Below are 144,179 nucleotides of genomic sequence, written 5' to 3' on the forward strand. Positions count from 1 at the left end.
TGGCCTCCAAGAGAAGTACTTAATAAAGACATTTCTGGCCTGGTGGCCATTGTCTCAAGGTGTCTCTCCAGAGAGGAGATTATGTACATTATTAGGTATTACATTAACTGCAAATATTACTGACTGTACTTGAAGCTTGAGGTGGTAATTTTTATTGTGCTAAGTGTGATTCTACTTTTTTAAAGAGAAAGGTAACTTTGCTCATAACCTGGTGGTGAGTCTGAGTGAATGGCTCAGGCAGGTAATCTGGCATATCTGCATATCTTTTCTACTGTGTGGAAAAAACACTGGAAAAAAACGTTTTCAAAATATATATAGGAAGACAAACAAAAGTTTACTATCAGTGCTCTGAATTTACAGGTAGCTTTAGCTTTATATTTCTGCAATGTGGATCTTAAATACATGTATAAATAAGAAATGCATGGCAAAAATAGTTGTGCCTTGGGAAAATAGATTTCAAATACCTGTTTGTGTCCCTATTGTGATTCTTACAAAAAATCTTTTGACCATCAGGGTCTACCCCTTAAAATTTTTGCACTCTACAGCCTGTCAGTAGTCCCTGCTCTGCAGGGTGCAAAAGGGCTTAGATATAGGACAAGTAAACAAATCTATTCAAACACATCAATTTATTGATTTCTCTGAGACAAAGGCAGGTGAAAAAATGACTTTTCTCACTTTCACTGTGAGAAGGTGAAGGTGAGCTTAGGCTGAAGAAACAGTACAGCAAATGCCAGAGGCAGAAAGTCTTTGGCAGAGAGTTTGAGACAGGTGTAAAGTCCTGTAAAGGTGGAAACTGAAAAGACCCTCAAATTTTAGAAAGGAAAAATTAGGAAAAGGAAGCCAACATAGACCACTTTATTAAAACAGCTTATTCTCATTCTGAACAAAATTATCCTGACTCTGAAGGGCTGATGCACCCACCGTGCCCAAAAGACCCCACCTTCAATCACTTTTCAAACTTATAGACTGGCTGTGCTCCAACATCTAGATTTACCTGGGTAGGCATTGTCCCCAGTCACCACCACTGGCTCCCCTTGCTGCTTCTGACCCTTTTCTGCTTCTGAATTGGGGGTGAAACAGTGTCCTGAGATCCCAAGCAACTGAATATACAGCTTATTTCTTTATCTTTACTCCTAGATGCTGTCTGAGCATGCCATGCAGATAGACTTGCATTCATAAGGCAAAGGGAGCTCAACATGTGTTTGTTAGTGGTACCATCTCCCCTCAAAGTTAAAAATTTACTTTGCTTGGATATAACAGGACAGCTACAAAAGAACCTTACCTATTCCCTCCTAATACTTGGATGACAGAACTATCTGGAGGAATGTTTTATTGGAGGACCTTGTCAGAATGCTCAAGGGACATTGTGGTTAAAGGTGACATTTTCTGAAGAAGGAACAAAGATGTTGAGGAAACAAGGACAGGTGAAGTTGTACTTCAGACATCTCTTGAAATTCACACTTGCCAAGGAAGTCAGGAAAAGAAGGTTAGAATTTTTTTTCTGGTTACAACAGATATTCTTACAGCCTGTGGCTACCGTAGGAAAACCATTTTTCTCCATCTATCACCATTAAATTTCACAGAGTAGTTCAGTCAGTAGAAAGATTAAATAAATAGAGAAACCACATACAAACACATTTTTACTACTATAATTCTCTGTTTAATGCAATGCTTTGACTAAGAATACAACTCAGCAGAATTGCATACACATATATTGCATGTGATTTTAGTTGTCTCTTCAAAATGTTTCCAGCTCTCATCATCTTATTCCTCCATGGCTTGTTTTGATGAAATAACTTCTTTCTTCATCTTGTATAACAAATTATAATGCTCCTGAATAACATAGACATTTTTCCTCCAAATGGAACACAACATCACATCAAATTCCCAGTTAATATAACTTTATCAAATTTTGCTTTCACTGTATGAAGGTTGTGCATAATATATGTATAGCTATACAGCATATATAAATATATATATATATCTATAACGTATATATAATTAAGTGAGTCAGCTTTACACAGCTAACCATAAACTTGTGCTTATCTTATTTATATGAGATCAAATATACGGCGTCAAAATTTGACCAGTCCCCTACTTGTAAGATTCTCAGTTCCTAGTTTTACCACATGATTTTGGGTATCACATACAGGTAATGCATTCTCTTTTTTCTTGCAGTAGTATTTTCTTTTGAAGAAAAGAATGCAGATTATATATATATATATATATATATATATATATAAAGGAGTAACAAGTTTTTCATATTGTTAAGTTAAAAAAGACTTCAAGAACAGATGAGGTTCTTCCTCGTACATAGAGCTTGAAGCGTAATTTGACATTCATTGTAGAGATATTTATATTATAAGCTTATCTTAATAGTATTACACATAATGTATTATTTTTTACAGTCAAGATATGGTGTTGGACATGTTAAAACACGCTATATAAAGATATATACAAATTGCTAGTCTCCAACTTACCAACCACCTCAGCTAAGTGGCACCAGAAATAAGGGAGAGGATAGAAGAATGTCTGTTGATTGGCAGTCATGGTGCTCCCACTAGTGTTTTTATTATTATTACTGCCACTACTACCATGATGTGCTTCAGGGAAGGGCTATCTTTGGAGTAGAGGTGGAGAGACAGAGTCTCCAACAGGGGCAGAAATCCCTACCTCTTCCCTGAAGCCTATATGAGCTGGGGGAAGTAGAAAAGCAATCCAGCTGTGACTTGCTTGTCCCTTTGCAAGTAAGAACACACCAACCTTGCTCCCCTGTGCTTTGTCCAGTGCTGTCAGGTGAATCAGTCCAGATATTAAACATCCAGTGAAATTCTTCCTTCTAACGGCACTATAACACGGGCTGTGATCACACTGCCTCATGTACCGCAGAGAGTTGCTTCTGTCAGATTCAGAGCACTTTGGGACATGTCTCAGAAAATGGTTTCTATGTGCTTCTTGACAGGTATGATTAAAAAAAAAAAAACAAAACCAAAAACTCACAGTGGACAGACAAAAAAGTGTAGGTACTGAATGGCACTTTTCAGGTAATGCAGAACTTTGGAAGACAAAAATACACCAGAATTTATTTTCTTTTATTTGGTTATTACTGGAATGAAATGTGTTTAACAAATATACCCAGTATCCTGAAATATGAGTCCTGGAAGGACATGTAATTTATTAGCTCCACATTGTAGCAAAAGAGGCCATTGCAAAAGGAAAGAAGTAAAAATATGGGAGAAATAACTGCATTGGTTTTGGTAAATGATTCATGTTCAACTCAGCCTTGCTATAATTACATTCTTAGGTTTGGACTCTCAGTGAATACTCTGCCAGTAAGCTCATGAATGAAAGGGGATTCAAGGAAAGGCAGGGCTGCCTTTCTGTTGCACAGAGGAAAAAATTAATCCATGCATGTGGCAGCATGATATTCCACTACAACCACATTCACTCTTTGACATTATCCACCAACAGAGATAGCAAAACTGGGGAACAAAAGAACTGATTTGGCCTTGTTTCATGTGAGGGTTTGTTTTATTTCCTGTTTAAAACCCATGCAGAAAAGATTAATGGAACTTGCCACTCCACACAGTAGCTTGGGCTTCAGTGGAGGAGGATGTTGCATGCTAGGGAAGCCGGTTTTTGGGTGGGGTTAAAGAGGTTGAATACCAGGATTCACAGTGCCTGAAAGGCAAGTGAAACTGCAAGCATGTAGCTGTAACACAGGTGACACTTGTTAAAGTGAGGAAGGAGGAAAGCTTTTTGGTAAAACTGTGGCAAAAGAGGAAAAACAGAGAAAAGAGACCACAGCAAATTAAAGACCATCTCTGACGTTCCTTCAAGGCAAGATTTTCTATAAATTTTTTAAAATAAAGGTTCCCAAAAGTCTAGAGCATTTTGTGACACACAGGAACTGAAAAAGCAATACTATGTAGAAATCATACCCTTGTAAACATCTGTAGTGAAAGAAAAGCTAACTTCTTTTAAGCCTCTCAATTTCTACCACTTGCACTGTTGTCATCTGGGACTCTGAAACTCCAAACTCACTGTCAGCAAATGACCCTCATGCACAGGGCCAGAGTTTGTTTTCCTGCGCCTTCTTTTGTAAAACTTTAGATTATTGCCCCCAGAAACACCACAATTTGTCAAAAAATAAAGATTTTTATGAAGTATTTTAAGGGGAGGGAGGAAAAACATCAGCATCACTCTTCTCCACTCACTCCCCTGCCTCCAAGATGCATTCATGTCAGGTTTGCAGCAAGTTGTCTGTCAGGATGCTTTTAACCTATTCAGTCCTGCTAGGCCACTGCCATGATTAATTTGGGGGCACAGAAGTGGCAAAGAGAGGTGCTGTCAGCAGAAATGAAAGATTCAAAATGTGCCACCCCAGCACCACAGGAGAAACTGGGAGCTGTGTCCAGAGGCAGCACTCACTCATCCATAGGAACGTCTCATTCACAGGAATGAAGAACAGAGATCAAAATCACTCAGAAGTGGGGAAGGGGACAGTGAGTTTGCTAGCAAGTCCCACAGACAGAGGGACACACTCAAATCCATAAGGACATTTAAAAAAAAAGTCTCTGCCCTCCTGATCCAATCCCTAGAAGGGAGGCCAGGAGCTGCTGGGGCACTTCAAGGGTTTCTTCAGTAGTGTGTGGGCTGTTCTCACCACAGCCACACTACTTGAATGTTTTCCTCCACCAGAAGAGTATAAAACAGAGGGCTGATAGATTTAGCACTTCATGTTTTGTGAATGCCAAACAACAGATCTCTGGGGTACACTTGAGCACTCCCATCCCCGAGAGCTTTTGTACAGAAAAAAAACAATAAGAGAAAGAAAGAAAAATCAATCTGACCTATATAGATGTGTTTGTTGTCTTTGGACTGTCTTTCATCAGGCAACGTTCAAATACTTTGCTGTCTTTGAATAGATCCTGTGATTCCTAATAAATCAAATGAAAATCTCAAATAGGAAGAAAGCTGACAAGTTTTTCTTAGATTTTGTTCTCATTCGAAAACCGCTTTTAAATATTATTTCAGCTTCCTTTCTTCCTTTTTTCCTTTTCCTTTTCCTTTCTTTTTCTTTGTTCCTTTCTTCCTTTCTCTTTGACCCCAGACATCTTTAATACTCAGAAAAGTTGCCCACTGGATTGATGCATCTCCAAGTGGTTGTTCTCTTCCTGGAGCATGAAGGTTGGGCGGTCACATGACAACACAAATCACTGCCCATGGGCTGTCTCTTTCTGGAAATAATGAACAAAGAAGAAAAGGAGGGGGCAAGAAGGTCTAGCTGCAATTTTTTGTTGTTGGTTCTCAGTTTCGGGATTTTTTTTTTCTTTTTCTTTTTGTTCTCATGAGTCACCTGCACAGTGTGCTTGATTTCTGTGTGAAACAGAAGTGGCCAGTGCAGCTCGTGGTGTGGATGTGCTGCTGGGATCCTCTGGCCAAGCCCAAGGTCAAGATGAGGCAGCTCCAGCCTTGGGGACCGCAGGATGCAGGTGAAAGCCAGGGAAACTGAAGTTACCCAGGGAGAGCTGCTCTTCAAGACTGACATCTAGATCCTGCAGAGCTATCACTCAGAAGGGAAGTGAAAGCTGGTGAACGTGGTTTGGAACACAAAGGAAAGATGTGAAAGCTCAAGGGATATTCAAGAACAAATTACTTTGCGGTTTCTGAACCATTATCACATTTTTGTCTTACAAGCCATAATCAGCTGAAGACTCAAGAGATTCCCAATATCTGAGGGCACATTCTGCCTCTTCTCTGCCTCCAGGAGGTGCTAGACAGTGCAATAAGTGTTGGGTCTGCACCTCCCAGCAGCTGGTAATGCACACAAGACAAGATTCTATGCAATAGCTTGAATATTATTTGGTTATTTTTCATGTATATAAACCATGTAGGGTTGTGTTTGCATGCCTGTGGATCCATACGTAGGTGCACTATGTCATCTATTTTTTATGCTTGTTAATTTTCTGCAAATGTAAATGTACCATGGAACCATTACAGGATGGAAACACAGAGAACTGTGTGTCCTTCAAGCCTTTTAAATATACTACAGCACAAATCAGAGCAGCTTGTGTTTTAAGATCAAAAGTTATGATGGTGCAAGGGAAAAGTGCTAGAAAACTTCAAACTGATATTTTTCCTTTGCTTGCTTTTTTCATGAATGTTGGCCCCAAAATCCTTTTCTTTCTGTGGTATTTTGTGTCATCATATCACATGATGGAGTATAATTGCAATCTATCTGTTGCCTTTTAACCTGTAGGCGTGTCCTTGGCTGTTAGATTAATTCATTATGAACAAGTGATAGTTTCAAATGTGAGAATAAAGAATTTGCACACCTGTCAGAAAACCAGAATTAAAAGATTAAGTATGGCTGTACAAACCATTATTTCCCAGTTTAGAGTACCTGTTCTATTGATACCCACAGAACTTGCTGAAAGAAAGAAGCAGGTGTGTTTCTCTTATGAAACTTTTCTAAAGAAGTCATATTTAGAAATTGAATGTATTTGATTTTTTTCTTGGGTTTTTATCTGATTTTTTAAACACTGTAATAGAATGAGCAACCTAGGAATGTGTAAGTCTTTCCTTTGACCTGTCAAGATAAACCTAGTGAATGAAGTTTTAAAAGGCAAACAGTGCTCAGTCTGGCAAGTTTTGTCATTAAGTTATTCTTCCTTACAAGCAGGAAGATGAAAACAGTGATAGTAGATATGACTCAAGGCAAGAGAGGGTTGCAAAATTAGATCCTTGGCTGTATAGAGACAGTTATACAAGGATGAAATCACTAGAGATATAACTTGATTGACTTCATATTAAGACACATTAATATGGAGTTTAATGTGGCCTTAATTTACTGCAGTTTAATCCTCCTTATTTTCACTTTCTGCTGGGAGCTTTTACTACAAAACATGAAAATTGTCATGATACCAAACTGCTTTGACACTGTGTTCCAATAAGCTTGTCAAATGTAAAACTTAATTCTTCAAGACTAATGTCTCAGTAATCTCAGTAATAGTAATCTGCTATTTTGAGGTGCATTTCGGAATGCTCTAAAGTTGTAGCATGAAATAACAGAATGAATATGTGTCCTGTTTGGTGGGCGGATTTCACTCAAAGAGAGACCCTCAGGACACTGTCTATACTCTTTTTGGGTAACAAAATATATAAATGTACCATTGTTAGGACCTGGAAGTTAGAGATACTAAGAAGGAAGTAAATAAAATATGCATAACTCACAGACAATCTCTGTTTTCAGTAATCTGATACCCTGTCCACAAAATGTTTAGTTTTGCTACAGCAAATATCAAATATTGGAATAATAAATTCTTTGTCAGGCAGAAATAATCAAAATTTCACCTAGTCTAGAGCAGCAAAAAACATTTGAGCTTAACCCTTGCCAGACTCTCATCGAGACTATTTCAATATCTGGTTTTCTATAATCACAGTTTTTCTCTCTGCCTTTTTATTAGTGTTACCCCTCGGCTTACAGTCAAAATATGGCTCTCAGGTAGTACAAGACAATGTGACCAATATCTTTCCCAGAAAGCAAACATCTTGTCCAGGATTCACCCAGAAAGGACACCAGTTTCACACTAAGGGCTTAGCAGACTTTGATCCAGGTGGGTATGTCAGTATATCTTATTGTTTTCCTCAATAAATTAATCATAGAATCATCTTTTGACAGGTCAAGAGCATGGTCATTTAATATTAACTATTCATTCTGTGAAGCCTCAATATACTTCTTCATCTGTACATCCAACTTTAAGTGGATGTAGCCTTTCATTTTCCTTGTAATAATCTTGTTTCTATTCTTCAGCTGAGACCCTTTGATTGGCCACCATGGTGGCTGACTGGATGAGACCTTTAAATTTACAGCTTCTTTTGATATTCAGTCTTGCCCTGGACAAGTAAGGTACAGAAGGGAAGAACAGGCTGATGAAGGTAAAAGGCAAATCCACAGGTTGATGCTATGTGATGAACAAAGTGAACAAAGTCGTCTTAAAAGCTTTGGTTTACATGGATGCTGAAGAAGTCTTGGCATGTAGCAATCTGGATGAGACCACATCTTTTCACTTTGACCTTGTCATAATGAAGTACTTTGAGGAACAAAAGCCCCTGGGAGGGGGCAGACTTGAAAAGATATACAATGATTACATGTTGCACATAAGTACACTTTCAGAACTAATGTGGTTTTGGAAATGGTGGTGTCATAAACAACATAAAAAACTTCCATCATGATTTACCTAACATTAAGCTTCTTACATGACAGTGGCAAAACAGCTTTAGACAAGTTTGAGCTTTAGAAAATTTCTGCCATGATTGATTTGGATTATGCAATGACCTTCCAAACTCCTATGCCTCTTCCACACACACATTTATTAAAATTTGGTGTTTTTTTAACCTAGATGAAAATGTAATAAACACACACAGGAAATAACAAGAAAAAGAGAATGAAAGAACAAGTATTTTACACAGAGTGACCAAAAATCATAGACTTTAAAGCCCTTTTGCAGAATACGTTCAGAAAGAAAGGAACTGTGCTTCCAGTCCATATACTGGAATGATTTCTCAAACATCCCTGTGTCCTAAAGATTTAATTTCATTTATTAAAAAAATGTTTTAACGTGTAGTCCTCAGGGGTACAACTGATGCCTCTTATCAATATTTCCACTAACATCCTGGATTGTACACTCCATAGAAGAGCATAAAGTGCTACAGCATTGAGGGTTTTTTAAATTTAATTTGGAACTTCTTCACCCTTTCCATAATTATTTTCATTATTCTTTTTACCTTGTAGCTCCTATGTTCTTGTAATGACACATAAGAAGGTGCTTAAAGGTCTTCTTGAAAGTGGCATTGCAGAGCGCATAGCAGGCAGGGTTGATGGTGCTGTTGATGTAACAGAGCCAGTAGCCTATGGTCCATACAGTGGTAGGGATGCAGGATGTGCAGAAACTGTTGATGAGCACCATCACATTGTATGGGGTCCAGGTGATGATGAAGGCCAGGAGGATGGCCAAAATCGTCCTCGTAACTTTTTTCTCTCTAGAAGGGGGTGGTTTCTTTTTGGCTGGCTGCTTTGTCATCTTGACAATTTTCCGGGCTACACTGTTCTGCTTCTCCTCTCCGTTTGTGCCTACAATCTCCACAGTAGTGTTGGTAGGGGCACAGCAGTCCCCCTTTTGGGACTTGGTGACTATCCTGATGCATGTCAGCTTGGAGTTCTCTGCTTTGACATGGTCTTGGGAGGCAGAAGCTTGTCTGGCATCTTTGGTACCTTCATCCTCTTTCAAGTTGGAAGCGACCACACTGATGGAGGTGGAGTCATTGGAGCTCTCCTTTTCCCCTTGAACACAGTTATTGGTCACAGTATCTTCACTGGTTTTTCCATTTTGAATTTTGCTGTGCTCCTGCCCATCTCCGCTGGTTGGGATATTGTTATTGTTTGGTTTCACTATTTTACCTTGGGCAAGGCTGGGGGAAACTGTTTCTTCGTTTTGGGTGGCTTCCTTTTTTCCTTTCTTTATCCGACTCTTACTGGCTCGAGAGATTTGCCAGTAAAGGACAGTCATGATGATAACAGGCAAATAGAAGGCTGCAATGGCAGTGCCAAAAGTGACAGCAGGGTTGGAAAAAAACTGGATGTAGCAATCCCCATCTGGAACAGTCCTTCCTCCAACAATGAATTGCCAGAAAAGAATTGCAGGGGCCCAGAGGATGAAGGACAGCACCCAGGCAGCTGCGATCATAATGCCGGCCATCTTCGTGGTCCGCTTCACGGGGTACGTCAGAGGCTTGGTGACACAGAAGTACCTGTCAAAGCTAATAATGAGCAGGTTCATTACAGAAGCATTGCTGACCACATAGTCAAGAGCCAGCCAGAGGTCACACACCACAGGCCCCAAGGGCCAGTAGCCTATCACAGTGTAGAGGGTGTACAGGTTCATGGAAAAGATGCCGATGATCAAGTCAGCGCAGGCCAGGCTGAACAGGAAATAATTGTTGACAGTCTGGAGGTGCCTGTTGACCTTGATTGACACCATGACTAGGATGTTCCCAATTATGGTAACTAGACTGAGAGACCCTGCCACCAGGACGATGAACACCACCTCAACAGTTTTATAGGGGCTCTCCAAGGCCATCACATTTTCAGTGGAGGAGTTTATATATGTTGAGTTATTCATTCTGCTTCTGATAACAAGATGCCCAGTTACGACTTAAACCTGTAGAGAAAAGAAAACAGATACCATCAGGAAGTTAGTGCCTTTGGCCTTTGTCTTTAAGGAATGGATCCCCAAAAAAAACGACCTGGCAAAAGTTTAAAGCTAGAAGATGTATTCAGGAAAAACCAGTCACCTTTGTCTGAAGGAAACACCTTACAGTGTACAGTTTAGGAATAGCAGAACAACAGACTAGCTCTAAATATATGAGATAGGCACACATTTGGAACCAAAACTAAAATTTTAAGTTCTCAGATGCATTTTTCTCCTTGTTATTTTTTAAAACTAATATTGACTTGAATATTTTGGAACTGAGCCTGCATATTGTTTTCTTTCTTACTAACAAAATAGTTCACTTTGCTCATTTCAAACCCTATTCTAAATAAAAAGTCCAGACTAGAGTGTGTAACATTCTTATAACCCAAAGTGAAGCTGTAATCTACTGTGAAGGAGGTCATGAGAAGGAGGTGTCTGTTTCTGTCTTTTGTTCATTTTCCACCTGGGCATGGTTCTGTGAGGTTTATGGAATGCGGTTTATCATATGTCCCCCCCAGTTTTCTTACCCTGCAGTTCCTTTATTTAGGCAACACATACAAAGATTTTTGCACTGCATCAAACTAATTAGTCTGTCAATAAACAAAAGAAGGTGGGTCTGTTGAAGTTAACAGAGTTAGTAAACTCATCTGAGTTGAACATTTGGCTATCTAGTTAGATGCATACATATTTAATTTATATTTTTTTCAATTTCAGTAAGATTAGTTATTTTTATTTACTTTTGAATATTTGTACCTGAATAAAGCATTGTTGTTTGGGGTTTTTTTGTTGTTTTGGTTTTTTTTTTATTATGATATTATCTTTTGATGGTTTCCCCCTTATTTTTCACACCACAATATTTTTAATCTGTATCACATTAAGCTACAACAAAAGATCTGAAATGGATAGCAGGGTAATGCTAAGTAAAGAAACATAAAAATCAGTTCTGTTTCCACATAGCAATTCTTTTTGTGCCCTGTATACTTTACTGGCAGTGCTCAATAAATAGTAATTAAATTGCTAGTGATACACATTTGACAGAAGACAAAGAAAACAGGGCATGCTTTTGCCTTCAGGATATATTCTATTTTTTTTTAAATCCCCTGGAAGTCAACAGAATGCACTGGAATTGTACAGCCCATCTCTGAGTGCTCATTATGTATGAGCTACGCTCAAGGGATTATTGAAGCATGAAGGCTGGATGTAACAGGAAAGTTACGGTTTTTTTCTAATTAATATTCTGCTTTTTGCTCCCCCACACATAACGCATCACTTCTTTAAGAAAGAGTCTCTAAACGTGGTGGTGCAATCAAAGGAAAACAAAAAATTATCTATGTATGGCTCCTCTATACACCAGGGATTGGAAAATTCTACTCTGGTCCCTCTGACTCTGCTGATGCACAGACATATGCAGTCCACGTCACTTCAAAGGAGCAATGCATTTTAACTGTCATTTCAGAACTGTGCCTTTCTTTTTTTTTCCCAGATGCAAAAGAAAGAAGATGATGCAAAATGTCAGCACAACAGCAAAATCCCTTCTGACCTCTCGGAAAAATAAGCAAGTCTGTCTCCATGGAAAAGTCAAAATGCTATACCAGGGTAAAAGGTTTTCTCTCTGAGGCAACTTTGTTTATACTTAAAGAAATACAACTGGCAGAGGGTGGGGCTCATGCATTTGCCTTTGCTGTCAAAAACAGCTAAAATTTATTTACCAATTCTATATTGAAGTAAATACATGAATACATACAGCACCATAAGGCTCGACAGACATTTTTTTATTGCTATCTATTTAAAAGTACATCCCTAAAATCCTTGGGATCAGGTTCAAGATAACAAATTGAGGAAGAGGAATGCTTTAGTTAAGTATGTGGTTCGTGCAGTCAGAGGAGTGCAGGCTGAGTGGAATGCAGCAGAATTTCTACTCTGTGCAAAAACATCGAAGGGACACCTTTAATATATAGGACTGTCATTTCAACAATTCCCAGTCTATTTTTCTCCCAAAGCTTCAGAGGTGAGCAGCTGGTTATCCAGTTAGATATGTAAGACATCACTTTTTTGGACAAGCTAAGACTTATGAACTTTCTTAAGAGAATGCATTCTTAGTGAAGAGACAACATCATGCATAGAGATGTATTGATTAAAAAAAGAGCAGAATTTAAAAAAAAAAATCAGCAAAAGAGGGTTTGTGAGCCAGGGTTCTGCATCTACCTCTGATGACAGAAAGTTGGAGCAAAATGGAAATGCGTGAGAGTGGATCAGAGATGAAAAAATTGTGCTTTGTTATAAGGAAACAAGTGTTTCTCTAAAATATATTTTTGAAAAACTGTTCAGAAGTTCTGTTTTCATTCCACTGAAAAACAAAATTAGTTTTAAAAACTTGAACTTGTGAAACCAAATTACCATGTCTCAGCTAATTTTATTCCTGGGTCTTTTCAAGTGAAATTTTTACCCACTTTCACTGGAAATATAGGTAATTCGATAACAATTCCCTTGATTTTATGAGAATCTATGGGATGCAAGGAGATGGATGAAAGCTAAAAGCTAATATTACTTGCTAGGAAGAGGATTTCATTGTGCTAATATGAAAGGAAGCAGAGCAAAGGAGTCCCTTTCTCAATGGTCTCTTTTTGCACAAAACTTTGCAGCCCTTAGGAAGGCAGCTAGCTCAGGACTGCAAATTGCATGGGCAGTTACAGCTTTCTGAGGTACAGGGAAACATCTGCAGTTGCCAGCTCCAGTAAAAACTTCCTTTGCCTGCATCAGTGTGATTGTAAAGTGAAGTGTATCTTGCTGTTGTGGTGATTTGTAAAGATTTTCTGAAATTTTTACCTGCTGAGACCTGGGCAGCCTCCCTTGTACCTGACAAGGACTAATCAGAGTCGGATTTTTAATATTGACACATTGTTACACCAGTGAGAAAATTTATGCGTCGTTGTGAAACACATGTAAAGATAAAAACTCCTGCTCTTCCTCGAGAAGGAGGAGGAAGAAAGAAGAAGAGGAAGAAGAGGAAGAAGAGGAAGAAGAGGAAGAAGAGGAAGAAGAGGAAGAAGAGGAAGAAGAGGAAGAAGCAGCTCTGTTTTTCAAAGATGAGAAAAGCTTTTGTTTAAATTGTTATAATCCTTCAAGTGTGCCCCATAAATTGATATTATGGACCTCAATAATGGTTGTAGGGAAACTGTTACTCGAGGAAGGGATTTTTATAAGTAATCAAATTTCCATTCTTCCGGGTGGCTGATCACTGTAACATCAAGACCACGAGAAAATTGTTTCTTGTGGAGAAACCTCCATAGACTGAAAAGAGAAGTCTCCTCTCCCAAGTGAATTAGTAAAAGACTCTGACTTTTTCAAAAGATGGAAAATTGACTGGTTTTCTGTATGTTGTCAGTGTGAAAGAAATGTGTAGGAGGACGAGGAGCATTCTAAAAGTGTTATTCGGAGTTCCATTTTATTCTTTTTTCTTATAGTTTCTAGTAATAAAGTTTTTCTTTTTACCATTTAAAGTTGGGCCTGTTTTGCCCTTCTCCTAATCCTATCTCACAACAAGAAAATTTCAAATTAGCAAACCAAAACCACTACAGAAAATTAGTATTTCTGCCTGGTTAAACCAAAACCCTGACAGCTGTGTATGTTGATGAGAGGGTGTAGGGCTGGAGAGACACATCTCATTTCCACTGACATATATTGTCACTGCTCAGAGTACTAAAATCATACTTGCAGAGGCAGGGGTGTTCCCATTTCCTAAACCAAGAGCCCCTGCAATCTTCTGGGTTCCTTCCTGTTGACTCCAGTAAGGTTGGAATCAGGTGCACAGAGAGGGTTCTGTTTCTCATTGTGGCCGCTTCTGCCTCAGTCCAGGACTGCCTGTGGACTTCTTTTGTTTTTGCCTTGCCACAGAGCTCATCTCTCCTGCTGGAGAGACAGCGGATCTGGGAGCAGATGTTATTCATCAGGCAGACCTACAGGGCAGAGGCATTTTAAGGTAAAATGAGCTTCCTGTGTGAGAAATACCAGATCTTATTCTTGAACAGAGCTCTCCTCTACAAGCCCATGGGTGTTTGTGTGAGTTGCACAATATGGCACTGACTCCCATGGGCTACCATAATTTATCCTTCTATACTAAGTGCATTCTTGCTAAACAGAAAAGGAAATTAATGTCTCTTGTGACCTGAAAAGCAACCAAAATAATTTTCTGAAATATTTTTCAAAATATATATGACTTTTTGGAGTGGAAACACCATAATCACTGCACAGAAAATGTCCAAAGCCAAGAAACCCACATAATGATTCATTATTTGATATTTGATATGTACTTGGGACACGTTTCCAGTGCAGTAGCTTTTCTCTCTAAAGAGCTCATAGTACTGACAATCATTCCCTTCTGTTGACTGGGCAACAGTTTAGGGCAGAGCTGGGGCATACTTAAGCATTGCATCCTGCTGAGTTGTGCTTTGCACTTACCCTGACAGGAAAACATCCATTTGGTGCAGGCAAATCTTGTAGCAAACATGTAATTTTAAATTTCAAATATATCTCCAATATCTATCACAGAAAAAGACTACAGAAATGTTTGGTATATTGAAAAAAAAAGGCTGATGCATCATGCTTGTCAAAGTTTGTTAGACAAATCCTTCTTCTGTATTGTGCATATTGGCAAGTTTAATTTGGTAAGGATTTAATGTCTTTGAATTCTCTGAAACCATATAAGGGTCAAGACAGGAAGAAGGCAACAAATGATCAGCACCTGAAAGTTATACTTGTGATTTTTAAAAAATTACCCAAGAATGTATGCACATTGCCATTCTGAGTGCACATCTAAGCATCTGTCACAAGCAGAAGGAAATACACTTAATTTTCTTTTTTTGATCTAGTTCCTCTTCAGCCCAAACCTATTTAAAATGGATTTGATGTTTGCTGTAGCAATAATGGAATGGTTTTTGTCCTGAACTGATTTTTATCCTGAGCTGAATTGATTCTAAATTTCTTCCTGGCGCCATTTTAAACTCACAGTGTGAAAACAAAATGAGATAAACAAAATCCCTTAATCTATGATAAATACCCTAGGCCTGTTACCCAGAATTTATGGCAGACTTTAAGAGAGAATATAGATATAGTCTGGATTTTTGGTAAAAATACATTTCAGAAAATACCCAAGACTAAAATCTTCACCACATGGATTAGCTTCTGCCATCCTTTTGAAACTAGAAACATCTTTGATAAGTGTTACTGTCTTGGTGTGGTCTGGTTTTTTTTATTTTCATGCACTTTTGTTTATATCAATCAATACATGTCCTACAGAAAAAGATATCCTGTGGGCCTGCTTGGATCTACTTTTTCCCATCTAATTGTGAAGGATACCCAAGGGCAAAATTAAAAATTTCTGCACAGATCTTGAAACAACAAGTAGATCAGAGTAAAAAAATATTTAAAAAAGCAAACCAACAGTGTGCCACAAATAACAATTGCAACAAAGCAGAAATGAAAATATTCCCCCAAAAGCAGCAGGGGACTGTACATGAGTAGGTGTCAATGCTGGCACCAAAACTGCTGCCTCAGGGCACGTTAGGGTCTGAGGATTTGTAAAGCTGTTAACTACATCTTGCACACTGCTGCTCTTGCAGTCTAAAACTGTATAGAAGGAAATATAGAAAAACTATATAGAAGTAAAATAGTGTAATGAGCCCAACTTGTTGGTATTAAATATCATACAAGTAGAAGTACAGATAGTATAGCAAAAAAAGAAACCCAAACAATAATCTCTCTAGTTTCAGGAAATAAATAATAATAATTAAAAAGGTATTTTTTCCTCAAAGATCTGGATAACAAAATATTTGTAATATATTAGTATTGTTATTACTATTGCTATTGTTATGATAGTCACCCATTGGTACTAAGGCACATGAAATATTATGTTTCTGTCAGTATAGGCTTGGCTGCAGACTTGTTTTTGTTTTTCAGGACCTGTGTAATCAAGAGAGAATTTGCATTCTGTCTTTGGGCAACTGATACCATTACAAGTTAAACTCTGCATCCTACTGCACTGGGCAAATCTGAAAAATATGCTTAATAGGCATGGTTCAATCTAACTGGCTTTGATGCACGAAAAAGAATTTTTACCTCCTGGACCAGAGAAGATACTTTCCCTCACATGCCTCCTTATTCTTGCCAGGATTATCATAAAAATCCTTGGTTCAAAACTAGTGAGAAAATGACCAGTTCTCATGGTGAAGTTATGGAAGATTTTCCTCTCTGTTCTTGTGGAACCATGACATTTATCCATGTGATAAAAGTGACTGAATGAAATGGTCCATATCATTCCTTCTGAGTTCCACCTGTAATCCTGCATACCCCATCTTGTCAGAAGTGCTTACACAGTAGAGGGAATTTTCAGAATGGCAATTGTAAAGCAGAGGGTTTCAGCATTACACTTCAGGCAAAGTAAATAGTAAGGGATGCTCTTGAAAGATAGAAGAGAAGAGCATTTTTTATGGGTTGGTTTTTTTTCCAGGTAAATTGTGAAATATGTCTATTTGCTGAGATCAAAATAAATTTATGATCTAGAAATCAGAGAAAAAAGAAGAAGTTGGTCTTTGGAGTATGAAATGCAAAATTGAAGCATCCCACAGCTTTCTCTTGAGGGCTGAGTTAAATGGATAGTATCTCCATCTAGAGGCATAGATAAGCAGCTGCCACATAAAACAGTAATTTCCAGCAGCAGAATGGCTTAAAAATATTTAAAAACTTACTTACCTCTCAGGCAGAAGAGACCTACATTTTATTGCAATTTAAATCTTATTATAATTACTGAGCAAAGATATAATTTGATGAAAACCTGAAACCATTACAGTTAAATATTCCTGGAGCAAGCAGTCTGGATGAAGAGGTATATGACCTGAGATAAGCTCAATCAGTCAGAACATGGTTCTAATAACACCACAATTGTGGTTTTGATCCCTGGATGATCTATTTATTTAAGATCTGGACTTGGTGATCTTTGTGGGTCCTTCCAAATCAGAATATTCTGTAATCTAGTTAGACTGGGGCAGCCAGTGCACAGAAACACAAGCTTAGGCCTGAGTTTATTCACTGCAACCACCATCATTTAGTCATCAATTTGGGCATGACCCATCTTAAAGTGTTTTTTCACAGAAGGCCATAAATGGGCTGGAAGAGTGGATGATGTCATCAAAAGGTAAATCTAGGGACTGGTTCACATCACATACACATTTTATAAGTGCACCTATACTGATTTCTACTGGCAGAGGTTATAGGAGAGATAGAAAAGGGACATTAAAGTGACAGATTTCAGGAAGTCCTTCTCCTTTCCACCTAGTGCTGCACCACTGTTGTTGGAAGTTGACTGAAGCTCCTCACACCCATCAACCAAACAAGTTTTGTCTGACTATAACTATCTTCTTCAAGCACTTTAGTTAAAATTTTCATGCCAGAACTCAGACTAAAATTATAACTATCCTCAGCCATGAGAGAGGTTGCCTCAGCAGAAGAGTTATTTAAGTTTCTGTTCAGATTGAATTGAAGATCATTAGGTTCAAGGATATATCTTCTGAAGAAAGAGTGTGGTGAGAATTAAGTAGTCCCTCTGCAGCCCAGCACAAATTGGAGGCACAGTACTTCATTATCCCCAGATCACCTATCACACCTGTGCTGTTAAATGCAAAAACGTTATGAGAGCTACTCAAAGTGCCTGAGTGACAAGTGATGAAGCTGGTGAAAGAGTAGAGGGATCAGAAGGCTGACTGAAACCAATTTAGAATTTATTTTTACCCGAAGAATGCATCTCTTAAAAAACATATAAGCAGACCGAAAAAAAATCCCCCCCCAAACCAAACCACCAACCAACCAATCAACCACCCCCCCTGGACAAAACAAAATAATAAAAATGAAAACTCAAACCTAAGTCTTTCTAGTCTTTCCTTGGTAATTTTTAAATTTTTTTTTACAAGAGCCTGTAGGAATATTGGTCATGAAAAAACCCCAGAGAACTGCAACATGGTACAGGGAGGGTCTCTCAAAGAACAATTGATTAACCCATGGATCACTCACCAGTCTGCTAGTGAGTCCAGAAAAGATTCTGTGATATTTCAGTGAATGTCTGCAAATCCCTCCAAGTCATAAAAGTCCTTTTGGGATCATGAATAAACCCGTGGAGACTATCACTCTGTTCTTCAGACAGACTCAGAGTAGGGCTTCTGACAGGAATATTAACATATGAGAGCCCAAAGTGACTCTTTCTGAAGCTAAAGAAAATCTTTCCTTTCCCCAAGGTTGTAAATGGTGTAAGTACCTGGCTTTTGCATGGGGTTTTCTTATTCACTCACTAAGATCTATCAGTTAATCCTAAAATCTGCTTTAGAAAGTATTTGCTGAGTATTTATTTACTCAGCAAATGCTTTTAAAAATATTTTAAACATCGTCATGGTCAGTCTTACATGAAATTTTCAAGAGCTTGAAAATCTAGTCTGTTCTTCTGTGTCCATAAATTCTGAGGATTTTTACACATCCTCCATCTTCCTTAGCAGCTTACCTAAGATGTAGATTAGAAGCACAGAGAAGAATGCTGACTCAGATATAACAGGGAATGGCTCACATTCTTTGCAAGTATTTAAGCATATATTGAACAGAAGTTGAATCTTGTTTCTGAGAGGGCAGCTAAATCCTTTTTATGCCTGTATTACTGTAGGCTGCATTTGAAGCAGTGATAGTGAAATACTGAAGGAACTTAATTAGGTTCTTACTTTACCAGAAAGCAGTGATATCTAAACTTCCAAATCAGAATCTATATTTCCAAGCTCATTCTGCAGTCTGAGAAAGTTTGCTAAAGATGGAGAGGCAATGCCTAACAAAAGACATATAAAAACATTAAAAAAATCTCAAATGAAGTGTTTTCTACAGCTAATTATGTTGATAACAACCATGATTGTTTGATGTAGGTGTGCATGATCATCTCCCCCCTTGTGAACAGAGAACCTCAAAGATTACATAGTCCTAACCAAAGAGAGATTTATTTAGCAGCTTTTCATAGCTACTGCATTAGGATAGGTTCCTTAAGTCTCTGACTGTGCTATGTTTCATTATATGACTGCTACCAACTTTAATTATATAGACTATAGCTACAGATTAATTGCCTTTTGACTCCATTACAGGTTTAACAAATCTGCATCTAAATCTGTCTGCGATGTATGAGTGCAGATATTGGTCCTAACATACTGCAGCTACTCTTAGCAAGTGTCTTGGTCTCCCTCCCTCCAATTTATTATAATTTGGAAATTAAGGGGCTCTCAGGCAAAGATATGAGGATAGGGATAACAGTTCTTTACTAATGTATCTAACAAGACAAACAAACAAAGAAACCCCCAAACCAACAACAGCTATATTAACAACCAACAGACCAGTGACCGAGTTGCAGTCCTGTTTTGGCCGCAGACCCCCTCTCCCTGCGCTGCAGTTACCGGCGCGGGGCAGGGTCGGTTCTGCACAGCTGCGGGAGGGCTGGGCTGATGGCGGTGGCGGCGTCCCAGGTGGGACAGGAATGGGGGCGAGACTTCTCTGCTCCCCGTGTCGGTCGTGGTGCTTGGCAGGGTGCCCGGGGGTGGCAGATGGAAAGCGGGAAGGCAGCAGTGCGGTGTCTGACTGCAGAGAACGTGGTTCCTGGCATTGGGATAGCTGGGGGTGGTAGACAGCAGCACCGACCGTCTTTCCTCCGACTCCACGAGCGAGAGACAGAGCGAGCAGCTCCCCCACCTCTCCTTTACCTGCCCCCAGATATCTCGGGTTTTTCCCTTTTTCCCTCTGTGGAATTTTCCCCATTGTTATGTTAAGAACTGTTGACTAGGCCCTAGGGACAGGGGGAAAAGGAGATCAACCCCCCAAAGCAAGGTAAAATACCATAGCTTTGCATTAATTCACCATGCCTTTAACAGAATCCTCTGTTAAAAAATAATGTAATGTTTAGCAAGCTTAACTTAATAACAGGAAACTGAGGGACTTGTCTCTGACCATGTACCTTCTGTAAAAATTATATTCATCATCACTAGGCCAGGTAGATTAAAAATCATAAGCAAACAAGCTCTCTGCCCATTTTGGTTTTTAAAGAAACATTGTAAAGTCTGTTTGCATCAGATTCTGACCACTCTTGAATATTGATCAAAACAAAATAATGGGAACATTTGAAATGTAGGGTTTAAGAAGGAATAAACTGAATTATTTGAAGCCAAAAATATTAAAAGCCGGAGGAGCATTAACTAGCATAGGATGGAGAAGAGCAGGCTATTACTGTGTGCACCGGTCTGCAAACTTCACAAACTCACTTTGTTACTTTAGCAATGAAGTCTGTATGATACAAAATTTCCACAGAGTGACTAATGTATTTGATGTCCCTCACATTCCATTCTATGTCAAAAATGAATTTTTAATTAAAAGCGAGAAAGAGGTTGATTTTGAAATTTAGAAACCATGCCATTGTATTTTACCACATGGGAACCTCTTTTACATTGTGGCAGAAGCACCATGTCAGCTTCAGCACAACTATTGGTATAATGACTTGTTGATTAAGTAAGTTCTTCTCCCATTTGTGGTGTTGAGGATCTCAAACTTTTTTTACAGTCCTGAAATTCCACAATTATGCTGTGCATTACTCTCTGCCTTTCTTTGGCAGATTTATCTGTTACTGTCTGCAAGTTTCCTGTTTCTGCTTCTATATCTCAGACCACCTTTCCACAGCAAACATGTCTAAGGACAAAAAGATTACTGACTAATATATTTAATTTTCTGAGGTCTTGCTTTACCCTATTCTTCTGCAGTGGTCTACTTCTCCGAACCTAAATCTATCTTTACATATCAAGTCTTTAAATTGGGACTTCATGGTAAAGCAAACTTATGGGAAGTAAAATTAAATCTAGAAAGGAATAGTATCTAGCAGCATACCTAGGGAACAATCTCCTCTCCCAATCTGCTGTGTCCCTGAAGTGTCATGTTGGAGATTAAATCTCTCCTCTCCCACTGTGCCATGCAAGAGCAGCAGAACGACTCGGCAGTGGTTGCTGCTTTGCAAAATGCAACACAGCACAAACCTATTTGAAGAGCACAAGAACATACCTAGAGAAAGACATACAAGGATATGTGGGGCAAGAGAAAATAATAAATGGGGTGAATGTGAGAGAAAAAAATAGGAACAAGACTGATGCAAGAATAAGAAAGAAGTTGACTAGAAGAAAGGAAGAAATGTGACTGCAAGAGAAAGAGTTCTGCAAGAGCATTCACATGTGCTCTTCAAATTGTCACCCCTTAATGCCTGTTTTCAGTAGAAATTCCTCACCGACCCTAGTTTCAGTACCTGTCTGTATTATGCTATGACAGCCCACAGAGAGATAGGGTAACATTTCTTCAAGCCTTGCACTTTGAACACTATTGTGTAAACTGAAGTGGCTTGAAGTTCTGAAAATCTTACCTCGATTGTCATTCAGACATTTAAGTTCTTAAATAAACTGCCATTCACTGAGACTCAGCCTCCTCTGTAACCTCTTCAAGAAAGAGGATAGAAATTATTTTTTAAAAAGTTATAATCTTCTTTCATAATCAGAAATTCCAGTGTATTAAATATTTGTATAGATATAATTTTTTCTCCAGTATATTGCTTTTGTTGTTTTGTGGGCTATTATCTAGGTCGGGAACAGGAACCTATTTCCTCCTTTTCCTATCATTATTTTCTTGCTAGTTCTGCAGCAAAGCCATGACCTTGAGTCTGGGATTACTAAGAATCATTTCCACAAAGGGTCTGCCTTTATGGGATTCTGATGAACAAGTGAGTTTCAGATTTTTTTATCTCCAGGTAAAAATGTGAGTTATCAAAGGATTTCTGTATTTCTCCTTGTCATCTCTGGGGATGAGTAAAAGGCTCAAAAACACAAAGAAACTACATAAAGAGAACAGAAAAGGGAAACTGACTGAACTTGGGAGACCCCTGGAGTAAGGTATCCAGTGCATCACATCCCTTCTGTGTCAGCTGAACAGGCAGAGGCACAGCTCTCCATGAGGTGACATCTTGGGAATTTCAGTTGTTTTGGTGGGTTTTTTCCTCTGCTCTTGACTGTATTACTACGTGCTGCCTCATTATCTCCTCTCCATAGCAGTGACATTTTCTCCTCAGATATTTGTAGCAGCTTTGCATTAGGACCTGATCTGCAGCCTATCGGTCTGGGACAGACCTACATCACTCTTCTCATTCATCCATTTCCCTTTTCATTTTTCCTCACTGCCTAATGCAACACCTGCTCCCCCTTCAGCCTCTCTGGTCCTTCTTAGCTTGTTCATCAGCTGTCTGCTGGTCACATCCGTCTTCTGGCTGTCATTTTTCCTTAGGCTACCACTGAGTTTCTTTTCTCATCTCCTGGTCTAACAATATTGGTTTTGCTGGAAGTATTCAGATCCTATTACTCTGATCACTTTAAACTGCAGAAAGACCAAAGAGATTCATGCAGTCTCAAATAAACCTCCTGAGGGGTGTAGCAGGAAGCAATGCTGTGATGGCACACTCTGGTTCTTGCCCTCCCACAGAAAACAAATATTGGGTGAGGTTGATCACTGTCTTTAGCAGACAACCTGTAGAAGTAGTGCTAACGTTCAACAGAGCTTTGCTCTGAAGTTTGTAAGAAACTGGCACATCATTACTGACTGTTCCAAAATCATGAGAGACAATTTTGCTCCCTCTTTAAGAATTGTCAGTGGGCAGAGAATCTTTTTGCAATATCCTTTATGTAAGAAAAGTAATGTAAATTGTTTTGGATGGGAAATGCAGATGACCTGTGACTAGAGAATCAGGAGATGTAACTAAACATGAATACTCGAGTATTCTGCCAATCTGTGTGTTAGGCCATAAAGGGAATCAGACCCCTCTGAGCAGGGATTGTTTTCAGGAAGCATCAAGAGCAATCTGTGGTGAAGGTAATTTGAAGGGGCAACCTTTTAACAATGAAAAGTATCTAGTAGTCACAGAGCAAAAGCAGGACCAAGGGGAACAGAAGATGGTAACATTACCTAATTTATGTGTATATGATAAACAATTCTATTATATACAGATTGTATGAGTATGCTGAATTATTTCCTCATAAGCTGGTCACACCAATACCATCACTGCCCAGAATGGAAGTGAGATAACCCGGTGGGAAGGTGGAATGAAGATGGGAGGTGATTTTCCCCTGCTGAAATTCATGGCTCTCTGCAGCTCTCAGAGTCTGAGGCTGGAAAAAGCCACGCTGATTTGCAGATGTCATGCTCCCCAGTCGTACATGCCTTGTGATACTCGTTGAGAAATCTGTGGCTCTAAGGCGCATTTCACAGCTCCTTCCTCTCAGTCACTCATGCTATAAGCCTGTGACTTCAAAGGGACAGCTGAAAGAAAATGTTTGGAGGGAAAAAAAGGAAAAGAAAAAAAAAAGAAAAAGATTGTCTGGTTGTCCCTTTTTTTCTGTTCATGATATAACAGGCTTAAGATGTTTTGGTATAACTGTTTCTCAGAGGGTTATTTTTCCCATCTTACTTTACAAAAACTACTAAAAAACCCTGGCAGTGAGGAAGAAAACAGCTGTGTGATCCCAATCCAGATGCTTTCATCTTAGAGTGGGCTTGTCAAAGAGGAGGCATATCACTTTCCATTCTCTAAACAGGCTCCTTGGACTGATGTCCAAGATAGTTACCCTCAGTTTTTCATTTTAGGCCTTTCAGCAGTAGCACATGCTAAAGACCCAGTCACAGAGTAAACACAAAAATCCCTGAGGGATGGTGGTGCCCTTTCAAGCTGTAGGCAAATCACTAACATGACATTTTCTCATTTCTTAGTGTAAATGAGATTCAGTTCTAAATTCAATACTTTTTAAGGCTTTAAACATGTTATCTATAAAATCAATGCCGTCCACATATATAAAGTCCTGAATGTCTTTCATGAAATTTCTAAAGTGTTTTTTTGTTTGGGTTTGAGATTTTTTTTACTATGTACAAAACTGCATTAAAGTAGGATTAGGTTTTTTTTTTTTAATTCTTAATTAGTTTGGAGCTGTTTGTTGCTCTGCTCTTGATCTTTTGTGATATGCAATGCAATCCCATTGAACGTTCGAGGCACTGAACAACACCAAATAATTAAAATGAAGACACTTATTTGTACAAAGATATAGTGGAGGGATTTACAGTCAAGCTAATGTTTACCTCTTAATCTTTCTAATTTTATGGTTGGAAAATGTCCTTTAAATATAATTATCTGCTTCTGTATATTTGCTACTTTGCAAATGAGCATTTAAAATGCAATTTTTCTTTATAGAGATCTTTCATAGTTTTGTATCCACTGATAATGATTCTGGTCATCCTAAACAAATGCTATCCAACCCACCATGCCACTGACATAGGCATTTTTTCTCTTTCTAACTGTGAAAGGTATGTAGATCTCAGACCTTGTAATTTCAGGGATAGTGTGCTTTCTCCTTAGCCCCACCAAAAGCATTTCAATGATAGCACATTTGCATTGAATCACCTTTTCAAAGAGGATTAAACATCCAAAAGATGACATTCACAAATAATGTAATTATAGCTGGTAGTAAGAAAAATGTATTTTCTATCCACTCTTGCTGGATCTTGTGATTTACTAAATTAATACCCCATACCCCCACAGAATCTATTTATAATTGAACATAAGAACACAGTTCATGTCTATTTTCAAATACAGGTATGGCAGAGAAATTAAGAGAGATGAACTCTTACACTTTCTCTGGAAGAATCTCATCTTGCTGCTTTGTAATCTTCACAGGTAAAGGGAGGTTGTTGCTCCACATCAGGTAGTGAGAATATGATGCAATTTGTCTTGTGCTGAGCAGAGTCAATATGACTTTAACTCCCATGTAAATACACATAGACTTCAAACACAAACAGAAATTTGTGTTTCAAGCATTCTAGCTAATTTTTCATGACCATGCAGCACATGACTTGTGATACTTCCTGTTCTTTCAGTACTGGGAAACAGGGTAATGTTTGAGAGAAAGTAAATGGTGATGCAGCTTTTTCTGGCTGAGAATAAAGATAATGTAGCAAAAAGAGGGAAAAATATCATACATTTCCTAGCTTCTCTTTCTAAACCTTGTGATGCATGTTGTACTTCTGTGGTCAGGAATTGGTTCATTCTACCTGTGTTTGTTAGGGTCAGGATAAAAATAAAGCTTATGTAGTGAATTTGGGTAAGTGAGTCAGAAGTTTTGGTTTTGCAAGAAGTAACAAGAGACATTTGAAATTTTTCTTTGAAAGGAAAAGAAAGAAAGAAAGTTCATGAAGTTGTTTTGAGACTTATAAGCAAACTGACAAAGGTAGTACAATTAATGATGGGAAATGTCAAGTAATTTAATGCTTCACCTTAGATTTTTTTTCACTTATGTCCTCCTATTTTTTGAGAAGGTGTTATAGCACCAAGAATGACAACAGCTATTCCAGCAAACACAGAAATTTGTTAGAGCTAATCACAATTCAAGTAATCATTTTTTCCTGCTTCCTTAAAATGGGTCTGTTCTGCAACAGATAGAAAATCAAAAGCTTATAATGCCTTCAAAGCATTCTCTTTCTCCATATATGTATGTATAGAATACATATGCTTATTGTAGTTTTGTTATTTCCTATATTTTTCATTCTTTACTAATATATTTCTCAATAAGGTTTATCTGCATTGCATTTTTTCCTCTTTATCTGTTTTTCCTGTCATTGAATGTATAGTGTGTTTATATCTCTCCTTAATATTGTTTGGGTTAGAGAGTCACAGAATTAATCTCAGCTCCCTCTGTAGCTAACAGAGCTATCTGTTAATGACAAAAATACACAGATATTATTTGCTTGTGCTAGATTCACATCATCTGCTCTGCAGACACACTACTTTTGTGCAGGTTTAAAATTAATTAAATATCAGGCTGCTCGTGAAGCCAGCAGTCACTGGGAGCATATTAGAGAGTGTTCATGGATTGAGTTTTGAAATTCCACACATCAGCATTGGCCCTGGAAGCCTGACTTCAGAGAGTGCTGAGAGCAGGGCTCCACTGTATAAGCTACATTACTAATCCACACTTCAATTTCAGAGCCTGAAATCTCATGGTAAATTGCTCTGAAAAAAGATCAATACATCAAAAGCCCTGTGCATGAAAATGGCAACATTTGTGTTGCTTTTGGTAAGCTCATGACTTCTCTGTGAAATAGGAAAAAACCATGATTGGTGTCTGGGGACTAGTCCTAGTTCATTGTTTTATTAGATCCAGAATCATATTCTGCTCTTCCCTGCTGTAAACTGTCCTGGGATCACCTTTGCTATTCATCATTTAGGAGGAAACTCTATCTTCAGTACCCATTTGTAAGGTTAAGAGTGCCCAACGAAGCATTTCCTCTTTCTGAAGGACAATATTTCTCTTTTCTCTCCTTAGTAAACAGTCATGCAAAACTATCTGGGGCTGTGACTGTTGCTAGGTTATTGGCATATATATTTTGTAAAAATTCTGTAAAAAAAAAATAAAAAAAAATCTGTTGGGTTCAGATTTGGAACCTAATGAGCTTCTGATATTCTGGAGCTGTAGATACTCTCTGCTTTGCAGGCTGGTTTTCCAGGTCTATTTATTGGACAGTGCTCCCTGACTTTTAAATACCAGCTACAATTCACCCGTCCTGTTTAGGTACAAATGGATCTCCACGTATATGACTATTATAAGTTCATAAAGTAGCATGGAACCATAAGTTATAAAAGGACTTTGTAATTGCAGAGACTAGCAGAATCATCATAAAAATGAGCATAGTAACTGTCTTAGGAAGATTGCGATAATCAGCAGAACAATTGAGAAATAAAATACCATCTTTTTCATTCACCTACTCTATGGAAGGGATGTGGCTAACAGGTTTCCTTTATAAACTGGAAATTAAAACTCTGAGGGAGAAGAGCTACTAGGATGTCATGGGATGGGATGAGTTGGAGGGAGCCCTGACAAAGACAAGGTCATCATAGTAGAAGCAGGAGGAGAAGAAGGAAATTATAGGACTGTCATGGACAAGTTTTTTTTCTGAACAAAATAAAATAGACATAAGTCATCAACATATTTACTCAGGTCTTGTGCTTTAAGTGAAGAAGACAAAGGAACAAACAAATAACAGCAAACCATGTTGAATTCCCCCACATTTGTGTCTTAGGTTGCAATACAAGATGTGACCAAAAGTATGTATTTTATCACCATCTGTTGAAATCAGCTGGGACAGTGATCCTTATCTCTGTGGGAGATATTCTCTGCTAATGGGCCATCTGATACATCCAGGTGGACAGTCATCTCTATCTTTTCCACAACCCATCCTTCCTCCAGGAAGATATCGTCTGTTAATGGGCCATTGAGTCCCACTGTATGACTGATAAGATTACATCATCCCACTGGGAGATGCTCCAGCCAGGGGGAGGAACCAAGCCTTTCTTAGCTAGATAAAAATGGAGAAGACCAAGGCAGCCTTTTCCCACTGGATTCCAGAGGAAAACTGGACTTTTCCACATCATCGCTGGACCCTTGGAGGAAAACTGCACCTTCTACAGGACCACTGCTTCTGAACCACATCTGTCATCCAGGAGGACTGCAGCCACCATTTATATGGACTGCTACCAACACCCTGACTGATGGAGTGTCAGGTTGTATTCTGACTCTGTCAGTGTTTTTGGTTTTGCTCTTTTTAATACTGCATTTCCATTTTAATTTTCCTAGTAAAGAACTGTCATTCCTATTCCCATATCTTTGCCTGAGAGCCCCTTAATTTCAAAATTAAAATAATTTGGAGGGAGGGGATTTACATTCTCCATTTTAAAAAAAGGAATCTCCTGCCTTTCTTGGCATACACCCGTCTTTCAAACCAAGACAATTTGCCCTCTCTCCTCCTAAAAAAAATGTTTCCTGTAGTAGAAACATTAGTACAAGACTCAGACTTTTCTGTAGCTCCTGTATGCCACTCCTGTGGTGTAAGGTAATGGAAAAGCTTCTAGGCAACTGAATATTTTCCCCCTGATGTAAAATCTCTGGGTGGCTTAGAGCCAACATTTGAAAACATTTACAAATGTGAATAACCTCAAGATACCACAGGTGGCCACATCTAACAGTTTAATACAAAGGCCACTAATTAAAGCTCTCTCTGCATAAAAGGAAAGAAAAAAGCAAAGCTACATGTATGTCTCCCACTCAGAAAAAAATCAATGGACACTACATGAAATTTCTTAAGAGAACTGTTGGAAGTTTGGTTCTTTCAATTCAGTCACAGAACCCACACGGAGTGGCTGTAGTGATGCAGTATTCCCTAGGGCAGCTGGGCTCTGCCTGCAAGGTTGGGGATAAGAATCACCACCTCCTTCTACTCACATTGCTTTCTGCCCTGATTCTTCCAAGTTTTACCAATTCAGTGGCAGTGGATCTCATCCACCAGTTTTGGATATGTCCTTATTTTCCAACAGCCGTGAAACAGAGGGTATGTCCAGGGACAACTGTGCCCAGCACATCAGAAGTATCTCTAATACAGAAATGTCTAATTAAAAAAAAAAAAGCTTTTGTCCAATAAGTGATGCATCTTGGAAAGTAGTTTGAGAGCAGACCTTATGTCCAAGATCAATGACAAAGGGTATACTGTCAGATAGAGTAAAGCACAGGACCTTGTGAAGGAAGGCTGAGGGCGGTAAGTGTTTAGCCTGAAGAAGAGATGGCTGTGATAACAGCCTGCCAATACCTACAGGGAATCTAGTGAGATGATGGAGCCAGTCTTTTTATAGTGGTGTGTAGTGGGAGGATGAAAGAAAGACAAAAGGTTTTGAGGACATTGAAGAGAAAAAGTATTCACTATGAGGCCAGCAAAGCAGTGCCTGTACACACAGATTTGTGTACAAATGGAAGTTTTTCAAGCCATAACAGATAAAACCCTGAACAACCTTGTCTTAGCTCAACATTTGACCCTACTTTGACTATGAAATTGGAGTGGAGACTTCCTGAGGCTGTATCCACATAAATTCTATGTTTCTGTGATTCTAGCATATGCCATGAAGTTTGCAGGTACTCTGGATCAGGAAAGCAGGAACATAAATACCTTTGTTTAACATGGAGTCAGACATGCATGGAGTCACAGACAAGCAGTCTGTGAGAAAAGCACATTGGAGAGACAAAGGAACCAGCGTCATGCAGGTCCTTGGTTTCTTACTCAGAGTAAGTCAGCATCTGATCTGCACCAGAATTAACTGCCCCAAAGTTTGTCCAAGAGGAGTGACCTTTCTGCAGTGTACAATCTGCTGCTTCCCAGGAGCTGAAGATGACCCAGGTAATCTGAAAGACCCCTTGCCTTGATTTCCATAGCTCTGACCTATTGTTGATCACTAGGTATCCTTTGCAGCCAGACTGAAAGAGACCCTGAGAATGGATGGAAGGGCCCATGGAGAAACAGCTTCAGGAATAAAGATCAGACTCTTACAGTTCTGCTCGGATTACAGCATTTTCCTGGAGAAAGGTTTAATGTGAGCAAAGCTGTAGGCTGGCAAAATTTCATCACAAGAGCAACTCCTCAGGTGCATACCTCAGCTCATTCCAAAGCACAGTGCCTTTAAGCACAAGTGAATCTGGCTCCATGTTTGCCCTTAACCCTTATTCTTATACTTGCCCTACCACAAGTTCACATAGCTGTTGTAATGAATTGCATGAGAAGATCTCAAGCTCTGCACTCTCTGCCAAACAAGTGCTACCTTGTGCATAAGCAAGAGAAATGCCTGTTCTAGTAGGTCCTGGCAGAACTGTGGAACAGTAGTGAACAGGGTCACACAGCAGTAAGCCTTTACATCTCCATTACATGATATGTATCTTTTTTCTCCCCTCCAAATTGCTTTTACTGGTGACAGTGACAGCTGTCCATCTCTGATCCCAAGCATGCAGGTCTGGAAAGAGCAGCTGCTTCCTCTCTGAGCATAACAGCCCTGATATGAATGGAGTCTGCAATGATGATGCAGCTGAGATTCATTTTCCAGTGTAAAGACTCAGCACAGAAACATCAAGAGTGCCAACCACATATAGTTCAAACACAAAGGCTTGTAGGAAGGTAGTCAGACTCTCTGGGTTATCATTTCTGCTGTTAACTTGGAGGTTCTGTTGTTCATCCATTGTTGAAGAGAAGGAGGGTATAGAGATTCAGACCATTTAAAGAATAGTCAGTTCGCTGATGTTCTGTGAAGAGTTACCTCTGTAATTAGTCCAGCTCTAATTACAACCCAGCCAGATCAGTGTTTCTGTTTTTTTCACGGCCATTATAGTATCAGAAATATACTTTGCAAAATACTTGGGTATGAAATATAAAAGTAGAAGGATATGTTGTGGCAGAATTGTTACACTAGAAGTGATGATGACCGCATATGATAACACAGAGCTTTTGAAGGAACAAGGTTTTGGAATAAAAACAATGACTTAGATTGAACTTTTCTGGAATCAGTGTCTGTCCCTGAAAAATGTAGGCACAGCACATCATCCCTAACATTAAAGGCAAAGGCATGTCTGGCACTCAGGAGTGCTAATGTTTATGGCAGTCTATTTATCCATTTCAGTCTCCTGTCCATTTTTTTTTCTTTTTCCTGCTCCAAGTTTATCTTGATCAAAGATCTCAGAGCTCAAAGATCTACAGGGCATGGGTGATGTCTCCTTCACCTCAGGGCAATGCTGGGCACAAAAGGCAGGCCAAGACACTAGAGCTCATCTTTAACTTCACGGCTTGCCACAGTTCAAGGCTTGGAGAAGACCTGGAGGTTTGTGCACCTTTTCATTTTCATTTTCATTACCTGTCTGTTTACAGGTAATGAAGCAAGCAAGCACTGAGGTGGGGTTTTTTTAGCACATTTTTACACAGAGCCTGTGCTTGCTAGGAAGTGTTGGGATTTTGGAGCACATGATGGCAGGCATTTCCACGTAAACACACAGAGCTTTTGCTAAGGAAGAGCTACAACAATGCTCAAAGAGAAAGGAGAAAGCAGGGTCTAAGAAAGGAAAAAGGGAAGATAAGCAGAGCTGAGCTAAAACCTGGATCAAAGCTTTGAAATGATACCATGAAGTTGGTGGAAGCCTGGTAGAACTGGCCCAAATGAAACTACTAAATAATAAGTGACTCATGCTTATAATTCTCCCTCTCTTTCATCTTTGTGTACTGAAGGTAAGTGAATCCTTATTCCATTCCTACATTCAGTGAAACCATAAATAAGCAAGTTATTAGTATTATTACAGCTCCAGCTGTAATGATAAAACCTGGCAAGGGCCTGAAAGGTTTTCAGTAGTTTCACCAAAAATAGAAAGAACAAAACAAGAAGCCTACCATCTCCAACTGTCATCAAGTTCTTTATATATTAAACAACTCTGGAAAGACATAATATATTGCCAATTTTATATATTATTGCCTCATGGATACCAGATAGATTGTGTCATCATAACAACCTCTCTTTTGCTTTAGAAGTTCTGTCAGTGAATCCAGTAACAAAAACTCCATGGAATATCTATACATTCTGACTCATTAATTCATCCTTTTCCCTAACTGGCTCTTTGATGCCATTTGAAATGAAAGTGCTGAAAATATTCCAAACACATTTTCTTCCCTAAAGATTGTTTGATGCATACCAGAGTGTTTCCCATCATTTGTATCCACTAAGATGTGCACTGTGTTTCTCACTGTTCTGTCATTTGCCGTGTTCCCAGGAGATTAACAAAGATAAGTTATTTAAGTTTTGATGACTCTGCAGGGCTGCTTTCAAAGTAGCATTTTTTTTAATGCCAATTTTTTTCTACTTGGAGAAAGTGTCTTTCCTTCTGGAACAAACTTCTGAAAAACATTCTACCTGGTATTTTCTTTTCCTGCTAATCTTTATCTCCAGTATTGTAGACACATTCAGGAAATAAAAGTGCCAGTTCTGAAACCTGAAGGGCTGTGGTGCTTAAAAGGTGTTGAAGAAAGATCTTGTCAGAGGGTTACCCTTGGATTCAGAGCAAGTCCCCTACGTTTGGCTATTCCTTCTGAAAACACTCATGCAAACTTTCTAAAGGCTGTCTGAATCCAGAAAAAGCCTTCTTTATGACACTTAGATGATTTCATTCCTTCACAACATCACAGATATTTGAAATACCACTTTAAAGTATACTTTAAATGGAGAAGCTCACAGCTTTAAAGAAAGTCACAGTTATCACACACATTGCAAGAAATTGTACATTATGATAACTATTCTGAATCCTGTGAAAGAAGTGAAAGTAGGGGTGCCCAGAGGGGTATACTTTTTAATTATTATTATTTATTTCCTGGCATACCTTATAATATTCAATAGAAACCTGAGTAGCTTTCTGCAAAGAATATTTCAGTATTAACATCACTGGGTAGGAATAAAAGCCATGTAGGTATCAAGAGGCTTGTCATGTGTCAGTGTGCAGTTCAATACCTGGCTTCTTGTGGTGGTTTCAGATTTACTGATCAGTTACTACAGAACAAATAGAGAGTGAAGGGGAAAGTTTTCATACCTATAACAGCTGATGTGTAACAGTGGTACCTAAGTTAGCAGACTCACTGTTAGCTCTTCAGTGAATGACGATGGGGAAGTTCTTTCACAGTCATTTGGCTTTTCAGACCTCTGAATTAGGCATCCAAAATCTTTCTCTCTGCTCTCTCTTAGGCTTCTAACCCAAGCATCTCAGCTGCAGCTGAGTGGAGCATGAGCCCCCATCATGGCAAAGATGGAACTGTGCCATTTATTCTCCGTTATCCAGTTTATTCTTAGGGAGTCTTTCAATATCTCATCTTTGTCTCATCTTTCCTCCACAAATTATGCAACCTGATGTGGAGAAAACAACAGTCAAGCAAGGATGTAATAAATACCTTGCAATGAGTGGAGTAAACAGCATGGCAATAAAGCTGACCAGCCAGCCTCCCTCATGAGTTGCTTTTTATTGTGTTCTGCTGTTCTGTCATTCCCCTAATGCTGCCCATTCATCTTGTGCTGGGTTACAAGTCAAACCTGCCTACACTCATGTTCTCTTACGGCTGGAGAGATCCAGCTGTGGCCTACTCATGGCAAATAAACTGTCTCATAAAAGTATAAGGGTTCCCCCATAATTTTTTCACCTTTTTGTGTCGTTGCTATGGAATAGATGATTGCAATTGGACAGTCCACAAATGGCTTCCTTGGCATACATCAGACAACTAGGCATCATTTATTTGAGATGCCAGAGCAATATCAGAGGGATTTGGGGTAGAGAATAAGAAATATGGTACAATCTAAGCAATGTGTAATGGCATTATAATTGAGGGGAGATAAAGGGAAATGGAGCTTACCTACGAGTAAACCAAGCAGTTCAAATTTTCTGGTATTCCTCCAGTGTAGTAACACTCACTGAAGAAGGAAAAAGATGTTTTGTGAGGTGAGGGGGAAAGAAAGAAAAGAGAAATATTCAAGCGTGGTGTTGCAGAAGATTATAGTGGTAATTTATATGAAAGCGGCTGCTCAATTTCTCACTGAGTCAAACTGAGACAAAAAGTCAGTGAACACAGTGATGGCAGTTCAGTATCTTCTTCAGTAAGCAGCAAAGTGACTTTACCCTCTGCAATCTTTCAACATGAAGAATGATTGCTTTAATTTTTTTGCACTTCAAGAAAATAAATCATGTCCAGCTCTAGAAAGTTCAATAAACCTTTCTGGTTAACATATGTTAGAAACTCCAGTCAAACAATCTAGTTAATCTGAAATTCTAAAGCAGATGCTTTGACAACTCCACAATATTTACATCTTCTAATCCTGTCACTAGAGCACGCAGAGAATTTTTGTGCTTCACCCTAGAAATAGATTTCCTGTTTCTTGCTTTTCTGTTGAGTCATAAAAAATCCCCGCTCTAAAAGATTCAAAACCAATTTACATCTGTCTTTTCATATCCTGGTTCAATTATGGTTTTTATTACCTCAAAAGTTACCTTATAAGCTCCATACTGTCCAAGAAGTAGGTAATTAAATAAACAGACAATTTAAATGCAAGGGAAAGAACAGCTTCATTCCCACATTTACCACAAAGTACTTTAAGCAACTGGTTCCAAGCTGTATAATGACTATCCTGGGTTAAGATTCTTCTCTCTGAACATTTCAGATAGAAAGGGCTTTTACCTCTTCTGTCTCTACTAAGGCTAATTTAGCTGACCCACTGAGACATCAGAGACTTTCACTGTCTAGCTAGAAGAGAATAAGGAGAGGATGCAGTGACCACATGAAATGCACTCTGTGTCAGACAGAGGTTGAACTCAATGCATATTTTGACCCATTCCTCTCAATTAGGGGACTTCACAGAAATTTGAAAGTCCACAGATGTGAATCTGGTACAAGAAACTGGATTTTCACGTGCTGCACATATGGCTGCAGAGCTTACTGCCACAAGACTGGTTTGTGGTCTGACCATCATTTAAATAGGACTGAATGTGGGAACTCACAAAAAGAACATGTAAAATGTTCATAATACAAGTCTGCAAGACTATATGCACAAGAGAGATGGCGTAGTTCTTACTCAGCTGTAGCTAGATTTCCAGGACAATTTCTAAGCAGTACAACTTACATAGACTTTTTGTTTGGTTGGTTGGTTTTTTTTCCTAGTTGCTGTTTGTTTAGCAGCTTCCTAAATAGCTGATAAGATCTGAAGCACTAATGGCCATAAGCAGAGGGAGAATTAGAAACTCACTGGGCAAGTCTTGTGCTCTCATGGTCCAACACTATTTGGCTATCACAAGCTGTGCTGAGATCAACCCTGACCATGCACGTCTTTCAGCCTTTGTTAGACCTTTAGATCTCCCAACTATGGTGGTTTTTCGAAAAAAAGAAGTGCTCCCTCTCTGTGCTCTTATGTGCTCCAGGGACCTTAGCTTAGTCCTGCTCTGAGGGTGAGGCAGGAAGGCTTGGAGAAGATAATGTATTGTCTTTTGTATCTGAAGGTACTTACACTGACATAATTGCAATTATTAATACTGCTGACAGGATGTACCCAATCTATAATTTGAGGTAATGTTTGGCAACTTGAGCAATGCAAATCATGAATCATTCATTAAATGAGCAATGCATTTAATGAGTTAGAATTAATTTTTAGATGTCCTCTGTAATTTTGTTGTGTAATTTAAGGTCACCAGCAGTATTTTTTTTGTATATCATAATTTCATGGAGGCTTATATGCAATTTCTACACTACAAATATATTATTTGCTTTAGTTCAAACTTTTTTTTGTTTAGGAGAAAGACTTTGGGAACGGTGCTTGCTTGATATTTCAGATCCTCTTTGGCTCTAAATTGGCACAGCTGCATTGAAGTTATTGATTGCATCTCCTAAATCCGCAAAGGCTTGTGACCTCAGGACATGGTACCATTGCATTGTGTCAGCCCAAAATGGAGGGGCTTAGGCAGAGGAGCCCATATTTTGTGATATAAGTAAGGCATCTTTTTCTGCACTGACTTAGACTCCACTTTTCTTCCAGTATATCCTAATAATAACTGAGAAAATCCCCTCCTTTCTGCACAGTCCTGTAGCTTACATTTTAGTTGTATGCGCTCTGTCTCTGGAGACAGCCATCCTCACACTCCATCACCAGAGGAATGAAAACAAAACACCAGTTTCCTGAGAGACCTCTGAGATGTCTTTAACTGCATAATAATTGATGTTTTTATGGAGTTCCAGATCATTTACTGATATTGAACACTTCAGTGGTTTAATTCTTCCTCACACAATGTGTAGACAAAAAATAGCTTGGTAGACTTCATCATTCATGAAAGGCAGACAGAGCAGGCAAGCCAGCATGAAAATATTTTAATTATACTTTGTCAGAAGTATATCATAGGAGATAAGAGTGCTCTTCTTTCACCAGTTTCATTTGGATAATTTTCCCAAGTCTAAATTTATTTGCTACTAATTGCACTTGCGTTCAGATGCTGATTTTCCAGAACGCAAGAAGAAAGTGAGACAAGATAAGAACAAAAAGTAGCAGAACACTACGAAACTTAGGAGAGCAACTTCTTGCTTGAGGCCAGGCTTGGAATAGGAAAAAACTTCCTAGAAAACAGCAAGTAGTACAGAAAAGATCATAGGATAAATCTAATGTTTCATTAACTCTTTGCTTTATACAAGTTTAATACTACAGAGTACCACTGGAAACAAATCAGCAGGATTAACTCACTGAAGAAAATCTTCCCTTTGGTAGATGTTGTCCAGCATAATATGTGTTCTCCAGGCATTTCTCCCTACCTTCCCAAACTATATTTATAAAGTATAAGTATCTAGAACTGTAAATGAATGGCATCTGGAGTTCATAAAGGATATAGAGAACTGGCTTTCTGATCAAATAAAAAAGTTATGTCATGATTTTTTTTTTCTGGACTGGATCCAAGCTTACTAAGTCAGACAGAATTTTTTCCACTATGTTTCAATAGTTTTGGAATTGAGCCACTGTGAAACTCCACAACACAAAACAGGGTTATTGATCATTATACTGCTCAGCTTCTGATATGTGGGTATTATTATTTTTATGTTGTATGAGAGAGCATCTGATAAAGGTTGTCAAAATTATTTTGTCTCCTGTGCAAATGTAGTATTGCTTTTATGTGTGACTGCTGTTATGTTACCGGTGGCTTATCTTCTGACAATGTGACATGGCAGGAAATACAAGAGAGAATAAAATATAACAAAATGGGGTAAACCATATAAAGAATTATATTTTCTTTCTTGTCAGTGTTATCGTAGCATAGTAGACTACAGAGTCCCCATAGTGCTGAGACAGATTGTATTGAAGGACTAAAGATAAGACCTAAATTATTTACCTGGTGTTCGGTGAATGCGGAAAGTGGTGAAAAGTTTTTCTATCACCTTGGTTGCCACTTGAATGTCTCAGAGCAAGAACTAAAGAAAGGATTTCCAAGAATTTGCTCTATTTGCTACCATTTAAAGTCAATAACAAAGTACTCTTGACCGTCATAGTGGTGAGGTCAGCAGAACAGCAAATTGAAATTCTTCCCATCCTACAAACTCTACACATACTATCAAGGTAGTGGGATCAAGCCCCAGGTTTCCAGCGATACACCTTGTTCAACAGTAATTCCAAAACATAGGCATGTATCCAACATGTAATTCTTGCAAACACAAACTTTTTTTTTTAAATCTTGCCAAGCTTTTAGTGTCAGCAAAATTTCCCTGCACTGAGAAACAACAATTCAATTAAATTTTCATGAAACTATTTCTTTTCCCCTGCTGTACATTTGCTGACTATTAATGCATCCTGTGGTATTCAACCCAAGGTAGAGAGACATCTCTATTTAGCTCTATTTAGCTTTCTCAATGCAATTAATTTAATTTTTATAAGTCTTTCATGATTGATATAACTATTTTCTTTGCCAATTTTTTAATTTTAAATTTCCTAGTGCCTTCAATTCCTTCTTACACTGAATCTGAATGGTGTAAGATGTCTCCCTCAGTGGGAGGAGGGAAGATATTCCCTCAGTGTCTTTAGACCTTCACATTTTTTCTTTCTTAAAGGCAAGATAATTGAAACAAAAGACAAGAGGGCTGAAACCACAGTGGATGAGACACTTAACTCTTCATTTTATTCACTTTCTCCCTCTTCAGTTTTATGTTTCTTGTTAACTAGAGGGCCTTAATTGTTTTTTTTTCTTTCCCTAAAAAGGTTAGTTTCATTTCAAAGCTGATGTTTGTACATGGATGCACCTGAGAATTCCCATTACATTTATCAACTTTGTACATAATGTAATTATTTAGGAATACATTAGAGCCTTACATATTCTATCTTGGCTAACCTAACCACTTCCATTATCTAATTTTGCCAACTCTATATTTCCCGTTAGCCTATTGACTTAATTAGAGTGGTAATAATTGCAGCTAATTAAGAACAACTACTGCAGACAGTACTCCATTTAAGTGTTCAATCTTATACTGAAGTTTGACAGTTATTATTTCTGTTGCCTTACTATATCTTTGGGAAAGTTTTTCCTAAAGTGTGTGGGCACTGAGGAGAGCTGAAGGATGGAGGTGAAGAGTCTTAAAGATCATAAACCAAGCCTAAATAGGACTTGAGAGTGTTCAGGTGAGGGTATTCATGGCCCACAAAGCCCACATGATATAAAAACACACATTGGTCTGAATAGCTTCTCAGTCAGAGAAATGTGGAAAATGGAATTATCTCCCTGTAGGAAATATTACTAATTTGTTTTCAGCCCACACTGATTAAATGTTGACATCTCAACTATTTGCACATAAAAGAAAGTGGAAGACAATCTCAGTGTGGAAATATTGGACTACAAAATATTCTCTTTCTTGACCAAAGATTATTAATCTCAAAAGGCTGATGTATTTGGCATTCAAAAATTTTTACAATACCTCTCATCAATGGATATATTACTGTTGGAAATTTTTTTCCATTTAAACCTTTTTTTGACGTGTTCTATCTGAAATATTCTCAAACTAATATTACAGGGAAAACATCCTGGGGTTTTTTTTGTGGTGGTGGTTTGTTCTTATTTTCGATATTCTAGATTTTTAAGGAAAAGATTCATTCAAAAGGTTTTAAATACCACATATTTCTGCATTAACTCAGAAATTCACTTGTTTCATTTGATTATTTTGGGCCATGAATTTTTTCTGACATGCTGGCTAATATATTTTCTTAATGTATCTAAAGTTTATGTAAAGTTTTCCTTTTCATTAAAACATTTTTTATAAATTATGTGCTCTCTTTTTTTGATGCAGCTGTGAATAAAATATGCGAGGAAACAGAGGAGAAAAGCTTGATCAGTGTGGAAATAGAGCCTAAAACCTAACAGAAGGAAAATCCTGGTTTTGATTTCAAGTAAACATCTGTGGAACTGGAATATCTATGCATTTACAGATTCTCATTGAATCGCACTGTCCTTTTGCAAATGACAATAATTTAATATCTTAATAAAACTTTTTTTACCTCCACTAATTTTTTTTTCTCTCTAAATTTGGCCTGCACAAACCCCTGAATTGCTTCATTGCTTCATGCTGCAAGGTAGCTTTCTACTGGAAGTGGAAAGTTTGTGCTGATAACAGTGGTACTGGCACCACATGAAGTACAGGAATACAGGTACCACAGTGTTGCCCTCCAACAGAGCCATCTGAGACGGTGGAAATGGATTTTGCATATTTACTGGTTAAATACAGAGGATGTCAGATCAGGGAAACTAGATCAGCAGTGACTGAAGAATGTGGCCACAGAGTAAGCTATAATTATTATTTTGTTTTTAATTTACTCCAGATTCAGGCTGGAGCTACTTTACTTTCAGAAGTTACCAAACTGCACAGAGAAATAACATCAAGAAGGTATTTTATATTTTAAATTAACATTGAACTTCCATTCACCTTTCCATCTTCTTGGGTTACCCAACTTCATATTAGAAGTGTTCATCTGCCTTGCTTCTATCCACCTGCATTGGTTTTGTAACTGGAAAAAGTCAGTACAACTGCACTTCTGTGGTTTGGTTTTAGTTGCTCACACTGACAACACTGTGGAATATTGCAATACATTGCAGTTTAGAAAATCACTCATATACAATGGCCTTTCATAAATATTAATTCTGAAACCTGAAACTGCGTGGGGTAGGTGGGTTTAAATTGATTTTTCAGTCAAGCTAAGGAAGCTGGCGAAGGCTATGGTAACCCATAATGGGTTAGAGGAATTTCAATAACTGTAGTGTAAACAGTTCTCTGCTAAGCTCTACCCAGGCAACATGGCTTCATCTTTCAAATGCTTCATTCCTGCTCATATTTTGTTTTGGGAAATATGGAGCATTTTTCAAGCAAACTAGACTTTTCAGTGAAAACTGGGTGAAATGTAAGGTTGCAGTTTGATTTTCTGAGATATTTAACTGTTACATTTTAAATGAAATTGTGACAATTAATAAAAAATTCGTGTTAATCACAAAAGCATTGGGGTTTGTATAAACCAGAATACTAAGCTCTGAAGTGAAGCATGGACACTAGATAAAGGAAATTATATTATTAAATAATTCTGTTTAAAATCACCTTGTTATGTTATATTATGTTGTATTATGTTACATTATAATATGTTATGTTATGTTATGTTATGTTATGTTATGTTATGTTATGTTATGTTATGTTATGTTATGTTATGTTATGTTATGTTATGTTATGTTATGTTTTTCAAATAAGTTGTATCGGCTACCAGCTTGCAAAATCGGACTTCCCAAAAAGCCCTTCCTGCCTTTGTCTGATCAATACTGCCTATCCCAAAAACCAGGCTCCCAGAACTTCTCTGGTGATTATCTACAAAGACCAGACCTCCAGAACTTCCCTGGTGGTCATCTACAAGGACCGGATGGCTATCTGTGACTGATTATCACCCAAAGGCTTTGTGAATTTGTGTACGAGAACCCACAGTATAAGAAGAGGCTGCAAACCAAGGTTCGGTGGAGTGTGGAGTGGGCAGTGACCCCTCACGTTCTCCTGCACGCTGCTTGCTCTTTCTATATCAAATAAAGCAATCTAAATTTTGCTGAATATCGAGACTTTTGTCTCTCATTTATAACAACTGCAATGGGAAATAGAAATGAAGAGGCCTGCCAAGGGCTACAAGTGAAAAACTCAGACTTTCACAGTTCAAATCCTGGTTCCTCACTTCTTGCTGTCTCTATGTGAAAAGCAACCATATCTCTGGACGCTTTGCCACTTGAGGAATGTAAGTTTTATCAGAATTAATTAAAATCCATAGATACTTATGATGCCAGACTCACGAGATGAGATGACTCATTACTGAAGACCAGTAATATCCCTCCTCCCTTAGCGCTGAATTCAGGTATCTATTTTTCTTATGGTTAAAACTCAAGCTAAATTCTCCTCTGTGGGAATTTACTTGAAGAAAACATTGTAAATTGCCCATCTGTTGGATTGGACAACCACATTGTTCCTAGACCCAGAGATCCTCATAGTCTCCTTCTCACTTGCCTTCCTGTTATTTGGTGCAGCACATTTCAAAGGCTAAAAATGCAGCTCTGAAACCTTACCCCAGAAACTCAACAATATGCCCTGAGGAGAGAGATTCTCCTTCAAGGGCAAGTCCCTTTGGTTCTAATTCCCATGCAGGCTTGTTTTCCTTCTCCTCTCCTATACTGGGGCTGGATATGGGTGTCCATTGTGTCTCTCCACAGCTTGTCATTGCTTCACTTTTAAAACCTCGAGTTCTCTTCAGCAGATGTGAGAACTTTGGGCTCACTTGCCCTATGAGCCACAGAGAAATCCTGAATGTACAGAGCCAGATATTGTATGACAACAGTAGGCACTGTAGGTTGAAGGTGTGTGTTTAACAATCAGCTACTAAACCTCTAAAGGTTCCTAATTGTGTTTTTAAAACCACTCAAGGGAGGGCTGGCCTTTGCAACATAGTTCCCACCAAAGCTTTTTCTGCTCCTAGGGCTTCTCTTTTTAAATGTTTTAATTTTCCTGGCAGCAACTCTATTCTCTATTAGTGCAGTTTCTGTTCAGTGGTTATTCAGATTAAGCAGTTAGACATTCTTTGCTGTTCAGCTCTGGAGTTTTCAGTTGTGTAAATGGTAGGGGATATTGAAGGGAGGGAGAACTCTGGAGTCCCTGAAGAAGTGAAGTTCCTTCCTGAACATGCTGATACAGAGACCAATTGAGATCCTTTTCTTCAAAGCAGCACACTTCAACAGTTGAACTGTGTTTTTTTCAGAGACCATACAGGAACTTAATGTCTGCTGCCCCCATTTTCTACAGCCTGTGACTACAGTGATTCCACCATCACAGAGCAGTGACCTCTGCTCTGGGCTCTGGGTACCTACCAGTGCCAGGAGTGTTCTTATGGCACTCGTGGTCTCAATCATGTGTGCCTGTTCATTTGACTCAGAACACAGATGTTCAGATACTCTTCTAGTCTGAATATTTGATCAGGTAAATTTAGGACACTCTCATCACAAAACACAAATATTTGTGATTCTCCTGTGAATCTACTTGTTTGAGTTAGGCCTATAAGCCTTTCCCCCACATTTCCATCTGGCTTAGGATAAGAGGTATTTGGTTCACATATGACAGTTTCAAGGAACTTTTAAAACAAGAGCATAGTGGGAGCACTAAAGACTGTCAGTTATAAAATCCACAGACAATACTCCAGAAAATGTTTAACAGCAGAGCTCAGGTAGGTGTCATCTAAATTATCCTATGAAAGTCAGTGTCTCTCTGCAAATGCATTGCAAGGATGGCTTCTTATACACTCACTGCTAATATTTTGACTGCCGAAATCAGATTATTTGTCTTTGTTTTAACTGATGTTTTCCGCTGTCTAGGAGAGAGAAGTTGCACAACTGCAACTGGTACAGCCACACAAGGGAATTCAGACACTTCTGCATCCTCTCACGAGGAACAGAGATGAGAATGGAGTAGGACACACCATTCTAATTGGTATTGCAGAAGATCACCTAATATCCAAATTCTGTGCTCTATTTTCCTATGTCACCACCGAAAAGGGCTTTATATTGCACTTATCAATAACATCCCCTACGCCTTGTTTCACACCTGCTTAGACCCATCTGAGATATATTTTATCTGCTGAGCTTTGGCTTTTGAGATCTGTGGCAGAAAATGCAGTTGAAGAGTTACATCAGACATGGCATATTTTTTGAAGCAGTACCAGGGGATAACATAACATGAATTCTTTTCTTCAGCTATTCACTGCTGTCATGCCTTGGACATTTTTCCAATTCTACTGGTGAATAAAGCTGCATTCAAACTCTATGAACACACAGTAAGCACATACCAGCTTAATCTTCAAAATCATGGCACACAGTAATGCATCACCAGTGAAGGTGCCAGACAACTGAATTACACTCTATTTGATTTTCATTTCTGATACTTGAATTTAAAAAAAGAGAGTAAATAGTGCACCTTTTTAAAAACACCAAACTGAGATTAGAATAACAACATTTTAAAAATTAAGCATAGAATCACAGAATGATTGAGGATGGAAGGGACCTCTGGAGGTAATCTTGCCTACCCTCCCACTCAAGTGGGGTAACAGAATCTTTATGCACCTTTAATCAACTTTTGTTTTGATGTTTTTTAGTTCCATTTGCAGTAAGTGACCTTCCAAGTGCTTAATTGAATTTAGATAAGCATCCAAGAGCTCAAAATTCTCACTGAAGATAAACTGAATTTCTCTGAAACTTGGTAAACAGATCCTACTGAAAAATCTCATGAAAATCACTTATTTTGTCACACTGAAATAAAATGGGATAGAAAGTAATTTACTGGAGAGATCCCCAGAATTTGAAAAGTAGCTGACCTCATTCTTTAAACCATTGATCACCTCTCTATTTGATATTTCTAAGAGTTCCTATTTCTTCTGGTTTTGAACTAATTTGATTAGAATAATTTTTATGCTGCTCTCTTGGTATTTTCAAGTATGGATGATAACAAAAGGAAAAAAACCCACATGAACCCAACCTTTTCAAAATTGCAAGTCGAGCTTATGTTATTGAGGAGTTCATTAGTGTTCTCCTGTGTTGACAACCACAACTTTCTTTGAGCTTCAATTACTTTCAGTTGCCAGAGTTCATGGCCAAAGAGTGACTGTAATAGAGAGATTAATCTGAGTCTCCCATGTATGTAGATAGCACAACTGTTCCAAACATGACGCAGGGGAGAGAAAAGGCACAGAAACCCACCCTGCCTGAAAGCTCCACGATTGTCCTGACAGTGTTACTAACAATTCAGAACCTAAGGTGCCTGTAGAAAATGATATGAAACACATGAAAGACCAGAAGAATGTAAAGTTTTCAACACTCTGCTTCAAGACAGAACATTGGGATCAGGACCCAGCAGTCTTGGAGTGTGTTCCTTTAAAATTTTCAGGGCCAAGTCACCAGGTAAGATAGAGCAGTATAAGTGCACTGTGGCTTTAATTCAATTATGTCAGTCCTTGAGCATCTTGCCCTTGAATAGTTGAAGAAGGAAGCTCTTCTCTCTCAATGACTTTATCAACTAGATAGACAGGCCAGAAGGAAATATTAATGTTTGAATTAAAACTTAACATATTGTAGGTAAGTAATTAAGGTAAAATCATAGAGCACTAAATTTTCTTTCTCACCAAGACATCTCTGCAGCAGAGTAAGGGAAGACATCAGAACCTTACTGATGGCTGCAGCATTTTAATTTACATGGTCAGCTGCAGACAAGTAGTGTCTTAGAATAGCTCTATTGCTTGGTGTCCCCTCAGAGGACTTTCCATGGCTGGAATGATGGTATAAAAGAGATTTGTTTTCTATGCTTCTTCCTTGAAGAGGAGGAGAAAAGTGACAGATACAGACTTCCACTACAATTGATTTGCATTGAGAAACTCCCTTTGAGTATAAACAGTGAGGACACCAATCTTTTTCACAAATGGTGTGAATTAAAATAGAAAAATAAGAAAATTTTGCTCATAACTTTTTCCAAAGGAAAGCCTAGGAAGTCTTTGACAAAGTAGAGTTTGGAACTCAGGTTTTAAGATGTTTGTAGCTTTACGTTTCATGAAATTGTCCTCCCTACATATTTCATTTCTTCTATCTTTATTTCTGGTTAAGGGAATACCCTGCCAACCTCTTCAGGTAATAATACGTTACAAGAATAATCCTATGACACATTTAAAGATTCTTCAATGCAGCTTCCATTTGATTTAGACCACAGGAAAATAAATTTTTATCTCCACTCCATGCCTCTTCCTATTGATCTTTTGATTTGTTTATATCTGCTTATACTAAAACTCTATTAAATTTCCTCTTGACTTCCTTTTTGCCTTCTAATTCCAGTCGTTGACTGTTATCAGAGGTTACTTCATGCACTGATAAAGGTATTCTTTACCACTATCTGAAATGCCTCCCTAAAACCAAGTTATATTTTGACTTCACACTTCTTGTACTTGATCCTGCACTTAATCACATGCTTAAAGGATGGAAAACCATCCTAAAGGGGATAAAACTTCTTGAATTTCGGTTCACTTGCATCCATTTCTTGTACACAGGGTCTCTATGTGGCATGATATTTCCCACTTCTCAGAAGGAAACCATTCCGTTTGAGGGCAGCTTTGATAGTCTTTCTACTGGCTTTTATTCTGTGTTGAAACTGAACTAGGAAACTTCAAATGTTTCTACAGTAGTGAAACTCTGACAAAAAGCTATTATCAGGCCAGGATGCCTTTGATTCATGAATCCTGCTAAGTATATTAATTATTTTCCCTCTATGATTCTAGCTGGTGACATTATGGAGCTATTATGTGACTCTGTGGAGTCACAGAAAAGAAGCATGTTGAATCATAAGGTATTAATCATTTTCAAATGTGATCTGGTATGAGAACCATCATACCAGAACCCCCACTGCAGTTTGTATGGAAAATGTTGGTAGCAACATCCTTGCGACTGCTCCTTGTCCAAGAAAGTACTTTATCTTGCTATGAATTGCAGTAAATTTAAAAGTATTTTGAATCTGTTCATTGCAAAAATTAATTAAAAATTAAATAACTCGAAGTCAGGTGTTAGTTTGAGATTATCACAGCTGCTTGAACACCCCTGCTGTATAAGAAACTCACTTTTAAAATTACCACATCATCTAAAACAGCAAAAGAGAGAAGAAGAGGAAGATGGGAAGGAAAGCTTCTTTCCCACAGAAAAGCAATACCATCTAAACACAAGGATGAAATGCCATGACCCTGCCAGTGACCTAAGATTGACAGGAGCTGAGTCTGAATCAGAATGGAGTGAAGCAAGAATAGTTTTGTGTTCTACCTCATGCTGACAGTTCCACTGCAGGAAGGAAAGAGAATTCCTACACATCAAAATGTGTAGGAATCTTGTAAATATTGAGGCTTGGACATGTGGCATTCTCTGGAATCTGTCAGGGGTTTGGAAATTGTAAAACCAGTGGGGCAGCCATGGATGGCTGATACTCCTGGATAAGCTGAGGCATCCCTCTGGTGCCTTCTGCCAGCACAGTTGCTGCAGGACTCTCTGGAGGCTGGGTGGATACACTGGAGGAACCACAGTATGAGACATAACACATGGAACTCTGTTCAGCCTTCTGTTTTGTATTCACAAGGAAGAGACCAGTTTTACCAGACTTCCCAGGTGGTCTGTGATGGAAGAAGAATTCTTTCTGAAACAAATGTGACACATGACTGCAGTGCTTGCTGTGAGAGAGAAGTCCTGTGGTCAGTAAGATAGCTCCTTGCCTCATTGAACCTCTTATGTCACTGGAAATGCCTACTAAACTGCCATTCCTTGGGGGAAGTGAATAGCTGTGAAGGAAAATGGCCAAGCTCAACAGCACAAATGATATAATTGCAGAGCATGTTAAAGAGGGATTATTGAGTGAAGTGGGCTGGATGATTTACTTCAAATCTGCTTAGTGAATTTTACACTGAGAGACATGGAACAGTGCCAAGGTTAATCATCTCCATGGCTTGTCCATAGCAAACACTCCCTGCATACACATCTATCTGCTCTTTAGAACAGAGAAACCACAGAGTGTAATCAGCGAGGAAGAATGAAAGGTCAAACCCTCTGTATCATATATTCAATACAAAAAGATATTATTCTACATTGCCACATGTTACTAATGAAACCACGAAGTTAACAGAGCATAAGCAGAACAGCACACCATATCCTACAAGCAGTTTGCATTTTAAAGCACCCTAGGACATGTAAGAAAATTTGTAGATTCTAACTAATAGGTGTTTTATAAGTCAGAAGTGTTTCTGCATGATTACACTGCTTATTAAAGATGCAAAAGATTCCTGCTCTTCCAGACTCTTTGATTTCTTAAGACAATTTGACATAATTCTTTATGGCTGGTTTCATGTTTGTCAGAGAAAATACAATCAATACTTCCAAAAGTTTATTGAATAATAAAATTCAGTACAATGCCAGAGATCCCATCTGGTCAAGAAGGGAAAATATATTAGCTCGATTCTAGACAGTGTTGGGGAAACAGAAGAATCATGCAGCCAATTTCACAGAGGCTTACATGTTAATTCCATTGTTTATAGCAATTATCAAATTCAGTTCTGGTTTATGAAAGCTTAAGCATTTGTAATTTATTGTCTGCAACTAAGGTGTATTTTGCAGGTTATCTTGTCTTCAGAAAAAATAATTGTATTAGTCACATTTCTGCATAATTGATATTCATAGTACAAGAAATATTATCTTTCAATAAATGGCTGCTTTTGAAATATTCATTGGTCATGAAGAACAAAAGAATGCAAGAAGGGACAAAGACCTTGGATATTGCTATGACAGATTTATTGCATAAATTCAGAAAGTATTTTGAAGTAATTTTAAGTTAAGAGTTATGAGAGGATTTATTTTAATGTTCTAGATATATATAAGAATTTTTTAAAAATTAATGTAAATTTCTTGTTTACAAGGGCAAAAAGTACATTTTTTTAAAAAAATTATTTGAAAAACATACGACCATACAAAGCAAAGCTTTGGAGGAAAATACCTCTGTTTCCGTTACTTTTGAACACCAAGATGCAGAATTTAGGATTTTGATAATGCAAATTATGGAGTTTGCTTATCATTAGGCCTGCATATTTGAAGTCCTCTTTCAGACAATACCAGGGTGAAAGAGAACTGTGAGGAAGAAACACCTTCCATGTTTCCTGTGGAGCCTGTTTTTCCAATAGAAATGTTTCTCAGCTGTTGTACCTTAAACACACATGAGCTAGTCAAGCAGGGAGAAGCTACACACTAAAAGCAAAGAAGCACTTGGAAATAATTTGTTCTTTCAGCCTTTTGTTACAGAGGATGATAAAGAATAGACTAATCTGGGGACATTTAATGGTTAGGGGTCCTTGACTATGTAATACATAGATGGAGACACATCTGAACCCTGTTTAATGCATTTCTAGCAGTGGAGGGCTTGTCCCACACACTTTAGCTTTGTGCAATCCTCTCAGTTGCCAGTTTTTCCCTAAAATCATGGTGGTAGCAGGGTTTGCAGACTTCAAGCAGGTTTCTGCTTGCAATTTCTAGCATAATTTCAGCTTTTTCCTTCCATATGAATTATACAGAAGGGCTTCCTCCAAAATGCAGAACACTGCTGCCTTTGTACATGAGCCTGATGACCACCTCTGCCCAAAGCCCTGCCCTGTGGTGCTCTGGTGAGACAACAGTATTTGAATATCAGGGTCATACTTTATATAAAGCTGAGGAAATGACCTTATAGAGATAGGCTTCATTATAAGCAAACTATTAATTCCTTTGTCCCTTTATGTGTCTCCAAAAGTCATCAAAGAAAATGTGGCTGCAACCAACACCAGCTCTAAAGAAAGCAAAGAATTTCCTTTTTCAATAAGCAGTGATGCCTGGAAGAGGCAGCTCTTAGCCATGCCCCAAGAGGATGTGTGGTGCCCAATCATAACTGAGCTTAGTGTTTCTGGTCACAAACCCCCTCCTCTGGAAATCTGTGTGATTAAAGACCTAATTACATTGTTTTCCCTATCCTTAGTCTGTGTTCTCTGACCTGACATTAGAATTCTCATTTGTTTAAGCAAATGAAAGATATCTGTCCCAGCTAATTAAGATTTGGCAAGACTGCAGTAGAAATGTTTCAAAGAAAACATTGCTCCTGTCTTCTTGCCAGAGTCAGGTAAATGTAAGTGGCAACCTGACTGCTGATTCTGGCTTAAGAATTAAGAGGGTGAGGCTGAGCCTCTAATATGGAAGCACAAGGGACAAAACATCTTGGCAGTGACAAGCATGTCATAAACTCTCTGCAATGCCAGTGTTTCAAGGCTGCATAACATTCAAGAAAAAAGGTCACTAAGGAACAGCTGATTGCAGAATTTGAATACTGCTATGCTGAGAAAACAAATCTCATAAAAGTTTATGTTTCTGTTTGAGAGATTGTGAGTGATAGTACAGTTGGCCATTTTTCTACGCCTGTCCTGTCTAACCAAAAATACAATGAAATTCTGTTAAATTCTATTATGATTTCCCTACCAATTGTGGCAACCTTACTCTCTGCCAAGTCTGTTGGCAAAATTCCACTGTGCAACTGGGGAAATCCATCAGTTATATGAGCAGAAATCTTGGTAATGCCCAGTTATAAATAGATGTATTTGCAATTGATGAGGTGTGCTCGGGATGAGGACAGTTATCAAAATGCAGCACTAGAAATAGTGTATTTATTTTAGATGGGAATTTATTATCTTTTGTCCAGTCAAACCTAGTAGAAGTAGATAAATAAGTAGATATTTGAAATTCAGGACCAAAACCAAAAGAACCAATCCTTCTGGTTTCATGAAATTTCAGAAGTCTTTTGAGACGGAGAGGGAAAGAAATGTTAACTATTATTAACTGAACTGGGAGTTGCATCTCTTAAGAATAGAAAAGTGTCAAGTCTGAGAAAGAAACCCTTTCAGAAGGTCCACACATGTTGAAGCATAGAATTTAGTTACAGGATAATATCCAGATATGTTTCAAAATGATACAGTAATAGGAAAGAAATAAAAACATCACTGAAGAAAAATGAAAGGAAAATGATTCTATAGGCCATCAGACTTTAAATTGTCCCTGTTATTTGCACTGGTAGAATGGTGCAGTAAAAAGCATCTGGATTTGGAAAGGGGTACAAAAACAAACAAAAAGACAAACCAAAACCCAGAGACTGAACAGAGGGTAAATCATAATTTAGGTTTCCAAAACTGAAAAGGTCATTAATTGGGCATGAGAGAAAGTTGCAAATGAGAAGAAAGAAGCAGAAGCAAGATGGGTGTCTATGTTTTGTACAGGATTTGTGTCACTGTTATCTGAACACTTCATAACCTCACTGTGAGATTAGTTCATCCTATCACACTCCTGAAAACTGAATAATGAAAACTTTCCTGGACAGTGAAAATGAAAAAAAAAACAAAAAAAACCAAACAACAAAACCAACCCCCCCCCCAAAACCCCAAAACCAAGGAAAAATAGTATAGTAAACTATTTATTGTCTTTTTGGGCTTTAGGTAATTAAATTTTGACATAGAGCATGGCTCAACTATCAGTTGGATGGTTATTTGCACTTGGTATTTTCTGGTGGGCTGTGTTCTACTGAGCTCAGTCTTCTGTGGAAGAATCAGTAAAGAACTTTTCTCCTCTGTTTTCTAGACCTTTTCCCCAACTCTCTGCTGCTTAATAACACTCCGATTCCACATTTAGTCTCATTATTTCTGAGGGCACAGATGTAAAACGTTTCATCTTGTGAAGGCAGTGTGGAGGTGCCGCAGCCTTGAGCAAAATCATGTGAGGGTTGGCTGCCCTGGCCTTTCCTCCTGACACCCACAGTGTGGGCACCCTGCTCATGCACCAGCTTCGTGCCTGGTCCTACGTCTCGAGTGCGTGACATCCACAACATCCAGGCAGACAGTCCCTTCCACTCTGGTGACATGGGGACACAGTGCAGCGAAGGGGAGGCTCCCAGAAATAATTCCCAGAGATAATAATAAGTGTATCTCAGCTCACTCCATACCCATTTCTGGAACTTCTTAGGACTAAATCACTGGCTGGATTATCTGCTCCAATGGTCATGCCCTGCCCAAAGGGCTGTATGGAGGTTACAGAATGAAGCATATGCAGCTTATCTGGTATTGGTTCCTATCCCAGCTGGAATAGGAGAATTGGACGTCATATTATCCTTGACTTTGAGGATTGGCCCTGCGTGCAGGTTTGAACCCTGCTGGTCATATAGTGCTGCTACATTTCAGGCGAAATTTTCTTCCAGTGATACTGCCTATGCTGTGAAACAGAGGACTTTGTTTCTCAAAGTCATCAGTCCAAAAACTTTCATCAGTCCTGAACAACCTTGAAGGAGAAGTGTAATTTCCTTAGCTTTTTTAAAAAAATATTTTCACCTTATGGATTTTAGAAGACAATCTGTGCCTGACTATTGTAATCATCTTTTACAGAAGAAATTACATGTCCCAATCAGACATCCTTTGGGGACACAACCTCTTTTATTAGCACACTTATTAGAGTGGACCACTGGTCTTAGAGGCTACCTAATGAATACAAATCTCTTTGCAAAGTAAAAAAAATCCTGTTGAAAGCCTCTGCAGAGGGTTTGAAACCAGGTTTGCTCTCCTGCAGCAAGTGGAACTTTATATTTACATCTCTGGAGGTTTCTGTGTTTATCAATTACCAAAACCCCACATCAACATCCTGGCTTGTACCTTGCAGGGTGCCCGTTAGGGATGGAGAATGAAGTCTCTGAGAGTCTCTGGGGTCTCAGAACTGAATTGTAAGGAGTAGCTCCCTAGTCCTGGCTGAACACCGACTGAGAGATTCTCCCATACAACATGGGAGGTATTTCTAATCTGTATGTAGAACCTTCTGTGGGAGCATCTGCTCCATCCATAGCACAAGATTGAAACCTTGGAAGGAAAGAGTGAAAGCAATGGGAAGTGTCTGAAGATAGAGGAGTAAAAAGAGGGGCAGCAGAAGGAAGACCAAGGGAAAAAGGAGAAAAATTTGGAGAATGAAAGGTGAGAAAATGAAAGGCGTAAGAAAAGGCAAATGAGATGTTCTGAAGCATTTACAGAAATGGCAAAGGTTTTCCCTGCAGGATGTGTACAGGGGTTGTGGTTGGTATAGAATGGTAGAATTACCCCATGTTTGAAGCTTCAGAAGTTTCAGTTGGTTTCTGAACACACAATAGTTGGAAGCAGCCTAGACTAGTGGATATCCTTGTTCTTTTCATGTGTAATAAGAAAAGTTTGAGTGTGTTGATAAACACCCATGGTTTTTTTTTCTTTAGATGTATTTCAAGCTAACAAAAATTAAAGACAAAAAATTGATATTGCAGGCACATCATTAAATACCAGAGCTCTGTCATGTATCTACTTTCATCAGATCACCATAAATTCTACCTTAGGGAAGGTATACAGTCAACCTTGATAGAGGATATGGAGGGAAGCATGAAATATCATTAAAAACCTGCTTTCTCACTGTGCTTCAGGATGCTTCTGCTCATCCTAATGCTTTTAAGCAAAACTGAGTGTAGTACTGTATGAATATCAGGTAGTAGCTCATAAGAGGAGACAGCATGCTGCCCCCAGAGCACTTAACAGTGCTGTGCTGTCTGGCTGTAAGTGATCTGAGCCAGTACATGGCATAGAAACACTGCATTATTCCAGGCCACTGTGTTACACCACCACCACAGCGAGATGAAGGCCCACGGTTTATCACATTGTTGAGCTTGGCCCTGAAAATTAACTCTCTAAAGGTTGCAGTTATAAATAGACCTGGTACAGTGCCTTATCACTTTTACAGCCTGAGTGGAGGGGTGGTGTCTGGTGCTGGCAATGAAATGGGGTTGACTGCATGTCCCCAGCATGCCAGAGCACATCACAGCAGTGCCACCATGGGCCTGTGCTTTGCCACCTGCATGCAAACCTGGATGTTTCCTCTGCTGGAATCCAGGTGGTACCCTGTCAACACAAAAGAGGGGCATTGTTTTAACCAGCTCAGTAAAGATCTAACAAACGTTTGGTCACAGTGGTCTTGTGATGGGCAGAACCACCCACTGTGGGCAGTGTCAGATGAGCAGAGTAGTGACACAGCTCAGGTCTTGCTGCCTTGCTTTTGCCAGCACCACAGCCCTGGCAATACCCCCTGTGCTGTCACCAGGCACCTCAGAGCAGGCACTGCTGCAGCGATGGCTCCTGAAAAAACCAGCATCTGCTGACTGCTTTCCCCAGGCTCTCACCCTCTGGCTCCCTCCTTATTCCTGTTTGCTCCACCTTCTCCTGCCTCTATGCTTAGAGGTAGTAAGATTTGGCCACAACTGAGAAGCTTTAACCCAGCTCTGAATTATGTGCATCAGCATCCTGTAGTTTGACTGGAAGATCACAGTGTGTTTGATGAGTACCAGAGCCCTCAGTTCAATAACTATAGGTACTAAAAAATAAATGTGTAATAGATGTTTAAATTTGCATCCCTAAATATGCTCTATCTGCATATTAATTTTGCTCTGGAAGACAGAATATCAAATAATTATTTTAAATGATGCAGTATTATATTAAACTATGTAATGTAGATTTCCATGAAATGTTGCTATCCCCAGAAACCCCATCTGACTTAAATAGGAACACTACTGTCTGTGAACTAAGAAAAAACAAGAGACTGCAAATAAAGATAACAGTTCTGTGATATGTCTGATCTGGGAAGTGATATCCTCTAATGTGGCTACTGGGAGAGCTGTTTGATTTAATTTTATTTAACATATTCATTAATTCAAGAACATAAACAGCTTAGAACTGAAACAATATGAATACATTATAAGAAATAATGGGCAGATGGATAATACAAATTAGCTAAGGTCTGATTTGGGGAAACACTTAAGCAGGCACTTGCTCAGGAAAATTCTTAGAATGAAATATCAAATTTTAGGAATATCAATTTTAGGAATACTGGTGGCCAGAATGTTGATGGGAGACATGGCACAGTGACACCTTTTTTTGTCGTATGTCCTCATGAGTGCAGGAATGAGAGGAGGGGAAGAGATTTTTTTCCCCTTAGCTGTGAAGTATGATACTGCAAATTTTAATTGAAACTCGTGATTAGTCTTAAACTTTTTGTTTAAGGAGATATTTTTGTAAATTGAGTGCTCAGGAGATTTGGAACCAGAGCAGGAGTAAAGCTCTATTGATTGTGACGTTTGAAGAAAATCTGTCAGTATTAATTTACAAAGAAAATGAGAAAAAATCATATATTTAGAGAGGTTTGAGCAATAAGGAAAAATGATTAGGCAGTGTATCACACTGAAAGATAGATATCAAGAAACAATATTAATTAAAACTTTCTTTAGAAAGTTGGTTTTCCAACCAAAAAGCAGCAGCACTATGCTGATACCACAACATGGATGAACACATTTCCCTTAATGGGCCAGGTGAAGAAAACTACAAGGGGTTCCACAAAGCTGATAATATTTCCCCCAAAAAATCCTGATCACCCACAAACTTTGCCGATGTTAATATGTGGGTATGAATGATAAGCAACTAGCATAAAAATAAGCATCTCAAGTGATCCAGTACACTGGAAAAAAATTAAATCAGAAATTAAAATTTGATGAAGGCAAGAACAAAGTCTTACATGAAGGAAGTGGAAATTAGATAGACAAACACAAAATGGAGACTATTGTTCTTGTGGAAAAGATCTTCATATCAGTAAGATCCAATATGCAATGTTGCTATGAAAAGATAAATAGGATTATGGAATGTGCAAATCTGCAAGTTGAGGAAAATTATTATTTTGGAACTTTGCAATAATGAGTATTCTGCTGGAATACTACATTCTATTTAGCACACTGCTTTCAGAAAATCCCAAATGTATTACCTGGAGTCCAGGTCAGCAGAATTCAACTGATCAGAGATAAGAAATCCTTCAATAGACTGAAAATTGGGAGAATTGGACTTTTTTCATTCAAGAGAAGTTTGAATTTCAGAAGGCTGTTTCAAAGGATGAGAAACTGTTCTCTACACTCATAAGCAACGGCGCAAGAAATAATTACTTTGACCTGCAGAAAAAGAGATGTCGATTCCTAATTAGGTAAAGGTTCTAGCTAAAAAGAGAGTTAAATGCTGGGTCAGTGTACCAACAGAGTTTTGTAGCATCTCCATCCATGGAGGTCTTTAATATCAGGGTATACAGATAGCTATCAAGGATAATCAAGACAGTCTCAGTACTGCTTCCATGGAGTAAGGGTAAAAGCATCACAGGCCCCCTTCTAGAACTTTCTGGTATAATTTTTAAAGTGTCTAATCACGACACCATTACAAGGCTTGCAGGAAAATCCTGAAGAAGGGGAATACACCAGTGGGTGGTTTCATAGCTCCTTTCTATTTTTACTCACTTGTTTTTCACCTTTATCTTATTGAGCTTGTTTGGCATTCTGAAGAATGACTAGCAAAGTCACATATGATTTTAGTGAAGGGAATGTCTATGAGTGCACAGAGCAGCAGTACCATTATGTATCAGAGGGGGCTAAGTTATACAAAAAATAGTAATTCTTGCATATGAAGGAGGGGTTCACTCATACAAGGCCAGAACTTACGGGAAGAACCAAAGAGATCTCTTTCATAATTTCTCTTTCATGTAACACAGTCTGCATGCACCTCTTTTTCTTGAAAATTCTGGAATGAGATCAGAAAGAAAAAACTGGAACAATCAGTAAAAGACCCTCAGATGTAGTGGTGGTGTTGGCTGTAAAAGTAAGGAGAGAAGGGAAAAAAAAAATCCTGGGTGGGTACAATTGAATTTTTTATCCATATTGATACAATTTGAGGAAGTTACTTGCACGCACCTTTTAAAAGGTAAGCTAAATAACTTGCATTCAAATGGGAGAAGTCTGCATGGGGCTCCCTGAGCTGCTGGAAATATTATGGCTGTACAAAATTGTCCTCCTATTGACTGTAATGAAGTTGTGTCACGTAACAGCTGCTGAGACGCTGACATTAGAGCTTCCTAAAGATAAAATGCCTTTTGACTTAATGTGATTTCTATTTACAGTCATTTGTCTTTACATACGATCTAAAAATGCAAGCATTTATCTATGTATGTTTTCTAAATCAAGTCACTTTGTACTTCTACTGGGCTCCCTTAATAAGTCTGCCAAGATCAAATAAAGAATCAAATGGGTCAAAGAATAAAAAAAAGTGATGTAAAACTTCCTGCACAGATCTTTGGAATCTGAAATCAGATTTCGGCTTGCAATAGTTAGAAAATGCTACAGGGCAGGGCAATAAAAGTGAGTGACCTCAGAGTAAAACAAACCCTCTCATTACTTTCATTTTTTAGGATTCAGTTCTTTGCTGACAGAACATCTGAAAACATATTCATTTGGGCATTACTTTTAAATATATGTCCATTTAGAAAGGCTAGCAGGACAATTAGAAGTCCAAGCAATCCTTCACAACCGGACAGAAGCTATTAGCCCCAGTAATTCTCAGTGTTGGGACATTAGGAAATTACATGGAACTTAACTACACTATAATTTAAAATCTGTCTGGCTTTGTAAGATGCAACTCATCTGTTCTGGGGTATGTAGAAGAACTAAATTTGTAGGCTTCTGCAGTACTTTATATTACAGCAACTTAATTTTGAGAAAACCTAAACCCACATAGAGAAAGAGCAATCTGAAATCTTAACACCAATGCAAGTTGTGGCTGATTCAGGAAAATGGATAGATGGAAAGGAAACTACACAATGGTATTTTGAAAACTTTACCCTGCAAAGAGAGAGCATTATTCACTTTCAGCACTCAATAGGTTGTGTCGCCTGGCATCAGAAAAAAAATTTTAAAAGAGCTAGAAATCCAAATTTCATTGCCTGAAATCTTGCTTGGATGGATTTTTTTAAAATTAATATGTGACCAAGTGAAAATATTCATATGGGATTCAGTAATTTGGAATTAAATTCCTCTACTGGAAAAATAAATCGTTTGACACATCAGAGAGTTTTATACATACATAAATATACTAGTAGTTCATAAACAGTGCAGCATGTTGTAGTTTTAAAAAGTAATGACTTAGGAAAAAAAAAAAAGAAAAAACCCAAACAAACAAAAAAGCCCAAACCCACAAAACAACAAGAACAACAACAAAAACATCATAACATCCACTCCAGAAGCTGAGTTTTCATATTAAAAATTACAGAGACACAAAGAATATAAAGTTGGAAAGGAGAACTAAAATAATTGATAGAAGTAACTTTGTGGAGTTTTGGTTATCTACTTTTTTCTGAAAATAATTTATTTATGAAAGATCAAGAATCAAGCTGTCTGGACCTAAGTCAGAACTCACTGCTTGTTCAGTATCTAGTATAAGGGCAATTTTTGTGGGAGCTTTGAATCCTCCTCTAGTGGCACCATTAATTAAATGGGAATTAGGTATGGCAACTTTGAGCATACCTTTATTGGTTAGGAAAACCCTAATCTACAGAAGTAGCTTGCTCTGTACCTTACAGCTAAGGCAGACCATTACAAATATTGTGCTGGGGTTTAGGGTATGTTCCAGGGTCAGGGTCCCAGATCACAGACATCTTCTTCTTCAAAAGAAGAGGCTACTGAAATGATTGACACTGTGCTAATGAATAACAAGTTCTTCACTACCACATCTGCGTGATAAAAATCAATGGATCTGCTCCCAAGAACTTCCACAGAAAAATTTGAAGTCTTAACAAAGTAGGTGGCAAGGAAGAAGAACAAGCAAAATCTCTTTGAATGACCAAGGGAAAGAGGCACCAGGTCTCTGTCCCTGGGGTATTTTACACTTTGTTTCTTGTTCTTCATATTTAATCAGAAGCTTTATATCAAGGGCTGTAGGAAGGTACCCCTTTCTGCTTCAAACAAATTTTCATTGGGATTTGAGGCTGCAAAGAGTAAACAACAAACAAAGCGGACTTCAGAAGATTTTCCTTCTTCCATGGGATACTGTTTGCACACAGATTTGAATGTTCTGAAAGTTAGGTACCTTAACAAAGCTATCTAGGGTCCTTCTACAGCAAAGACATCAGGGAATCTGCCCCCTCTTCCTTATTCCCATGGTAGAATGGAATTAAGTGCCACCAGTAGATACTTTACTACACAGGAACACTAGTCAGACCTGGTAGACTAGAAGGCCAGCTTGTAACTAGATTTTGAAACCTAACTGGGAGGAATCCCACCTCCAGTACTGAACTGAAGTTCCTCACTGGACAAAGTAAATTTCATTTGTGAAGCTTCCCACTACACGAAAGGACACATCATCACAACTATCTTAAGGAATTCTCAGTGCTTACTAAGTAGTAAAGCTATTATTCCTTCTCCTCAGAGGGCTCTTAAAGTGCACAGATTTCTTAGGCTATTGTTAGGTAAAATGTCAGTCCTCTAGCCTGTGATTAGAAGGCTTTCAAGCTAAAGATATTATTTCCTTCTTTCCATTATGTGTGAGAGACAGAACTCACAGTTGGTGGAAATGAGCTGGAAGAGAGTTCTGAAAACAAAGCAAAGTAATAATGGGATTTTTTTTACCCTCACTGCAAAGCTGGTTAGTAACCACAAAAGCCACACTGTTAAAGTACCAAATAGGGTTCTAGTTCATGTTTGCTACCTTACTTAGATTTCTCTGTCATATTAGCTCAAATTAGTGCACAAATAAAGAGTCAATCTGAGTGTCTAAAGGGCCTTCAAACCCAGCCTTGTGCCTAAATTCTCCTATAATAAAAGTGCAGTGACTAAGGCAGAGCTGATAATTCTGCTGACGGTGCACACATAAGATCAGAGCGCAGCTCACTCTTACAGATTGTAATGGCTGTGCATTGCTAACAATAGAAAATCTGGTCAGTAAACTAAGCAGAAATCTTCAAGGACACATACATAATGTGCATCAAGAAGTGTCTTTTTCACACTTTAGACTGAGCCTACATTAACTGTGTAGATTTGTGCTCTGCTGTTCCTTCAGAACACCAATAGTGACATTATTCCATCACAGCACATCAAAAGCACCCTAATGCCTCCTAATGAAGATCTTTGATGCAGAGAACAAGAAAGCTCATCCTGTTGCCTTCAAGAGGGTGGCAAGCAGTGTTGACACAAGCAGCCTGATATTAGCTGGGAATTTAATGCAGGATTTCTCCTGGCACCTAGCCCCCAAAGGAGGAATCTATGTCACAGGTGTTGTAATTAGGGGTAGGAAGGTACAAGCGTGATGGTCACAGTTTCTATTCTCTGAGAGGAAAACAAAGCAATGAGATGGCTACATCCTTCAAGCAAACTATAAAAAGGACAGCAGTAATCCAACTTTTGAGATTTAAAACTGGCTTTCATCTTACTGAAATCTTTCAAGAGATTGTTAATTTCTTTGTCCAATAAAATAATATTAACAAGATGGAATTTTGATCTATGGTTTTAGTTGTGTTTTGCTTTGTGGATTTCTTCTCCTTTTTGGTTGTTTTTTTGGGCCTTTTTTTGTTGTTGTTTTGTTTTGCTTTTCTAAAAATAACAATAATAATGTACTAGGAAGATACTCTTCCTCCCCAAAAAAAACAAAAACAAAAAACCAACAAAAACAAACAAAGAGCAAACAAACAAAACAACTGAAAACAAACCAATCTAAAAGCCTCTATAAATCAGATTCAAAACCTGACAGATCCTGTAATTTTAATGCCTCATGTGTTTGGGTTTTTTAATTTTGTTTTTCTCCCTTAAAATCCCAGTTCTGTGAATCAGGTTATGATAGCATCCCATATTTTGAAGGAAAATAAGTTTACAGTCCTCAAAACATTCCAGCATCTGGAAGAAACGGAGAACAACCCAAATGTTTTGTTTTAAAAGATGATTGTTGAGGAATGATCTTCCATGAGACTGATCTGGGGAGATTTATGGGGTTGAGGTAAAGATGATTCCATATCTATTGTTCGTAGAAAGAAATCACAAAGGAGCCCAGTGAAACTTTAAACCTAAAATAAAGGTTGTTGCTGTCTAGTGTCCTATGTATGAAGTGTCTTGTGCTACCAGTGAGGTGCTGTGCTGAGGGTAACACAACTTAAAACCTACACTCTATTAGCTTACGTGCTAGAGGATGAGAATTCTTTCAGTTGTCTCTACTTTTTCTTTCCTTGTGTGAATGACCAAAGAAGGGAAAGGAAAAAGCAAATTCCAACTCATATGGAGGTGCACTATGCTGAACAGCTTTAGAAACCCTGCCTGGTGCAATATTAAAGTTAGTCTGATGGATCGTTTTTGCAGCTTGTGGTACCCAGATTCAAATAGCTGCTACATTGCTTGACCAGCCACATTAGAATAGGAAGAATGGATTTATAACTCTTATGAAATCATCAGGTTGAAAAGGACAAGTTGATTAGCCAGTTTGCAGTACACTTTACACTTTGCAAACTAAACACACCAGCTGGGACTAGTTACCCTGCAGGCAAACATCCATATGCCATGAAATTTTATAAACAAAGAAAATTGGTCTTGGTTTTTCACTTTGGTTCAAAATAGAATCTACTTTTTAAGTGTGTTTGCATTTTTAAGAGATGTTGCAATGAGACAGAGAGATGCTGAAGTCAAAGCTACAGCTACAAACATGTGAATAAGCAGCTGTCATGGGATATTGTAATTCAGCACCAATCACAGTCTAAATATAAGAGCCATAAACATGGGTATGAAAGCCCTAAACCCATAAAAAATGGTGCAGAGTTTCTTAAGGGAACCTGAGGGAATAGGAACATATTTTCTTTTTCAGACAACAAGGGAAAAAACAGGGACAATGACTACATCCTACTCTCTAAGGGCATGTCCAGAGAGATCAGTAGAGACAGTTCAGAGCCCCTTGGCCTCAACAAGGTCCCAGTCTCCTCCAGGAGCTGTTTGAGGACAATGAAAGGTGCATTACTGGGTGACAATTGTTTTCGAAAACATCAGTGATGTGCTGGAGTATAATCCACTCACACAGCCAAAATTTAACATGCTACATCACAGAACCCTTTTGAGTAAGTGAGAGCAGTCATTTATTCCTTATTCAAACTGTTCTTGCTTAGTAACAATATCTAGCAACTCCTGTCTACTTTGGAGTCCAGAAAGTTTCTCTCATGACATTAAATAACCAGCACAAAAGTCACACTCTATATGCTTTCTTCCGCTCCTTCTGCTGGAGACAAATGACACTACTGCAGATTGCTCTGGAGAGGGCTGTTACCCTGAGTCAGCTCAGGAGTGTGATAATAGGGCACTGGAAATTAGTAATGCATTGCCTCCACTCTCCCTGGTTATTGGTTCCCCCCTTTTCTCGGTCATTACCACCAGTTCTAAGGGCTCAGGTAAAAGGGTGAAACAAACAGCCCCTCAGCTGTGGGTCCTGTATCAATTTACACACATGAAACAGCCCTGGTGAAACAGAGAGCAAGGGAGCTCGTAATTCAATGTAACTCACAGCCATGTCACAATCAACACTGTATAATACAGGTGCATTGTTTGTCTCCAAATGTAATTTTATCTCCCAAAGAACTCTTTCACTCTCTTAATCTCTTTTCCTTTCTTTTTTCCTCAAGGAAAAGAGAAATGCCTCCTGAAAAGCAAAAGAGCTCTCTGAAAATCCTGTCACTTTTAGATTGCTCATCAGTGCCAGACCAGATATGTGTAAATCACAGTTCAGTGAAGCATGCATAAGGATGCATCCCACTTTACAGAGCTCTTACTCATATCTATTATCTTCCAACCTCCTATTCTTCCCTCAATTAGAAATCCTGTGTAGTAAACACAAAATATAAGACCAGTAAGCAATAGCCTAAGCTTTACCACTAACAGTTCCTGAGAGCAAAAATTCCGGGTTTGCAACAATTCTTTGGCAATATCCTTGAAGAGCCTTGGTGCTCACAAAGGTGAAAAGTGAGTGACCAAAAAGCCACAAAGGTCTTCAACCAGAGCAGCTGTCTTCTGCTCCAAGGTAATTCCCCTCTTAAAGAATGTCAAGGCTTGCCTTTACCCAAGTGAAACACAGAGGATTCAATATAGAATTATATCAATGTACATAAACACATACTGTCATACAGAAGACATGATTCTCTATAGGTATGTCTACACTTCCAGGTGTAAAGTGGGCTCAAAAATAGGTGTAAGGGTGCCATTCCCCATGACCTCAAAGCTTTCTATCCACACTGGCATTTATAGCTCAGATTTCCAGGAAAAAGGAAAAAGCTATCCCTCACATATATGCTGATGCAGTGGGAGAATAACATGCTCTGCCCAGCCGCAGCCTGTTCTGCCTAGAACACTTAAACAAGATTTGGGTTCATGCAGAGCTTGGGAATGGGCTCAGGCTGTCCTCTCTCAGAAGAATCATAAATAACCTGAATTCAAAATTGCTACCACCACCACAGGTATTCACTGAGGATGGAAGGCATCCTTTCACATATGTCGGAGAATGGCCTCATACCCATAAACTTTTTGACAGTGTAGGCATACCAGTTCAGAACATGCCTGATTTCTTTGCTTTTGATAGTTACCCACTTACTATTTTAAGGGTTTCACAGAGAACATCATCTACCCATTCACCTGTCCCTATGACAAAGAATTGAAGCTTGAAGCATTCCCAGCAAGATGGGAGAAAACGCACCTCAGACGTGTGCACGCACATGCATTCGCTTGGTGACAACCTGGAAATCTTCTCAGCTCTGTATCAGTATTGATTGTGCTTTAGTCCCCAACAGAGAGATGGTTTGCTCCGTCTCGTCAGTTGTGGAAGGTTTTGGGGTTTCTCCACGGGTAATTTTCTTCAAAGTGAGCGCAAACAGTGCAGTCAGAAGAGCTCCAGAGGCAGGCAGGGAAAATAACCTGGCAGTTGAGAGGAGTTTACTGACTTCCGCTGCTTATGAACAGCTCAACAGCATGGAGTCCTCCAGGTTGGTGTATCTCTATAATCTTGACCCACCTGGAGATCCATGGTGTCGAACCGTGAACTCATGAAGACAGCACTGCTTTCACTGTTCCTCTTCATCCTCAGTGCGTCCAACTGGGAATTGCTGAATCCTCTACTATTTCTTCTATGACAGGCAAGTTCCTTTGCTCCTTTTTACTACCCCTTTTCCACCATTGTACAGTTTAATACACATGGATAAGAGGTCACACATGCCTTTCCTTTCAGTATTTGGTAAATGGCAGTCACTCCACACCTCCATACTCAGTACCTTCTGTATCAATTAAGAGTATCAAGGTGGAGATCTCCATCAGGAATTACAAAATCTGGGACTCTCTTCATATCCTAACTATCTCTGAACAAGTTTTCTGGGTAGCTGTTTTGTTTTGCAGCAAGGCTGAAGAAAGTGAATAATAATGTGAGAAATATATTCTGGTCGTCCAAGAAAGATTTATAAAAGGAGATTCCTCAGTATTTCTCAAAGATGAGCAGAATCTGAATTGTGTTTCCAGCCTCAAATCATGCTGATATCCAAGGAAGAGTATATGCTATGGTGATCATGGTGATTATCATGGTGATCTTAGAAATTTTTCTAACATTTCCAAGCACAGTGCAAATGTGCATGCACAGTGTCATAAACTGTTCTTTATCTCCACTGACTCTGTACTTCACTTTGGTGCCTCTAATGAGACCTCACTTGCAACCTATTATTTTCAAGCTTACTGGCCTGCCCATTATTCTCCTGCACTTTGGGTTTGATGTATAAATAATAAATGGTCAGCATGATGACGATAGGACCTTTAGGGAAAAGTATTAAGAAATCTTTCTGTGAAGGTTTAGATAAATTAATTTTGCTTAAAGACCAAACTTCAGCTGACTGCTTCAGCTGACTTTAATTAGCCTAGCCTTACAAAACTCCTCCAAGGTATTATATGAATATTACAACATGCTATGCATTTTACAGATAGGTATGCTGAGGTTCACAGAAAGACTAAATGCCACATTATTATTTTATACAAACAGCTGACCAGTGTGGTAATTAAATTGTGTGGTGATGTTTCTTGACAAGAGTCTTTAGCTTGCTTCACTGGGGAGTGATAGCAGGACATTTTGAACAAATAGGCATCTGTTTTGGGGCTCATCTCCCCTACCGATTTGTAACCTAGCTTTCTTAATTTTTCAGTGCCTGTGCAAAGGCAATCTGTTTAAACTGTGCTTGTACATCCCCCCCCTCTTTTTTTACTGAATGATAATTACAAAAAAAAAAAAAAAAAAAAAAAAAAAGTCACTCCAAGGGATGGAATAATTTGCAGAGACGTCATACACCATAGACATCTCTCAGGGTATGGATAAATGACTGGAGAAGCAGACCTTGAGAGGTAGACTTAGGATAAGTTGTGCAGCTGTACACGGAAAAGTGAACTATACATGGAAAAGCAGAAAATAGAAAACCCTGATACTTGTAAGTTGGAAGGTAGGTTTGCCATTCATTTTTCTGCCACCCAAATGTTTGGTGTTTTTTTTCTTTTCAGGGGGAAGAGGCTATAATTATTCACTGCTGATATACAATGACAATACATGACAGCATTTCCTGGCTAGAGAAGACACAGAGATAAAACTCATTCATACCCTGCCACCTGTCAGGGAAGAAGCACACACAGCCACCTCACTCTGTAAAAGACTGGCTAACCCAGGAAAAGCGTAAGAAGGGACCTTGCACACATTTAGGCTTCTGTTCAACAGCACAGTAAAAGTTACTCTCTAATCTTCTCTTTTTCTAGAGAGAAAGCAGATCTAAGGTTTAGCATTGATATATATGATACATTCCTGAAAGCATATAAAGAGATGCCAATGACAATTCAATTTTGAAAACTACATTGTATCAAGGAAGTACTGTTTAAGGCAAAGAAATTATTGCTGCATCTCGCAGTTCATCCCTATAAAGATGTTTCACATAGCTGTTGTGAAAGCATTTGGGTTAAAGAAAATTTTGGTTTCTATAATGGATGTGTTTGGTGTTTATTTTCTTCTGCAATGTATTGGCATGATTTTTTGCTTAGAGTCAAAATACATATGCTAGAGCTGAGGGGTTTTAGGGATGTGCATCTGTTCTTGCTGCTTTATCTTTATTTGAAATTACAACTCTGTTTGTGCCATTAACTTTAGTTGCAGCAGAGATGCTGATGATGTCATGGCAGGGGCAAATTAAGAGTATAAGCAGAAACGCCAAATGAAATCTTAGTCTGCTTTCATGCCCTTGCCACCAGTCATTTCAGGTAAATATATGCACAGTAATTCAAATTATATTGATGACATATACTTAGTTTATGGTGAATAGTACATTACTCCCTGAGTTGATGTGAGGAAATACATGGGATTCCTGCTAAGTAAGACATTATTCTTCAAATAGTTCAGTTGGAATAAGTGAGCTGCTGCCGAGTAAACCCACAGAAATGTGCACGACTGATAGGAAAACTAACTCTGCTCAGAATGAAATAATGTTTCAAGATCTAACTGCAAAGAAAAAAGTAAGTAAAAAAAATCTACAGACTGAGTAAAAGACACAGAAGTTACAAGATTGTGTTTCAGCAAGTTTTCTACAACTTACCAGCAGCCCTTTAATCACTTTGCTGTGTAATGGCACTGTAGACTTGCTGTTTCCTATTTCATTTCCATCAGACATTAATCTGGATACAGTTTTTCTAAAGCAATTGTCATGAGAAAATCTTTAAAGACTAGGGATAGGTGGCTGCCAAAAGATACTACAGAAGGTGAAAGACAAATGAAATGTTTAGTCTGACCTTCCAATGCTCTTTTCATTTTCACTTACCTCTCCTGCCTCCTTCCCTGCGTAGGTACGACTGTAAGCCTATGTTTCAAATATGCTGCAGTGGTGACTGTCAGCAATGATGCCAATGTACTGTGGAAAGATAATTGATGTTGCAATTTGTCAGTCTCCCTTATGATATGATCACTGTAACAGCAAATTTCACTGCACCACCAGAGACACTTTCTTAAGAACTTCCTGAACAACAGAGCAGACTGAGGAGAAAAAAAAAAAAAAAGAGTTTGAAGTGTTCTTTCTTGGCACAGTGGCACAGAAAATATTTAGATTTTGTTTCTACTTCTGTCAAATTTCCTGGCTGGGCATCTGCTTCAAGGTTTCTTTAACATGCCTGGTTATGCATAGTACCTGCTGACTGACTGATCACTGTCCACATCCCATATCAAGCAGAATTTTATGCAACAGAGAAAGGGACAAATTTCTTTTGCAGGTCTCAAAAGATAACTTCATCTCTGTGATTTCATCTGTCCTCAAAAAGCAAAAGTGACTTTTAAGAGAATCAGTTACTTCCAAAAGCCGTGAATACTGTTAGAGGTTTTTGGTTTGGAGTTCAAATTTGTTGTTATAATACTACAAAATCAAATTAAAATATTATTACTGTAAAATATGTATGTTTTTGCAAAATCTTTCAGTGATCGATTTAAAGGCATGTGAAAGGCATTCCTCAAAGTAGATATTATTTTATTACTCACTTTTTCCTTTAAACAGTTCTGGTTTGGGACCTTTCTCTTTTAACATTACAAGGGCTGGATAAAACTACCTCTAGAGACCACTGGTATCACCAGCAGTAAATTACCAGCAATTGTGCTATTCTCTGAAATGATAATGAGTTGGATTAAAGCAGATAGAGAAGGGCTACCCTAATATAACTTGGCTAATTAAATTCCAATATGTAAAATTCTATCTGGCGTTGCAGTGGGATACCATACTCTATTTCCTGCCCCTTGGTATGGTGTAATTCTGCTAAATTCCCTGAAGCAGCTGGCATATTTCAGCCTAGAAGTGTGCTGAATATGATACAGTGGAGAGTATTTAGTGTACTGGAGTTGAATCAGTTGGTAATATATTTTATTATTCCCTTAAGATGACAGATAACATGAAAATGCAAACCGTTTCCAGTAGCATTTGATTATGGAGAATCTAGCATAACTTTTGGTAGTGTTGAGGTCTAACACCTCCAGCTGAAGGCTATGAAAGCAAAGAGATTCCCAAAATCTCAGTAATTCAGCCTCATGGGCTTCCCTAAAATGCTACAGAAGACTTTCCTGTAATTGCTGCTAGTAACATGAGGGAATGCAGCAGAGACAAGATGAAAGGTCTGGATAGTAATTTTTATAATCATCATAGAAGTGAAAGTTCCTGGGTAGAAGTTGTAAGATGAAAGTCCTGACAAGTCATGGCTTTTCCTACCTATGTAAAGTTACTAGTTCAAGGGAAGTGTCGAAGAAATTGATCAGTATTTGTATACAATTTATATCAGGGTAGAATCTTTTCAAAGTGAATATCAGTCAAAAAATTTCCACTCATTTCTGTGGAAGACCTGATCAAGACAGATACCTGTTTCCTAAAGTTGCAGGCTTCTCACAAGATTAAAAAAAAATCATATCCCTTAGGATCTCTGGGGAAGTGTGTATGTGTTGCTTCATTTTATTTTGGAGTAAGATGTTGTCCAATACGACCTTGCCACAAAGGTGTTAGATGAAATTTTGTGACAACTAGGAGAGAAAGAAGATCTACTTTGACCCCTGTGAAAACAAGATTTCTCCCAATCCAGTTGTTTGTGAGCCAAGATTTCTAGATTTCTACCTAATGGACAGAATTAATTTGATGTGAACTGTGTATTGTGTACTATTGAACTAATGAATAGTCACTGGTGGATATGGTATCTGCAGGGCATTTCACTCTGCTGAGTCACATAGTTTTTGCAGTATGTCAAAAATGAAATTATTCTTCTAAGGGCCAGCATTTTTCTGAAGACAAATAAAGACTAACTAAAATCTTTTTAAGGGACAGCACAATCCATCATTTCAGACATGATTTTGACATTATCCAATATCTTAGCAACTGACCATGAAAACTGCCTGCCCCCAAATACTGGCACATGCCCTCTTCCATCCAAGGGTTACAATCAATACTGAAATGATGAATGGTTTACTAGAATTGCTTTAATTGTCTAATAAAACCAAGCAGCTCTCTGATAAGTACAGGAGGTGATTGCCCTGCTTTACTCCAAGCTGTACATCCTCACCTTGAGTCCTGTGCAGTTTTGGGTGCCACAATATAAGAAAGATATAAAGCTGTTAGAGAGCATCCAAAGGACAGCAATGAAGATGATGAAGGGCATTAAGGGGAAGCTGTATGAGGAGCAGATGAGGTCCCTCTTGGTGTGCTCAGCCTGGAGGAGACTGAGGACAGACCTCACTTCAGTTATAGCTTGTGTGAGGGGAAGAGGAGGGGCAGACGCTTATCTCAGCTCTGAGGTAGACAGTGACAGACCCAAGGGAATGGCCTGAAGTTGTGTCAGTAGAGGCTTTTGTTGGACATTAGAAAAAGATTCTGCACCCGGAGGGTGGTTAGTACTGGAACAGGCTCCCCAGAAAAGTGGGCATATTAAGAGTTCAAAAGAGTTCTTTGGACAATGCCCTGAGGCACATGGAGTGATTCTTGGGGTGTCCTGTGCAGGGGCAAGAGTTGGACTTTGATTACCCTTGAGGGTGCCTTCCAGCTCAAGAATATTCTGTGAGTCTATAACACTGTGGCAGAAGCCAAGAGAAAGCACACAAATATGAAAAATCTCACCTACTCCGAGGTACGCAATAAAGAGATCATCATTTTGAAACACTTGCTCAAGAGATGTATCCATAAAAAGGAGAAGAGAATTTGAGTCCTGAAGGGTGTTGCATAGGACAGTATGCTAAAATATTACCTAAATTATCCACAGGAATATCACAGGCTACAGTCATTAGAGAAATTTGCTTGAAAATTAAGACACCACCATTTTTTCACCTAAGAGACCATATTACCCCAGTCCACGGGTGGTCATTCTCATCAGGGATTTAAATCAGACAACCCTTTGAAAAAGATTCCTATTAGCTGTACCATTATACATTGAAAACAAATAGCCTGCTGAGCATTGCCTATAAAACCTTGCCTCTTTGATGAGTTTAGCTTCTGCTGTGAGGAGCATGGGATCTTTAATCAGCATCAAATGGAACAAGCAACACCTTGATGTCCCTGGCATTTTCAAAAGAGATTATCTTTCACATTCAGATTTTTAATTCCTTGCCAGCTCACTCCTCAGTGTGCTAGTCATTTGCTTAATGCTAAAGAATGAACCATCTAACTACTGAAAAATCTCAAGCACATCACAAGCCATTTCTTGCACTAAAAGGCTGAACTTTAATTCAAGGTAGTCACAAGATATTTAAACAAATTGCATTCTATCTTTCACAGTATTAAAAAAATTATCCTGGCAAAAGTAATCCTTTTTCATACTGGTGTTTTATAACTGGTCTTCAAGTAGGGTATTAATCCTCACAAGTAGAGAACAATTTTTCACAGGAGTGTAACTCCGGAGCCAGAAAACCCAGTATTTTCAGGAGGGTTCTGATCTATTAAGAACTGAGCACAAGCTTTAAGAGAAAGCTACATATTGGCTGAGGAGTAAGTGGCTTTTAACAAGGCTTTGGCATTTTATTTCTGGTGTTATTTTTGGTGGTTTTTTGTTTGTTTGTGTAACAGGTTTGTGCGGGTTTGTGTGTTTGTACAAAACTCATAACGCCAGAAAAAAATTGATGAGAGTGAAAGCTAAGGGAGCACTTCTTATTCTCTTGTGTCCCAGACTTGTGTTTCTGCTGCAATGCCAAGCTCAGGAAATTAGGTTAATTTTCAGGGAGACACTCTGCTTTTCCAGCATTTGAAAGCTCCTAAATTCTATAAGTCTGCTACACATCACTCATGACAGGTCACAAATAGAAAGAACACTCGCCAAAGAGAAAGAACAATCTAAGGGGCAGCAGTATTGCCCAATAAAACTCAATGCTGCTTACTATACAATGCATTACATGAAAAATTTATATATAGACTATGATGATCTCTTCTCTTGTCAACTAAACAAAAATATAGACATTTATCTTAAAGGAAAGTTCTCTTTCAAAACAGAAATATCTCCAGCAGGATGTTCTTACTTTGAGATGGTCCTGTTTAGAGACTTAACTGGAAATCCAACTTTTTGGTTTGGTCTATTTTTCTTTTGGTTTTTCTACTTTGCAATAATTTTGTCTAAAAGCTAATGGGAAAAGCAGGCAGGCAGAGAAATCTTGTAGTTAAAGGATAAACTGATTAAAATGAAGAAAGCAAAATTACATTAAAGGGCTGTGATGTGTTGCAGGACAAAAAAGAAAAAAACACCACCAGCAGAACAAAGCCCTGGAAGATGAGGGATTTATTGCTTTTTGCATTCAGAAAATGATGATTGCTCTTTTGACCAGTTGAAACATTGTTTTAGAAGAACTGATTTTTCCCAGGTTAATGGAATGAAATCAGATTTTCTCTCTTACTATTGAAGCTCAGAAGAAATATGGTATTTTTGGAACAGGCTGCTATGCATTTCAGAGGTAACTGGATAGAACAGCCCTGTAAAGTAGACAAAATCAGGGAAAAAATTTGAATTCAACTCTGGTCAGTGTGCACCAACATAAAAACCAGAGCAGATATTAATTGTTTCTGCAATTTCATGTTAATTCTTCAAAGAAGTGCACTGCATAGAATTCGTTAAGGAGTACCAAGAAATACTTTGCATCTTGTCAGAAAGCAGGTAGTAATTGACAGTAAGCATCCTCGTGGTAATACCCTGGAAAAAAAACCTCTTTGAAGGTATTTTGTTTATCCTTGCTTTTGTGAGGCTTTTTGCTATCCCAGGCTTTAAGTAATTTTCCAGACTTCTTGCCTTAATATAAACAGAACAATGTGTCATACAGAAATTATATTTACCAGCTGTCAGGTAATTTCCCAACATAACTCTAAGCTGTTCTCCTCAGCAGAAGGCTTCCGGTAATTCTACGTGTGTTTTCATATAGTAGACGAACTCCAGTTATCTTGTGAGCTACTTTCCTTCTCCAATTAATAGACTGAACCACTTCCCAAACAGTTTCAGGGTAAAGTGTAAGACTTGCTCCCACTGCTCCAGAATAAAAGGATGCCAGCTGCAAACAGCCATAGATGACAAAAAGATTTCTATTCAAACATTAGCATTAACAAGGAAAAGTCTCCTTCTAAAGATTGCTATTGAGTTAAAAGAGCAAACAGGGGCTTTCTGATTAAGTTTTTACCTCTCCTAAGCCTTTCAGGGGCTTTTCCAGTTAGACTTCAAGAAAATTCACACAGATATGCAGAATGAAAAGAAGAAGAGAATAGTAATAATAGTAATAAGGAGAAAGAAAAAAGAATAAGATGATTTCTTTATGCATTTTTTTGTTGGTTTATGTTGCCTATAAATTATCTAGTGTTGAAAAAAGGGAAAATTACAATTGTTAAAATTATAAAGGACAGAACTGTCTTTTTTTTTTTTTTTTAATTTCCAGAGAAGTCTGGGCTTTGAGAATAATTTATCTTCCATCTTTACAGCTGAAAGACGCTTCTTTTCATCTCAGGAGACTGTGACAGAGACAAAAAAACCACCCTCTGCCAGCTCTGCTGGGATACATTCTGAGCAGTTAGGTCATTGACATAACCAGACTAACACAGAGATGCTCAGAGAGGCAGCATCAGGTGTGCGTTTTATATGCAGGCAGTCTGAGGAGTCTGGAAACACCCTGGGCTCCAAAGCTCTGCTAAGGTAACATGGCATGAATTAAGCAGACACATGTATGCTCTCATTTCTGCTCCAGGCACAGCCTGCCCATCAGGGCTCATTATTAAGTGCTTAATGTAGGAGGCCTCTGAAGTCTCTCTGGCCTGCAATTACCAGTCTCTCTTGATTTAGTGTTCCTTATATTATTGCATTTGTGGATGTTGCTGGTAGGTAACAGTACAGGTGTGAGGGTGCTGGGAGTAGGCAGACAAAGGCTGTTTGTCTGCTGTTTATCTGATGCCTCTGGAATAATTGCTGTAACTGGTGGCTGACAGCATGAAGGAGACATTGCTTTTACCCTCTTCTTGTATCCAGATATTTTAAAAGACATACAAATGCAAGGGCTCTGACAGTAGCTGCCACAGCAGCATGACTGGGGTGAGCCTTCTCCAAGCACTGTGGAGGTGAGAAATATCAGTGAGTTTGAGGCTGGACTCTCCTTGCCAGAATCTACCTGTGGACATGATGGAAAGCCACAGTAAAATGCACCAAGCTGGTGCAGCTTTCCTGGCAAGCAAGTTATAAATTATCCTGGGATAAGTCTCTTTCAATCACCCTGTGTGACAGGAGGTGGAATACCAAACCCCTCCCTGATGGTAGAAAAAAAGGAGAGGCAGAAAATGAAAATTAAGTTTGTACTGTACTTTCAAGAGAATGCATTAAAAGTAAAATAAAAATCAAGCCCCGCATTTGTGAACCAAATTCTAGCTACTTTACTTGGCTTTAGAATTCCCTCTATGATGCTCAGAGCCCGTAAAAGATCAGAGGCTATGATTGTGCCATCTCATTTACTCTGCAAAAATCTCTACAGTTGAACATATTGAGAATTAGATATCAGGTGGGGAGGTGGAAAAGAGAAAGAAGATGCAGGAAAAAAACAGAGAAATACCTGTGTGTGAGTGTTAAAACAAACCCCTGAAGCACGAAAAGGAAGAATGGAAAGGGATCATACAACAGAAATATAACAGAAAAAAAAAAAAAAAAAGACAACCCCCCCCCCAGAAAATAAAAAACAAGAAAAAAACCCCAAACTAGCGAATAACATAATCAAATTCCTTGTGAACCCCAGCCAAAAATGTAATCTAATTTAAATAAAACAGGTAGGGAGGAAGACAGCTGGAGAAAAAATGACTGACAACTAAACAGAGTTTAAGAGACAAATAGGAGTTTGGCTTAAAACAGCAGGATGTATCCATCCCTAATCTATTTATCTAAAATAACTATCTTTGTTTGCTAACATCGTTCACATCTTAGTAAACTGATCTGTCTGTGTTTTCCTGCAAGGGTACAGTGGTTATCTATATTGTCTTCCAAGTCCATTCCTTCATTTTTGAATTACATTCTCCATGGGGCAGATATTGGGAAGTATTGTGATGTTTTTTATTTATTTTCCTGTACGTTTTCCATAAAATAAAGATAAGACACACATCAGCACTCACTTTGGCTCAGAACAGAGAGGCATAATTGGTTTGGAATCATGTTTAAAAAATTGTGTAAGCTAGATAATTTTACTTAAGTAGAATTTCTTTTATAGCCAAAATTGTGTTTCCTCAGCATTATTCTCACCAGCTCTGTGGTCTCTCCTGTGCATGAATTGCCCATGCTCCTCCGTGTCTTCAGGTGGTAAAAGAAACTGAACGAGGTGATAATTTGAAGAAATTGCCTGGTAATCAAAGCCCTGCCACAGTCAGGCAGTCACAGACAACTGTGATCATATTTCATCCTAAACAACACTGATGTTTTATGGTGACATTGGTAGAAAGGCAGGACTTTCCACAGGAAAATATGGAACAAGGATTACTTTCAAACTCATACCTGCCTACTTTGCCCAAACACATGAAGAGGCCACACAAAAAAGTATTTCTGTTCAAAGTAGCAAATGAAGTCTGTTCTAAGAAATTCTCCTAGTGGCTAGTCACAAAAAAGAAAAGCAAAAACAAACAAATAAACCAAAACCAACCAACCAACCAACCAACCAACCAACCAACCAAAAAACATTATTCCAAATTTAAATTGATCCAATCCAATCAAATACATATTCTACTCTCCTGTGGAAAAATAACAAATTTTTAGGTCACAAACTTATCGTGTAGTGAACTATATCATTGTAGTAAAAAGTATATTTTTATAAAACTACTATTATCTCCTAAGGCTTATATCTCCTCATTCTCCTTTTCTCCACTAATTAGATTTGTCATCATATTTGGTTTCTTCACATACACCTTGCACACTGCTGAGCTGGTACTTTGATCCTTCAAAACAATATTAAACAAAGTTCACCAAGGTTTTTAAAACTTTGTTTTAAAATGAAAGAAATTAAAGGCAGAGTTTCAACAAGCTGTTGACACCTGAGAATATGGATTTGCGTTTTTCTGCATTTCTAATAAAGCAATTAGTAGTTGGTGTTGATTTGTTTATTTTTAATCATGGCAGATGTTTTCCACTAAAATTTTTAGCTAATAGAGAATCAAATATTTTACTGAGGAAACTTCTTTAATAAATTTATTAAAGCAATAACTTTCATGAACTTCTGTAATTTTTGGCAGTCATTGTTTTTTTAATACAAATAAATGGCAGAGAGTGGCAATTGGAGCTGCTCTCTTTTTTTTATCTTCCTCTCCTTATAGGTCTTTTCTTGTTCTTAAGCATAGGAAACTACTGAATCTGACAAGAAATAAAGCCACGCTCTCTAAAATACTATTTTTCATTAAAGACAGCAGTAATTCTATAATATACATACTAATAGGGAAGTTTAATACATAAAGAAATACTATAAAGACTGAAAATGAAAGAGTAAGACTGTTTAAAAAACAGACTCAGTCAGAAATGGAAAGCTCCTTGTAAACAAGGTGTCAACTCAGAGTCTTAAAAATTAATTAGGGAATGTAAAGTGAAAGGGTGAAAAAAATCACTAAAATTGTTATACTTGGACAGTCAATAGAGATAAGCATAGCTGAAATCTTACTCTTCAATTCAACATAGACACTGAAAATACATCTCAGGTGAGAAACAGGCTCATGAAACAAACCTGATTTTTTTTTCCTGTTATTGTAATGAGACTTAAGCTTGGCCTGGTCTATTCAGTTACCCAGGCAATGACACGTTAACCTAAAGCAGCACTGGGACACTTCATTAAAGTATCAAAATCAGGTCATTTTGATCTCAAACAACTTATTGTAAAATACGGAGTGAACATTTTGTCTTCCAAGCCTGGCTGTGTTGAAAACCTGACTAGTGGAACTGGGGCACAAAACTTCAGCAGTAAAATGCAGTGCCACTGCATAATTACAAACCCAACCAGACTGCTCATTGCCTGCTCTTACAGTGAGCCAATGCTGAATACCAGCAGACTTTCTCATGCTTGTGCACGTACACTTACATGTTTCCGAGATCACAATTTCTATGGCATGTCAGTAGCAGCCTTCCTCCGCAGATTTACAACACACAGGAGGGAAATCAGAGCTGGATCTTTCCCTCACTGTTTGGGGACAGTCAATGAGAGCTCCTCATTCCCAGTTCAGGACTCAAATCCTGCAGTTCTGGCTCAAACAAATGCCTGCTGCTCATCCAAATCTCCTAGCTTCTTCTGAGGGACTGCTTGTGAGAGTGACAGTGTCCAAAGTGTCAGTAGGTGAAGAGCATTCACTCAGCCTCAGGCTGCTTTAGAGATGGCAGCTACTCAAGAAGTATAACCCCAAGCACTTAGCTGTTTGCAGAGCATGGGGAGGGTAAGGCAGCCCACAAGTTTGTGAGCAATATTTCAAGTGTTGCTCAAGTTACTTCCAAACACAACTTCTATAAAACAAATATGGACATACTGTGCTGGCTGTGTAAATAGGAGGTCTAACAATTATAGAAGTTGCTAACAAAAAGATCAGTTATTGTTATACATATAAATTTTAAATTTTTTTTTAAATATCATAATGTGATAAGTGTGATTCGTGCTAATTAAATTGTAACTATATTAGCAAACTTGTATTTAGATCAATAGAAGACAATTTTACAGTGAGGGGGGAGATGTGTGAAACAGGACAAAGGACAGCTTCCAGATGTTGGGAGTCGAAGAAGGATGTTGGAAGGGAATAGTAAAAGTACGTAGGTCTGACAAGTAGCATCTAGAAATAGAAAGTTTCGCCTTGAAATGGGCCAAAATGGGATGATTCCAAGCATGGGACTCAATTAAAGTCTTGTAATGTAACACATCTGCTCAGTTACACAGGGCGCCTGCGCTACCTGCAGGTGCCACCTCAGTCATTGAGGAAGATGACGAGCCTTCATGGGAAATAAGACCCTCAAAAGGATGAGAGACCCCCTAACCCATAGTGATGTGGACTTTAGGAATAGAAACTAGGAGTAGTTTTCTAGAAACTTCTGGAGCCTACAGTATGTGAGATTGGTAGCCTTGATGCATTGGTACATGAGGAGGGGCGAGTCTCTTCCTGTATTCCTGGTCGGAGGAGGGGGGCCCTCCCCGGTTGGTTTTGCTTATGCTTTATATGAACCTCAATTATACTAAATTACTTACTGCCAAATTTTGTATATTCTCAAATATATGCACTTTGATTGTATTAATCTCCAATACTTTAATTGTATACATTTATAATTATTACTATTAAAAATTTGCTACTACATTTAATCTTGTTGCTGATAAATTGGACAAAACAGAACATCATTCATAACAATAAAGAGATTATTTCATCCCCCCCCCATGGAAAAGTCAGTATGGAGATCTGATCTCAACAAAAACGCTTAGCAAAGGAAGATCCAGCATTCAGGCAGAAACCATCTTTACCTCTTTCTGCACCAGGCTCTCTTGAAATCCGAAACTCCCAATGACATGCTGTTGAAACCCTTAGATTTCAACCTGGTGTTACAGAATTTCTGGTAATGAGATTTTTTTTGATAGTTTGGGGGGGTTTTTGTGTGGTTTTAAATTTTTTTTTATTTTTATTTTTTAAATTTTTTGTTGTTGGGGTTTTTTATTTTTTTTTTTAAACTCATAAGTAAATTAATGAAAGAAAGCTTTAAAAATTCAATATTGCAGTATTTTGACCACTTGTATGATTAATGTCCAGACCTTATTAAGGAAGCAGTTTATGTTAAGTGGACTGCATGGAAGCCCCATCACAGTTTATCCTACCTTTTGATCTGCCTGAGTTCGCTCCCTCTCAGTCCCACTGTAGCATGGATCTGTAAGAGCTCCTCTGCAACTCTCAACCTCTCTCCTGCTGCTTTACAATAAAGATACCAAAAGTATAAAATCAGATTTTACTTGAAAAACATGATGGCAAGTAAATATTAAATGCGAGCACAGAAAGGAGATTTATAAACTAAGTGGACAGCTGACATTTATTTCAGATCAAGATCTTCACCAGTCAGGAGCTGGAAAATAAAAACAGTGTGTGACAGGCAATAACCTGTAGTGATGGTAGAACAGCCCTTGTAATGAAGCTGCAATCACTCTTCTGATCTCCTGCCGTCTTGTTTTTGTTCTTTTCCTTCTTGAGGCACTGGCACTTCCAATCCGTCCCAATTCTCCTGATTCTAGGCTTTGATTTATACTGCTCTGGCTATTGTACATCCTGTCAGAGGAAGGAGGAGTTAAGCCTTTGAGGTGGAAAGAGAGGCAGCAGTGACATGAGAGTGAGTAAGAACAGAGAATAATACCAGTGATTAGACAATGCTGATGGGTGACGTATGAGCTTGTCTTGCTCTGTAATTATACATAATATTTTTTCTTCAGTCTTGGCTGATGTGAACAAATACAATGTACCACCACCCCCCCAACACCATGGGGGAAAAAAATAAAAGAAAAAGAAAGAAAGCTCCATGTCAAATTATAGTCCAATAATAAGAGCATGGTGCTGAACTCAGGGTCAGGACATCTGGGTTCTGACCCCTTGGCATCAGCATGAGACAAGACAAGAACACATTTATTCCTCCTGCTGCCTTTGTTTACTCTGATGCATTGAAATAGATTTCTAGAAGCTCTGCTTTGCTAACAAAGTGCAACAAATGAAGAACAGATTCTTCGGAAGTGACATCTCAAATAGAAATTATCTAACTCTGCCAGTTATCACACGTCTATTTACAGATCCCTGGGGCCCTGTGAGTCTCCCGTGCTCTTTTTGGTCATTCTGTTATGGCTCTGAGACATTTTTGAAACATAAGAATCCCCAAGTAGGCAGAGATCACTGATGCCCTTATTCAAGAGTACAGTAATCACAAGTTGACACATAAGAATTATTTATATATATATATGATACAGTAATTATAATAAATTATGTATTAAATAAATAATACTATACTAAAGTAACATAGTAATTATTTATATTTAATTATTTGAAAAATCATGCACTTGGCTTGATAATCAGCAGCCTTTTAATAAGTGGAAAGACAGCTCTCTGAGCTCAGTAATCAATGTAATACCAGGCATATAAAGTCTGATACCACTAGTAATTTTAATCATACTTGAGAGTGATGTCTATTTCCACATGATTGACCAATACCTCTTAAAAATGCATTACATTTCTTATTTCAGCAACTGTCTGTACTCTGCTTCCTAACTGTAAGAAAGTCACTTGAGTAAAAGACACATTGCAAACACTTTCATATATGCTGCCCTGTATTTTCAGCATGTGTGAACAGGTTTTATGCGTAAAAGAGGAGATGCAAACAAAGTGGGTGAAAAGCTAATGAAAGATGTTGCAGACTTTGCTCAGACTAGATACTATTTCATTCCTTTAGTACTTTGTGCCAAATCTAGGGACTGTCACTCACAGTATGGAGCAGTTGATGTGACAAACATTTCTCGGGTGTTTTTTCAGCGAAATACTACCCAAAGTGAATAAAAGAGCAGTTGCCTCAATCCTAAAGTGAGCCGAAGACAAAAAAAAAGGCAGTGCTAAAGCAGCAGCAATGTCATAAGAACGAGAGGAATCCCTTTGCTTGCTTTGCAAGATTTTGCGAAGTTTTCAAGAAAGGGAATGATAGACCATCCAATGCTTAAGTGAAGGAGACTATGAGACCGAAATTAACTCCCCAGGGAAGCCAAGTCTAACTTAAGATCACATGTTTTCTCTTGGGACACACACAGCCAACCAGGTTTGCACTTTTGGAGGGAATGGAACTCTCTGCCACTTCCAGGATGGAGGATTTGCAGCACAATTTCCGTCTTGTGTGGAAGCAGCCCTGGTGTACTCAAGGAAACCATGACCAGAGGGAGTTTCTACTACTACCCACAGTGCAGACCTGCAGTTAATATCTCTTTAAAGTCACTTGTCTTTAAAAAGACAAGTGGATGATGCAAAATAATGCTACACCATAACATATCAGTGTTACATTCACAGGTATTGAACCAAAAGATCCTTCTGCAAGTTGTAATCAAGAACAGGCTGAGAGGTATGTTGTCAATCACCAGTGATTTGCAATAATTACCTGATGTGGGGAAAGGAACAATAAATACAACCCCTACTGAACAGCCCATGCCTTTGCTTTTGTCTTTTCTCCAAGATATTTCTCGTTTGTGATCTCTCCCTTCAGCTGTGCTGCTCTTTAGCCCTTCTCAGAGGAAAAGGAACAGTTAGTTATCCAGCCTGTCTAGAGCACCTTCAGCTTCTGCCTATAGGCATCAGGCCATTAATTTAGAGGTGGGAAGCAGGTTCCCGTGTTAAGTGAACAGTCACACACAAAAAATACCAAGTTCTCAATACTAAATGTGAAAAGCTGAAAAGGATCTCTTGGCCTTGACATAATAATTGAAACTATTAATCAGACTGTGAAGCTTAGCCAGCACACTTGCAGATGTACAATTTAAAATAAAGGGGGGAAATATCCAGTGGACAAATTAATGACAATTAACAATTGTTCAGCATAGGTCATTTTATTTTCAGTGGTCTGAAAGCAAAAGAAAGCATCAGCTGTCTGATGAGACCAGTGGCTGATGAGACCCGGGACTGAGGGAATGTCTGTTCTCAGAAAAGCCCATCTTCACACAACCCTCTTTGAGGCTATTGGGAAGACAACATTTTTCTCACAAGCCTAACAACTTTTTGTGCCCTGCCCTCTTCCTTAGGCTGAGAGGGCAGAGATAACAGCCAGACAACCCCACAGAAGGGCCAGACTGCAAACTGCTCAAAACAGCTATATGCTCCTGCAGTGAATGTGAAAATCCAAGAAAATCAGCAGCTCTGTGTGTGAACGGGGCAGTATAGGTGATCATAAGTCATTGACTCAAAGACTCAAACAGCAGATGAAGTCATTTTGTGACAGACATGGCTGTGTCTTTGAAAAGAGTGATGACAAGTGCATGGTAGAAAGAAGAGGAATATGGAGAGTGGAGGAATAAAAAGAAAACTGAACAGAAGAGCTCTCTGTTTTCAATCTGCTGGATGCAGACCAAAGAGAGAAAGTTCCCTCTCTCTTCTCCCAGTCCAAAACAGAGCACTGTTTTCCATATAATAATAAATCTTTAATTTGTTTTTGTAAAAAAGTTGCTCTCTTCAGTTAGATGTTTAGTTAGAGTAATAATAGGTCATTTTAAAAAATAAATAAATAAACGTGGGACAGCTTTGGCAAAATCTGTCCTTTCCAAAAACATCAAGGAAAGAAGTATTTGGTTTTCAGATTATTTCCCCAAGTAATCCTTTCATTCCTCACTGTGTGGAAGGCAGCATAATCATCTATGTATAAATAGTGATAAGAACAACTGCGCGTACTCTTTTGTGGAGAATATGGAGGGGTTTTTTCAGAACTCTTTTTCTTTTGCCCTTGAGGGACTGTAGTTAGTCATTTCAGCAAGCAGCGAGACAAAAAAAAAGTATTATACCAAGTCCCACGTGTTTCTGAGCTGAGGGAGCTGGTTCTACTCCTCCACCATTCAGCCTAGCTGGGATGATGTGCATGATTTCTGATAGGAACACAAAGAGCTATGTTATTGTTTTGTTAATTTGCTTGAGAGTGCTTATCTAAGCAAAGATCAGCTCTCATTTTCCTCACTCTGCAATTCAGTTCAGAGTTTAAGGAACGGTGGGAGATCAAACACGCAGTGCTTCTGCCTTTTCCCTGGTGGGATGTACCCATCACTTTAAAGCAAAAACAGCGATATTCTCACCTTCCAACTAATTGATTCCACCATAAAAATAGGACTGACATCTTAACAGCAGCAGCACTGAGGGGTAACTGGAAACACACCTTGGCTCCTACCAGAGCAAAGAAGTGCATCTGAGTTCTCTGAGGTGCTGTCTCCTTTTAGCACCTCTCCTCCTGCTTTCATGCCTGCCTCATAAACACCCATCAAGCCCCAGCTTGTCAAACCCTGGTGGTAGGGAAAACATGCTGCCAGCCGACAAGACCTGGATTAGGCTCCTTCTGAGGCTGCACTTTTAGCACCCAGAGTGATTCACTGCAGAGCAGCAAGAGGTCTGGCACTCAGCACACATACTAATCCTCTTACATCTCGGCAGGGAATGCAGGTTGAACAAGAGAAAATAGCCTTTCAAATCGATGTGTCTGCACTCACTCGGCGATCCTGAGTGCCCTTTAGGTGTCCAGGATGCCTTGAAATCAGGATGGGCTGTGCACAGCCTGAATGCCCCCCCCAGCCCCACCTGTGGCTGACTATTGCAGCAAAGAAGAGCAGGTTAAAGAAGAGTTAGGAAGAGAGTTGGCATGATGACCACAGAAGGCTTCTAGGAGGCCTGTACAATAACTAATCATTACACAGGGAAAAGCGATAATTACTCCTTCACGCTGCAGTGCAGGAATTGGCTTCATGGCAGAGCACGGGAGGTTGAAGACATGAGGGTGTTTGTCAGCACAGCAAAAAATATGTTGGTGTCAACCCTAACAACGAGGTCTTAGTAGACCTTCAAATTAAGCAAACGATTCCTGTTTATTTAGTTATCATCTCTACTCTATGTGTAGAGTTGCAAAAAATTTCTTCCTTTCTGGTTGTTGTGCTTTTAATTTTGTTCCATTTTTTAAGAAGCAGTAATGTGCAATGAATAAAATGTTGATCTGGAGCTATTCTTGTGAAATAAATAAACTATTAAAGAAAAAAAAAAAGGTGAGAGCTCTCCTGGGCTTTTTTCCTTGTTCTTTTTGTTATATTGCATTAACACCACTGCCAGAGGGTTAGGAAATAGGTTTAACCACAGTTTCCTCATGCCTTGAAAGAAAGGGCTGAAGACTTTTTTATTTTCTCCATCTTCTCAAACTGGAATAAAAGTTAAATTTAGAGCTTTTCACCCACTAAGATGTGCAATCAGAAGTCTCTGAGCCTCCTAGCTGACTCAACCTGAACATAGCATACAAAGAATATCAGAAAATGCAGAGGATGGATTTTTCCTTTGCTGTTGTGCTGTAGGCATTTGTTATGCTGTCATCCTTAGCACAAAATCAAGGCACTTACAGCTGGTCCTGTCTACTGATCTGCACTGAGGAAACTTGATGTTTCAACCTGGTCCTGTCTACTGATCTGCACTGAGGAAACTTGATGTTTCAACTCTTAAACGGTGGAGAAAAGAAAGGTGTAGCGACGGCAAGGGGCTCATTCTCATTCAAGTCATAGCATCATAGAACATGCTGAATGCCAGAAGATCCCCTTTGAGAGAGAATGACCAGCCTTCCAGTGCCCCAGAAAAAGGTGATTGTCTTCAGTGGGACTGAATCCTTAGAAACTGCACCTTTTATCCACAGCAGACAGATCCAATGACTCTCCCTGAAGAGCAGCACATTTGATTCCTAGGCTGCCACTATACCACCTTGTCACTTCTTCCCAAACTGGGTAAATACTGCTGTCACTGGTTTGTGGAGCTAAGTGCTTTCTCTCTGCAGCTTTGCACTTGCTCTAGCCAAGAAGAACGAAAAATTTCTGGTGAGCTGAAAAAGCAAAGCAGGCTGAGCATTGTCCAAGGAAGAGGGCTCACCTGATGAGTGCAAAAGCAACACTAGCTAAGCCAGAGTTCCCACTTTTCTCTCTCAGAAGTGTGTGGCAGCAGTGAGCAGGCAGAGGGAACAAGCACACAGTAGTACCATCCCTGCATAAATGAGGATACCATCCCATGTATAGCTGCCTGTGTCAGCAACACCATGGGTCAGTGGAAAGGCTCTTACTCTCCAAAGGCCCATGTTATTAGGTAATTTACACGTGGAATAAAAAGCAACTGAATATTTGTAAGATTTCTTTCTGTAGAAGCCCAAATTTAGGTTAAGGGTAAGTTTAGCGCTGACTGTTCCAGAAATGCTGCCAAGCACTTTAAAATCTAAACAGGAAGAGCAGACAAAGCTTGTGAGAATGAAAATCTTATTTTATACTATTTCCATGTTAGATGCTGAGGTACGGGAGGTTACTGAGTTTGTGCAAGGCCATGTCAGCAGCGTGTGGTGAAACCAGAATTTCAGCCTTTGTCACTACTTTCTGAAAGCACTAACAAGAAAATTATTCCTCATCTTTTTAGCTATGTGTCATTTCCACACCTCACTTTGATTTTTAAGAGGAATTAAAAACAAGAATGTGGAATATTAATTATCAAATCTGTCATTCAGAAAAGATGGCAGTGCTTGACTTATCTGGGCTTTTTTAAACCTGGTATTTTTGCATTCCTCTGTATTTCAAAGTAGGAGATAAACAGTCTCACTCTTTGCTAAAGAAAGGGAGAGAGATAGTTACAGGCTTTCTTCAGACAAAACATAACAAACGCTTTTGTTCATCTGCTTTCTTTTTTCTTTCCTTACTTTTTTCATGATTGTATACTTTTCGGTTTTTTCCCCTTTACTGAAGCACATAGCAAATTAATTAATAACAGAAGGGTATTCCTTGCAGGAAACTGCTTCTGATGTCAAAGCCTTTCAGTAAAAATCCCTACATTTATTCCCAGTGGATCAGATTGTGGGAATGACTAGCAGACATCAAACAGACATTTTTAATGAGACTTTAACAGTGAGCTCTTCATGCATTCTTGCCTTCTAGTGGCAGTTAAATGTGCTGGCTATCACAAATGTCAAAAGCAGAAAGGTAACTTATTTTACCTCCCCTCCTTCCTGCTTTTCATCATATTTAAGATCCTTCTATGTTTGGCTAAAGGAAGAAACTTCACAACCAAGGTGCCCTTTTTAAATTCTCACTGCTAGGCTCAAGGTCACACTGAGAAGGCATGACATTGCCAGGTTAAATATAGCACTTTCTTCGGTGATGGCCTCTCCTTTCATGCCACTCGTGCTCTGTCAGCTTTCATCAGCTGAATATACACTGCTAGAAATGTGAAATTAGTGTGGGTGAAAGATGCCAGTAATGGATCGAGGGATCAGTTTGAGCTTAGCCTAAGCATGGAAAAGCAACAGCAGAGAAAACATCTCTCTTTTACATCTCACCAAGATCTGGAGCAGTTACAGCTTCAGTACCGTTTTGTTTGAGGGATACTGAACATTTTATCTTATCCTCCTTTTCTGAACAGAAACTTTCCCAGTAAGCATCTCCTAAAGGCTCAATTTTACAACACTCCAGTGCAAGGGAAAACCCTGTGGATGGAGTCTGATTGTTCCTTTTTTTCATTTGGCAGCATCACAGCTGATCCTCACTATCTGACATCTGTGGGAAGCAAATCCCTAAAACACTGTCATGGGACCAGGAAGAATTATTGTCCCTGCCTCAGAATGCCAAGCCAAAGCCTACCCAAGGTAGCAAGAGCTGGTCTCTGATCTCAGCAGGATATAGGAATGTGTTAAAAATCAGGCAGCAGGTTGGTGGCATGGTCAGGGACTTATCTGTGATCAACTTGGTCTCAGTCCAGTGTGCTAAGAGAAAAAATATCCTCTCTAATTCAACCCTGATGCTTGCACAAAGCACTAGTACCCTTTGTCCAGGAAATGTCTGGGATATTCAATGGGTTATTATGGAGTGAGATCAAAGAGGTATGAAAGTCTAATGAAATGGTAATCATTGGTGAGTTCACCCACCTGTGTGTTGGTAAACCAGCTGGTACAAAACAGATTTTAAAACCTCATCAATTCCTAAGTGATTTCTAGAATAAGTGGAGAACATAAGAGTAGGTGCTCTTAACTAAATAGCTGAAGACATGATACAGTCAAAACACTAAAAAATAATAAACTTATTACTGCATTAAGAGCGTGCCATTAAGAGCGTGAGACAAACTGATTATAATTAGTGAACTGCTTAAAAGGTGAAGGCAGAAATAAAATCAATTAAAAATAATAACCACCCCCCCCCCCAGAATGAAAGAGAAAGAAAGTAAAATCCATGGATTCAAAACAACAGGTATTTCAACAGTTTCTGATTCAGTGAAGTCATATAGAAAGCAAATTGGATGGCAAGATAGGAATAAAGTTATTGTGAAATGTTAAGGTCCAAGAAATTGTTTGAGCCAAGCAACCAGGTTTGAGGAAATGACACTTCATGTCTGGTGAAGCCCATGGCTAAGGGAGGGAGTTAAAATAAAACACAAACAAAATGTTAGTGGTAAATGAAGAGGGCCAAGGATTCACAAACTAACAAGAGCTAGTGGAGGTGCGCATAGAGGGGGGAACTGCAGGATATTTCTCAAAGGTCTTAAATTCACCCAGTTTAGGAGGGAACCAGTGGGATTCTGCTACACATCAAGGAATTGTTTGGAATAATTAATGAGGAAAAGGATTTTGCAGAGGTTCTGAATTATTTTTTGGTTAAGTCTTCTCTGCAAATGATGCATGCTAACATGGCCAATAGCCATGTTAAACCTATTTTTTTTCACGACAAGAAAGCACATGAGCTGTCAGAATGTGAAACTCTGAAAGGGGAAACATTGGAACAAACTGATAAGCTAAACAGCAGCATATCAAAAGGTCCTCATGGTAATATATGCAAGGGTTTGGAAAGCATTTGAAATTGAAGTGGCTGTGCTGATAGCAAAAATACACAAGCTGTTGCTGAAGTCAGATACGCTGCAGAAGGACAGGAGGGTAGCAAGAAGCATACCTATCTTTAGGACAGGCACTAGATTAATATTACATATTCTATACTGGAAAGCCTTGTTTCACTTCCACCTTAATTGATTGAAACTAGCAAAAACTATATTTATATATAGGAGAGGATAAAAAAGAATCATAACTTAAAAAAAATGTTGTCTGATATATATTCTTTGAAGCATCAATCTAAAAGACCAAGAAAAGCAACCTGACAAGCCTGCATATATAGGTGTTCATATATTGTATTAAATTCTTTAACAAGTTTAAGTTGTAATAGAATAGGTAGATTATTGTTACAAGCTGGAAGCAAGTTAAGAAAGAGAAAACAGAAGCTACACATGAATGATCCTTTTTCACAGTAAAAGATTAACAGTTGGGTTTTCCAAGAACTTAGAACTTATTTACTGAAAGTATTGCTCTTAGAAAAAGAGAATAAGGATCGAAGTACTTCATGGTGTGTTAATTAAGTTGGGAGACCTAACATTTGAATCGCTAATGGAAATTAACATTGGCTGACGCAGAACAATCACAGGTGGAGTGAAATACTTGGAAGCCTTTCTGGGTTCTAAGCCAGCTGTGGCCACTCATTACGGCATTATGGTGAACAACCCTATTCTGCTCTATTACAGCAGCAGTCAGAGAAAAAAGCCCAAACCAAACAGACAAACCAAAACTTTCATTAGCTTAGGAGGAATAAGAGGTGTTGAAATGGAAATTATTTTATTATTCTTTTCTTTTCTCATGGTGGAGTAAATGAATGACACTTATGCCATGTTCTGGTATATGAACGCTAGCTGTTCCAGTTGGTCTTTTCAGGTCATATAGCAGAGAGATATCAGTAACACTGAAAGCTAACTCATTTAAATAGATCAAAGTTTCTCTGGAGTATAATTTTCCAAAGAAAATATTTAATTCACCTACTGAATTCCCTGCTACATGCTATCACTAAGGTACTGAACTTACTGGGAGGCAATACCGGATTAGTTGCTCATCTGGCCAGTGAGCACATCTGCAGCTTGTCTAAAATCGCTAGAGGTTTCTATTTCCACTCTGGGTAGTGAGCAAACCCAAGCTGATGGGTATAAAAACCTTTTATCGGAGGGCAGTGCAGTTATCTAGGGCAAAATTTGCTACACCTGCCTTTTTGGTAACCAACACTGATAGAAACATTACAGGATGAGAAGAAACACCTGTCCAAAGCTGTAATCATTATATTCTAATGCTCTGTAAATAGATGAATTATGCCTTTTTGAATAGGAAAATAATGAGCAATGAGTACAAGTAACACAAATTATGTTAATTATTCATGCTAACATTCATGAAAGTTTTGAAATGCGTGAATATTTTCATGAATAAATCATTGGTCACTTGCTTGCTTTAAAAGATTTCAGAAATAATAGTGGAATAAGCTTGTTGCCATTACTCATGAACAAAATTATGCATAATTTTCAATATATGATTGCTCTTTCTAGTTGACTGAACATGAGGTAGATGAGTTTAAAATAGACATCAGTAATTCATTGCAAAGATGAGAGAAAATTTCTCAGGAATCTATGAAAATGCTATGGGCTGTATCAGAAACCTAATTTTTCTCCATGTATAGTTTTTGCTAATTTTTGTTTCTCACATGGAGAAACGTGGATTACAAAAGAGAAGGGTCTAATCTTCATGTTTGAAGATCATGCTATCTGCATAGAAATAAAGAGATCTTTATATATTTAGGCTACCTGAAAATCCTGAGCCAGAGAAATCACTGAGCAAGAAAATTCCTTTAAATTACTAGGTTTATTTTATCACCTTGGTTTCCAACACTAATTTTGACAACGATTCAGAAGAAAGACCTATGGAGATATTTTTGTCTCATTACGCCTCTCACAAAAAAAGCCAAAAAACCCCAAACAAAACCAAACACCAAACAAAAAAAACACAAGCAACAAAAAAACTAAGAAAACCCACACATGCCCACAGTTTACTCAGAGCTTTTCTAAGAGCTTGAGGATAACCCTGGGAAATGTTGATTTACAGAATTCCTTGCCTATTTATGTTGTGGCTGCTCACAAAAATCTTTATTGCCATCACTGCGAGAGGTGCCCCATGCTATTCCCAATGCTCATTATCACATTACATTTCCCTTTCAGCAGAGTCTGATGAAACAGAGCTATTTCATGAACAGTTGTCAAAACACTGGCATATTCTAATGACAACACTTACTATGTTTCTGTGAAAGTCATATTCTGAGCTCAATTGCACCAGAATAAACCAGACACAATTAAGGCAGCCCTGATTTGAAAGATCATAATTAAGATCAGAATCTAGCTCATGGAGTCTCAAGAAATATTGGAATGGCAGGAATCAGAGAATCATCTTGTCAAACAGAAAACATGCAGAAGACTGAGCAGAGCAGCAGGCCCTGTATGTAGTCTGTTTCATTTAATCTATATCATATCCTTAAAAATGAATACATGAAGCACGTGGACTAATGAAATCCCATTGCACATCTTAGTGGCATTGGCCAGCATTCTTTAGGAAGAGCTTGATGGAAATGAGATGAAACTTACTTCATCCTATCCTATCCTATCCTATCCTATCCTATCCTATCCTATCCTATCCTATCCTATCCTATCCTATCCTATCCTATCCTATCCTATCCTATCCTATCCTATCCTCTCCTCTCCTCTCCTCTCCTCTTGGGACTTCAAATTAGGTTATATGAGAGATATTCGTTGGAAGACCCGCTGATATATAACCCTCTCTATGGGGAATAGATGGTGTTAGACATAGGTAAAATATAGCTCCACAGCCTAAAGCATTTTTACAGAGTAGCAAGCTCAGGGTGTATGGGAAAAGGAGGCAGCCCTTTAATGCTACTTCAGGAGTGGTCTCAACTTTTAATTCTGCCCACTTTAATCAGGGAAGCGTAGGTGGGATAAGTCAGCAAGGGAGCCCTCCTTGATTTAGTATGGAGCACTAGGGAATGCAATCTGCTAGGCACAGGTATTTGGCAGTCAGCTTGTGGGATGTGGACAAGCAAGTAGGGAACTGTATATTTTGGACAGCTCTGACACAGGAAAAGATGTGGAGACCCTGGCAAAACTGAAAGCTACCTTTGCCAAAATATAGAAACTGGAAAAGATGGGGAGGTGGTGTGCTTGGAGTCTCATTCAGCTACAGGAGTTCTCAGCGCCTGGTTCTTAGAGATGGGAATCTCTAAGATGAGTTTAACAGGGCTTGAAATGCTACCACACAATTTAATGCTACCATACATTAAATGCCTGCATACAATTTAAGCTTTTTAAGATTTAAGGCTACAAGCATTTGTGAAAATGTTATCCTTGTCATTCATATGAACTGGATCTAAGCCCCTTCAGCTTTCCTTAGTTTGACTACCGTTGCCTATCCCATTCACCCACCCAAACAGCCAGTAGAAGGTCAGGGCAGCAGTTTCACAAGCGCGTAATCCTCTTCTGCGCCTTAAAATCTCTCAGAATTAGCTGAGAGTTGCTTGAAGCTGCGAAGCTCAAAGCCAGAGAGATCCAAAATGGTCAGGTGTGGAGCTGGGAAATCCAGACTCATTTCTTCCCACATTTTACTCCACAGTTTAACCCACCCAAGCCATAATCTCCGAGTGACCAGACCAGGATCAGTTGAATCAGCTGAACACTATCTGCCTTTTTTTTTTTGTCTTGGGATTTAGAAGACGGAAGATCTGACTGGCAACCCTGGGGAGAATGGAAGAATGTCATTTTCTCATACCACTTGCTTTTCTCCCTCTGCTGTAGCTGGCTATGAAGCTTCACATTCCTTGTTCCCGGGGATGCTCTTCCTCGTCTGCCTCTGGCACTAGAGGGCGCGGAGATCTGGGCTTCGGGCTGGAAATCAAACTCTCCACGGCTTCCTACTTCGCCTTAAACTGAACTCAACTTTTAAAGAAGTCTTGATTTCACAGAAAGGGAATTGACTTCATTATTACTGGCTTGTCTGAGTTCCCCGTGCTGCATTGCTATGGAAACAGGACCAGAAAATACGTCTTTTGCATGTAGGTCATGATATTAGTGGAGAAGGGAAAGCTAGGCAAATGGATGAGTGGGTTACAGGAATGAAGTGGGACAGAGTAACTTCCTGGGATTATATTAACAACAATGAGGGATTTCATAGTAGGTATCCTCAAAAGACTTTTGAATGAGACACCAAACGGGCTGAAACAGCCAAGCATTTTGCGTAGCTGAGAGCCATGACACACACACAGGGATTCAGCCCAGAGGTGACAACCAAAGTGACAGAGGAAACTGGGCTGAATCCCTGGGAGGAAAAAAAAAAAAAAAAAAAAAAACAAAAAACAAAAAAACAAGAACTTTTGTTTATAGATTCTGTTTTTGACTGATGGTCTCATTTTCCTCCTTTCAGTGTCTGGGTGTCCATCCCAGATGATGACAGAGCACAGCCAGATTGCTGCTCCTTCCATCTTCTCAGGACATTCTTGATTGCACATGGTCCAGTCCTCCCTGAGCTCTGCCCAGGTGCAGAGTTACAACCATGTGGGTAAAGCACACTACTAGAAATCCTGGGTTTGGATGGCAGAAAAGCATGACATCTCCTTTTTATAATTCTGGCCTCCATCCCAAGCAAGCTGGGGACATCCTAGACCCGCCCCCCTCCCCATATACTGTGCCTTGTTCCCAAGTGGACTGCAATGCAGAAATCAGAGTGCTGAGGGAAGGAATGGAGAGGGTAGCTCACTGGGGCACATGCTCAACAAACCAGTGAGATTACTGCACTTCTTACTCTCCTGGTGCAAGAAAAGGTCCTGCAGAGGGGAAGTTCAACCAAACTCATACTCAAAGAGATCCTAAAGGAAAGCGGAAGTGTATTCTTTGTAGCTTAGAGAGATTTATAGATGAGTCACCGAGAGCGGCTCGTAAACCACACAATCAAAGCTGGTGTGTATTCAGACAGGGGCTGTGATTGCTAGTGATGCTATACTATAAAAGCAGACAGCATGCATACTTCTGCTCTCTCGCATTAACCTTCCTAATTGTTTTTTATAGTTTGTGGATTTGGTGTAGCCCCCAAATAGCTGCAAGAACAGACTGTCAAGCAGAGGTTAGACCATTTTTTGTCCTTGCTTTTTCCTTCTGCAAAGAGAATATCTTCCTTAAGGGACAAGGACAACCCAGTGTGTCTCAATACACTGGCTGATACATAAAAATAGGAATAGATGTCATTCTGGCTACTAGATTTGCAGCAAGAATTTCCAGTTGGAAATAAAGCCCTCTCTTTGCCCTAAAAGGAACTTTAGCGAACAAAAATAGTAGGAATAAACAATCTTACAGAGGTGGGAAGAAGCGTCCCTTGTCCTTTACCCAGAGAAAGGGTAAGGACTCACCCATGGGCCAGTGGGGATGAGTTTAAGCCCTGACAGCCTCCACTCGAAGCTGGCAGTGGGCACAGCCATTCTCCAGGAGCACCTGGCATCAGGGCCCTCCGGCTCGGCAGCCGTGCAGGGAGACGAGCAGAGGAGCTCCCAGCCTGCCTTGCCTCATCACCCTGGTGCCCGGGCAGCCGCCAAGCATGGCATAGGGCAGACTGGTGGGAAGGCGCAAAGCCAGAAGTGCCCTAGATGACGAGATAGCCAGAATCGGCTTTTGCCCGAGAAGAAGCAGAAAGCACTTCGTCCCTTTAGAGACCCCGATACAGCCGTACTGTGGGGCTGCACCAGGACCTCGATGCCCCAGGGCTGTTTCTGGGAGACAGTTTTGCTCCCACAGCTTAACCTGAGCTCCCTCTCAAAGTATCAGCTCGCTCCTTCTGGCCCCAAGCTGCACGGGAGAAAGGAAGGGGAGCCCGGAGGCACCGCCGGGACCGACACCGCCCTGCCGAGATCTCAGCCGGACGGGGGCAGAGAGGCGAGCCGGACCCGGGGCTGGAGCATCCTCTCCCGTAGGGCTCTACTTTCTGCTCCGGGAGGCGAACCCCAGGGGCAAGGATGCGGGGAAGCAGGGCTGGAAATGAGCCGGGGAGAGTCCAGACCATTCCCACCTCCGGCGGCGCCCCGACCCCGCGCTCCCCTCCCCGAGGCAGGACAATGAGAGATGAGACAGCGAGAGCCGGAGCTGCTCCCGGGCAGAGCAGGGATTCTGGAGGCCAGGGACCGCGCCGGCACAGCGGCAGTCCCCTCTCCGATACCCCGCATCCTTCCCGGTCCCGCAGGGCAGGGTTCCCGCCCGCCCGGCAGCGAGCGCGCACCGCGGGCAGGCTCCGCTCCGCGCTCCCGGTGACATTTCGCAGGAGTCGTAGACAAATATGTCACAGCGGGCTTTGGGAACAGAAGCCCGGCAGATGAACCTGTGAAGGAATGTAGCATTTGTAATAAAACCCCCTATGTATAGCACTTGAAAAATGTGAAGTCTTCTCTAAATCAAGCTACTGTGTCTCTCCCGCTATACCATACTAGGCTCGGTTCTGGGATTAATATCGCAATTGAAACTCGACAGAGAAGGGCTCTGTGCTGGGGACAATCGCTTTGCCTAATCTCCTCTGGCTGGTTTTCACCGGTGGCCCGCTCAGCTATGACCCATTCAGCAAAAGTTTCCCCATGGTCTGTTCTGCTTCTTCTACCAGGAAGCAAAAGCTCATTTCTTAGACATTATTTCCTTGGCGGGAGCTTTCCTAAGACAACAGCCGATGAAGTCCTAGGGGCGGAGGGTAGAGGAGGTGAAAGAAAAGCCACGAGAAAAAAAAAAAAAAAAAAAAAAAAAGAAAAATGAAAAAAAAAAAAGGGGGGAAAGAAAAAGGAAAAAAAGAGAGAGAGGAAACGTCAGTAAAAAGCAAAGCTTTCCTACCTGTGATCCAATTAGCAGAAGTTGCATCTCATCCTGCTGCAAGCGGCTCGCTGGAGCGGTGTCTGCAGAGCGGCCCCGGCTGTGGCAGCAGAGGCATGCAGGCTGCGCGCCGTCAGCGCCCGCAGCCAGTAGCTTTATCTTCCTCTTCCATATCTTCCACGAGGAGGGAAGGGGGTTGGGCTGGGGGAAATACAGATCACTTGGTACCGTGATAGTGGGGGGAAAGAATAACAGGTTGGAAGCTTTAAACAAGAGGTGGCATTGTCCGGGCTAATGGAGTTTTTGTCTCTGGCTCCCTCTCGCCCTCCCACACCCACAGGCACACATATATACACACACTCTCGGTGGCTCTAGCCCTCGGGAGTCGCTGCTTTAGTTCAGCCTAGCGGAGCTTAAGAAAAATAAAAAAAATAAATTAGAGCAATAGTGCTATCAAAACTGGCTTAAAGGTTTAGACAAAGCTGGAGTAATTAAAAACAGGTGAAGTTGGGACTCGTGAGTGAGCCGGTAATAATTCATACTTCCCTCAGAGCTCGTGGGGAAATGAGGGTAAAATCTGCGCCCTCGCTGGGCTGGTTGCTAGCAAAGGAAGCGGGGTGCCTAGGTGAGCATCTCGGGTGAATGTCCTTGCCGGGTGCTATGGCTGTGGGTCCGCTCGCTGACCGCCCGGAGGGATGTGCGGGGGTGTGTGATGTGTGTGAGCGCCAAGTGGGCTCGATTAGCTACAATTGGAAGGCAATTTCTGCAGAGAACATTTACAATTTTCTTTCAATATGACAGGATTAGTTGCTGTTGAAGGCTCTCCTCCAATAAGATCGCACTGCTCTCTGATTTGGTGGCTCTGCTGAATAGAAATTACTGGTTCTTGTTATCTTTCAACACACTCTCCAGTCTTCCTCATCAGGCACTCCCCTCTTTCTCATCACAAGTCTTTAAGTCTTTATCTACAATTTGCACATCAGAACCACTTTGTTTTTTTGTTTTTTTTTTTCAATTACCTCATCCCCACCTTTCCCTGCAATACTGTCCTCTTTATTTATGTTTTTTTTTTTCTTTTTTTTTTCCCCAACTCCTTGATTAACTGTAAGTCTAAAGCGTATGGGAGGAGAAAGAAAGAGATCTTGCTTTTAGATTATTGCAGTCATCAGAGGCGCCACACACTGTGGTAAAATGTTGTTACACTAAATCCAGTTCAGTTCCTTAAACTGATTTTTGTTTTGAAGTGTTCATTGGAAGAGGCTTCCATCACACAATGACAAATAAATTAGAGAAAATAGATACGTTCTGAGAACAAGAGTTAGTTCTCATTGGGTATAAAGAATTCCTCTTTAACTAATAGTCACTAGGCTAAGAAGTGTTCACTTTGCTTAAGGAAGCATTCCAGTTCTATGGACGTAATCGAGATATAAAAATCTTCCGTTTTTCTTTGTTTTTATTTACCTCTCTTCTGGACCAGAACTGATTTGTGGTCTGAAGTTTCCTTTTATCTCCTTGGGATAGGGGCTGTCGGAGTGGGAAGCAGCAGAGCAGAACCCATCTCATCTATTGTCCAAAGAATAGTAGGGGGGAAGTGGTAAGTGCAGAAAAGAGAAATGGACTTTATGACGGCAATCCAGGCTTTTGGCTCCTGCCTCCCCTGCCCCATCTCTTGTCTTGAAAGGCTGAAGGAGCCACAGCCCAACCACTCCCCTCCTCTCCACTTCAACCATTACTCCTCCAAGTATTTCTTGGCCTGAGATTGCTCCAGGAAGAAAGCTGTCTGCACGACTCACATACATGTACCTGTTGCTCTTGGAAGGGTCTTATGGGTGGATTTACCCCAAAGAGGGTGATGTGCCTTCAGGCTGAGGCTACTGCCTGGAAGGGTTCAAGGCCAGGCTGGATGGGGCTTTGAGCAACCTGATCTAGTGGAAGATGTCCCTGCCCATGGCAGTGGGGTTAGAACTAAATGATCTTTTATGTTCCTTACTATCGGCTAATTTGGAGATGGAAGCTCTGAATTTTGGAGATACTTGTCCTTCAGTGTTACATAAAGCTGTGTTTCTCTAAAAGCACTTCCACATGATTTAGGGTCTAGATTATTATTTGTAGCTCTTCATGAGCATCAAGGCACCTGGGACCTTATTTCTGCCCCCTCGTTTCTCAGCTTTCACAGAAAATTTTGCCTGGACTTCACAGCAGAGTTAGAAGACCGCTATCCAGGCAACTCAGATGATATTTGGTACTGGGAGGTTGGAAGCATGCCATAAGCACGCTGCAGCCCCATTGAGCTCCACCTCAAGTGCCAGGGCAGGGGACAGCCACCTCCACAGTATGAGTGCCCCTTCCTTTGCCAGAGAGAGCCTCAGCCCCGGCCGGCCCCTGCACCTCCTACGGGTTGTTTCTCAGACCTCGGTACTTAACACACTCTAACATTCACTAATCAGGATGAACAGCAGCCTCAAAAGTCACAATGCCTGGCTCTTCTTCCCCTTATTATTATCATTATTGTTATTTTTTCCCTCTCAGTGAGTGTTTGATTGTGCACGTTGATTTCTGGAGATTTAATTAGAGTTCAGTCACTGCGAGCACGAATCAGCCCTTCCCACAGTGGCGAGCAGGGAGAGGGTGGCGTCCCTGCCCTGGGGTCACCACGGCAGTCTTGGGGACTCCCCAGCCTCCCTCCCTCCATTGCAGAAAGGTTTGCAGAGATCTGGGAATCGCTTCCAGCAGCACGGCTGGAGTGGAGGCAGGAGGTAGCTCCGAGCTGGCTCTACCCAGCTGCAGGGGGCTCCCCAGTGCCACGCTGCTCAGCACCGTGCGGTGGTCACGGACCGCTGGAGGGACATCCTCCGCCGTGCTAACCTCGCCCAAGCGGGGAGCATCTCTCTTCCCCGCAAGCACTGCCTCCCTGCCGTGATCTCCCATGGAAATAAAAGCCCGGTCCTGAAAACCCCTGGAGTGTGACCCTCACCTCCTCCGTGCCTCGTCTGCAGCCCTCCCGGGGAGAGCGGAGATTCCCCCCACTGACACGCTTGTGAGCAGCGCCGCCTTCCTGATCCCGCCGAGCCCAGCTCTTAATCATTCTTGGCAGATACATCTTGATGGCACCCGGTGACTCCGTGGTAATTGGCACCTTTTAAATTTGACAGAACATCCGTCATTATCGGCTCTCCTCTTCATAGATCTACGTGCCTCAAGGGAACAAAATTGCTTCTTCTGAGCTTAAAACATTTAAAACACATCCTCCACCCCGGTCTTCGCCCCCGACCCCCCCAGCTCTCCTCGTCCCCGGCTCATGCAGGAAGAGGGAGGGAGGATGTGCCGAGTGATTAACAGTGCGTTAAACCGCTGTAGAGCTAGATTCTTCGTAGAACCACAGAACAAAGCACTCAGCCCTTTGCTGGAGGGAAAAAAAAAAAAAAAAAGAAAAAAAAAAAGAAAAAAAAAAAAAAAAAAAAAGGAGGCTCTTGAGGAAGCGAATATTTGCTCATGCTGAACTTCCCCTCCCGCAGAGGTACCGGGAGTCGCTTCCGGGGAGCGCAGGCGAAGACAGTAACTTTCAGCGAGGCTATTTCCAAATGAAAGAACATCCCTATCCAGAGATGCCGAGTGATCTCTAGTAAGACTTTGTTGGGGGGCTCTCCTTGTTTTTTGGCTACACATCTCCTAAATGGCTCCTTCTCTCGGCGTGGAGCTGCCTCGTTGGGGTTTGCTCCGGCAGGACGAGTCCTCTGTCCCCGTGGACTTATTGGGTGGAGAGGGAGGAACGGCGTCCCCGGGAGCCACTTCCAAAGGGAGCTTTTTTATTATACTCATGAGGGTGAGCTCCCTATCGAATTCAGCTCTCATCTGCACCTGGGAGTCACAGAGATATCTGCAGAAGCTCAAGGTTTCTTCAAGGCTACCAAGGGGCTGGGCGGGTGGTCCCCATACTCCCACGGCTCTTATTTCCCGTTTCTCAGCGTCCCTCCACTTCTGCATCATCCCATTACCAGAGGATTAGTGTTAGAAGGGAATGGGAAAAGGACAGGCTGTGACTTCTCTCTCACTGCCAGAGGCTCTCATGCCCACCTACCACTCATGCTCTTTTTTGTGTCCCCTTTGAGTCTCAAAGCCCAACATACTGGGAATTACTCAAATCAGATGAAAATGGGTGCAGTGGAAATTCCCAGCAGGCTTAGATGGGGCTCAGGGTCTAATTCTACGAGCCAAATGGATCCTCTCGCTTGTGGAGCAGCTAGGTGGCGAACTGGAAAATCAAATCTACTGTTTTATTAAGGATAAGCACAGTATCTGCAGAACACTTTGCTAGGCACAGCAAAACTGATGGAACACTTGTTAATATAAGAATGCATGTAGTTATCATTCTAGCAGTAAACCCCTATCAACTGCAGATCTTTACTGCAGTTTTTGTTGGTTTGTTTTGGGGTTTTGTTTGTTGTTTGTTTGTTATGTGTAGGAATAATTATTCCTTGCAAATGCTGCAGTGTCCCAGGTGGGAAGATCTAAAACGAGCTGCAGAACAATCGGCAAAATATATCCGCTGAGAATCAGTGTCGACTTCGTCCAGATTTGGGTAGACAGTGACTAATAATCACCATGTAGCATATGTTCAAGGTTTTCAGACATATTTCAGACAGAAGAGTTTGTTTCAGGAAAAAGAAAACAAGAAAGGAGTATTTTACCTCAATTTATGTGATATACGAGTTTAAAAAAAATTAACGAGAGGACAAGCAAGGATATGTTTTGGGGTTTTTTTTAACATGGTATGTTTTACAGCTGTGACACAAAGCTCTTAAAGGGCAAAGAGTTAAATAAAATTCTGTCAAATTTTGTACAGGTGTGTGGAGTAGGTTATCTGCCTCGTAAAAGCTTTACTTGACGTTGACCACAGAAAAACAGACCCTTCTTAATCTGAATCTCAGGTGTTCATATCCTCAAGTGTCGCTAATGGGGAGAAAATGGGAAGCCCATGCAAAGCACATAAATCCAGAAATAGAATTCTTAGAATAGGAGATTCTGAAACGCTTTTTAGTAAGCTGCTTCAGCAAGCAGCTTAGATCCATCCTAAAAAAGAAATTCAAAGGGGAAAACAAATTCAGTTTCTTTCAGGGAGAGGGTATTGGAAACTATATCTTCTAGGTTCCCTGTGAACATTTTTCTATGAGATTCTTGTTTTCTCCTCCTGAAAATGCTGTTTTGTGCCTTTTGTCACTTACTGGAGCACTGATGCTTGCAGAAGAAAGACACTGCCTGATTAAATGGCTTAACTTCATGTTGGTCACACACTCAGCTGGGATGAGAATTTAAGCAATAATAGCAAAACCAACAGCCATTTAATTTAATGCCAAGCATTAAGAACATCATTCCATGAACAGTGCTGGATAGCACCTTCTCCTTAGTGTCCAGTGAGTTGCTGATTTGAATCCGAGTGAAACCAGCTCTATTTGTCCTGTGTTATCAGGCAGACATCACTCTTCATGCTCAGGAATAATATGACAACATTTTAGCCTTTTCCTTTCTCCCACTGGTAGTGATGGGAGTGACACACTCACTAAAGGGTTTGCACCACACAGTGCCAGGAATCCTGAGATGTCAGAGGTGTTTCTGCAATGAGGCACAATATTTTATAAATGTCTGTTCTATGGATCAGGGCTTATGGACTCATATAAAGCTCCATGTTGTTGTACCTGCTTTGTTTTCTGAACCATTACACTCCAGTGTCCTCTGAAGATATGGCCTTTTAAACACATCTTTCATTTGCTTAACTTACTCTTTAACCTGAGTTTCATGTTCTTTTTTTTTTTCCTACATTTTTCACTTCTTCTCCTTCAGAGCTTGAATTTCTTATCTTGAATTTTTTATCTTTGTCTCAGGCTCACAGCATGAGGAAAGGAAAGAATTTCCAATCTGTAGGCTGGCAAATTTAGCAGCCTTTCTCCAGTGATGGCCAGATTCAGGTATTTCTGTAGAAAGAGCCAAGCAGTTTAACCCTTAGACATGACAAAAATATTCCTTCTCCTTGAAGGCTCCTCTGAATCATGGAGAATTATGGTTGTATAAATTATCCTGCATATTTTTTGTTGTCTCTTCTCCTGTTTATCTTAACATTGAATTCTGTAACTTAGGATATTGCTGATATGCCTAGAAATGCCCTGTTCTTTGAACCTTGGGAAGTTTTCAGACCCAAGGTCATCCTTGGCTTTGAGAACACTTCAAAAATCTGTGAAAAAAAATATTTTTTTATATGAGTTTTGAAGTTGATACCTAGTACCTCAACTGATGCCCCCACAATGTTTTGGTTTTTGTCTGAAGTGGCAAAATCAGTGATTTGCCATATTGTAAATGCAAATGCCCATATTTGAATTATTACTTGTATCTTTAATTGTCTGTATTTTTTTCTTATGTCCCTACTGTCTAAGGGTAAGAATTCCAGTTTTTTTCTTCATCCTCTGTTCAGCCAAGTGTCCCTGTTTTTTCTTTCTTCATGACAATTATTTTCCCCCTTTCTGCGCCCCTTTTACAGCATCTTTCTTGAGGCAAGTTCATTTTATTGCAGATACTATTCTGGATGAAACCACACCACTTAGATAGATGGTCTGTATAACGTCTGTATAATGTTCTAATACGATTTCCAAATATTATTTCATAAATCAGCATAAACCTTGTTGCTTAACATACTTTTACCTTATTTACTTAGCTAAGCTCTGAACACATCTTTTCTAAACTGTTTTGATTCAGTTAAACACTGGTATGTTTAACTGAAAAACTTCAGCAAAATACAACAGCATATATTTTTTCTTCTTCAGTGCTTACTGCTTTGTATTTTTCAACACTGAACTTTGTTAACTGTGCTGTTATTCAGCCACCAAATTTTTAAAATGCATTCAACTTTCTTCACTTTTTCCTATTTCTTCCCAGCACAAAACCCATTCTCAATTCATTGCACTCTTCTGAACTGCTACTGGAGTCCGTTTGTCAGAACCAATTTGCAAACTCATTTATTACTAATGTTTGAGTGCTAAATTCCTGCTCTTACTTCCTTTATTACATCATTCCTATCTTATCTGCTTATTCTTTGAAAGAGAATAAAACTCCACCAAATGGAGTTGCTTAGACTTCCCCTCCTTTCTACTTCTAGCATTTGCACTGAAGTTGTACTGACTCACATTATCTGTGTACTGACAGCTTCTCAACCTTCAGCTTGCAAATCAAAATAAGATTGGTAACAGTTATTGTCACATATCCCATAATATTTTACTCTTAAACACATTTTTCTCTTGTGCAGCTTTGAACTGTAGCCAGTATTATCTTTCCATAAAAGTTAAAAATCCTACCATGTTTTTTATCTTCTCACCTTCATTATCCACACAGAAAGAACTTCACTATATTCCTAAGCATCCTGGAGAATTTAGTTGTGTATTTTGCTGAAAAGTACTCCCACTTAGAAAGGGTGAAATGTGCCTATGAAACACGACAATAATAAGCCATTTTTATTTTAGCCTTTTTCTATAATTTTGGTTTATTTCTTGTAATATGATATATTTAATTGTGACAATACTAATAAAAACAGTAACAGAATTTTCTGATTCAGTTTGACTCAATAAACATAACATTTATAGACCCTCTATCAGTATTTCCATATTGTACTGCTTAAAATTACCTGTTTTCACATTCCTCTGCTTTAAGTTTTTGGTGGAATTGATTTGCATTGGAAGGAACAGACTCTCATGAGGAAAGACATGACAACAGTTTTGTAGCTCAAGCTGGTATTAAATCAAGTATAAGCAGCCTTTCTAATTAGCTTTTAAATTAGAAGAAGAAAGCGCTCAGATGAAGTTCTACATTGCTGCAATGATTATTAAGAGCAATGAATCATGTGGGGTCAAGCTCAGCCAGCAAACTAAATTCGTTTTGGAGCACTTTTAGAAGGTATCTTTCAGTCACACTTTTAATACTTTTAGGTGATCCAGGAGGACTGTAGATCACAGCATGTGGCAATCTTACACAGGAACAGAGATTTGTATCCATGGCTGTCCGACTCCCTTATGAATCCTTAGAATGAGAAATAGCTAAAAATCCTCTTCCTTTCATATGTTTTTTCATATTCCAAGTTATCAGTGTGGGCTTCTGCTATGTCAAACACTATTTAAGCAAACAGTACTTTCATCAAACCATCTTTTCTACCAGGAATACCAAATTATTTTAATTTTTCCTCTTCCTCACTGTACCACACATTTCAACATCTGAATAGCATTTATTAAGACAAGTTTCTTCTTGCATCACTTGCAGAGACAACAGATGATGCAGGAAAACTCTGTATATGCCTTTTAAGAAGAAGAAGGTATGTTTTGTCTTCCAGAGTAAATAGATAGACCTTTTTTGGCATTAATGACAATCATACTGAGTAACGTTAGTTGCATTCAATTATGACCTACTTGGAATATCAGCATGTCAATTTTTTTTAGAACCTTTAGAAGAAGTCAATCTCTGGTACAAAATTAATAAGCTGCTGAGACTGTTAATATTCTGTTCCTGATATGTCTCTTCAAGGAAAGATATTCCTGAGTACCTGAACTGCCAAACCCAGTGTAGTGTCGTTGTGGTTTAATTTGAATTTTCTGGCCAACACACTAATAATGTTATAGTTTTGATTTACTAATTTAAATATACTCATTTTCTGTTGTGAGACAGAACCAGGAGCAAAAACAAGGCAGGCTTAAAACTTAAAAGGGTATAAAAAATTTTATTAACCACACAAAGAAAAAGAAAATAGTAAATTTAGAATAAGATCTTCAGACCACTCCTTCCTCCTTCTTCCTATTCTTTTTTAACAACAACATACAAAGACACTTTGATCAGTTCCCTACTTAAATAATTTTATTCAGTTTACTTCAGGGAGAGGAGCTTTTTTTTTTATTTGGTTATAGGGATTTCTTTCCCAAGAGGGGAAATAAACAGTTTTCTTTTGACTTCACTTTTATGAATAGCAGTTGTTTGGGAATCTGCAACCGTGACACTCCTCCTAACTTCTTAGCCTTCTTAGAGCTGTGCTTGTGGACCATGTTAAACTCATGGGTGTTACTTTTAAGAATGAACTGTTCCAAAGCAAAAGCTTTTTTAATTTTTCTTTTTTTCTGTTCATTCTTCATCTTCAGAAGACCGAGATCCCCTTTTTTTTTCAGGGCAAAAGATTTTTAACACAGCTGCTTTTGGTCAAATGACCTATCAAATGGAACACTCCAACCTTCATGTTTTTTTTCACAGTTTATAGGAATTTTCAGTGTAGTATAGTCTACCCTACAGCTTACAAAAGGATTTTCAGCTATCTTCACATCATTTCTTCATTTTCATTTCATCTAAAAAAACTTAGTTCTTTTTTCACTGACTTTGATGTATCTTTCTGTTTTCCCCTCCCATTCAAAGGAAGATTGGAGGTTTGCAAGTCTTATCCGAGCACTAAAAGAGTTAAAGTTTCACACAGAAGCTGCAGGGGCTGGGCCAGGGCCAGGCCCAGGCCGTGTTGGGTGAGGGGCAGCTGAGATCTCAATCAGCCTTTCTGGGGCTCAGCTGCAGCACCCACTGCCCATGGCCACCCCTGCACCCCAGACAGGGCCCGGCTGCCTCCCCCAGGCCGTGCTGGGTGAGGGGCGGGCTCGGCCCCTCCAAAGCTGCTCCGAGCCAGCAGCAGGAGCCGGGCACCCAGAGCTGCAGGACTGTCGGGGAGGAAGCAGGGCTAAAATCTTATCAAAGAGCCTTTCCTCCCCCTGGCCATCGGGTCCCCTGGTTTGCAAATGGGGCCCAGTGGCCTCCGGAGTCCCCCCCCTCCCCTGCATGGGAGGGAGCTCAGCCAGGCCAGTGTTACCTGCTCAGCCACCAGAAATAAAAGAAAGACTTTTTTCCCATGTCACCTCCTTCAAATGTGTGTTCATGGAGCGAACTAACTTTCTCCAATTGATTTCTCAGGCTGCCAATAACTCAACCAGCCTCCAATTGGTCCCATCAGCTCACAGAGGAAGTTCCCATAGGAAAAAACCTCTCTTAGTCTACACTCCCCCAGGTGTAACCAGCACAGGTGTATTTTTAAAGACACTTGGCATTAAAGCTAAATTTGTGCACAGAAACTGGCCCAAGTAAAACGACTACTTCTGTAAACCATTAGAGAGACTTTTTCATGCCTATTTCCATATGAAAGATAAGCCTAGATATTGATATCTTTTGTAAAATGGTGTCATCAGAATTATTATCCTGATTGTTCATGAAAATAGTTAATGAGAATGCCTAAGTAAGTGTTCAGCACAAAGGTGTTGGTTAAAAGGACCTGAATGTGGACGTTATGTTCTCACTTGGACCTTGGGGAGTAAAGAATAAGCTTAGGAGTCAGAGTTATTATTTTAATACTCACTTGAGTGCCAGTTTTCAAAACAGTTCCTTTAAGTGCAGGTTATACAGCACTTGTGCTCCAAACACAAGGCTGTTCAGACAGAACTGCTGAATATCTACTGTGTCTGAGCAGAGCAGCTGTTACTGAGAATCAAGGTTTTGCTGTGTCAAGTTAGTTGCTTAAAAGCTAAAGAACTTAGTAAAAAAAGAGGCTACATTCCATCTTGGACTTCTTTTCTCATTTGAGAATTCATTACAGTGATTATCCCCCTCAAAGGAGTGTTGCAAGGCACTACTAACTGAAGTCTTTCACATGTGGAAAGGTACATGTGGCAAAGATGCTGCAGCACAAAAATATTAAAAGAGGAGCAGAGAGGCACGTATGTATTTCATGTAATGGGTGGGTTATTCGTTCCTCTTACTCATGTCTATGGTTCAACAAAGTTAAAAATTACATGCCCAAATACCCATAAAATAACATTAGATTCATGTTCACAATTAATACCACATCTGTCCAGCTGTTTCATTGATTTAGGATCCATTCACTGTACCAGTAAGCAGAAATAATGTTGTTTTTACAGTTCTTTACAATGAAAGAAAATTGCATCAGAAAATGTCATTTTTTAATCTATTAACTATGGTAGTTTGGGATATTTTTATTCCTTTGTTTTCAACACATTTTACAGAATTCCTGTTGTTTTGCAATGTTCTTTTCTGTCAGGGATTTCCACCTCTGATCTACACTGAGCTTGATTTTATAGAAAAAAATGGCAATACCAGGAAAACCCTCCTTATGTCAAGCCCAGTTTTTTTGTACAAGTTGTTACCTGAGCTAAGCCCAAACAAAGTACGCTGCAGAACAAGGACCAAAATCTTTTCAATTCCAGGCAATAATAATATACAGAGAAACAGGACAAAACCTCTCTTTCATCATCCCAAGCCATCCTCTGGGTCTCTGAAGAATAAACAACTAGGTCTAGCGCTGCAAAATGAACTAATTTGTACAACATTAACTTGTAGCTAACATTAACTCCAGAGCTTGGACCTAGGCCCTTGAGTCGTCCTGTAGAGGTTTAAGACTTTGGATTCATAAAAGATAGTTCAGTCAACAGGCAAGTGCAGCAACTGACTAGTAAGAGTCCAGGCAAAGAATGACCCTTGGTGCTCAATCTTTCTGCCTCTTTATATACCACTAGATTAAGTTTCATCCTCTGTGTGTGTCTGTGAGCAAGGGACTTCTTGCTGACCAGTTTCCACATAATCATAATATTGGTAGCCAGTTGTATTGGCTTTGTCTCTGATAAAGTTGGTTTTCCTTATAGTAGACTTGTATAGTGCTGTGTTCTGGATTTGTGATGGCAGCAGCATTGATAACTCATGGATGATTTAGTTATTGCTGAGCAGCCCTGAAACAGCATCAAGGCCTTTTCTACTTTTTATTCTAAGCAAGAATTTGGGAGAGAACACAGCCTGAAGAGTGGTCCCTGAGGCTTTTTCTCGGCCCTAAAAATGGGGTCTTCACCCTTTCCTCCGGTCTAGCTCAGCTGTTAGGGTGAAGCCTTTCGGGCTCTAGTCACATGGACGTAAATAAGATAACAAAAGTGGCTCTTTTCCCTGATGAGGTTGCACGGTTTATTTCTCGTGGGTAGCGAGGAAAAGAGGGAGAAAGAGAGAGAGGTCAGGGAGCACAGATCTTTTCTAGGGTCTGAAAAGGGGGGCAGGGAGAAATTGGATCCCAGCCAGCCCTGTATGGCCGGGAGGGGAGCGGGACCAAGCTACAGGGCATAGCAGGGGTCACGGAATGTACCATTTACAATGCATCTCGGAAATGCAACATCTCCCCGTTTTTTGTTTAACAAAGTTGAAAGAAGGATATTAGTTTCATTCAAATTATGATTTTGCCCACCACTTGCAGTTGGTGGGAGGGTTAGATTGTTTTAAGTTTTTAATTTCTATGTGATTGACTTGACTACTGAGGTAGAGGGAATGAGACCATTAATAGCCTTGAAAACTAAGTGACATAGGATCCCGAACACATTATTACAAGGAAAATAATAACAAAAATTAACATAATTGTTTTGACTATAGATGTTCACCACCCTGTGAGTCCCCAGCCTTTGAACAGTCCATTGAACCAATCTTCAGATTCTTGCTTCACTTGTCTGATCAAGTTGTTCATGTTTTGGAGGGCAGCATGGATGTTAGGAGCTTTTGAGGTCAGGTCCATACAGCAAAGTCCTTCAAATTCCTGGCACTCATGTCCGTGTAGTAGTAGGAGAAAATCTATAGCAGCACGATTTTGTAGTGTGTGTGCCAGGGTCACTCAGATGTTCTGACGTGGTTGAGGGACGATCCATGGAGCTGCTAAACTGTTCAGTGTTAACAGGAAGACAACTTGAATGGGGTTCCTCACAGGACCTAGAGAAGGGAAGCTTTTCTCTAAAAGGAAAGACAAACATTGTAAAACCTATTAAAAGTCTCTATCTGTCGGAATGTCATCCTTTAGGAGGATTTCTTTTTCTTTTTTCCAGCGGTGTCTTCTTTTTGAAGCCACAGCCACCTGCTCCTCGTTCCCCGCAGTTGGAGCAGGATGTTTGGGGACATATGGTTTCACCCACTTTTGGGGAATCCACCGAGGGCCTGAGGGAGTGGATACGCACGCATAGCCACGCCACCAGGTAACAAGCTCATAGGGACCTTTGATTTCCCAGGTTTCTGGGTCCCTAATCAAAACTGGAGGATGTTGGGATAACTTGAACTGTTTACCACTGTTGAAGTGACGTACCACAGGTGGACTCATGTTTTCAAATGAACAATTCAGGAAATTGATAGTAAACGTGGCTTTGCAGAGCTTCTGCTGTGGAGACATCCACACAGTTGAACTGCTCTGTTTAGCCAAAACCTGCTTGAGCATCTGATTGGCTCGCTCTACTACACCTTGGCCTGTGGGGGAGTGGGAAGTGCCAGTTTTATGTTCCACTCCCCACTGCTGGACTAATTCCAGGAACTCCTTGGGCCTTATACGCTGAGCCCTGATCAGTTTTGATTTCCTTAGGGATCCCCAACACTGAAAAGGCTTGCACTAGGTGTTGTTTGGCATGCATTGTCCTTTCTCCCATGTGGGCAGAGGCATAGACTGCGCCTGAATATATGTCTATGCTAACATGCACGTATTTGAGGCGACCAAAACTAGGAATGTGTGTGATGTCTGTCTGCCATACCTCACAACTGCCAAGACCTCGGGGGTTAACCCCCATGCCCATTGATGGCATGGTGTGCAGCTGACAGTTGGGACAGGTGGCCACAATGGCTCGAGCTTGACTCCGTGTTAGCTGGAACTGACGCATTAGACCTGGTGCATTTTGGTGATACGGCTGGTGGCTCAGCTTTGCTTGTTGGAAGATGTCAGGGAGGCGTGCTTGTTCTGCTGGGGTTGCTTGTTCTGCTGGGGTTGCAAGGGAGTCTGCCTGACGGTTCCCTTCTGCAATTTCGCCTGGCAAATCTGTGTGTAATCTCACATGCATCACAAAGAACAGGTGTTCTCTATGAGAAATCAAACAAATTAGTTTGGAAAGCAACCTGAAAAGCTGCTCATTCTCAATGTCTCTGAGCACTGCCTGCTCCGCCCTGGACACTACCCCCGCTACATAGGCTGAGTCTGTCACCAAGTTTATTGGCTCTGAGAACTTTTCAAAGGCTCTCACGACTGCTGCCAGTTCAGCTACCTGGGGTGATCCTTCCACAAACTCAACATCAGCTTCCCAATGCTGAGTCTGGGGATTTCTCCAAGTCATCACCGACTTGTGGGATGCCCCGGATGCATCCGTGAACACTGTGAGAGCTTTGAGTGGTCTCCGACTCCTCACAAGGAATGAGGTGGAATTCCTCATTAAACAGCTTGTGAGACGGGGCATGGACTGATATTTGTCCTCTGTAGCTGTCCAGGGATAATTGGAGACTGGCATTGCTCTGGAGCAAGTGCTCAAACATCTCTTTAGTCAATCTTTCAGGAGAGTTCCTTCCCTCCTTAGACAGTTTAACAGGGAGGTGAATACATGTGAAGTCACAACCAGATAGTTCATACAGTCTCATCCTTGCTTTCCGAATCAGCTGAGCTATTAACTCTTGCAGCTTAGTGATGGTTTTGGATCTTTGGTGGGAGAGGAAGACCCACTCTATGAGTAAGAGTGACTCTCTCTGCTCCTTGATCCATTGGAATATTAACCCGTGTAAGTGTAGCAGTTTTCCTAGGACAATGAATTTGAAGGGCAGCTTGGGCTGGTAACGGTGAGCTTGCCTCTCTCCTAAGGTCTTTTGTACCTTTTCGATTGCAGTCTTTGCCTCTGGGGTCAGTTCCCTGGGAGAAAGCAGCTCTCTCTCCCCTTTCAATAAATTGAAGAGAGGTTCTAGGTCCTCATTAGTGAGGCCTAGCCAGGGCCTAACCCAATTCAATGACCCACACAGGGAATGGAGATCTGCTAAGGTTTTTGGATTACAATTAATTTCCAATTTCTGTGGAACAATGGTCCGTGCAGTAATTTCCAGGCCCAGGTACTTCCAAGGTGGCATCCTTTGGACTTTGTCCTCCTGCAATTCAAATCCAGCAGAGGTTAAAACTTTAACCACTAGGTCAAGTGTGTCTTGGAGTAGAGAGTTATCGGGTGCACACACTAGCACATCATCCATGTAATGCAGGATGATGGCCTCCCTTCTCTGGGCACACACAGGGGACAGCAATGAGGCTACATGCCACTGGCAGATGGAGGGACTACATTTTAATCCCTGGGGCAAAACTCTCCAGTGGTAGCGCCTCATTGGGGCTTCTCGATTGATGGTAGGAACCGAGAAGGCGAACCATGGGGCATCCTCTGGGTGTAGGGGAATGTGGAAGAAACAGTCCTTGATGTCTAGAACAGCCAATTGCCAATCTCTGGGAACCATTGTTGGAGAAGGCATTCCAGGTTTGAGAGACCCCATGTCCTCAATTACTTTGTTTATTTCCTGGAGGTCGTGGAGCAGCCTCCACTTGTCTTTCCCTGGTTTCTTTATCACAAAAACCGGGAAATTCCACGCATTTGTGGTCTCTTCTATGTGGCCTTTAGCCAATTGTTCCTCCACAAGCTCCTCAAGCGCCCTGAGCTTCTCCTTACTCATCGGCCACTGTGCTAACCACTTTGGAGTATCATCTAGCCATTTCAACTTTTGGGTAGGGCGCCCCACAGTGGCCGCCTCTAAAAATCCTGAGGAGTCTTAGGAATAATCAATTTCACCCCCCACTGGGACATGGTGTCTCTCCCCCATAGAGGGCATTTATAGTCTGTAACAAATGGACGGATGCTAGCCAATTTTCCATCCGGCCCCTCAATTTGCACAATGCTTTTTGATATTTTTGCCAATTTTACTCCTCCTACACCCTGGATTCTGCCTGCCACAGGCTGAAGTTCCCAATGTGACGGCCACATCCTCTCGGGGATGATAGTCACATCAGCACCTGTGTCCAGTACCCCCTCCACATGGAGGCCATCTGATCCACGGGTTAGGTTGCATGCCAGAGAAGGTTTGTCCTCACCCACCACTTCTGCCCAGTAGACTTCAGGTGATTTTCCATCTACTGGGACCTCTGCTGGAACAAGAATGTCCTGGGCGAAGATTTGTCCCTCAACCAGGTAATATGGTGGTAGAGGACATCGTGCCAGGAGAATGAGGCCAGTTATGCTTCCCTTGATGGTCATGGGAGCTACCTCAATCTCTAGGGGTGTGTGTGCTGTGTCCCCAACAACAAAGTACTCACTGTCCACTTTCATGTGGTTTAACGTCACGTCCTGTGTACTGTTAGGTAGGTCCACTGTTATGACTGTCCAATCAGGTGACTTGAAATGAAAACCTTTGGTAGTCACGAGCCTAAAATGGCCTAGTGTCTTCCAGACCTTGTTAACTGAACATTTAATATTTTCATTGCCATGCATCCCCACACTCTCTATGCAATTCTCCCCCTTTTTGTTTATTAAGAGAGAGTCCTTTGCGAGTGTGGAGCCTGCAGTATTTATAGCCGAGCGCGCTATGGTGTTAATGGTGGGTACGCGCTGTAAAGCTAGTTTTTTTGTTTATTGGTCTCCTTCTGTTTCTGGTTGTGTGGACAGTCCCTGGCAAAGTATCCTGGCTGCTTGCACTGGAAGCAGATGATGTGCTGCAGCTGCTCTGGTGACATTGGTTGCCTCTTGGCTTCTGGTGTTACAGCTGCCATGGTCTTTGGGCGTGCCAGTCCTGGATTTCTTTCGTGTCCACTGAGCAGTTCTGCTTTCCTGGTGCAGGCTTCTATCATCTGTGCTAAGCTAGGTGCTGGCTCTAGGGGAAGGCCAAGGATAACCCTATGGCAGGTTTCATTAGCATTCCTCTCAGCCATTTCTTTAATTAATTCAGCTTGTATCACTGGATCAGACACCTGTCTTTCCACTTGCGCACGAAGGCGGTCCACAAACTGTAAGAAATTCTCAGAAGCAAACTGTTTAATGTTAATATAACTGCCTTTAGCATCTACTGTTGGTAATTGATTAAAAGGCTTTTCTGCAACACTGCATATTTTATCCAGGACAGACTTGGATAGACTCTGGTTTGGCTTTTGGGGCAATGCCAATCCTTTTCCCTCACATAGGTGTTCATATGTTATGTCATTATTATCAGCATCTTTTGCATCATCTGAGCTTTTTAAAAGCTCTAGTAAAAGCACTTTCAAAGATCTTTTCCACAGGCTTTCCCATAGATCATATTCTGAGGGAGTTAACAGACATCAGAAAAGCTCTTTGATATCATATGGAACCGGTTCGTTTGAGTTAAAGGTGGCTCTCATCATGCCTTTTAAGATTTCACTATTTCTACCAAATTCTCTTTGTACTTTACAAACTTCCTTTTTATCTTGGTAGGACAAAGGTTGATAACTTCTTCTACCATTTCTTTTACTAAGATAAACTACAGGAGCAAGTGATGGTATATACTCTTTTCCCTGATGTTGACTTTCAGGGCTGGGCACCCCACCCGGCCTGGGAGGCCGCCCACCCCCCCCCACCACGGGGACACCATCCTTCCTGCAGGGGCTGTGAGCTGATCCCTCCCCACCCCCACTGGCACTGAAACTAGCAGGGGCTCCATTGCCCTCCCCCACCCCGCAGCAGCTTGGAGGGAAGGAATGTGAAACCAGAGCAGAGGAGACGTGGTGGGATTCAAGGTTGCAACACCTGTGTGCGGGGTTGCCAGGTGCTGTGCAGGGTAGGGTCTTGGAGGGGGGAGGGAGCGGTGGAGCTGAAGGCAGGGATAGGTTATGGGACAGGACAGGGTTAGGGGCAGGGACCGGAGGGTAAAGGGGATTGCAGGATGAAGTAGGAAACACGTGTCTGCCACCATATGGGACGCCCCCAACATGGTCTACCGCATGGCCAGAGCTATCTAGGACCTTGACCCCCGACCCCTCCAGGTGTAGCCACATGGCCGTGGCCCAGAGGGGAAGGGTACAAGGAAGAAGGGCTGACAATTTTCGAAAAATTATCAGAACCAGGATACCGGGGAGGACCCAGGGACTCAGAACACCTACAGCTGTGCTGGGTGGCCTGTGTTTCCCTGGGAGGCCCGTGGGTCCCCTCCAGGTCTGGGTTTTGGGGAAAGGGAAGGTGAGTCCGAACTGTTTTGCTGCTGCTGTCTGTTGTTTTCTGTCTGAATTAAAAGTTTCCGAATTTGTAAGAATATCGGGAGGAATACAGAGGCTATTTTATCTCCATTTTCCACTTTTAAAGTTAATAAATCCCCTATTTCATCCCAAAATGAAATCGAATTTATATTTTGCAATTCAAGGTCAGATTTTTCAACAGACAGCCAGCTGGCAAAACGGGCTAATTTTTTCTTAGTTATTAAAACATTTCCTGAACTTAATATTTCCCTGAGTTGGTTTCTTACACTCTTTTGTAAGGCAGATTGCTGTAAGCCCATGATGTTTAACAATTTGCCACTATATCTACCCCACTACAGTTAAAACACAGGAAAGGAGTTAGTTGTTAAAACGTGCCAGGTATACCACCATTTTCAGGCTTTACTGGCTGCGGAGCTGATGTTAATTTCGCCGTTTCTGTCGGTAAAACCCACGTGGCGCTCGCGCCGCTGTAGGGACCGACCTGAGCCGCAAAAACCCACAAAAACCGCAAAAAAACCCCTCCGTGCCACCGCTTTGAAACTGATCAAAGCTGCCTGCCTGCTGCGCTGCGCCTGGGGTGGCCGCGTCCAGCCCCCCCAGCCCGTGCGCCGAACCACGTGGCCACAGACTGCCAAGTCGCGCATGCTGCACACACGCCCGCGCCACCTCTCCTCCCAAGAGCGCAGCTGGGCCGGCAAAATGCCACCAGTGAGACCTCCCCACAGAGCTCCGGGAACCCACCCGCTGCGAAAGGAGGCTTCCACTCACCTTTTTTTCTTGCAGGCAGAGGCGTCTGTGTAACTGTAGTGGGTCTACATCCAGAACTGACCTGCCTGGGCTCCTGACAGGCTTCTGGTTCGTGCTTAAAAGTCTTCGAACTGCACAAAATGCAGCTTAAAGAAATTTAAGCTAGTTGATCAGCTCCAAGGCTTCTTGAATCCCGAAAATAGGAGTCACAGCCGGTCGTGGGGTGCTCCGTAGAGACCAACCACGTTGAGGCGCCAACTGAGGCTTTTTCTCGGCCCTAAAAATGGGGTCTTCACCCTTTCCTCCGGTTTAGCTCAGCTGTTAGGGTGAAGCCTTTTGGGCCCTAGCTACATGGACATAAATAAGATAACAAAAGTGGCTCTTTTCCCTGATGAAGTTGCACGGTTTATTTCTCGTGGGTAGTGAGGAAAAGAGCGAGACAGAGAGGTCAGGGAGCACAGATCTTTTCTAGGGTCTGAAAAGGGGGGCAGGGAGAAATTGGATCCCAGCCAGCCCTGTATGGCCGGGAGGGGAGCGGGACCAAGCTACAGGGCATAGCAGGGGTCACGGAATGTACCATTTACAATGCATCTCGGAAATGCAACAGGTCCCCAGCTAAGAAAAGCAATATTCCATACAGTGTGGTGTAGTGGTCAGTAATAAATAGAGTGGCAAGATTAACATTGTTTGGGGGCAGGCTGTTGGCTGGTGGTGAGCAACTGGATTTTTTTGTACCACTTGCCTATATTGTTAGGTTTGGGCTGTTTATTTTTGTTTTGTTTTGTTTTGTTTTGTTTTTTTATTGATGGGAAGAGTGAGATAGTGGCTCTGTGGTACTAAACTGATGGCCAGTATAAAACCACAACACTGGCCAGCCATAGTTTTCACAATGTGATGCAGAAATCCCAAGCTCTAGATGTCTGCTAATGCATTTTAGACCACTGGGCTCAGATTGTCCAGACTTTGGGTAGGACATCTGAATTATTTCATTTATTTTTCAGTAGAAAGGACAATGAAGAGGAAATTTGCTGCATTCACAAATTCCCATTTGTTGATGGTTTTTTCCTTTTTTTTTTAATAGCGCTTTTTTTCTAAAATCTGGCAAAACTAAGTTTATTATAAGACATGGCGCTCATCCAGGATTTTTGATTAAAAAACTAATGTGGACTACAGGTTTTTATTTCCTTTGAGAAAATTTTTGAATGTAAATATAATAGATGCCAGTTGAGGTTGCCCTAACATGAGGTGTGTGGCATCTCATGGAATAATGGCTACATAGAGAGTCTCAAGTAGATGAATTCATACAGGACTAAAGAAGTTGTGTGTGCTCTTACTGTGGAAATTGCAACTGGCTGGAGAAGAGCAATTTCATTTTGTGACACCCATCAATGTTTCACAATTTGTTGTTGCTCTTCCCTATGAAGAGGAGAACACTGAAAAAAGATTTTTATTCTGAGAGAAGTGTCAGAACATCAGCTTGTGATTCTATGAAGTCAGCCTTAGAGGAGGAGGGCAGGGGAAAGGTTTTTCTGCATAACCAATGGCTACTAATATGATTATGTGGGCAGAAACTGATCAGCAAGAAGTCCCAAATCTCCTTGCCCACAGACACACACAGAGGATGAAATTTAATCTACTGGTATATAAAGAGGCAGAAAGATGAGCACCAAGGGTCATTCTTTGGACTCTTACTGGTCAGTTGCTGCACTTACCTGCTGACTGAACTATCTTTTATGAATCCAAAGTCTAAACCTCTACAGGAAGACTCAAGGGCCTAGGTCCAAGCCTGGAGTCTGCAAGTTAATGTTGTACAAACAGGGAGATTTCTGTTGCCAAAATAATCCACCTTAAAAACACCAACAAATAAAATTCAATAAAATGCTTCAATAAAATAGAAAAAAAAATATTCCTACAACATTTCCATTACATCTAAATGGTAGACTCTGGCAATTAATAATAAGAAGATTGAAAAAAAAGGATGAAGAATTGATGAGTTTTAATAATTATTATCATTTTCTACCCTCAGATATATAAAAAAGAATTAGATGTATTAGTACTTCAGAATTTCACATGTAAGAATGTATAGGTCAGAGCTGGCACTCCAATTCTGCCACAGACAATAAATCAAGACAGTGTTCCCAGATATGACTTTTGTAATGAAGTATGATCTGCTTAGCCACAAAACACCTGTGGAAGACAAATTTTTGTCTTCACTAAATCATACAAATACTGCCCATTGCATGTTCTCTTGAATGAGGTAATCAGATTCACTACCACCAATGAAAATATATATCTCTGTTAATGATACAGACAAAACACAGACACACACAGACAAAAGACAAGGAAAAATACAACAAAAAGCTAAAGAGCAGTTTCTATCTTGATATAATTTGTTTCCTAAAGAAAATATCCACTACTCAAACTAAATGTGAAATGCAGTTGCCTTCTTTATTTTATAGTGATCTGCTAATTGCCATCTTTTGAGTTACTTTGGTTCTGACATCACAGAGCAGGTTCAGCTCCTCTTGTACTGTGTGGTGAGCAAGGATATGGGATGCCCTCAACATCAGAAGGATGTGGACCTGTTGGAGTCTAGAGAAGAGCCATGAAGATGGTCAGAAAGCTGGAGCACCTCTCCTACGCTGGCAGGCTGAGAGAGTTGGGATTGTGCAACCAGGAGAAGGGAGAGCTCCAGAGAGATCTTAGAGTACGTTACAGCACCTAAAGGGGCCCTAAAGGAAAGCTGGAGAGGGATGTTTTACAAGGTCATGTAGTGATAGGACAGGGAGTGATGGCTTCAAACCAACAGAGGTAGGTTTAGATTAGATATCAGAAATAAATTCTTTCCTGTGAGCATTGTGAGACTCTGGTATAGGTTTCCCAGAGAAGCTGCAGATGCTTCATCTCTGTAAATGTCCCAGGCCAAGTTGGATGGGACTTTGAGAAAATTGGCCCAGTAGAAGGTATCCCTGCCCATGACAGGGGAACTGGATTGAGACATCCTTCCAGATCCTTTCCAATGCAGACTCTCTGTAATTCTGTGGTTCTATGTGATTCCTACAGACATGACTCACAGAAACTGATTATTCTGGGATTAACCCACAGTACAGGGCAACAAGCACTTGCAGTGATTAAGCAGTCTGTTCTTTCTTGTAAGTATGTAGGGGGCAGAGGCAGAACTCGCCACTGCTTTCAAACAGAGACAATCAATTTGAGGACATGTCAAACCTACCCAGTCTGTTCTTCCTGTTGTATAATTATTGTTTGCCTCACTGAGTTACATCCTCATTAATAGGCAGTCCCATTACAATGGCTCCCTCTCATCTACAGTGAAAGCAGAAAGAAACAATCACCTGTTGTTTTTATCAGGTTCAACCCAGTTCTGAGAGAGCTGCAGCAGAGCTATTGTTATGTTTTCTACTAGATCTATTTATAACAGGCATATAGAACATTTTCCCTGCACTATACTTTTCTGCTCAAGTGTTATGGTTTGCTTTTTAGGTTATTAATAACAACAAGAGCAATAATAATAAGAAAAAAACAAAACAGCAACAATAATATTAATAATAATTCTTCCCTGTCAGCATCTGCACTTTCAGTAAATTTCTCTTGTATCCTTTTTCCCCAGTTTCCTTGTTACTTGTCTTTTTTCCATATACTGTCAGGTGCCTAATGTCTAGACTGTAAGATCCTAGAGCAAAAGTTTTCAAACTTTTTTATTTTATATACCCTGAAAAAAAATCCTAATGGAACTGTAAATATAAGACTAGTGAGTACAGATTTATTCTTGTTAACTGTATTTTCTGCCTTCCCTAGAAATAGCCAAAGTACCTCCAGGGGGTTGTAGACAAACCACTGGAAAATAGAGATCTAAAAGGTGGGTTTCCTGTGCCTTGAGGTTAGAGTCAAGCAAAATTTTATGTATTCTCTGCAGAGTTTTGGGGGTTGAGAAAGCTCCTCTGCAGCATGGATGTAGGGATGTGCTAGCAAGACATATTCAGTGTGAGAGAGTTGATGCACTCTGACAGGCAACAAAAGGACAGAGAAACAGTATGTTTAGACTAAGAACTGTAACAGGTCTTTTTTAATCTGGCAGGAGTAAATTTCAGTGTCTCAAGGCAGACAATATACAATAACAATATACCGAATTCTTCTTTATATAAAGAGAACAGGGTACCTTTGGGACTCAACTCTTTTAGCAAAACGATATTGTCCATTATTATTATTTGTTCAGAATATGCAGTGGAAGTTGCACAGATAAGTGCACAGTGTTTTTAATGGTTTTAAGATCAGCACTGGTTGATCAATACAGCATATAATATTTTTTCATTTATATATTTCAAATTACATTACTCAATAGAATATCAATAACAATAGTAGCTGAGAAATAATTCAATAATCACGCCACCCTCAGAAAATGCCTTTTTGCCATGGTGGAATAGATTTATTGAAAAGACTGTGCTTATTGTTCCTATTTCAGCATATGTCTGAATATAAAAAAGTATCATATTGTTTTTTTCAGAGATAGTTCAGACTTTAAGATTTGATACCTCTAAAATTCAGTAGAAATTAAAAAATATAAAGACTCAATTTTTGTTCATACCTGTAATAAAATTGAGATAAATAATTTCAGGCTTTTTAAGTAATGTCTTTAGAAAGGTAAATGCATGCATTAAAGGCTCCTTGGATGAAATTCTTGAGAGATCTCTATATATGAACATACATATTTATGTTTAGTTGTCTGTATGAGAAAGGATAAGTTGTTTTGGGTTGTAATAATAAATTAATTTTCTGGCCTAAGGTTTTCTATAGTCTTTTTCTGACTCATATAAACCAGTTGCTCTCCCTGTCTGTAACTGTCACTCCAGGTGTGCTAGATCCTTCCAGATTATTTTTCTTTGTGTTATATTCAAATATGCTAAAGACCTACTGCTTTACACTTCAGTTACTGTAACAACTTGGGTGAGTGAAGGAGAGAGATTAAGATCTGTTCCTAACAACATTTTCCCTTCATCTGCCAGCAGGGTCTACCCCATTGATGTTATTAGGCAGCTCAGAAATACCCAGGGAAACCCACCTTTATCTGGTAGAAAGACCAGACCTCACTCATTGAAATGGTTATGGATTTAGATTACTTTAGATTACCTATTGCTTATCTCTCATTGACAGCACATAAGTAAGAGAAGGAAAAAAAAAGGAAAAAATAATATTCTATAGAACACTCATTCTTTAGTGTCTAGGCTAAAAGAGTGTTTGCTTGTATCTAGTAAGCAGTAACCCTTTTTTTGCTTTTAGCTAAAAACCAAAGGTTTTGCTCTCTGAGCCAAAAATCAGCATCGAGCATTGGGCTACAGAAGAAGAAAGTGGTTTCCACATCTCACGTATCCTCTTTGCTTTCATTTCTCTTCCCCTGCTAAAGCTGAAAGTGTGCCGTTAAACAGAGCAGCTTGATCTAACTGCCTTCTTCTTCTGTTTTAGCAGATGCTTTAAAAATGCTGAATTATGAGCAGTGATTTCCGAGGTCCAGAGACACGGTCTTTAATCAGATACAAGTTCTGGAGGACTGCAGATCCCATCTGCATGTCTTGGGTGGATGAACTGCCACTGGTGAGGGTGAGTGGGGTCCAATCTGCCAAGGGAAGAATGCTACAGCCAACACCCCCATAGCAGCTCCAGGTTGTGGAGCAGGTACAACAGACTCAGTTTGAAAATTGAGGTTTCTAGCTAGTATAAACCTGAAATCCATGCTGTTAAACCCCTTTTTGACAGTACTTGAGAAAATTGTATCAAGAGCAACAATTTGAGTGTTTGACTCACCATACAGCTCACACCAGTCCATCACTCTTTACTTTTGCACACGCAGACCAGAGGCTTTCAGGAGTTTTCTAGAACTCAGGAATTGTGATCATGACCAGGTTATTATGGTCTCTTCTCTAGGAGGGATGTGTTTAAATTTCATGGAGTTAGTTAATCTCTGCTTTACTTGATTAGATGTGCTAGCAGAAATTTCCATGCCACGTCTTGAGGAAACAACAGGAGGGACTTTGAAAAGAGGCTTTTGGTTAAAATGAGTAAAGATATTATACACACCTCTTCTGCCTGCCTAATTACTCATTACATGAATGCACACAGCTGTTACTAGGATGCACCAGAACAAACTGTTCTATAAATTCATAGCAGTTTCCCATGTGTTCCAGAAAATACATAAAGACCTGCAGAAAATGCAAAGTGTCAGTGGTCTCTTGGCAACTCTGTTGAGTAAAGTCGTATGAAGACTGTAATAGACAATAAAAGCATTCACTTACAAAACGTTTTCATTCCTTCTAAGATGTTGGATACTTATCTCCTGAGGGATTAATTTGCTAGAAGCAGACATGGAATGTTCCCAAGGCTTCATTGGGAATTCTCTGCTGAGAGAATGTGAAGCTTCTGCAGCTTGTGCTGAAGTAAAGATCAGTTTAAGAATCTTGTAGCTGTGTGTCTGTCTTCTACCTTTGAAAACAGAATCAGAATTAAAATAAGATCAAGCAATTTTATTATAAGGTAATGAACATAAAATTATGGAGCATGATTTCTTTGCCAATTACACTAGCTTTGCACTAGGACAGCTACATGTATTTCTAGGTAATTATTCTCATTTAGTGCTGATATAAGGATAACCATGGCCTGTGGTTTAAGAAGAGAAGATTGCAATTAAACACTGAATACTTGCCACAGACAATATTTCGTGTGGGTTCAAACAAATTCTAGAGATACATCTGGTTCTATTTTAGCTTCTTCTTAAGTTTTTTGACTACTTCAATTTGCAAGAAGGTTCTTTGCAAACCCAAATACCTTTATGAAGGCTCATTAAAATAATAACTATCACGCTGACTTCAAAGTGATTAAAACTCAGAAGAGCAGATGTTTAAAGATTTATTTAAAATGAAAATGCATATACCGATGAAGATATCATTCTGGTATCATCTTCAAATATTATCAGGTAGAGATATTTGCATGGTGCCAGGGAACAGAGGACAAACTCCTTTTTGTACTTGCTACAATATCATTACTTTGTATAATGAAGGAAAAGGTTGCACAATGCAGAAAGTCATTTGCAAAAGAGGTGATTCCTGCTCACTTCAAAACATACCCAAAAATTAATCTGAAGAAATTGTGTATTCTATTCAGAGAAAAAAAAGGAAAAAAAAAAAAAGAGAACATGCTTTGGTAAAATGTAATTGAAAATAACTTTTTTCCCTTCCTTGTCTCCTTTTTTATGGCTGTGTTTTGCAGGTAAGCAGGAAATTTACCACACAGCAATAATATGACAAGCTTGTAATAACCTTTCATGACTCTGTGGTCAGAGGGCCAAGTCTTGGCTCTGTGAATGTGATTTGTTAAAAAATATAATTGACTTATATAGAGTTGTGCTCTCAAAGAGACTCATGGAACAGATGCTTGAGGTTTTGGAAGGTTTGCAGGTAAGGATTACATTCAGTTTTTGTTCAAAACACATGGTGAGTTAATTTACCTTCTTTTTCCTTTGTTTCACATAGATACAGATTGGAACTTTATAAACCCAGCCTTTTTACTTTTAATCCTGCACTGTTACTCATACGGAGGACGTAAAATTTATGCAACTTTTTCAGCAAGTTTCACTGTGTTCAGTCTTTGTCCAAAAAAACTGTAAACTTTTCATGGAATTTAACTTATATTTTCAGAGCAATAAACCTACCTAGAAAAGTACCTGAATACAAAAGATAGCATCATGCTAGGACTTAGTATTTTTTACTTTAAGTTGTAGTTGAGATTTCTAGAGAGACTTTCCATAGAACATATTATTTTACACTCATGCATATTCTGAGAAAAGCTGGTCAGAAATATTCATCACACCGATGTAACCCCTGGATCTGTTTGGCAGACAAACAGAAAGTGTCACAGCTCTCATCACATAGTTTGTAGCAGTAAACTTCAGCATATGGCAGCTCCACACATAGTTGCCTTTATTTACATATTTTTTGTTGCTCACAGGGGGTGAATAGTTACATCACATGATAAGATTTCTGCTCCCCAGTTGAATTAGCTGACATTTCATACCCAGAAAATAATGTGAGATAGATCAGAAATGAGAGAGTGAACACTTTTATTTGCACAGAAAGATCCCAGTTCTCCTTTTTAGATGGGTATTTAAGTGATGCATAACTGGGCCTTAGGCATTGACATGAAATGCACTAAGGACAAGATGAGCAAACGTGTCTGAACTCTCTATTTCTAATAAATAGTTTGAATAATTTGGATGTTGTTTGGACAGCCTACAGCTAGTTCTAACACAAAGCTGTACAGAACAGCAAAACTGAGCTGAGAGCTCTAGAAAGAATGTCTCATTCTGCACTTGTTGAAACTGGGGTCACTTAAAACACATCTTTTTCACAAGTGTCAGAGCTTTCCATGGGAAAAGTGGGTTTGCTGCCACTGTTGGGGGAAGAGAAACACATGGTCATTTTAATAAAGTAGCAGCCAAGACACTGAGAAATTTTCCACAGGAAAATGCTGTGGAAAAGTTTAAGGTGGAATAACATCAATACTGCTGAATTGATGGGAGAGTTCTTGTGAGGGTCAGGTTAGAGAAGTCATGCAGGGAGTACCTGAGTGTTGTTGGAATTGTGTGCTATTGCATAGTTAATGAAGGCCACGGGATTTCCATCTTTTAATAAATTTAAATCTCAGTTGAGAGCTAAGAAGGAATAATATTTCAAGTAGGAGTCCAAGTCAAAACCCCAGATTTACGCATCCATCATCCTGAGATAAATTTGGTTCTAGAGCCAAATCCTGCTGCCTGGGCTCAGTGCCAGAGACTTAGTGGTGACTCATTAGTAGCATGTCCAGGGTAAATGAAGGCTTTCTGGAGGTATGAGCATATTGACTGAAAGCCCAGTAGTGCCAATGGAAATGCTCCCTACCAAGAGCTTTAAATCAAGCTGTTAAAACTGGATTCCTGGGGATATTATTAAAACTCCATTATACATCTTGGGCTCCTGAAGAAATATAGCCATAAATCTACTTGATGCATCACTGAGATTTCTGATAGAAACATCTCATCTGGTACTAATCCTGTCAATTTCTATCTAGTTTAAGTTCCAGTAACCAATTACAATCCAATATGTTATAAACTGAGCCATGTTCTTGCCGGTATCTGAAACACATCAGTGTTGCCGTAATACATTTTTCTCACACTTTATATTTATATTTTAAAATTGCCTCGGTTATTGAAGAGGTTGAAGCAAGGATCCATGGCATCAGGAAAGCAGAACAGTCAACTTTGCTATTGCTGTTTGGGATACAAAAAACACATACATATCACCTTCATCTTCTAACAAGTAAATAAGTCAACATAAAAAGTGTTTAAGAGAAAACTGTTAGCAATTAATCACATTCCTCAGAGACCTCATGTTCCCAAATGTAGGCACAATGGCATTGAAAGTTGAATTTTTTAGAAGTAAATAATTGAATATGCAAATTATTAAGTTTAAAATTGAAAAATCAACGTTCCAACATCAGCAAAACATGGGGAAAAAAGCAGTTGCCTCTGCTTTGCAGTTTATGTATCTTTACTGGGAAGACTGCAAAGAAATTAACACAAAATATTTTGAAGGATCTCTTTAGTACTGAGTGATGCTGTGGATCAAAAAAAATCTTCGTAAATGCAAATGAAAATGTTAAATATGTAAAAATTTTAGAAAACTAGGAGGTGAAGATGAGAAGAGTGAGGAAGGACACAACTGTATCATCTCCTTCTGAAATGTTTGTATATTTAGTCCGATACAAAGGAGCATCCCTGAGCCCAAGTTTTCAGAAAAAACAAAGTATAAAGGAATAGAGAGAATTTTTGAATCAAATGCTCTACTTACATTCTGTGACAACTACACTTTTTTCTCCAAATTTTCTTTCTGAGAAACAGCCATACTTTTTAATAAATCTGGTATTTCTTGGAAAGCATGAAAAAAGTGTAAGAGTAGATTTTGATGTTTTCTTGGTTTTGATGAATGTCCCAGTTTGAAGGGAAAAGAACCTCTTAAGTTTCCAAGGCATGGAAGTATTTCCTAAAATACCTGAATTCTGCAAAGAGATTAAAATTACTTCTAATTTCAAAATTTAAACTGACATAGCGATAACTGCTTTTAATAAAACACCTTGGAAGCTCACATGGCTGAAATGCTAGGTATCTATTAGCAACAATAAGAGCAAGTCATTGATTTGTATGACTTCATAAGGGTTTATTACCCTTGAATAAATTTGTTAATAGCTTATTAGAAACAATATAAGAGAATGGGAACTTAGTGGTAAAATACAGCAAATGAATTATCCAGATTGCAAATTAAATGAGAGCACAAAATGACGCAAATTTTGAGAGAACATGAATTACTCCATTTAAGTCAGGGGAGATGGAGCAGTTAATGCCAGCTCATCATGCAGCTCCAAAAACTTAAATCTGTTGTCCTCTCATTAACAGTGGAGCAGCTAGTGATCTTAATTCACTGGACTATGCAAAGCCTTTACACAGTAAAAAATCACATTTTTCTTCTGGTATCATAAATGGAATTTGGAGGTGTAAAGAGTTTAAGTGATTTTCAAAGGTTACAGGAGAGATAAGTGGCAGAGCCAGGAATAGATCTGGCATGTCATGACTCCTTGCAGTAAACAGAGGACCATCTGGCTTGTCAGAATAAATCCACATTTAATTAGGTGATGTTCTAAGGGCAAACAAAAATGCCAGCATAGGTTAAATGTCATAGAATAATTTGTCCTCACAGCAGTTCATCTGTAACAAGCCATTGTGTAGTCCTATTTCTAATCTGTTGCATCACAACTTCTGCTACATAACTGTTAAAAAAATCTTTCACCTTTGTCCTCAAATGCAAATTCAGAAGATGTAGTCCTGATTAGGCTGTGCTTTGTCTGGATATAAAGGCAACGAAATGTCTTGATTTATTCTATGCAACACTTAATGCAAATATCAAATCAGTGCCCTTATTGGTCTTTTATAAATTACATATATTAACCCACCTGAAAGAAATCCCACCAGATTTTATTGAAAGGCAGATCTCCTAAACTGAATTGAATTTAGCTCCTTAGCAATAGTCCAGCACTGAGTAGAGTGAGGAGATCTGTCACCTGTAACAAATGGGGCAGCTCAGCCACATCAGAATCCAGGACAGGCCAAGACACTGCTATGTTTCTCACTTACTTTGGCTGAGCTTGTATTTGACCTAAAAGTCCTAAATTCCTTAACATCAGTCTTCCTTTCTCTTCTATTTCCCTACCTGCTGCCTCCCTAACAGCACCAGATACAGGTAATGGGGCTGTTTTCTCCACCCCTTGGCTGTAGACACAAATTTCATAGTTGGATAGCTCTTAACCACCTTTACATTAATACAATAAATGTCAGAGCATGTTTTGCTCAGATACTCTCTTTGGCTGCAATTTAATATTTTCACATTTTACTCCTACAGTCTCCTTTCTAGAAATGTTACCTTGATGAGAGAATTTTTTATTTTTTTTCCCCTGAGCCTCTTATAACATCTCATTTACCCGCAGAACATAAAGTGGCCATAAAATGTTCTGCAATATTAAGTGCAGGAAAAGCAGTACATAAGAAATAGGGAGCAGAGCTTTAGACATTGTAATTCCCTTCCAGTAACCCAAAGTTGCAATGACTTGCCTCAGCTAGGACCTGAATTATAACCTACAACAGCAACTAGGCCATAGACTAAGATGACCTTCCTCCTTTTATTGTAAATCTTTGAGTAAAACGATGTCATTTCTCAGGGAAAGGAGAGAACTGCAGACTCTCCTGTTGAAGCTAGCTATCCTTACCTATGCCAATCATATCCTGCTCCAGAGATAATTACCAGAGTGTAAGAATGTACCTGTAATCATAAAGCAAATTAAGCATATAAATAAGTTTCATGCAGGCAATTGCAAGCAAAATGAAAAGGAATTAAAAAATAAAGAAAGCACGAGAGAAACAGAAAAGCAAAAATGAAAATGAAGACTTAGAGAAATAATTTTATGAAAGACTTTCAAGATCTACTTTAACTGTTGACTGATATTCATATCTATGTGATTCATTTAAAAAGAATTGAAAAGGAAATTAAAAGAATAAATTTAAGATATATGTAAAAGTTATTCTGCCTGACTACCTTTGCTGTTGCTTTGTAATTATCCAGCTGGGTTGTTCAGTTGACCAGAATGACAAAACTCATTCCCAAGTCTCATTCCCAAGTTTCATTCCCACTTGGCACCTCCATCCTTTCTGTAAAACATTTTGTCAACGTATTAAAGGCCTGACACTGCTGTAGCCAATAATGAGACTCCACAATTTTTAGCTAATACTCTGGACATAAAATCTGCCAGGTGTTTTTTGTGCTCTGGAGACACTGGCACCTCCACCATGCTCCTCAAACATGGCCTTAGGAAGAAGGAAGACATTTTCACTCCTCATGTTTCCTCAGTGCTTATTAGGTCTATGATGCTGGTGTATCTGCAGGTTAACAGATCTCACTGCAGAGCCTCCTGCTGCTTTCTTCTTTCTCTGTCCCCAGGAGTGTGACTATGCACTTTGATTACCCAAGTCTATAAGCTCCTGAGAATTACATACAATATTTTTTCCATTTTCTTTTGGTGGGCTCTGTTTCAAAGTTTCATTCTTTCTTTGAGGTGTCCTGGACAGCATTGCTTCCAGACCCTACCAATCACAATATTTAACTCTGTGAAATTATCACTGTTCAGTTAGCAGGAGGTGCATACTTCAGACTTAGAAAAAATTTCTGGAGTTTTTTGGGAAGGGAAGTGAAAAGACAGAAAACAAAAAGTAAGAAAAGAGATGACAATAGTACAAGCTCATCTTAACAGACTATCAATAATTCAATACAAGCTTATTTTTCATCACTCCTTTCAGCTGAACTCTTTTCCTAAAATGCTTTACAAAATAAATAATACAAGACCATAGATATTACGCTGTATAAATTACAGACCAACAGAGGCAGAAAGGCACTGCCTGTAGAGCATATTAAAGAGAGATAAAGGCCAATAACAGGCAGAAGAGAGTGGAAGAAATTAAGAGATGCAGACAGCGGAATGAGCAAAGGTTTGCAGAAGAGATCTGATAAGGGATGGAGAGTTGATGAGGCAGAGAGGTACTGGAAGACTGTTGCAGATGGCAAGAGACTGTGCAGAGGGCCAGAGGAAGCTGGAGTTAAACTAGTGGAGGAAGAAGGAGGATTGACAAATGCAAGGCCTAGAAGTGCAGTAATAGAGCAGGCGTTTTGCAGCCGGTGCCTGAGATGAATGGAATGCTCAGGCATTTCCTGGAAATGGAGGGGTTATGAGCTGGTGGTTTGGGTATGACAGCTACAAGATAGTGGACAGTATTTTGCTTTCTGCCAAGATGCAGAAAAGCCTGGGACAGGCTGTGTCATCAATGCAAAGAAACTTGGAATTTTGCAGTTTCTTTAAAAAAAGAAAGAGGGGGGGAGAATAAATTAAAATAGTCTATCTTCAGATATAACTTATTTATTAAGTCCAAGTGCAGTTTTACATAGGGATAGGTGACAAGTGATAATAAATTCCCCTCAGATCCTGAAGCCCACCCATCAGAGGTGGCTTTTTAAATTCCCTTGCTACGCTGGCTATGCCTCTGACCTACCCCTGCCAGTGGTTTCTCTCTAGCCAACAATAAATTGATATTCTGGAAATGTTTTCTGTACGGCTCCATTTTAGCATCTGCACTTTTAAGTACAAACATTGAACATATGAATTTAGCTGTGCACTTGAGACTTGTGGTCACAAATATGATTTGGATCCTTAAACTAATTTGTTCAATGCTACATTCTATCTGTGTAAAATCAGGGAATATTAGAAGTTTTGCAGTTTTATTTTCCACCCCTGACTACTCATAATGTCTGAAACTATGTTTTGTCTTCTAATACTGGCTGTTGAACATTTGGTTTGACCTGGATTCTAAAGGTCATGATGGGGTTATATCTGAAAACAGAAGGATATTTTAGTCATGTGATAAAAGGGCCCCCCTTTGAGCCCTAGGCCTTATGAGATTTTTTTTTTCCAGAAGTAGTGAAGGGTAAATATTTCTATGTCACTTCCACATTCCAGACTAGCTCCTAAATTCCACATGATGTCATTTTTGTGAAAAAAACCCAAAACAACAGCTTGAGAAGAGTTAAAAAGTGAATTTATTTATCTAACCGAATCTTTTCAGAAATAGAATGACTTCTCCAAGAGCTCATTTGTGGGCCAGTTTGATGCTCTATAAAAGTCATTCATATTTAATCAACTAGCCTTAAATTAAGCCTCTGATTTTGCTCAGAAGAGAAAAAAATCTATTACAGATTTAGGACATTTTTAATAAAACACTTCCCAAAGTTTCAGACAGCAAAACAAAACTAACTAATTAACATATTTGTTTTTCTCCAGAGGTTTCAGAGATCACTCATGTATCCTTCTCAGACCAATGTAAATGCAAGATAAGGATTGTGCCAAAATGTGCTGAAAGCAGATGCAAATAAACAAAAGGAGCTGAATTCTAACTGATCTGCAGAAGCCCCCATGATATCAGGTAGAGATCATCTGCACCAAAATACTTACTTTTTTTCAAGAGAAGTTAATTTTAATGACATTCTAGCTAAAAACATAAAACAGTAATTGCTGAGCCGTCTATTTATCAAGTAATTTTGCTAACAAATGTAGTCATATCCAGTAAAATAAATTTTTGAAATTATGGCCAAAGTGTGGTATTTTCTTCAAGGTCTATAGCTCTATTTTCCACCTTCCTCTGTTCATGCTGCAATTGTCCATACTTTGGGTAATCACTTTTGTTTCCCAACAATATCTAAAAGTTACATGTAGTGTGTCACTAACTGAGCTGCAATTTAATGAAGACAGTAGTGATATCAGATGATTTTGTCTAAGAAAGAAAAGAAAAAGTATCAGAAAAAAATACGTAATAGCTTAGGTGTTTTATTTCGATTTTCTTTTTTTTAAGGCAACTTGATAGAGTGGTCATCTGATGCAGCATTCCTTCATGTACAGGGAAATGTTTTATTTACTATAAAGGTGCAAATGTATCCACCAGACAGATGTCAGGGAATGTTTGCATTGCAAAACCTCAACTGTGTTTCAATTGCTGGGGTTTTTTTATAATTACCTGAATGTACATCTCAGGATATACATATTTTTTAGCTACACTGCTCATATGAAATAATTAGACACATAAATCACAGAATCACAGAATTAGCTAGGTTGGGAAATAACTTTGAGATCATCGAGCCGAACCTATGGTCTAATACCACCTTTTCAACCAGACCATGGCACTGAGTGCCACATCCAGTTTTTACTTAAACACCTCCAGGGACAGTGACTCCAAATAACAACAGGCTCAAATTTTCATACCTGCAGACATTAACCTGGCAAGAGCTATGAGTTTTTCAGTCATTAGCTTGGTTTGTCACAGCCAATGGGAAAAAAAATGGAAGAAAGTAAAGTGATCCCCAGAAGATATTTGACTACCAGCTCTGCAGTCTTAGATCAACAAGATTTCTGATCAAGATGTTGTCAGTTTTCTGATAACTATTTCTGACATAAATATACATTAATTAAAATACATTTGTGTATGAATGAAGTCACCTTTTTCAGAAAACTATTATGATTCTGATAGTTGATTTGGCACATATAAACTAGCTAACCTGTGTGCCTGCTATAGCACTAGGTTTTCAAGTATTGTCTGGTGCAAAAAACAGAGTACTCAATCTTTGAACAGCTGTTTTCTGCTAATTAGTGGAATTAGGGCTAATAATGTACCAACCAAGCCCATACAGAATTTTTCTAGCCTGCGCGAATTGAGTTTAAGAAGAATACAAACCTACCTTCCTTCCTTGTGAATGACAGTCTACAAAAATCAATGAATGGCTCTTAAAGTAGGGTAAAAACAAAACGAGTGATATATATGCTATTTCTTAGTGATTACTCCAGCCCCTGGATTGTTCTGCCTCTCTCTCACATTTCTTACTTTAAGGAAGCTTGGCACTTATTGGACCACTGTGTGAGTGGTCAGCTCATTAGCTGAAAAAAAAGAAAAATCCTTGCAAACTAACAAAAGAGAGAAACCTTTGAGCCCGGAGAGTTTTCTGAAGGATTTGTGGATTGAATTAAATTAAAAAGGTGCTAAAGCAGAATTATAGCCATCTTTTCAAGAATATGTGAGGGAGCAAGACATAATATTTTCCATTTTTATGGAGGTTGAATTTTAGATTAGTTCTTTATCATGTAACTTCTCTTATTCAAAAAACACACTGAAAAAACACTGACGTTGGTAGTTGTGTAGCTGCAGTATTGAAAATACGTGAAGGACAGATGCAGAAGAGTTGTTGCTAGCAGACCCAAAGATCTTCTTGGATCCAGTCTGCAACAAAGTTCTTATGGCCATATATCAGCTCTGTGATTTACTTTTTAATAAAAAGTCAATCCTGCTTGGCTCATTCAGAGCAGACCATATTGGCCTGAAAATAAAGAGCAGAAAGATGAAGGAAGTTCATCTAAGTCATCTATAGTCTCCACATGATTGGGCTGACTCAGAAGTGACACATTTTTGATTCAAGAATGGAATAGTTATATTATTTATGGTGGGGATATTACAAACATCAAAATACATTTAAACCGAGCCATTCTGTGCTACCATCCCTACCTGAACAGGATTCAGCTGTAAGGAACCTGACTGTATCACCTTCAACAACAGAAGCTTTCACGATGCTTCAGTGCAGTGATGAGCCTGTGAGAAGGACAGCTTGAAGGAGCAGAATGAATTCCAGCTCCAGTCCCACATTCCTGTCCATTAGAAGCAAATATTCAATTTTAAAAAAGCAAATAAAGATTAATGGAGACCAAAAAAAAAGCAGTAGCATTAACAGCTTCTCATAGCCCTTTATAGCTCTCTGGAGTGATTACATCCTATTTACTTCTACTTCTTGAAGCTCTGTTATTGTATTCTAGCCACAGGAAAAGAAAAAAAAAAGCCTCTTTAATTATTCTTCAATGCTTTTTGCAAGCCAGGCCCTGTGTCCTGGATTGAAATCAATGTTAATGGCTTTTGAGACTCCAGTATAGATATATTTTTTAATTGATGTCTCCTCTTCTTCCTGCGGACCTAATTCTCATTTTCATTAAATTCAAAAACACATTGATGATCCACTCAGATCTGATAAATTATTTTAGCTCCTTTCTGCAATAACTAAATTTAATAGTGTTTTGCTGGAACAATTTAATTACTGGCACAAATATTTGAAATTTGTGAACAACAGCTGAGCTGCAGTGACAGAAAACTGGTGGTCTGGTGGTTGTTAGGATCCAAGTAGCAAGCAAACTAAAAAGCAGGCTACTGGGTAGACTCATTACTACAATTTTTGTTTGAACCTCTTCCTTATCCATCAGTTTTAATCTTTATTCCATCTGACAGGGCAGTTGCCATTACAGACTTCCTCTGTGGGACTGTTTATAGTTATACAGAAGGCACATACTTAAGTATTTGCCAGGCTAGGAAAGAAGGAATGGAATGAAAGCAAAAGAAGTGTTTAGAACAGCAATTAAATTATTTGGGATGCTGGACAGAAAGTGTAGAATTTTTTAAGCTGTGGGCCACACTGATGCAGCAAAGTGGCAGGGAATTCTACAGCTCAAAGAGTAGGCAGTTCAAGTTGGCAGAGGGAAGGAAATTCATTAGATGCCACACTGTGATATTTCTTACAGTTTTGCTTCTTGTCAGAGGTGAATTTGCTGGGCTGGTACCCACTGGTTAGCACTGCATCCTGTGGTGGGAAATGTGATGTCTGCAGAGCCTCACTGCTGTGAGCACTGTGCCTGCATGTAGCTGTGCCCACAGCTAGGTAAGCACAGGTCTGGGGAGTTTTGGTGTGCTAAGCAGGGGGATAAGCTGTTTGAGAAAATGTGATTGAGCTCACTTGTAGCCCCTGTGCTCTGGGCCCAAGAAGCAAGAACAGTCATAATTGTCCACTTGCTTTTTCCTGGGCAATACTGCTATGAAATACATCTCTCAAGCTGAGAGATATTCAAACACAAGTCCTGCAGGAATCTTATGAAACTTGTCATCAACGCCAAACAGAACCAGGAGCACTCCATCCCTCAATCTTTCCCATGAAGTTTGGTGTCTACTGTAACAATATACTTCACCTGGGGGGAAAACAAGCTCAGCAAAATAATTCCTTTTTTTTCTGAAGTACGCTTTAGAGGAATTTTCATCCTACCACTATCATTAGATTCAGAACTGTGGTCTAGCATGAATGGTTAATGGAAGTTTTCTAAATACAGGGCAAGCCCACCTAATCTCTGCTCCACGCAGTTTTGTAGCCTGCAGCAAGAGACAAAAGGTGAATTTAGGATGACAAAGAAGAAAAAAGTAAAACTGCAACAGCCATGTGTCAGTGGGAAAAACTGACCAATATGCCAGAGTCAGTTTGTTTTTTCCTGTTGGTCACTTGAAAGCTAATAGACATTTGCAGGAAAATTTGCAGATATTTCCAGGAAGGTCTGATGAAGCGCAGGTGATCATAAGAAAGGAGATTTTTGTCTGAAGAATCAATTAGGAGGTCCTGTGGTTTCTAGATAAGTTTCTGCTCCCTTTAGTGTTTATTACTTAAGATGACTGTCCTGGATCTGGATTACACAAGCATACCATGATGACTACTGGATGGAATTGAATAATCATCAGAAAAATAATCCTTGATATTCTTAAAAAGAAAAGCCTTGTAACAAACTCTCTGTACCTGAAAAGGCTAATGGTTTGTGTTCATTCAGAATTGCTGTTGAAGGGGAAATGTCCTTGCTTGAGGAGATATTATACATCAAAGTTGTGATTCAAAACAGTAAAGATGAAGAGGTAATCAAGGGTGCTAATGGTCACAGTGAGATGTGATAAATCTGGACAAAAGTGGTGATTGTGAGCAATAAATCCAACAGCCTGCTGGGCCTGGCACAGAACCACATGAGACAGGCTGACTGCCAGTAGTTTTGAAGGTGAGTATAAAATAAAGCATCCTCCAAGTTAATAACACTCACATAATGAATATTATCTTTTATTAAAGCACTAGGTCTATGATCAATGCAAAATTAGTCTGCCTGAGTACATGAGCAGAAGGGGATCCTGAGAGAGTCAAGCAGGATGATGAACACACCTGCAGGGTGTTATTTTGCCTTCTGTTTGGCTTCTCCACTCCTTGTTCAGCAGCTGTATTCTCAGAAGGCTGTTTAGTCCTGAAACTGTGGTGCCTCATTTTAAGGTTATGCAGTTCTAATGTGCTGGAAGTGGGTGGAATCTGGCCATATTAAGATCAAATCTAGGAGAGATGAGGTTCTGGGTCCTGTGCTGTGACCTCAACAACCCCTGAAGCACTACAGGTGGACTTCAGAATCTTAAAGGTTTTTTCAACCTAAATTGTTTTGTGATTCTCCAAGTGGTAGCTGGAGACCTTTCTATTCCTTTTCTTCATAGGGAAGCACACTGGCAGGAAGGGAATTCCCAGAAATTCTGACTGGGGAGCTGGTTGTCCTTTCTCAGTCCTGCCCCACATTGAGCTCTCTGCTGATGAGAGATGAGGAATAGCTTCAGGGCTGAACAGTCTTTGAGGTGACAGGAGCAAGCAATTCCCTTTGAAACCATATTTTAGGATCTCTGTGGGTAAGCAGACATATATGGAGGTGAGGGAAGCTTTTTCAAAGATGAGTCAGAAAATTACACCTTTGTCTGTGGAATAATAACACAAGACCAGCACATGGTGCTCTTAAGTAATGCCCTGTGGCATCTAAATCTTAGCTTCTTTTTGAAAAAGACTAAATACAACTTAATGCAAGAAGGAAATTTCCAGCAATTGATTATCAAGAATTGGTAATAACAGAGTTGTTTTTTTCCTTCCACCAAACACATAGATTTATTCTTACAATAGAACCAGTACTTAGAAAGCTGAACTAGATATCAGATGAAGTAGACCCCTTGAGAAACTGTATTTTGACAATTCATCATAGGAGATTGTTAAGTTAGTCCTGTGTTTGATTTTTCTGGGTTTTTTGTTTCATTTTTTCTTTTTTCTTATTTACAAGAACAGGTTAATCAGTTTCCTTTTTTTTTTTTTTTTTTTTTTTTTTTAGCATCCCCAGTTGGAACTAGGAAGGCTGCTTCAGAAGCCTCATTAGGCATTCCCTTTAGCAGCATACAATAGGATCTTGCAGCTGCCCAGTCTCTGGAGTATTGTCCAAGGTAGATGCAGGAGTTGTTACCAGAATCCTATCAAAGCAGAGTTTCCACATCCACATTCCTGACTGAGAGGTAACTTTCAAGACTATGATGTCACTTGCAAGCCTCAGTATTTCCAAATTAATATCATTGTGTCCTGCTGTACTTGTGCATTTTGCTTTGTTTGATGTGGCATTTATATGCTTGCATTCCTTTCAACCAGTCACTCTCTAACACTACTTAGGCTTCTGTTTTTTCAGCTCACTTGAACAGATTACCTCTTGGTCAGAAGATTAAGAGGTCTGGCTCCACAGTTAAGATACTTTACTATGCAGAAAACACAAGAAACACATTAGCTAGTTCTGCAACAGAAATAATGGGTAAAACTCATTCAGTATTTTTAATGAATCTTTCTTTTTCTTACTGGAAAAATGTCTTGTGTATTGAAACAGAACTTTTTTTGAAGGGAAGGAACTACTTGTTTTGGTAGAACTTTGCGATTTTTCTCATATAGCTTTTTCAGATCTAGGGCATATTGCAGACCAGTCCAAGTTCAGGTCTGACTGCTGGTTCAGCAAGCTGTAGAGCACATCATTTCCCAATCTTCCTTATCTCAGGAGGACGCCTTGGCTGAGTATTGCTCTGTGGGAGAGACCCTGAGAGCAATGATCCCAGAGGGAAGGATGTTCAATATGCTCACCAAAAGGTTGCAGACATGTGAGCTCCAGTCTTCTCTCTGTTGCAGAGTAGGGCTCTTTTCAGGTGTCTTTCTCTCAGTCTGCTCAGTTGTTTTCTTTACTCTTCAAGAAAAAAAACAAAACAAGGACCAAACTAGCCTTCATATTCTTAGTTTTTGCTAGTGTCTTGGTTTGAAAGACAGGTATTTGCTAAGGAAAGACAAGAACCCCTTTTTCTGAGATGGAGAGTGCAACCCCCTCCCTTCTAATTATTACAGTTTCAAATCAGAGGCTTTCAGGCAGAAGATTTGGGGATAGGAATAACAGTTCTTTAGTAATATGTCTAACATATTACTAAACATATGTCTAAAAAACCGCAGAAACAACAACAGCTATAAAAACTGACAACAAAACAGAACAGTATAGCTCAGTTCCAGTCCCTTTTGGCCACAGGCCCTCTCTCCCTGCGCTCAGTTCCCGGTGCTGTGGGGGCAGGGCAGGCCCCGTGCAGTCGAAGAGGGCTGGAGTGGTGGCAGCAGCCCAAGTGTGAGAGGGATGGAGGAGCGACTCCCCCCTCACGGTGTTGGTCGTGGTGCTCGGCAGAGTGCCCGGAGGTAGTAGGATGAAGTGGGAAGGGAGCAGAGCGATGTCCAACGGCAGGGAATGTGGCTCCCGGCATTGAGATGGCGGGGAAGATGCTAGGTAGGAGCCCTGGCCGTCTTCCTTCGACTCCGCGAGAGAGAGAATGAGAATGAGAGCCCAGACCCCTGTCTCACCTTTCCTTTTCCGGTCTCCCCCTATCCCCCACCCCCCTGAGAGAGAAAACTATTGCTACTAAGGTGTAGCCACAAATACTTAGCATAACGATGGGAAAAATTCCACAGGAAGAAAAGGAAGCAATTCAACCCCCAACAGCTAGGTACGAGGAACTTTGACACGTTTGTTGAAAATGCATTTTCTATTTAGTTTTGGACGGTATCAGTTGTCACTTAGATGACCTCAGACTGAAGGACAGTTTCCTTTTTCTGCAGTTTATCAGCTGTGCTTATAACTCAGAAACTGTTTCAAGTGCTGCAAACATATAAATTTTAAATCTGTAGGGGTAGGATTTACCTTTTATTTATATACACAAGAGTAGAGCAGAACTGAAGCCTATGGGCACAAGAGACACAAAAAATATTTAAATGAGGGAAAGGACATGTTTCACCAAAAATAAGTTATCCTGGTGTAGCTATTACACAAATGCAAATACAAAGATATGGATCATGGCTTTCCTTACAAGATTTAGCAACCAAAATCCTACCTTTAAAATTTCACAAAATAAAGCTACAGAAGACATTCATGGGAGTGAAAAGGAATAAGTACATAGAGCTCATCCTCCTGGAAAGAGAACAAGGATTCCCCTTTCTCTCTTCTCCCCTGCCCTTCTGCCCTATGCTGAAGCCTGAGTCTTGCAAGTTGGCAGCTCAAACTCCAGCCATTGTTTCACGTGTAGCGCCCACAGTAGGCAATGCACAAGGATGTTAGGGATTCTCAGAAACTGTCAGAGTGCATCTCTTAGATCTCATAATGATTGGTACTAATGTCAAATAGTCAATTGTGCAGCAACATTTCTAGCATTTAGTTCCAGTGCAATTTCTACACTTGGCTTTTTCTAATTTCCAAGAAATTCTTTCTTATATGATCCATGTGCACTCTCACATCAGTTAAGATTTCTGGGATGAATATTTCAGAGATGGTGATTTCAAAAACTATTAAAAGATTGAGGTTGGGCAATAAGAGATGTTCTTTTTGCAGATACTACAGTCCAAATGCTTGACCATGTTTGAAGAAGTTTTACTGAAGGCATTGGAATCACAGGAAAGGGGGAAAAAGGGAAAAGAATTAGTTGCCTAGGGAATCTATTCTGCACACCTAGATGCAAATGCTCTTCCCTGATACATTAATTTTTTGTTTACTGGACAGTCTTCCAAGATTATTGTTGGTATCAAGAGAAAAAGGAAGTGATATTTCAACTGCAATAAGTCATATGTAAACTGCTAATTTCAAAAGATGCTTCAGCATTTTTACCTTGTCAAAAAAGATTCTAGTCTGCCATGACAATTGATGTTTACTTCAGAAAAAATACTTTTAAAAAAATGTAAATTTTTAGCTTTTATTTCAGAGCTGAATCTTCTTTGGGAAGAATTTTTTTAGAATTTAGATATTTATATATTTTTGGAAGGGATTACCTGTCTCAAAAAAATTTTCATAAGAAACAGAGCAACATATTTCAAATGCTTTCTTCATAAAGCATGCATTTGGACTACAGCTCCTTCAGTTAGAGATACCCACAGGATGAATCCATCTATTACTGTCCTTGCAAACAAAGTGATAGTGGGAGGGCAAAGATGTGGCTTCCATTGTGATGTCCAAAACACAGTGATCTGCAAGAAAATTTTCTACTGTCAGTAGATAGGAACAAACATCATACTCATGGCAACACAATTATTCATATGCATACACACAAACCAAGGAAAAATCTGCATAGTCTGCGCAGAAAAACATACATTGACTTCATATCAGATGAGGGGTAACTTAATAGTAGCTAAATGTGTGTTGAAGACCAAACTCTTCTAAACACAGATGAGTAGATTAGACCCATCCTCTAAAGCATATCTGAAAGATCTTCCTTTCTGATCCTTTGGATTCTATAGCTCATCATGCCAATTAAATAATTTTGAATTGAACTGAATTGAGGAATGAATCATTGGTTGCAAGCCAGTTCCCAGTTTGCAAAACCTCACTACAATGTTTTGGCATCATTTCATGTTCACTTGTCTGACTATAACCTGCCAACAGAAACCAGCTTATTTCCTCAAGGGAGATTAAAACAAATATAAATATATGAGGCTTTTACTTGGCCCCAAAATGGGGTTTTTCACCCTTCCTCTGGTCTAGCTCAGGTGTTAGGGTGAAGTTCCCCTGGGCCCTTGCCTCATGGACATAAATAAGATATCAAAAGAGGCTCTTTCCCCTACTAAAGTTACAGGTTTATTTCTCGTGGGTAGCGAGGAAAAAAGGGAGGGGGAAAAAGGAAGGAAAAAGAGAGAAAAAAGAGAGAAAGAGGGAAAAAGAGAGGGAAAAGAGAGCGAGGCCAGGGGGTACTGACCTTTTCTAGGGTCTGGAAAGGGGGGGCGGGGAGAAATTGGATCCTGGCCAGCTCTGTGTGGCCAGGAGGGGAGAGGGACCAAGATACAGGGGTCACGGAATGTACCATTTACAATGTATCTAGGAAACGCAACATCTCCCCGTTTTTTGTTTAACAAAGTTGAAAGAAGGATATTAGTTTCATTCAAATTATGATTTTGCCCACCATTTGTAGTTGGTGGGAGGGTTAGATTGTTCCAAGTTTTTCATTTCCATGTGATTGACTACTGAGGTAGAGGGAATGAGGCCATTAATGGCTTTGAAAACTAAGTGACGTAGGATTCCGAACGCCGTTATTACAAGAAAAAGAATAACAAAAATTAACATAATTGTTTTGACTATAGATGTCCACCACCCTGTGAGTCCCCAGCCTTTGAACAGTCCATTGAACCAATCTTCAGATTCTTGCTTCACTTGTCCGATCAAGTTGTTCATGTTTTGGAGGGCAGCATGGATGTTAGGAGCTTTTGAGGTCAGGTCCATACAGCAAAGTCCTTCAAATTCCTGGCACTCATGTCCGTGCAGTAGTAGGAGAAAATCTATAGCAGCACGATTTTGTAGTGTGGCCTGTCTGGTAATTTCCTCGTCTTCTAGGAGGGAGCTGATTGCGGTGGATGCTAAGTTTGCCTGTTTGACTACCCAACACTCTAGGTGGCCCAAGTCGCCTAGAGGCTTTTGGGGCTTGAATCTTCCCAAAACCTTCTAGCATAAAGGAATTCCACAACATAATGCAACATCGTGGGGAATGCAATATTGTGCTGGGTAGGAACCTAGCATTTCTAATTCTTGGGGTTCTTGAGCTGTTTTGGGCAAACTTGGCAGCAACTCTTCTATGGGGTTCTTATTTACTCCAGCTTGCTGCCTATGATTTTTGTGTGATGAAACGGTGTGTGACTCAGGAATTTCATTGGGCAAGTGTGTTTCAAAACTGGCTGAATATTCTTCAGCCTTCAATGGGATTCCTACCAGGCAGGTGGACATAGGTTTGCTGTTGCTGCTGTGGACAGACATATGTTTTTCTGTTGGAGCGTCTGTGCCAGGGTCACCCAGATGTTCTGACGTGGCTGAGGGACGATCCATGCAGCTGCTAGACTGTTCAGTGTTAACAGGAAGACAGCTTGGATGGGGTTCATTACAGGACTGAGAGAAGAGAAGCTTTTCTCTAGAAGGAAAGACAAACATTGTAAAACCTATTAAAAGTCTCTATCTGTCGGAATGCCACCTTCTATGAGGATTTATTTTCCTTTTTTCCGGTGGCGTCTTCTTTTTGAAGCCACAGCCACCTGCTCCTCGTTCCCCGCAGTTGGAGCAGGATGTTTGGGGACATACGGTTTCACCCACTTTTGGGGAATCCACCGAGGGCCTGAGGGAGTGGATACGCACGCATAGCCACGCCACCAGGTAACAAGCTCATAGGGACCTTTGATTTCCCAGGTTTCTGGGTCCCTAATCAAAACTGGAGGATGTTGGGATAACTTGAATTGTTTACTACTGTTAAAGTGACGTACCACAGGTGGACTCATGTTTTCAAATGAACAATTCAGGAAATTGATAGTAAACGTGGCTTTGCAGAGCTTCTGCTGTGGAGACATCCACACAGTTGAACTGCTCTGTTTAGCCAAAACCTGTTTGAGCGTCTGATTGGCTCGCTCTACTACACCTTGGCCTGTGGGGGAGTGGGAGGTGCCAGTTTTATGTTCCACTCCCCACTGCTGGACTAATTCCAGGAACTCCTTGGACTTATATGCTGAGCCCTTATCAGTTTTGATTTCCCTAGGGATCCCCAACACTGAAAAGGCTTGCACTAGGTGTTGTTTGGCATGCATTGTCCTTTCTCCCATGTGGGCAGAGGCATAGACTGCGCCTGAATATGTGTCTATGCTAACATGCACATATTTGAGGCGACCAAAACTAGGAATGTGTGTGATGTCTGTTTGCCATACCTCACAACTGCCTAGACCTCGGGGGTTAACCCCCATGCCCATTGATGGCATGGTGTGCAGCTGACAGTTGGGGCAATGGCTTGAGCCTGACTCCGTGTTAGCTGGAACTGACGCATTAGACCTGGTGTATTCTGGTGACACTGCTGGTGGCTCAGCTTTGCCTGTTGGAAGATGTCAGGGAGGCGTGCTTGTTCTGCTGGGGTTGCAAGGGAGTCTGCCTGACGGTTCCCTTCTGCAATTTCACCTGGCAAATCTGTGTGTGATCTCGCATCACAAAGAACGGGTGTTCTCTATGAGAAATCAAATAAATAAGTTTGGAAAGCAACCTGAAAAGCTGCTCATTTTTGATGTCTCTGAGCACTGCTTGCTCTGCCCTGGACACTACCCCCGCTACATAGGCTGAGTCTGTCACCAAGTTTATTGGCTCTGAGAACTTTTCAAAGGCTCTCACGACTGCTGCCAGTTCAGCTACCTGGGGTGACCCTTCCACAAACTCAACATCAGCTTCCCAATGCTGAGTCTGAGGATCTCTCCAAGTCATCACCGACTTGTGGGACACCCCAGATGCATCTGTGAACACTGTGAGAGCTTTGAGTGGTCTCCGACACCTCTTCTCACAAGGAATGAGGTGGAATTCCTCATTAAACAGCTTGTGAGATGGGGCATGGACATATATGGGCATATTTGTCCTCTGTAGCTGTCCAGGGCTAATTGGAGACTGGCATTGCTCTGGGGCAAATGCTCAAACATCTCTTTAGTCAATTTTTCAGGAGAGTTCTTTCCCTCCTCAGACAGTTTAACAGGGAGGTGAATACATGTGAAGTCACAACCAGCTAGTTCATACAGTCTCATCCTTGCTTTCCGAATCAGCTGGGCTATTAACTCTTGTGGCTTTGTGATAGTTTTGGATCTTTGGTGGGAGAGGAAGACCCACTCTATGAGTAAGAGTGACTCTCTCTGCTCCTTGATCCATTGGAATATTAACCCGTGTAAGTGTAGCAGTTTTCCTAGGACAATGAATTTGAAGGGCAGCTTGGGCTGGTAACGGTGAGCTTGCCTCTCTCCTAAGGTCTTTTGTACCTTTTCGATTGCAGTCTTTGCCTCTGGGGTCAATTCCCTGGGAGAAAGCAGCTCTCTCTCTCCCCTTTCAATAAATTGAAGAGAGGTTCTAGGTCCTCATTAGTGAGGCCTAGCCAGGGCCTAACCCAATTCAATGACCCACACAGGGAATGGAGATCTGCTAAGGTTTTTGGATTACAATTAATTTCCAATTTCTGCAGAACAATGGTCCGTGCAGTAATTTCCAGGCCCAGGTACTTCCAAGGTGGCATCCTTTGGACTTTGTCCTCCTGCAATTCAAATCCAGCAGAGGTTAAAACTTTAACCACTAGGTCAAGTGTGTCTTGGAGTAGAGAGTTATCGGGGGCACACACTAGCACATCATCCATGTAATGCAGGATGATGGCCTCCCTTCTCTGGGCACACACAGGGGACAGCAATGAGGCTACATGCCACTGGCAGATGGAGGGACTACATTTTAATCCCTGGGGCAAAACTCTCCAGTGGTAGCGCCTCATTGGGGCTTCTCGATTGATGGTAGGAACCGAGAAGGCGAACCATGGGGCATCCTCTGGGTGTAGGGGAATGTGGAAGAAACAGTCCTTGATGTCTAGAACAGCCAATTGCCAATCTCTGGGAACCATTGTTGGAGAAGGCATTCCAGGTTTGAGAGACCCCATGTCCTCAATTACTTTGTTTATTTCCTGGAGGTCGTGGAGCAGCCTCCACTTGTCTTTCCCTGGTTTCTTTATCACAAAAACCGGGAAATTCCACGCATTTGTGGTCTCTTCTATGTGGCCTTTAGCCAATTGTTCCTCCACAAGCTCCTCAAGCGCCCTGAGCTTCTCCTTACTCATCGGCCACTGTGCTAACCACTTTGGAGTATCATCTAGCCATTTCAACTTTTGGGTAGGGCACCCCACAGTGGCCGCCTCTAAAAATCCTGAGGAGTCTTAGGAATAATCAATTTCACCCCCCACTGGGACATGGTGTCTCTCCCCCATAGAGGGCATTTATAGTCTGTAACAAATGGACGGATGCTAGCCAATTTTCCATCCGGCCCCTCAATTTGCACAATGCTTTTTGATATTTTTGCCAATTTTACTCCTCCTACACCCTGGATTCTGCCTGCCACAGGCTGAAGTTCCCAATGTGACGGCCACATCCTCTCGGGGATGATAGTCACATCAGCACCTGTGTCCAGTACCCCCTCCACATGGAGGCCATCTGATCCACGGGTTAGGTTGCATGCCAGAGAAGGTTTGTCCTCACCCACCACTTCTGCCCAGTAGACTTCAGGTGATTTTCCATCTACTGGGATCTCCTGTGGAACAGGAATGGCCTGGGCAAGGATTTGTCCCTCAACCAGGTAATATGGTGGTAGAGGACATCGTGCCAGGAGAATGAGGCCAGTTATGCCTCCCTTGATGGTCATGGGAGCTACCTCAATCTCTAGGGGTGTGTGTGCTGTGTCCCCAACAACAAAGTACTCACTGTCCACTTTCATGTGGTTTAACGTCACGTCCTGTGTACTGTTAGGTAAGTCCACTGTTATGACTGTCCAATCAGGTGACCTGAAATGAAAACCTTTGGTAGTCACGAGCCTAAAACGGCCTAGTGGCTTCCAAACCTTGTTAATTGAACATTTGATATTTTCATTGCCATACATCCCCACACTCTCTATCCCATCCTCCCCCTTTTTGTTTATTAAGAGAGAGTCTTTTGCGAGTGTGGAGCCCGCAGTATTTATAGCGGAGCGCGCTATGGTGTTAATGGCGGGTACGCGCTGTAAAGTTAGTTTTTTTGTTTATTGGTCTCCTTCTGTTTTTGGTTGTGTGGACAGTCTCTGGCGAAGTGTCCTGGCTGCTTGCACTGGAAGCAGATGATGTGCTGCAGCTGCTCTGGTGACATCGGCTGCTTCTTGGCTTCTGGTGTTACAGCTGCCATGGTTTTTGGGCGTGCCAGTCCTGGATTTCTTTCGTATCCACTGAGCAGTTCTGCTTTCCTGGTGCAGGCTTCTATCATCTGTGCTAAGCTAGGTGCTGGCTCCAGGGGAAGGCCAAGGATAACCCTATGGCAGGTTTCATTAGCATTCCTCTGAGCCATTTCTTTAATTAATTCAGTTTGTAATACTGGATCAGACACTTGTCTTTCTACTTGCGTACGAAGGCAGTCCACAAACTGTAAGAAATTCTCAGAAGTAAACTGTTTAATGTTAATATAACTGCCTCTAGTATCTACTGTTGGTAATTGATTAAAAGCTTTTTCTGCAACATTGCATAATTTATCTAGGACAGACTTGGATAGTACTCTGGTTTGGCTTTCAGGGCAATGCCAATCTTTTTCCCCACATAGGTGTTCATATGTTATGTCATTATTATCAGCATCTTTTGCATTATCTGAGCTTTTTAAAAGCTCTTGTAGAAGCACTTTTAAAGATCTTTTCCACAGGCTTTCCCATAGATCATATTCTGAAGGAGTTAACAGACATCGGAAAAGCTCTTTGATATCATATGGAACCGGTTTGTTTGAGTTAAAAGTGGCTCTCATCATGCCTTTAAAGATTTCACTATTTCTACCAAATTCTCTTTGTACTTTACAAATTTCTTTTTTATCTTGATAGGACAAAGGTTGATAACTTCTTTTACCGTTTTTCTTACCAAGATAAACTACAGGAGCAACTGATGGTATATACTCTTTTTCCTGGTGTTGACTTTCAGAGTTGGGCACCCCCTCCCCCCCCCCCCCCCCCCACCCGGCCCGGAGGCTGCCCACCCCCCCCACCACGGGAGCACCATCCGTCCCCCAGGGGCTGTGAGCTGATCCCGCCCAACCCCCACCCCCACTGGCACCGAAACTAGCAGGGGCTCCATTGCCCTCCTCCACCCTGCAGCAGCTTGGAGGGAAGGAATGTGAAACCGGAGAGGGGGAGGGGTGGTGGGATTCAGGGTTGCAACACCTGTGGGCGGGGTCGCCAGGTACAGTGCAGGACAGGGTCTTGGAGGGGGGAGGGGGTGGTGGAGCCGAGGGTAGGGATGGGTTATTGGAGGGGACAGGCTTATGGGCTGGGACCAGAGGGTGAAGGGGGTTGCGGGATGAAGGAGGAGACACGTGGCTGTCACCATATGGGGTCCCCCCCTGTCCCTGTACCGCATGTCCAGAGCTATCTGGGACCCCGATCCTGACCTGTCTAAATACGGCCACGTGTCCATGGCCCAGAGGGGAAGGGAACAGAGAAGGAGAGCTGATAATTTTCGAAAAATTGTCAGAACCGGGATACTGGGGAGGATTCGGGGATTCAGAACAGTTACAGCTGTGCTGGGCGCCCTGCATTTCCAAGGGAGACCCGAGGGTCCTTTCCAGGTTCTGGTTATAGGGTTTTTGGGGAAGGGAAGGTGAGTTTGAATCATTTTGCTGCTGCTGTCTGTTGTTTTCTGTCTGAATTAAAAGTTTCCGAATTTGTAAGAATATCGGGAGGAATACAGAGGCAGTTTTATCTCAATTTTCTACTTCTAAAGTTAATAAATCCCCTATTTCATCCCAAAATGAAATCGAATTTATATTTTGCAATTCAAGGTCAGATATTTCAACAGACAGCCAGCTGGCAAAACGGGCTAATTTTTTATTAGATATTAAAACATTTCCTGAACTTAATATTTCCTTGAGTTGGTTTTTTATACTCTTTTGTAAGGCAGATTGCTGTAAGCCCATGGTGTTAGCAATTTCCACTATATCCACCCCACTACAGTTAAAACACAGGAAAGGAGTTTGTTGCTAAGACGTGTTAGGTACACTACAGTTTTCAGGCTTTACTGGATGCGGAGCCGATGTTAATTTCGCCATTTTTTGTCGGTAAAACCTACGTGGCGCTCGCGCCGCTGTAGGGACCGACCTGAGCAGCAAAACCCCACAAAAACCGCAGAAACTACAAAAAAACCTCCCTGTGCGGCAGCTTTGAAACTGATCAAAGCTGCCTGCCTGCCGTGCCGCACCTGGGGTGGCCACGTCCAGCCCCCCCCCAGCCCGTGCGCTGCACCACGTGGCCACGAGCTACCGAGCCACGCGCACGCTGCAAACACGCCCGTGCCGCCTCTCCTCCCGAGAACAGCGCCGGGCTGGCAAAATGCCACCGGTGAGACCCCCCCGCAGAGCTCCGGGAGCCACCTGCCGTGAAAGGATGCTTTCACTCACCTTTTCTCTTGCAGGCAGAGACGTCTGTGTAACTGTAGTGGGTCTACGTCCAGAAGCGACATGTCTGGGCTCCTGACAGGCTGCCGGTTTGTGCTGAAAGTCTTCGAACTGCACAAAATGCAGCTTAAAGAAAGTTGATCAGCTCCCAGGCTTGTTGAATCCCGAAAATAGGAGTCACAGTCGAACGTGGGGTGCTCTGTAGAGACCACGCACGTGGGGCGCCAACTGAGGCTTTTACTTGGCTCCAAAACAGGGTTTTTCACCCTTCCTCTGGTCTAGCTCAGGTGTTAGGGTGAAGTTCCCCTGGGCCCTTGCCTCATGGACGCAAATAAGATATCAAAAGAGGCTCTTTCCCCTACTAAAGTTACAGGTTTATTTCTCATGGGTAGCGAGGAAAAAAGGGAGGGGGAAAAAGGAAGGAAAAAGAGAGAAAAAAGAGAGAAAGAGGGAAAAAGAGAGGGAAAGGAGAGCGAGGCCAGGGGGTACTGACCTTTTCTAGGGTCTGGAAAGGGGGGGCGGGGAGAAATTGGATCCCGGCCAGCTCTGTGTGGCCAGGAGGGGAGAGGGACCAAGATACAGGGCACAGCAGGGGTCACGGAATGTACCATTTAAAATGTATCTAGGAAACGCAACAAATATATATATAAAATCTGTTTCAAGCCACAAAGGCATTATTGGCTTCAATCTGATCTAACATTCCACTGAAAACAGTTGACCTTTCTATTGTCTTCAGTGTGGTTTTCAGTGTCCATCCTTGGATAGAGCCTCTGACAGTTTAACAATGCTTGCTTTTCAGAGAGCTACTTGCTTGAATATCCAGACAGGCAGAGTGAGAAGAACATATGAAATAGCTACAGAACATCAGCTCTGATAAAATAACTAATGGAAACAATATCTTTAAAGAAGCAGAATTTCCAAAGCACTCCCAGATATGGTCTGATCTTCCCACATGGATGACTCTAACATTAGACATAGATGAAAAGCTTACGGAGTGATTGCTGACAATGTTTCATGGAACTTTAGAGCTATTCAGCACATTTACTACTCAGAGCTATCAGTCACCATTTCTACTAGTGACAATATTGTTTACAGTGAGAGAAAAAGTTTGGTTGTTGGTTTTTTTTTAAATATTATAAAACTGTCTTTGGATCCCACTCCAGAAGGGAAGTCAGCTACTCCAAAAGGGGAATTCAGCTAATAATCTTTAATCTTCCTTTGCAGTAAAATAATTCTAAAATTAACGCTAAATTAAAGAACAAAGTTCTAATCCAGATTTCAACTGTAAACAAAAACAAAATTAAAAGCTCAAAATGGTTATAACATACATTAAAGGCTCTAATGAGATGTAACAACACACTGTATGAATTTACAGAAATAAAACTGAAAAAATAGGAGAATTTCAAGAGTTTGCACTTGATGGTTGTCAGAGGTTCTGAAGCAGGAATGGGAAGTTTCCTTACATTGACATTTGGAAAATTCTGTATGGAGACTTCTGAGGACCTCTAGTATTGATAGCAAATATATTTGGAAGTAAACAACCAGCCATCAATAGGAGTCACAAACGTTAGCACCAAATACCACTAATCTACAAATGGCCCTGCTTGAACCAGATTCTCTTCTACTTACTCTTAATTCACCATGGAACATTTCCATTGCCTTCAGACGTTATTTAGTAGTTATTCTGGTGTTAGCACAGAGTTTGAATTGGGCTGTTTTTGAAGGGAAGCCCCAGTTCCACCATGCCTAGACATAATACAGCTGT

The 144,179-nt window shown here is 40.1% G+C and overlaps 1 protein-coding gene across 3 annotated transcripts; it reads right to left on the reverse strand.

The window, feature by feature from the left end:
* Nucleotides 1–607: 607 nt before the first annotated feature.
* Nucleotides 608–93,023, reverse strand: CHRM2 (cholinergic receptor muscarinic 2). 3 transcript variants are annotated; one of them, XM_088165681.1, is made up of 4 exons: nt 92,276–93,023; nt 76,615–76,705; nt 33,630–33,687; nt 608–10,223 (listed from the first exon to the last, which is right to left on the reverse strand). In XM_088165681.1, exon 4 carries the CDS (start codon nt 10,182–10,184, stop codon nt 8,787–8,789), a length of 1,398 nt encoding a protein of 465 aa, XP_088021807.1. In that variant the 5' UTR covers nt 10,185–10,223; nt 33,630–33,687; nt 76,615–76,705; nt 92,276–93,023; the 3' UTR covers nt 608–8,786. The 3 variants fall into 3 exon arrangements, with proteins under 3 accessions (XP_088021807.1, XP_088021806.1, XP_014737090.1); XM_088165680.1 differs by lacking the exon at nt 76,615–76,705; XM_014881604.2 differs by lacking the exons at nt 33,630–33,687; nt 76,615–76,705.
* Between the last annotated feature and the right edge of the window lie 51,156 nt (nt 93,024–144,179).

The sequence above is a fragment of the Sturnus vulgaris genome, chromosome 5 (assembly GCF_052056855.1).
Source record: "Sturnus vulgaris isolate bStuVul1 chromosome 5, bStuVul1.hap1, whole genome shotgun sequence".
Lineage (NCBI taxonomy): Eukaryota > Metazoa > Chordata > Aves > Passeriformes > Sturnidae > Sturnus > Sturnus vulgaris.

What these genes read in the sequence shown, in the direction of transcription:
- CHRM2 (XM_014881604.2), bottom strand. Translation starts at nt 10,184, where the DNA reads ATGAATAACTCAACATATATAAACTCCTCCACTGAAAATGTGATGGCC.